At 46.3% G+C, this 138,740-nt stretch overlaps 8 protein-coding genes, 1 long non-coding RNA gene and 1 pseudogene across 40 annotated transcripts; 6 read left to right on the top strand and 4 right to left on the bottom strand.

Annotated features, from left to right (window-relative positions):
- Positions 1–20,277: 20,277 nt before the first annotated feature.
- Positions 20,278–32,453, top strand: ALOX12 (arachidonate 12-lipoxygenase, 12S type). 10 transcript variants are annotated; one of them, XM_017667009.3, is made up of 14 exons: positions 20,278–20,512; positions 21,021–21,222; positions 22,304–22,385; positions 22,488–22,610; positions 22,722–22,825; positions 23,052–23,212; positions 24,066–24,209; positions 25,012–25,221; positions 27,728–27,814; positions 28,018–28,187; positions 28,668–28,789; positions 30,619–30,719; positions 30,840–31,010; positions 31,114–32,453. In XM_017667009.3, exons 1-14 carry the CDS (start codon positions 20,378–20,380, stop codon positions 31,291–31,293), a joined length of 1,992 nt encoding a protein of 663 aa, XP_017522498.2. In that variant the 5' UTR covers positions 20,278–20,377; the 3' UTR covers positions 31,294–32,453. The 10 variants fall into 10 exon arrangements, with proteins under 10 accessions (XP_017522498.2, XP_017522500.2, XP_073091031.1 ...); XM_073234930.1 differs by having other exon boundaries at positions 20,390–20,512; positions 20,945–21,222; XM_073234929.1 differs by lacking the exon at positions 20,278–20,512 and adding an exon at positions 20,596–20,733.
- Positions 32,454–33,121: 668 nt separating this feature from the next.
- RNASEK (ribonuclease K) lies at positions 33,122–34,877 on the top strand. Its single transcript, XM_017667019.3, has 3 exons — positions 33,122–33,385; positions 34,067–34,143; positions 34,550–34,877. Exons 1-3 carry the CDS (start codon positions 33,167–33,169, stop codon positions 34,689–34,691), a joined length of 438 nt encoding a protein of 145 aa, XP_017522508.1. The 5' UTR covers positions 33,122–33,166; the 3' UTR covers positions 34,692–34,877.
- Positions 34,878–35,007: 130 nt separating this feature from the next.
- On the top strand, positions 35,008–37,883 carry BACC1 (BPTF associated chromatin complex component 1). 5 transcript variants are annotated; one of them, XM_073234932.1, is made up of 6 exons: positions 35,008–35,177; positions 35,396–35,490; positions 36,106–36,207; positions 36,864–37,054; positions 37,275–37,379; positions 37,622–37,883. In XM_073234932.1, exons 2-6 carry the CDS (start codon positions 35,453–35,455, stop codon positions 37,684–37,686), a joined length of 501 nt encoding a protein of 166 aa, XP_073091033.1. In that variant the 5' UTR covers positions 35,008–35,177; positions 35,396–35,452; the 3' UTR covers positions 37,687–37,883. The 5 variants fall into 5 exon arrangements, with proteins under 5 accessions (XP_073091033.1, XP_017522504.1, XP_017522503.1 ...); XM_017667015.3 differs by having other exon boundaries at positions 35,008–35,210; positions 37,626–37,883; XM_017667014.3 differs by having other exon boundaries at positions 35,008–35,210.
- On the bottom strand, positions 36,153–40,190 carry LOC140849050 (uncharacterized). Its single transcript, XR_012130511.1, has 2 exons — positions 39,745–40,190; positions 36,153–36,340 (listed from the first exon to the last, which is right to left on the bottom strand). It is a non-coding gene; the product is annotated as an uncharacterized lncRNA (long non-coding RNA).
- A 3,167-nt stretch (positions 40,191–43,357) lies between these two features.
- On the top strand, positions 43,358–49,140 carry BCL6B (BCL6B transcription repressor). 3 transcript variants are annotated; one of them, XM_017667033.3, is made up of 9 exons: positions 43,358–43,457; positions 43,986–44,176; positions 44,411–44,632; positions 44,730–45,080; positions 45,352–45,476; positions 46,024–46,188; positions 46,271–46,401; positions 46,517–46,654; positions 47,052–49,140. In XM_017667033.3, the coding sequence occupies exons 2-9, from the start codon at positions 43,998–44,000 to the stop codon at positions 47,166–47,168; spliced, it is 1,428 nt and encodes a 475-aa protein (XP_017522522.1). In that variant the 5' UTR covers positions 43,358–43,457; positions 43,986–43,997; the 3' UTR covers positions 47,169–49,140. The 3 variants fall into 3 exon arrangements, with proteins under 3 accessions (XP_017522522.1, XP_017522521.1, XP_017522523.1); XM_017667032.3 differs by having other exon boundaries at positions 43,368–43,521; XM_017667034.3 differs by lacking the exon at positions 43,358–43,457 and adding an exon at positions 43,561–43,870.
- A 1,459-nt stretch (positions 49,141–50,599) lies between these two features.
- SLC16A13 (solute carrier family 16 member 13) lies at positions 50,600–55,516 on the top strand. Of its 2 annotated transcripts, XM_017667030.3 has the most exons (5): positions 50,611–51,516; positions 51,653–51,851; positions 51,954–52,097; positions 52,746–53,483; positions 54,168–55,516. In XM_017667030.3, the coding sequence occupies exons 2-5, from the start codon at positions 51,653–51,655 to the stop codon at positions 54,362–54,364; spliced, it is 1,278 nt and encodes a 425-aa protein (XP_017522519.1). In that variant the 5' UTR covers positions 50,611–51,516; the 3' UTR covers positions 54,365–55,516. The 2 variants fall into 2 exon arrangements, with proteins under 2 accessions (XP_073091028.1, XP_017522519.1); XM_073234927.1 differs by lacking the exon at positions 51,954–52,097 and having other exon boundaries at positions 50,600–51,516.
- Positions 55,404–59,048, bottom strand: SLC16A11 (solute carrier family 16 member 11). 5 transcript variants are annotated; one of them, XM_017667029.3, is made up of 5 exons: positions 57,542–59,048; positions 57,083–57,290; positions 56,676–56,819; positions 55,745–56,512; positions 55,404–55,658 (listed from the first exon to the last, which is right to left on the bottom strand). In XM_017667029.3, exons 2-5 carry the CDS (start codon positions 57,282–57,284, stop codon positions 55,429–55,431), a joined length of 1,344 nt encoding a protein of 447 aa, XP_017522518.1. In that variant the 5' UTR covers positions 57,285–57,290; positions 57,542–59,048; the 3' UTR covers positions 55,404–55,428. The 5 variants fall into 5 exon arrangements, with proteins under 5 accessions (XP_017522518.1, XP_017522517.1, XP_073091025.1 ...); XM_017667028.3 differs by having other exon boundaries at positions 57,535–59,047; XM_073234924.1 differs by lacking the exon at positions 57,083–57,290 and having other exon boundaries at positions 57,535–59,044.
- A 14,998-nt stretch (positions 59,049–74,046) lies between these two features.
- Positions 74,047–85,437, top strand: LOC108401216 (complex I assembly factor TMEM126B, mitochondrial pseudogene; annotated as a pseudogene).
- A 9,017-nt stretch (positions 85,438–94,454) lies between these two features.
- Positions 94,455–99,888, bottom strand: LOC108401231 (C-type lectin domain family 10 member A-like). Of its 6 annotated transcripts, none has more exons than XM_037026894.2 (10): positions 98,033–99,880; positions 97,258–97,404; positions 96,492–96,608; positions 96,111–96,206; positions 95,952–96,023; positions 95,808–95,879; positions 95,567–95,653; positions 95,323–95,474; positions 94,972–95,078; positions 94,455–94,839 (listed from the first exon to the last, which is right to left on the bottom strand). In XM_037026894.2, the coding sequence occupies exons 2-10, from the start codon at positions 97,325–97,327 to the stop codon at positions 94,692–94,694; spliced, it is 921 nt and encodes a 306-aa protein (XP_036882789.2). In that variant the 5' UTR covers positions 97,328–97,404; positions 98,033–99,880; the 3' UTR covers positions 94,455–94,691. The 6 variants fall into 6 exon arrangements, with proteins under 6 accessions (XP_036882789.2, XP_017522525.1, XP_017522526.1 ...); XM_017667036.3 differs by having other exon boundaries at positions 97,258–97,358; XM_017667037.3 differs by having other exon boundaries at positions 97,258–97,346; positions 98,033–99,877.
- Positions 99,889–117,353: 17,465 nt separating this feature from the next.
- On the bottom strand, positions 117,354–132,429 carry LOC108401227 (asialoglycoprotein receptor 2). 7 transcript variants are annotated; one of them, XM_017667024.3, is made up of 9 exons: positions 132,230–132,402; positions 131,811–132,018; positions 127,425–127,544; positions 127,164–127,256; positions 126,497–126,568; positions 126,225–126,311; positions 126,004–126,149; positions 121,972–122,078; positions 117,354–121,737 (listed from the first exon to the last, which is right to left on the bottom strand). In XM_017667024.3, the coding sequence occupies exons 2-9, from the start codon at positions 131,875–131,877 to the stop codon at positions 121,572–121,574; spliced, it is 858 nt and encodes a 285-aa protein (XP_017522513.1). In that variant the 5' UTR covers positions 131,878–132,018; positions 132,230–132,402; the 3' UTR covers positions 117,354–121,571. The 7 variants fall into 7 exon arrangements, with proteins under 7 accessions (XP_017522513.1, XP_017522511.1, XP_036882790.1 ...); XM_017667022.3 differs by having other exon boundaries at positions 127,164–127,259; positions 131,811–131,944; positions 132,230–132,400; XM_037026895.2 differs by having other exon boundaries at positions 127,164–127,259; positions 131,811–132,066; positions 132,230–132,399.
- Between the last annotated feature and the right edge of the window lie 6,311 nt (positions 132,430–138,740).

The following is a 138,740-nucleotide window of genomic DNA, read 5'->3' as shown; positions in this document are numbered from 1 at the left end:
TAGTAAAACATAATCCCAGAGCTACTACTAGCCCTCTATGATGGTTACTTTTATGTGCCAACTTGACTGGGCCACAGGATACCCAGATAGCTGGTTAAACATTATTTCTGGGTGTGCCTTCATTTCCAGAAGAGTTTAGCATTTGAATTAGTGGATGAGAAAAGTGGAGGGCCCTCCCAGTAGGTGTGGGCCTCACCCAATCTGCCAACGGCCTAATAGAACAAAAAGGTGAGGGCAGGTTGAATTTGCTCCTTGCCCTTAGTACTCCTGCTTCTCAGCCCTTCAGACTTGGACTGAAACCTACACCATCAGCTTTCCTGGATCTCCTGCTTGCACAGGGCAGATCATGGGACTGCTCACCTCCATAATCATGTGAGCTAGTACCTCATAATCAATCTCTTTCTAATGTGTATATATATATATATATATATATATATATATATATATATATTTGTATGTATATACAACATAGTAATAATAAATTTATGTATACTAAAATATACATTTACATTGTATATATTATACATTTATATATCATACATATATTATATATTAAATGTATATAAAATATATATATTGTATCATATATGTTATATAACAAAATTATTAAAACTTTTTATGACTTGTTCTTTTATTTTAGCTTTACTGTGATTTATATTGTTACACTAAAACAAAACAAACAGAAATGAAAGAATAAACTGAAATAATTGGGGGGCTGAGATAAACCCTGTCACATACCCTTTCGGACAAAGGTGAACACCAGTCCCCTGCTGGCTGTTCCTCTGATGAGGAGGAAGCTTAATCCATGTAAGGTTCCAGGTCTCAGGGGAGATAGAATGATGTAGCTCATTGGTAATTATAGGAAGAATAAAATTGGAATGTTTGACTCAGCTCCTCCCTTTGTTTCTTCTTGGGAGCCAGCCTGCTTCTCAGTTACTGCTCTCCATGCTTTTCCTTGCACAGAGAGAGGTGGGGAGACTCAGCATGGGAGTATGTTCTGATTACTGTTGCAGTATAACCAGTCAACCCAAAATGTAAAGGCTTAAAACAAACATTTCCTTTTGCTCACAGATTCGTAGGTAAGTAATTCAGACGGAAGCAGAGCAGAAAAGCCCTGGGGTCTTAGTCGGGAGGGCTTCTTCGTGGGAAGACAAGAGGCTGGATTCGCACGGAGATGCCTTCACTCCCATGTCTGGCATTGATGCTGGCCATCTACTGAGACCTGTGCTGGAGCTATGGACCATACATGGCCTCTCCCTGTGGCCTGGGCTCAGACTTCTTACCTTGCAGCTCAGGGTTCCACAAAAGCATAAAAGGTAGAAGCTGCAGCATCTTCTGACCTGGCCTCAGAATTCACACATCATTTCTACGTACTCAGTGGGTTACAAGTGAGTTACAAATCTACCCAGTTCAGGGCAAGGGGAGTACACAGGCCCCATCTCTCAACAGACAGTGTCAAAGGATTTGGGAACATGTTCTAAAACCACCCCAGGGCATAATCTTTACGACCCTAACATTTGATGTGAGGGACAAGAACGCTAAGAAATAGACAAGGAGTAAATCTGAAGAGCTATCCGGCTTCTCTCAGCAGTACTTGCAAGCCATGGTGGACTGCAACTCAACTGTCCCCCACAGCAGAGACAGAGCAGGAGGCAAGGGGGAGACGGGGGCAGAATCTCTAAGTGCTGGTCCCCTACCCTTCTGATGCTACTTCTCAGCCCCAGCAATTCCCCAGCAGAGCCAGTTTCCAGCCAATCCCAACATTTGCCAAACACAAGAAAATATCTCTTCCTGAGCTGGACCAAAGTTTCAGGACAAAAGGGAACACATACAAGTCAAAGGCGTTTCTCTCCAATATTCTCCCCTTTATTATCAAGCTAAATCAGAACTAAGAGAGATTCAAACAGTGTCCACATAAGCGTAACCCTCCTTGTGGAGATAAATTTCTTGCTTTTCAACCCTTCAGGTATTGATGCTCCACTTTCTTAAAGATTGCCCCTGGACTCAGGAGGAACAAGCATGCAAATCCTTCAAAGGGACAGAAACGACAGTAGTGACAGCCACCAGACTCTGTGTGTGACCATCTATTCACAACTGTTCTTTCATCAGAGACACTGAGGGACAGGTACAAGGGCAACATCCTCTTAGTTTCAAATAGCAAGAGTAAAGTATAAGTAGGTGTAGCTAAACAGGATCTGTTAGCAAAGAGGGAGTTCAAGTAGGAATTCTACAAACATTCAAGCTCCTTCTTTGTTGCAACATACATCTTTTGTGAGGAGGCTTAATTTGTATAATCTATCATCTCCATCTTTCTCCAGGAGAAAAAAAGCCTTTATGACTAATGTCAGACAGTCTTTAGGCTCACAAGGGAAATTAAAAGAGTGTCCTCTGAGAATCATCGGGTAGGAGTATTTTGAGTACCAGTAACAGAAACCCACTTACCTCAGCTTAAATTCTTCAGGGAAATCTTGTTGTAAGGAATGTGGGGTTTCTCACAGGACCCAAAGGCAGAGGTAGGGTTGAGCTATGGGAACAGGCCCAGAAAAGGCTAGAACTAGATCCTAGAGCAGAAAAGCCCTGTCTCTGCTCCCTGACCTCTTCACCTCATCAGGAAGTCCTCTTTACCTGAGCTGAAGCCTCTTAGCCTTTCTTCCCAATTCCTGGGAATGATCGGTCCAGCCTCAGTCAGGTGCATGTCTCTGGAGCAATCAACTACACCCAGGAAAAGGGTGTGAACGTGGCTCCTCTCCTTGGTAACTTGTGGATGGAGGGATGTGATACTCCCAGAAACCTGGGAATGATTCAAAGCCATAGATTGAGTGATTCCTTTTGGTGACTCAGAACCCTTAAGCCTCACAGAAAGGAAACTCAGAGAGGGGAGGAAAAAGTGGAGAAGGGGCAGACTTCTTCCTTTGGCCAAATATTCTGTACACTTCCTGTTGGGTGGGTGAGGTTGGATTGGGTCCCAAGAGCAACAAGCATCCTGGCTATTTCTACCCCTAGCAACCAGGTACAGCCAGTGCCCCCAGGATTCTGCCTGTGGTTGTCTTCTCTCCTCCAGGTAACTACTCCTGGAGAAGCTCATCTACTCTAATGCCTTCAAATACCATCTCTCTGTTGAAAGTGGGGTCACACATCTAACAGGGTGTAAGCCTGCAGGCACCGGGGATTTCCACACAGGGAAAAGCCTTCCTGGGAATGGATCCAGCCACGAGAATCCTGAATAATCCTGAGATCAGTCGGCTCTAGTGTGGTGGATGTACCAGATGCAGACCAGGGTCAGCAAAGGTAGACCAACTGGGACCCTGCTTCAATTGCCCAGATAACTTCAAGAGGGGTAAAGATCATGGAGATGGAGAGAAACTAAAAGATTCAAAAGACATTTAACAGATAAGATCAACAGGGCTTGGCAAAGGGGAGGGAGAGGTAAAAGCGACATTTAGATTCTGGCTTGCATAACTAAATTATACGATGGAAGTGATTCACAGACACAGGGAACCCTGGAATACAATCAGGTTTGGGGAGAAAGATCATGAGTTCAGGTTGAACGTATTGCTATTGAAGCGTCTTTTAATACCTGAAAGTGGATACAGTGGAAGCAATTGTGTACAGGGATCCTCGGAGGAGAGGCATGGGTTGGAGGTAGAAGTACCTTCATTCCTGTCCCTGTGCGCTCTAATCCAGCCTAAACATCCATTATGGCCTCTTGACTGTCCTGTGTAATTCCACTGGTCTCCAGTCTATGGACAGAGCAACTACGTGAATGTTCCCAAATGTTACTCCTCAGCTTGAAACCCCTTCCACTAATTCGATGACAAATTTTCCAGCAAGGCATATATACTTGGTGTTTCCCTGGCTATATTACAGTGTGAATACAACATAGGATCAGATAATAATCAAGCTGTGACTGGTGTCACAGGGCAGGACTCAGAAGGGTACAATCATAAAATCTCCTTATTTTTAACTCTCCACTGTCCTCAAACCTGCTGTATGAGACCTCCCTTCTGTACCTCTGAGTTATATTACAACCTGTAGCTTTCTTTACAATTTTTATTCAAATATAAGATAGACATCGAAAAGTAGACCTGTCATGTATACAATGCAATAAATTTTTACAAACTGAATAGACTTATGTAATTAGCATCTAAGATACCATAGCTTTCTGTGTCACTTTGGCTGCTAGGGCAATGATAATTTCAGATAGTGAAAGGTCTAGTCTAATCTATTACCAAATTAGCATTTATCATTCAGTTCAAAGCTTAGACCCTTTCCCCCAGCTCAGGCCTAACTGAGACTCCAAAACTCTGCAAAGGGGAAAATGGAGGGAGTAGTCTGTGTCGTTAAATATTTTCTTCCTTGTTTTTCCCTCCTTCCTCTCCCCTACTCATTATACTCCTCTGGCTCCTCCAAAATCAGGATGAGAGAGAGAATGAGAGGTGAGAGCAAGGATCAGGTAACCCTCTGGGTATGGCCCAATCTCCAGACAATGTAGCTCAAGTTGTCCCAAGAAGCCTTTCACTATACTTTCCTCACAGTCAGTAGACAGCACAGGGCAGGCTCATTTCTGCTGCTCAACCAGCATCCAGCTGGGAAGGAGAGGCTAGACTCTCCTTTTGGAAAGCACCCTGAATCTTTACAATGGTTCTCTCTATACCACCTAGCTTGGCTACAATAAATAGCCCACCAACTCCTCAAATAAACGATTGCACGCTCTCTTCCTAATGAATTCCTTTCTTCTGTTAAATACAGATTGGAATAGAATAATTACAACTAAGAAATGCAAAAGAAACATCAGCATTAGAAAATCACTATTTTGTTACTCCTAATGAAATAACAGGTTTAGGTAATGGCTGTGAATGGTTAGGAAAATCATCAGGTGAATGGTCAGTGGGCCTCCCCAATGGAAGGATCAAGCTGATAAAAACTAAACCCAAAGCTGCACGTTAGCATCACTGAAAGTGATTAAAACAGATACTATTGCAAAGAAGGAAATGATATGATGCAAAAGAAAAATCACAGCATTGTATTATTGCCAAAAAAACAAAAGAAAAAGAAAATTGACCTGCATCTAATCAGACCTCTAGATCTATCAGTTTCCAGAAAATAGACACCTTTCCTCTTACAGTGTGCTAGACTACATTGTAAGAATGCCATCAGCCAAATCCAAATTGTGAGAAATTCACCACCACAAATGACTCAATTGTCCAGCAAATAAATGGCAAGAAAACTGTGGCTTAAAAGGGATAGTGCCAGGAAGGTTTTAGTGGGGGTGAAGGAATTGTTCCCTATCCTGATTGTGGTGGTAATTACTTGAATCTATACATGTGTTAAAATTAAGTTGTATACCAATAAGCCAATATTACCATGGATAATTTAATAATTAAAAAAAATTAAGTGGCAAAGATGTTACACAGGGGGTGCAGAGAACTGTTTGAGATTAGTAGAAGAGACATGTCAACCAAATACATTATGTGGCCCTTGCTTGAATCTGGATTCAAAGAAACCAACTTTTAAAAAGACATTTTTAAAGCCCTGGGAAAAATATGAATGTGGACAGACTATTAAGTGATATAATGCTATTCTAGGGTATGATGTGATAAATGATATGGTGATAATAGTATGTTGGTGATGTCTTTTAAGGTCCCTATCAGGAAAAGATACATACTAAAATATTTAAAGGTGAAATGACATGATGTCTGAGGTTAGCTTTACAATACTCCAGAAAAACATACATATAATGTAGTAAATGAATAATGGATGACAGAATATGAGTAGGACGTTGTCTTTTTGTCTGCTGCTGTGCCCTCAATATCAACAAGTACTAGGGTATGTGGTACATAGTAGATGCTCAGCCAATACTAGTTGAGTGAATGAATGAATGAAGAGAAGGCCCATTCGACATTATCTTACTCCTGTTATTGCCTGTCTCACAAACAACCACCCACATACTTTCACGAAAGCCTCTACCTCTTAGCTCTTCTGTTACTCCTAACTTCTCTGATTTACAGTTCAGCCACTGCTTGTCGGTAAACCCATGTCTACAGTCATGCTCAGATAGAATGAAAAACAAAACTCATTGTCTTCGCTGGTACCATCTCTTCCCAAAGTTCAATGAACAGGTACAACACAAGTTTTGCATTTTATTTTATGGCTTTCACTGTACATATGAGCTCATGGTAATCTGGCCCTTGCCTACATTTCCACTTGCACCCTCCTACTGTCTTCTTCTATGAATTCTACTCCAGCCCCACAAACTACTTACTGTTCAATGCTTATTATTCATAAGCATTATGATGGACCAGACTTCTCTGCCTTTGTACCTGGCCTTCGCTCTGTCTAGGATGCTCCTTTTTCCTTATACATCTAGTGAGTTATATTCATTCTCCAAGAGTTAATTCAAATATCACCTCTCTATTGAAGACTTCCCTGACCTTTCCAATCTCTGTGCTCCTAGGCCTCAGTTAGAATGCTTATGCATTTTATTTTTGTTGTCACTAAAGGGCAGCTTCTCCCAGTAACAATGTATCATAACAATAATAGTATCATACACTAATCCAGTGCTCACTAGTGGCTAGTTTTGTCCTATATTGACTTTTAATCCTCCAAAAACTCATACTATAGGTACTATTATTTTTTCAGTTTTACAAATAAAAAAATTGAAGTACAAGGAGATGAAATAACATTCCTAAGGTCATACATCTAGAAATGGTGGAGCCAGGATTGCAAACACAGATCACCTAGGCCCATAATCTGTGCTCTTTATGATTATCCTACACTGCCTTTCCACACAGAAGTGATGTCTGCTTGGCTGCAACCTCTGGATAACCCTATTTTAAGGTTTCCCAAATGTATTTAACTACAGAACATATTTTTTTTTGGAGAGGGCATCTCTCATATTTATTGACCAAATGGTTGTTAACAACAATAAAATTCTGTATAGGGGACTCAATGCACAATCATTAATCAACCCCAAGCCTAATTCTCAACAGTCTCCAATCTTCTGAAGCATAACGAACAAGTTCTTACATGGTGAACAAATTCTTAGATAGTGAATAAGTTCTTACATGGTGAACAGTGCAAGGGCAGTCATCCCAGAAACTTTCTGTTTTGATCATGCATTATGAACTATAAACAATCAGGTCAAATATGAATATTCATTTGATTTTTATACTTGATTTGTATGTGAATCCCACATTTCTCCCTTATTATTATTATTATTATTTTTTTTTTTTTAATAAAATGCTGAAGTGGTAGGTAGATGCAAGATAAAGGTAGAAAACATAGTTTAGTGCTGTAAGAGGGCAAATGTAGATGATCAGGTGTGTGCCTATAGAGACTAAGTATTAATCCAAGCTAGACAAGGGCAACAAGATATCCACGGATGCAGAAGATTTCTCTCAAAACGGGGGGGTGAGGTTCTAAGCCTCACCTCTGTTGATCCCCAATTTCTCACCTGATGGCCCCCCTGCGACTGTGCCTGTCTTAGGTTGTTCCTCCTTTGAGGAATCTTACCCATCTCTGGCTTACAGAACATATTTTAAGTTTTAATAAATTCATGAAATGACCACAGGATTGAAGTAATGTACTATATGGCTGAATTTTAAAAGGAAAAAAGAATGAAAGACTGAAAGGAAGAAAGGAGAGAGAGAGAGAGGTAGTAAGAGAAAGATAAAGAGGAATAGAGACAGTGATGAAGGAAAGAAGAAAAACTGATCTCAAAATTAGCAGAAATGGCCAAAATTGAAAATTAAAAGTCTACAAAACATTGTGAGAAATGTTAAAGAACACTTGAATAAATGAAAATGTATACCATGTTCATAGATCGCAAGACTCTGTATAGTTAAGATGCCACTTCTCCCTATATTGATCTATAGAGTGATACAATACTAGTAAAAATACCAGAGAGCTATTTTGTACAAATGGACAGGCTGAATTTCAAATTCATATAAAACACAAAAGATATAGAATTTCTAAAACAATCTGGAAAATAAATACAAAATTGGAGGACATATATTCCCTGACTTTCAAGACGTACTACAGAACTAGCTAACTATAAACCTAGCCTACTCTATTAATACATATTAATATATATTAGCATATTAAATAGTAACATAAGATTTTAGCAGTGATACTGGCATAAGGATAGACTATATATCAATGGAATAGAGTCCAAAAATAGGTCTACACATATATATAGTCAATTGATCATCAACAAAATTCCAAGGTAATATAGGATAGAATAGTCTTTTCAACAAAAGATTAGTCTTCTCAAAAACATGTGCTGGAATAACTGTATATTCATATGCAAAAGAATGGATTTCAACCCTTACTCCATACCATATACAAAAACAACTCAAAATAAATTATAAACCTCAATATAAGAGCTGAAACTGTAATACTTTCAGACAAAAGCATAGGAGAATTTTTTTTTACTTTGGGTTTGGGTAAAGTTTTCTTACGACAAAAAAAACATCAACAACAAAAGAAAAAAATTGATAAACTAGATCATCAAAATTAAAAATGTGTTCTCCTCTAAAGACACTAAGAAAATGAAAAGACAAGTCACAGACTGGGAGAAAATATTTGTAAAACACTTATCTAATAAAAAGAACTGCATCCAGAATATATAAAGAAATTTTACAGCTCCAAAATAAGAGGACAAACAACCCAATTAAAAAAACGAGGCCAAATATTTTAGTGGACACATTGCCAAAAAGATACATGCAAATAAGCACATGAAAAGATGTTCAACATCATCAGTCATGAGGAAAATGCCAGTTAACACTAGAATGACTAAAACCTAAAAGACCATCAATACCAAATGTTGGTGAGGATGGAGAACAAGTGGAACATTGCTGGTGGGAGAGTAAAATGGTACAACTACTCTGGAAAACAGTTTGAGAGTTTCTTATAAAATTAAACATACAATTATCATGTGACTCAGCAATTTCATCCCTAGGTGTTTATCCAAGAGAAATGAAAACATGTCTACACAAAGACTTGGTGATGTAGGTTCACAGAAGCTACAGTAGTAAGTCAAGTTCAAGGAAGCATTATTCATAAAGCCAGAAGTAGTTGGAAACAATACAAATGTGCATCAACAGGTTCTCGGACAACCAAATCATGGTAGTTCTACACAGTGGAATACTACTCAGCACTAAAAAGGAATGAACTGAAGATGAAGTCTCTCTGGTAGAGAAGTGGCAAGGGGCAAACTACTAAGACTGAAAACGTTTAGACAGAATTGCTTTATCCCAGTCAAACACCACAGAAAGAACCACAGCCAGATCACCACTCCCATCAGCAAATGCTGAGTGGGGAGCCTTAGACTCAGCTCTTGCCTGGCTATGACAAGGCCCCTCTACCATGCCTGCCAGGGTGGTATCAGAGAAGATTGGATGGAGATCTGGGATGTCCATCACCACTGGGTGTTGACGAGGCCTACCTTCCAAAACCTCAGGGAACACCATACGTGAATCCTAGACTTCCATCCCCACACAGAGGTAAGAGGGTGCCCCTCCCCACCATCAGAGTCAGAGGAAGCCAAGTGGATTGGCAGAGTGGATGAAAGACGTGACCCAACTATACCCAACTATGCTGAGTGAAAAAACGCCCACACGGATAGTGTCACTGTCCTGGTTTTAATACTGTACTATAGTTAACATGATGATGTGCATGGGACCTCTTTATCCTATCTTTGCAATTTCCTAGGAATCTATAAATACTTCAAAATAAAAATTTTTTTAAAGGAATGAACTACTGATACTCCTAATAAACTGGATAAACCACAAAGACATTATGTCAAACAGATAAAGCCAGATACAAAAGAGTATATACAATGTGTGATTCCATTTCATACAACTCTAGAAAAGACAAAACTAACCTATTATAACAGAAAGCAAACTAGCAGTTGCCTGGGGTTGGGAGGTTGATATGGGGCACAAAGGAACATTTGGGATAATGAAAATGTTCCACTGGAACATTTTTCTATGTTGACAGATAGTAACTGCACTAGTTGGGGTGAGATTTAATAATATGTGTCACTGTTGAACCACTGTGTTGCATATTTGAAACCAATGTAATATTGTAAATCAACTACACTTCAATAAAAAAAAAAAACAGACTAGCCCAGAATCTAGGGGCTAGTCACTGAATAAATGGAAAAAAAAAAGTTCCATATGTTTATGTGCCCATTGATATAAGGATGTAAAAATCTGTCAAAATTCACAGGAATGTATATTTTAAATGAATGCATTTTATTGTTAATAAACTATACCTCATTAAAGTTGATTTAAAATCATTTCATAGCAGAACAAAAAAGATCATCAAATCACATAATTTTTATGAATAGGATAAGAACAAAATATTTCAACATACAGTAAAATACTTAGGTTTTTGCTTTTATTGTAAAATGTGACATACTTGGCCATTTGAGTATAAAATAGCTGAGAATGTCAAAGCCAATTAATTATAATACCCAGTATGTAAACAATAGCTTTGGTAACATCAATATTTTGTCTGTATATACCCTCCAAGGTAATATTCATAAATTGTAGACCCTCGTATTAGCCTCCAAAGCTGAAAGGTAGAATCTTAAAGGCCTATTTGTGTTGGTTAATCACTTCCCTGACGGCAGAAACATAGCCCACCAGAAACCAGTAAGTGCCCACAGTTACACAGATATGATGAAGGGTCCTGATTCTTCAATGTAAGGATTTCTTGATGTAATCCACTCGGACTGCGAGAGAAACTGAGATCTAGCTGCTACATGAAATAGTCTACACAGACAGCATACAACAGTACAGGGTCACCACCAGATAACCCTGGAGAGAACATCCAACCCAAACATTTCCCAACAAATTTCAAGAGAGTAGTGACAAATTGTACTAGCTTCACAATTTTCCTGAAAATCTAAAGCTATTTCTAAATTAAAGTTTTATTTTAAAAGAAGAGCTATTCCTTTGTAAAATAAATCTCTAAAATTTTTCTTTTTTTAATGTTGGTGACACTGTGGCCTGAAGAGTAGTGTGACGTCTCTGGAATGTGCATCACTGAAACTTAATGATGTCACTGGCTTTGCACCACTTTCTGAGGGTAGGTGGAAACCACAACTGCACAAGGATTAATGCTTTACAGCAAATTTGCAGAGGGCAGATATAGAAAACCACACCCCAAATAAACACCAAAAACATAATGATTAATTTATTGCTGCTGCTCACTAAAATGCTTCCAGATGCCAGGAACTATGGAAAAGATAACAAATATTACTATAAAGTTAACATAAACTAGTTGGCCAGGGGAGAGGAGCTCTATATTTAGTGATGGAAAGATCTGGAATATTATCTGTGAACAAATACAAACTGAATGGGAGAGACCAAATCAAGGTGACCTACTTTAAAGTACCCCCTGTAGAACTGGTGGACAGAACTGTCTTGGCATTCATTACGCTTAGCAGGCAGGCATTAAGACAAAACTCGACCCCCCAAAAAACAATTCTCCAGAAACAGGATTTCTACTTCCAACTAAATAGGGTGGGGGGAAGAGAATTATTGAACAAAGTGAACATATACGGCCAACCACTGGACAGTTTTCCCATGCCCAAACACAATGCCCTTTAATCTGACTGACTCACCCAGAGAGATTTCAGATATATGAAAAAGCCAGGTTTGTGAAGCTCCTCCATTGAGAGGAGAAGGTCCCAGTGATTAAGAGAAGAGGACCATCTGTAAATGGATCCTGAGACCACAGTGAGAAATTCACTCCACAGCCAAACTCCCTCACATGGACCCTGGGCTGCCTGGGGAGAATGCTGCTCACGGGTGGCACACTGAAGTCATATCTCCTGGACCCAGACCACAGGGGCCCAGGTGCTCCAGCCAAGAGACAAACCATGCCACTGCTTTACCCTGTGTTATTCAGGATTCTTTGTTCACATGTAACAGAAAATCAATTTGAAGTGGCTTTTAAAAATGAAAAGACATTTGTTGGTTCCTATAATTTAAAAAGTCAGTAGTAGTCTGCCCTTAGATGTACTGGAAGGGGTTGAAACCATACCATCAGGACTCAGTCTCTCTCTCCCTCCATGACTCAGCTTTGCTCTCCTGTATATATTGGTTTTATTCTCTGATATGCTTTCTCCAATTGGAGGACCACTCTAGTCAACAGGTCTACTTACAATCTATAAGCTTGGTAGCCACAGTGGAAACACAAAGACTTCATTCTCTCCGTTTCAGCCAGAGTCCCAGAAGTAAGCCTCTTTGGCTCTGATTAGCCCACACTGGGCCATACCAATCACTATCCAAGAGGATTTGATGCTCACACTGACCACTAGGCAACGAGCAAAATTATTAGACATCCTGAGGTTCACCAGCAATCCATACTCAAGCAAAAATGACAACAGTCCAAAAACATGTGGGGAAGGGTGACTTGGACAGACAGAGCAGGTTTTCAGATTTTGTTCTTCTCAAGATAATAATAAGCACTAACCCACGAAACTTCACAAGCTTCCTTGAAGAGTCTGGAGTTATCATTAGTTAATACATGTAAAAGCATTTAGAAGACTGTCTGGCCCAAAGTACTAAACTATTAACTGTCACCACGGAAGAAGAATCCTGGAGAACATATCCTAATAGGCAGGGTGGGGGTAAAGAACAGCTTAATCTAAATATAAAAAGGAGTGTACCTAATTTTGTAACAACTCGTGAAGCCAGATATATTGGTTTAACCAACTGTTTCTTTGATTTATAGTTTGAGAATCACAGACTTTAAAAAATATCCTATCAGTCAATAATACAAGGGGATTTGTTATAGAATAAATATCCAGTACTGTTTACAAGATGGTGGACTGATAGATGTTGTCCCAAACTCTAACTAAAGAAATAATAGGAAATATACTATAAGTAAGTTAATAATTATGCTCCAAAATTAGAAAGTGAACACTTGGTGGAATATAAAAAGAGAAATTTGCTAAAAGATAGAATCAAACTAGATTAGATTGAAAAGGAAAACTGTAGCTTGGAGTATCTACAGGAATGTAGAGAGAGGCATAGATTCCTCTTCCTCAGGAGGAAACAAGACCAATGCACTGAAGTGAGCAGCCACATGAAAGACATCCACAGGGAATACGGAACAATCCCACTCCATACTGCCACTTTCCATGTACTTCCCCAGCAGCACATCCTGGCCACTTCCAGCCTTCAGTGAAAACAAATACAGAGTATAATCTCAACAACATCATTAGCCTCTCTCTAACACTCTGCCAAGATGCCAGATAGTTTAGTAAATAGCATCAACTGTGAAGAGAAGTGCACAAAAAAAAGAATTACCAGTTGAGAACTTTCTAACATCACAAGAGAGACACATGCTCAAAAAATTGCAAGAACTTAAATTCAGGTTTAATGAGATGGAATTAATAATGTATCAGAATAGGATTTTAAGTATAATTAATATCAAATAAATAAGCATGAGTAATGCAGTCATGAAACAGGGACTAGAAGTTATTAAATGAAGCAATTAGAGAACTTGGAAATAAAAAGTTATAACGGTTGAGATTAAAACGGAACGGCAAAATGGACACAGCTAAAGGATGAATTTGTGAGTTGGAAAACTCAGCCAAGGAATTTCCCTCAAAATACAAAACAGAAATAAAGCTTTGCAAAGTGAGGAAGTGATGTTGAGGAACATGGAGAATAAATCCAGAAGTTCTAACATCCATCTAAAAGTTTAAGGAGAGACTAGAAAAAAATGGAAGAGTGTGGCGCTATTTAAAGAAAAAATATTCTTGCAATTAATCATAAAGGATTGAATCTCTGCCCACTTCTTTGCTCTCATTCCTCTCTCCACTAAAATGCCAGTTAAGGGATTTTTTTTAAAACTGTAACTACATAGAGAACTGGAGATGTTGATCACAAACTTCCCCCTACACAGAGGGCAAGGAGAGAACAAAGAGGAAAAAGACCATTCCTGAATGGTCGGTGAAGTTTTAATAAGCAAGGGAAATTACTTCCAAGCTTCTCTAGTGCAACTGCAACATGAGGATATGTCCACACCCACCCATGAAATCTTAGAAGTTTATATTGAGCCCTTAACTGTGTTCAGCTACAATTACATCTAGCTGGTCTCAACTACATGTTGCCCTCTCCTGTTTGTAGCCAGTTTTTCTCTGGGGATAGAGACAGCAATGTATGAATCTTAATAGAGTCAATCTTTGCTTTCTTCTATTTATAGACACTGTGGAAAAGACAATTATGCCTGAGAATTTGGTCTTGGAGAAACATTTTTATCTTGCTAAAGTAGCAGATGGCCTATTATTTACAAAACACCTTGAAGAGCCATCTTGGTTTTGGAAAGCCAGGAGGCAGAGCAGTTTGGAAAAGAGATGAGACTATGACAGTTAACTTGTTATACATAATAAAATGAGAATAATTGCTCTTGCTGGGGAGAGGAGGTGAGAGGACCAGGCAATAAATAGAAGACAAAGTAATAATTTTACAAACAATGCACCTAGGGTGGAGGGGTTGGGGTCAAGTCAGCTAGAGAGACATTTCTGATGACAGGAACAATCTCCCAAAATGTCAAGAATATAAATGGCTAATACTAAATCTTACAACTGAATGTGTCTTTAAGTTTTGATACTTGTTTATCATAGATTTTTTCGCATTATTTTGATTATTTTAAAATAAAATGACATTAAGGTGTTATTTATCTTGATTATGTTGTTTTATGGGGCCCCCTTAAATGTTGCATCTGATGTGAGTGCCTCATTCGGCTCTCCCTTGTCGGTGCCCTGGCTAGTACCCTCTCAAACACTCAGTCCACTCTGTTACATGGGCTGCCTTGGTGTTAGCGATGGCTTTTTAATATGCTCAGCCCAGGGTACAGCAAATAAACCAGCAACAGTAGACAAGACATGAAAATTTTCTAGTTCAGTGTAAGAAATTTGAAGAATGTAGGATTACAACATTCTTTGTAAACATTAGAACAAATGTTCCAAGATAAAAATAAAAAATGGTTGTAAACATTAGAACAAAGAGAAACAGTTTGGGAAGGTGACAGAATCCCAGAGGAGTGGAACGTCAGTACTCCCTGGACCGTCTGGCAGTCTCCACAACTGTCCTCACCCTTTGCTTCTCCAAGATGAGTGAGAAGCCCAAGATGCTGTGGTTCTGGCCTTCCAGTTCAGTCTTGAATAGAGAGGCCAGGGGTTGGATGTAGGGTCCCTGAGGAATAGAGACCATCAGTGGGGGCTGGAAGAAGGGCCCAGGATTGAACACTCAACCTCTTTACAGAAATGTTGAGAACAGCCAGCTTTGGAACAAGTAAATCCAAGTAGTTGAGAGATGCCCATCTTGGGGAAGTGGGTCTTGGAGGCCTGTCCTGACACCATGTCTGCTTAAAATACAAACAGTAACATATAAGAATAGGGCTGGTGGCCATACCTGCTCCACACTGATGCTGGGGAGATAAGAATGAGGAAAGGGCTCATGTCAGCCTACAGAGCCCCCAGATCCAGCATCCCTATTCCACCTCTTAATGCTCTGTCTAGATGATTTCAACCTCTTATTTTTCTTGTGTCAGCAACAAAGCAATGAGTACTACTAAGGAAATCATGCCCTGAACCATATTTCTCTCCCCTTTTCCATTATTGCTCCCTTACAAAGCTGTAGGACCATTTTTTCCTAATTGCTTTCTGAGCTTACCCCATGAAATTTTATACCTTAATATATCTCTTTATGTATGTGGCCCTTTGGAGGGCCACAGGCCATGGTAATATCTAAGATGTTGCCACCATACCACCTGTGAGAATGCATGATCTAAACCCATTCCTTCATGTGTTTTCTGCTTTTTATGTCCTCCCTCAGGGTCCCCACATGTACACTTGCACCCTGTTCTCCTGCATCTCACCTCTCACTCTCACGGTCCCTACTGGTCACCCACCTCCAGCCAAAACCCTCTGTCTGTTCCCTTCAAGGCATTTTTCCTGAAAGGCATGTCATGCTCTGATCTGTATCTGCCTCCATCTCTACTGTCCCTGTACTCTGCAATATCACAAATGAACTCTGTGCCCTCACACACACATGTGCTTCCACCCAGCAGTTCCATGTAAAAGAACCAGCATTTGCCCACGAGTTGTCAAAACTGAATGCTGGGTTTCCCATTTCTAGCCAGCTGCAAATGTTCAACGACCATGAATATTGAGCAATGCTGAATGTGCCTAATCTTTACTGAACCTAACTTAAGACCATGCAGCTGTTAAAAGAAGGAGTCAGATGCAGAACTACTGAAATATGGAGATTTCCATGGAATATATGTCTTAGTGAAAAAAACAAGTTGGGGGAAAATAGTGTGGTGATTTTTTAATCAACATAAACCAGCCTTCCCTAGAAGTATATTCATGATTGACGGGATCCTATGAACCCATAGAAATTTGAGCAGACTCTTTGGGCTTGACTAGATATATTTGCTAGGATTGGGGTGAAAGAGGTAGGGGAGAAGAGGGAACAGGCAGCAACAGGGTAACAGTATGCAGGTGTTTTTTTTTCTCTCTGAATGGACATTACTCCTTGGGAGCAGACCTTCAACTCTTCTCTGGAACTTGAAAGTCCCCTGTCCAGCACACTTTTGAGGTCCCCGAAAGGGTTTCCCTACTGCCAAACCCTCTCCGTCACCCACCTCCACCCCAAATACTCCCTTGGAGGTTTGGGAGGAGGGGGGCAATTTGCCTAAAGGGCCCAGGACACAACCTAGAATAAAAGAGATTGAGACTGGAGTTCTCTTTGACATTGTTCGTATTAAGTCCTCTCTGAAAGATTGAGAAGGTCCTAATAGAGATCCACCAGCAGGAAAGAACATTAAGGGTCCCACGGGGGAACCCTTTGTGAGGAAGGGACTAGTCCAACAACTATGCTCAACACCATGGCCTAAAGTTTGAGGCTAGGCATGCCTTGGCACAGCTCCAAGGACCAGAGTCACACTTGGAGACCCTGCCTGAGCCCATGTAAACTTAGAGTTTGGAAGCCCAAATGTATTTAACTATTGTGGCCAATGCCAGGAGCCCTGCAGGGCTGGAAAATGACCCGTTAGATGGTGTAGAGCAATGTTTCCCCAGTTACACTACTGAACAAGGACAGAAGCAAGTGACAGCACTGGATTTCCCACAAATAGAGGTGGGTGGGCACTCAAATTACTAATTGGAAAAATAAATGACATAATTTCCACCCTGAAATGAGATCCTGTATTTACATAGTTTAAAGTTACATAATTGATAATGCCATGTTTATATGTCCAATTCATCTTCAAGGAACAAATGCAAATTTATAAAACCCCAGGCCAAATATGGGCTCCAAACACCCCTGCAGCAGGGACAATGGGGTTACCCTCTCAACAGACTCAAGGTGAGCTACATTGGCCTAAGAGAAAGAAGGGGATGAAATTAATTATTCTTATATTTAGAAAAACACTTTAAAAAGTGCTTTTGGCTATGAAATGTAAGTCCCCCTCACCCACACCCCCTAGAGAATAACCTCGAGAGAGAAGCTGAGATCAGGAAGTTAAACTGTTCTGCAGAGAGGTAATGGCAGTGTGGGAGCCAGCTGGCTACTGGCACAGAGACCAGGGCCCTGGGAGTCTGGAAGAAGAGGAGAGCATCACTTTGCTGTGCACCTGTGGCAAATGTGGGCTTCCCCACTGCAAAGGGCCCAGGCCGAATCGAGCTCTCTGTCCTCCTGTGGCATACCTAAGAACAAAATGGTAATCTTAAAGACAAAAAATGTCGAAATAAGAGGCTTCATTCTCCCTGTTGAAATTAAGAGACTTCCCTCCTCCCTTTTCTTGGAGCATGTACTTTAGAAAACTCGTCATTGTAAGTTCTTTGTCTCTGAAATGTGTGTAAGTCTTTTTAGAAGCTACACAAGCTTCCTGCCCGCATTATGACCCAGGAATGTCTTTCCCAAAGACCTGAAGCCATCTCTGAAATGCCAACATCAAAGGGGATGGCAGCCCTCTCTCCCAGCTCCTATGGGAGAGTAGGAGCTTAACTTAGGCGGGCTTCTTGCTCCAAGCTGCAACTACCTCCTGTCATAAAGATACAAGTACTTTATTCTTCCAATGATTAAGCCTGTTAATAACACGGATGGTCACCAATTGCTAGATAAAGTTAGATGAACTACGTGTGATGAAGGGTGCTTACAATTACTTGAGGACTAGTTATTGTTTAAGAATGTGTATAATGGGCTGTATCTGCTTGGCCCTATGAAGGGTGAGATTTCTATCTGTCTTTGTGGTCTCTTAGCAGATTGCCTGTGTGCACATCACATTCTGGTTTAAGGCTTATTAAATAGGAAAAAATGTTTTTTTTCTCTACTACTTTGTGGAGAGGTTTCTCTGGGTTGGGAAATTTTTGCTTTAATTATATTCCCCCAACATGATGCATGTGCTTAGAAAGGAAAGGAAAAGCAGAATTGGGAAAAAGAGTCCTGAGGAATTAAGAGCCCTAGAAGAAGGCTGGGGTCTTTGGAAGGGACATGGAACTCAGTGTGTGGTGGGAAAGACAGGGAAATTTCTAGGAGTGATGCTGACATTCTATTGGAAACTGGTCCAGTCTGTAAATAATACAATAATAGCAGCTAACACACACTGGCATTGTTCTCAGTGTTTGACACACAGTAACTCTTTTAACATATGCAGTCACTTGGATTATTGCTCTTAATTATTCATTCCCCCCTCTCTGCCTTGTGACCTCACAGTACACTACACTGGGCAGAAAAGGGGTCACAAAACAGCTAAGAAGCGGGCTCTGTTGTATGGACTGGTTTTGGAAATAGGTGTGAATAGAACTCTCTTTTCTAGGCAAAAGGGACCCTTGAAAGGTATGTATGGAAAGGCTGGATCCAGCCACTGCATAGGGTGGGAATGTGAGGCACAGGATAAGGTAGCCCCCAAAACTGAAGGAACTAGGAGCCAACAAATGTGAGATGCTCATTCCTGAGCATGGAGGATGTCATGAGGAGTGGGTCTAGAAAACAGGAAGGAATGGCACCCAGTAACGAGCAGACACTTCTGGGAGGCAGGAAGGCAGGTCTAGAAACCAACATGCTGTCATTTCTGAGGGTCTGGCTCAAGAAAGCAGATTTACCTTGCCCTTCCCTAGCTCAGGCCCCCAGACACATCCACTGTGAACCAAATACTTAACAAGGACCGGGACCAAGAAGACCTAGACAGGTGCCTGCAGGAAGCTTCATGTAATTCCCGTGTGGGTGACAAAGCCTGAGCCAGAACCATGTCATATTTACAAGTCCCTACCCAGCACAGCACTGGCCCCACTGCTTTGCCTGGTTTCCTGCCCTGTGAGCCATGAAGGAAATGGGGGACGGGAGTGAGGATGGAAAAAGTGAAACTTCACACCTAATAGCTGCATACAAATCAGTTTGTAGGAAAAAACTGAATTTGGGGAGAGGAAGCAGGCACCAGGGTCAGTGAGATGAGGCCAAATAAAAATGAACCTGGAACATACTTTAAGGGGAGGGGCTGTGTTCACCTGAAAAGGACAAAGTTCATGGGAATTGCCCATGTATGCTGGGCCCCTGTGTGACTCCATACTGCACCCTAACTCCTGGGTCCCTAACATTTTCTGCACCAACTGTGAAGGTTGGGAAAAGAAGGTTGTCATCACTTTCCTGACTCAGGCGTCTCTGATTTCCTGTCTTCCTAGGCTACCAATGCCCGGTTGTGCAGAACTGGGTGGAGACAGGAAGGGAGCAAGTCTTTCAGCTGTTACTTTTCCAGGTTCTAGGCAGCCTGGAAGCCACTGGTCATTCATTGGAGGACTGGATTCATATGCGGTGGAAAAATCGGGAAATGACTTCAGGGCCACCGGGGCCAGCAGCAGGACGTGCCGGAGGGCAGCGCAGTCTCCCAGGCAGGACTTTCCAGGTCCCAGCCCAGAAAAGCAGACTTTCTCCTCCATTTGAAGACCGACTCACCCCCACGTGCCTCTAGCTCTCCAAACGGCCTGGAGTCCTCGGGGAGCGTCCCCATACTTGCTCCTTCCAGCCCCGGGGCGCCTGGCCCCACGGCTCCCCGGGAGGTCCACAGACGCCGGGGCGCAGCCACCCCCAGGCCTCACCCACCAGGGACTCCTTATCTCCCCGCAGCTACGCTCAGACCCGGAGGCACGGGTCTTTCCCCACCGCCGGCTCGACCGCTCGCAGGTTCGGGCTTGTCTGGGGCGGGGACTGGCGAGCGCCTCAAGTTGTGACAAGGGCGGGGACGCAGCTCATCTTTAAAGGCCGGGAACTGGCCCTAAGGCGCCTGGACAGCCGCCGGCGACCCTGAGCGATCCGGAAGCGCGCAGGACCCGCTCCCCCTCGGCGACACTGCCATGGGCCGCTACCGCATCCGCGTGGCCACCGGGGCCTGGCTCTTCTCGGGGTCGTACAACCGCGTGCAGCTGTGGCTGGTCGGGGCGCGCGGGGAGGCAGAGCTGGAGCTGCAGCTGCGGCCGGCGCGGGGCCAGGTCAGCGGGCCGCCCGGGCTGGGCTCACGGCGGACAGCGGTCCGGACGCGGGGGGCCGGGGGCAAGTGCCTGCGCGACGGCGCCGACTGGGAATACGGGGAGAAGGGACGTCAGCGCCCGCGGCCCAGGCCGGGCTCGGCCACTCCGCCGGGGGGGCCCGCCCCGCAACCTCCGCTCCTTCCCCAGATGGCCCCAGAGCCCGAGGCGAACTGGGATTCGAGGTCAGACGGGAGGCTCCCCGGGGAGCGCGGGCGAGCCAGGCTCAGGGAAGGGACCGATATGGGTGATGCTGCGTGGTCGGCAACCCCAGTCCCCTGCGGCCACCGGGACCCCCGCGCAGGGGTCCGCAGGCAGGACGAGCGCAGACTGCCTCAGAGGCCAGGCCCACGGAGCCTCGGCCAAGTCCCCGCCTCTCCGCGCGCCCACCCTCAGGCCCCCGCCCCAGCCCGCCAAAGAACAGCCTCTCACTCTCGCCGCCGCTAAATCCCGCGGGCTCCGGCCCCCACAGGAGGAGGAGTTTGAGAGCGACGTTCCCCAGGACCTGGGGCCCCTGCTCTTCGTGAAGTTACGCAAACACCACTGGCTTGTGGACGACGCGTGGTTCTGCGACCGCGTCACGGTGCAGGGCCCCGGAACCTGCGCCGAGGCCGCCTTCCCGTGCTACCGCTGGGTGCAGGGCCTGGGCATGCTGAGCCTGCCCGAGGGCACCGGTGAGGGGGGCCGGGCCCTGGGTGGCGCGGGATGGGGCAAAGGAGGGAGGAGGGCCTCCGCAGGTTAAGGGTGGAGAAGACAGGAAACCGGGGGAAAGCTACAGTCCCCAAAGTACACAGAATAAAAGGCAGCGAACGACACTAGCCAGGGAACTAGGTCACGTGGAGATGCCGGTCAGCAAGAGGTGAGGACAGGGAATGCGAGCTGCGTTAATGATGGAGCACAGAAAGGTGCAGTAAGGTGGCAAGGGCCTCGCTAGTGACCGGGAACAAGTTAGCACAGGACAGTAAGAGCAGCACATGGACCAGGACCTGCGGGCGACCCCTGAGCAGCTGACAGCTGAGGGAGGCATATAAACCATACGACTTGGAGAGCAGGTGTGGGTGGGGAACTGTGAAAGGCAGTTGTGAGGGCCACGGAGCACACTGGAGTGAATGGAGACAGACATCCAGAATTTGTTACTATGGGAAACAGGAGAAATGAACATGGGGCAAATGAGCACAAGGGCAGTAAGCATGGAAACATGAACTGTGTGACTGACATGGATGAGTGTAATACAGATTAAGAGCAGGTTCACATCAGTCAACAGACCATGAGGGTGAATCTAAGAAAGGTGATGTCATCAGGCAAAGAAAACAAACCAAGCTGTTCCTCAATGGTTTTTGAGGAGAGTTTAAGGTGTGGCGGGTAAGGCTTTAGATGTGAAATAAACCAAAGCAACACAGAGTGGAAGATAGGTGCCAGCATATGGGTGATTGCACTGTATCACTTTAATTAAGGTGATTTATCCAACCATAGATATTGATGAAATGGGTCAAGTAGGGAAAGAGGAAGGTGGCAAACCTGAGACTTGTCTCAAAGCAGGGGATGAGGGCTGAGATAAGTAAACCCAGGAGTGCAAAGTCAGGAAAGATGAGATAAGGGTGTCTGGGGAATGGATCAAGTGAGGCACAGCCTGGTAAAAGCAACAGAGCATGACAGAACACATGGGCTCTGACTACCAAAAGGAAGATGAGGACAAGCAGGGAGCACATAGGACCACACAGAACTCTGCAGCCAATTGTCTTCATGTCTCCCCAGCCCGCCTGGCAGGACACAATCCACTGGACATGTTCCAGAAGCATCGAGAGAAGGAACTGAAGGGAAGACGACAGATATACCGGTGACCATCCACCCCTATGCCCCCTATTGTCTCCCCCTCCCCTGCCCCTGCTTCCATCACTGACATGGACATCCTCCCTGAAGCCGTGTCCCCTTCTTCTAGCTGGGCCACCTGGAAGGAAGGGCTACCCCTGACAATAGCTGCAGGGTGTAAGGATGAACTGCCCCCAAATATGAGATTCCATGAGGACAAAAGACTGGACTTTGAATGGACACTGAAGGCAGGGTGAGGAGAGACCTGGAACTCAGAATAAGGGCTGGGAGATCCAAGAGTGGTGGTAAATGGTGAGGGGCTGAGGGATCCGGAAAAGGGTTCATACCTCGATACCTGTCCTAGAGCTCTGGAGATGGTCCTCAAACGAGCTTACACCCTTCTGAGCCCCTGGGACCGCCTGGAGGATTTTGATCAGATCTTCTGGGGCCAGAAGAGCACCCTGGCTGGTCAGTGGCTCCCCCAGGCCCCTTTTGATGATCCGACCTTCACACCCCGTAGTCCCCTATAACTCCCAGCTAGATGAGCCCCTGTTGTGCCTGATCATCTCACAGAGGCCTCAGGAATGAAAAGGCAGGGGCTGGAGTCAGGTTGCTCATTGGGGTAGAGCCTGGAGGAGAGGGACGCTGGGCTGGGGTAAGTATCCTCTTCCTGCACTCTATCCCAACTCCACAGAGAAGGTTCACCAGTGCTGGCAGGATGATGAGCTTTTTGGCTACCAGTTCCTCAATGGCGCCAACCCCATGCTGTTGAGACGCTCCACCTCCCTGCCCTCCCGGCTAGTGCTGCCTGCGGGAATGGAAGCGCTTGGGGCCCAGATGGAGAAAGAAATCCGGGTACCTCCTTCCACTCTGTTTTGTTCTCTCTTTGACTGTGTGAGGAGAAGCAGTGAAGGGAGGGACCAAAGATGAGTCCAGGGAAGGGAGATTGTGGTAATCCACAATGCTGGAAAATACTTAGAGATGGTGAAATATGTAGGGAGAACTCTGAGGAGCTCCCAGCATGGAAGGGGAACAGGATGGAGTCCCACTGCACAGATGGGGCCAGAGATGTTAGCAGGGACAACAATGACACTCCCTGACTGATGTCAATGCTCCACATAACAGTGTTCACAGGCAGGGAGACGAGAAGAAAAAAGGTCAGGTCAGGAGAATTAGGGAGGTTTCCTGGAGGAGAGCTGGGTTTGTGGGAGATCAGCTGGCCATGAAGAAGACAAGAAAGGTGGGATGTGAGCATGTCCATTTGCATGTGAGTGCTGGGCTCAGCGGCACTGGGAGTTGGGTGAACCTCTGTGGATTATGTGGCAGAGGGGTTAAGGTTCGGACAGGGAGTGAAAGAGCATTTGCTGAGCTGGTGGGAGAGATGATAGAGGAGGCCTGGCCATCTTGACAGAGGGACAGCTTACAATGCCTGTAATGCAAAATGGACTGAACAGGTGTGGTTCTAAACCCCAACCTGCTACCCCATATCTTATGTAAGACATCTACCCTCACCTAAGCTGTTTCTTCACTTATTTAAAATGATAGGATTTGGACCAAATGCTCTGGTTCAGCTAACAGCACTCTGATGCAGGGTACTGATGCAGGGTGATGGCAAAAAGCTAGACAAATTGTCTTTAAATGATGTCTCCCTTTGCCCTGGTCCCATGGGGGTAGGCGTTGAACTCTTTAACATGCCTCCTTCCCCCAGAATGGTTCCCTGTTTGAGGCTGACTTCATCCTTCTGGATGGAATTCCAGCCAACATCATCCGAGGGGAGCAGCAGTACCTGGCTGCCCCCTTGGTCATGCTGAAGATGGAACCCAGTGGGAAGCTGCTACCTATGGTCATCCAGGTGAGGCGCCCTGGGCATCCCCCTCCCAACACTGTTCTCTTCCAGGGATCTAACCCTCTGGTTCGTGGCTTCCAATCCCATTCTCACATGGTGAGAACTGTCCTCTGGTCACTCTTTGCTTGCAGCCTGTTTCTCCCTGGCTCACCCAACTAGAAGTACTTGTTCAAGAGTCATAATGCCCTTTTGGGGTTCTCATCCTCTACCCAGTGGTTCTCAAACTCTAGTGTGCATCAGAATCACCTAGAGGGCTTAAAACACAGGTTGCTGGGTCCCAGGTTTTCTGATTCAGTAGGTGTGGGGTGAGGACTGAAAATGTGCATTTCTAAGAAAGTTCCAAAGTGATGCTGATGTTGCTGGTTTGGAAACACACTTGGAGAATCACTATTTTAATCTCTTAGTACCTTCTGACTCTAAATACCCATTGTCTCTTGAGTATCTTTTCTCCCACAGTTCTCAACACTCAGTTAAGATATGCTGTTAATCATCCCACACACCTGACTTCCCCCTCCAATTCCTACCCACTCAGCCCACATCCCTATCATGTGTCTCCCAAACCAGTGTTAGGACTCCCTACTGGATTCTCTGCTTCTGACTCTCCTACATTCAACCAGACCATCAGGGCACTTTGCACAGCACCACAGCTAGTGAGAGGCAGGGTGGAAGGGTCCTAGGTCTTCCTGCTAGATTATAACCTCCCAAAAAGCAATAATCTTATTTACTCATCTTTATTTCCCTAAGAATGCTGAGCACAACATCATACAGAAAGTGGGTGTTCAGTAACTGCTTAATTTATTTTTCCCAGATCCAGCCTCCTAAACCCAGCTCCCCGACCCCACCACTGTTCCTGCCCTCAGATCCCCCATTTGCCTGGCTCCTGGCAAAGTCCTGGGTCCGAAATTCAGATTTCCAGCTGCACCAGCTCCAGTATCATCTGCTGAACACTCACCTGGTGGCTGAAGTCATTGCCGTGGCCACCATGAGGTGCCTCCCAGAGCTGCACCCTGTCTTCAAGGTACATCCCCTACCCTCCAGGTCCCATCTTGCTCAGACCCCAGAGAAAGGAAAGAGCCCAATATCAAATGGCATTGCAGCAGCAATAATATTTATATCAATTTGTGAAAGAAAAGAGGGGAGAAGACAAGAAGACTACACCACATCTGGAGATATGTACTTTAACTAAGTTGAGTCACTTAACATTTCTTCCAGACTTATTAAGGGAATCCTTTGAAGTTCTCAGAGATCTGACAATCCAGAAATGGGCCTGCAATATAGCTGCAGTATTGTCAGTAAAAAAAAAAAACTCGTTCCTGCTTTAGAGGATTTACTGTTTAGCCAGGAAGGCAAGTAATATCCATAAGAGCCAACCAGACAGCAACATCTGGAGCTAGAATTTGAAATGACAAGAGACACCCTATAAACACTAAGGTATGGATGGAGAATGTTCCACCCCGACTGAGCAGCCTGCCAAGGAGGAACAGATCAAAAGGCAAGGAGAGCACCCCAGCAGGCTACGTATTCAAAGCTAGGAGAGAGGAGGAAAAAGACATGCATTAGCAGGATGGTGACAGGTATGAAAAGGGAATAAAAACAGACTTGGTGAAGAGAGCAGACAGCAACTCAGCATGCCTGGGAATAAGACCACAGAAGGAAAGGGCAGAGTGCTAGGCTTCTGTGACCCTATAGCCCACAGGGTTGTACTGACCTAGAAATACTGAAATTTCATTAAAAAGTTCAGTATCCATTTCTAGGCAGAAGGCAGCAAAATAAGACATCTGCTTGCTTAAAAATGTTCTCAAAATTGTGATGACACTTCAGGTACAAGAAACAGGGCAGAGAAAGAACTAAGGACTAAACTGATATAAGCTATGAACCAGAGCAATTGTCAGAAACAGCAGAGTCAGAAGAAGAAGCCAGTTTGGAAGCAAAGAAGAGGTATTCAGTTCTGAGAACACGAAGTTTAAAATGCTGGCAAGATATGCAAGTGAATTCCTTGTAAGGAGAACTGAACTGTATTTCAGTTGGGGGCCTCCACCTGACAGCCAGGCCTGGTCAATAGTATCTGTGGCCTCCTTGAGTCCAGGGTAACATAGATAAGATGGAGACCAGTATGATTAATAGAATCTTGGATTACTGACCTCATGGTGCTCCTGTATCACCATCTGCACCATCGAGAATAGCTTTAGTCTATATATTCACACTTTAAATCCGCACTTAGCAGTTCAGCCCTTCCACACCTATCTCCACTCACCGTAACAAAGTCACCTGGTGGCAAACAGCTGAGTTGTTATCAGGACACCCAGAAGGGCTCAGCCGCAAATGTCACAGGTTACATGTGCAGGATCTGGGTCCAGACTGCCAGGGTCTGAACTCTGAAGCCTGCCCTCACTACTTACTAGATGTGTGCTCAGCATCCTCATCTCTGAATGGGAATAACAGGAGCTCCATTGTGGGTTGTTTAAGGATACAACAGCATGATACAATAGTGTGACACAGGCTAAAAGCTAAGAAAAACATTAGTTCTTACAATTATTATAATTATTAGGTGCTGTTTGTCTGCTGGTATCTTTTGTCCTCAAGTGGACTTTGGGCTTTCTATAACACTCAGCATCTTTCATGAACTTTCTGAAGAGTTTCAGACTAATGTGAGCTGCCTGACATCTTGACACCAAAGGGACCACATGGGTCGATCCCTGTGTAGATAAATACCAACACGGCATGAAACTTACACGTAAACTGGGTGGAAATTAAGACCAAATAGTCTGATATTTTAAAAAATGCACATGAGAACGAGATGGCCCTTTAATAGTTAAGGAAAAGCTATTTTTAAAAAAGCTATTAAAAACAGAGGGGGCCTAAGTTCCTAATGGAGGGTGGGGGCAGATTTGATGATGGCCCCTCTGCTGCTTAAGTAGGTACAGCTCCTCAAATTCTGCCTTAAAGGACCCACTCCCCAAAAACACAGCAGCAAAGTGACCAGAGGACGGAGCTGTGACTTTGAAAGTGACTACAGAGGCTAATATAAGCTATGAGGATGTAAATGGTAGCATATAAAAGGAAACCAAAAGGGGCTGATTCTTAAGGCACACCTACACTTGAGGAGGAAATATTAGAAAAAATAACCACAGCTATGACTTGAGCACTTATGTGTATAAACAACTCATACCTCACTCACGTAAGCACCACCACAGCCCAGAGATGAGGCCCTATTGTCACCCTGTTGACAGATGAGGTGACAGGTAGGAGATGAGACATATTATCACACAGAGGGTCCATTACCTTGGACAGTATCAAACTGAATGAAGTGTAGAGTGAAACACAGGTCAGTCTGGCTTGACAGCCTGACTCATAGGGGGTGTAAAAAGCATGAGAGTAGTGATCAGAGAAACAGGGAGCCGGCCTGTTGGGCAGCAGCAGGCAGGAAAGCATCAGGAGAGGAGGCCACCATGCTGGGTGCCACTCCCACAAGGAAGGACCCAGCTCAGCCTCCATTACCACACCCCCGATCTCCCCGACCCCAGCTCCTGATCCCGCACATCCGCTACACCATGGAAATCAACACCCGGGCACGGACCCAACTCATCTCAGATGGAGGCATATTTGATAAAGTAAGGAGGTAATGGGTATGAGGCTGCCTAACTCAGTATGATCTCGGGCTACCTTCCAGATCTCAGACTCATCATGTGACTCTCCTGACCCCTAAACCCTGTCCCTTCACACCCATGTCATTAAACGTGAAAACCTCACCATGAGCCCCTGGTACTCTGTGCTCTGTCTTCTTCCTGAAGGCCTCTCCTCTCTCCCATCCCAGGCGGTGAGCACAGGTGGAGGGGGCCACATACAGCTGCTTCGTCGGGCCTTGGCTCAGCTGACCTACCGCTCCCTCTGTCCCCCTGACCACCTGGCTGATCGGGGCCTGCTGGGAATCCCCACTGCTCTCTATGCCCAGGATGCTTTACGGCTCTGGGAGGTCACTGCCCGGTGGGTAAGAGGGGAGCTGGAAAATGGAGGGGAGGGGCAGCAGGGACAGGGAAAGGGGGGCCTGGATTGACATCAGCTTGGGGCCAGAAAACCATGAAAACAAGAAGCTTGGGATGAGAGGAGCAGAGGACTCGATCCTGGGAGAGATGAGGAGTGAGGGATCCGTGGGTGGGGTCTGAAAAGGAGGAGACTAGGGTGGAGGCAGCCTGGGTTAGGAAAGCTGTGGACTGGGACCCTGAGGGGTCTGGACAAACCAGGGCTTCTGTCAACAAAAGTGGCTCTCAACCTAGACTAATGACCCGCATTTCCTTCCTGTCTACACTAGTGTGTGGGAAGAGCTGGGGAATGTCCCAAAAGGCAGGCCTTGAAGCCTGTGTCCCCAGACACAGTGAGAGTCAGCTGGGCAGAGGCCAGAGGAGGAGCAGAGGTCGGGGCTGGGGCCTTCCGCTCTGCAGGTGCTCAGCCCTCTCCTCCGGGCAGGTATGTGGAGGGGATCGTCCACCTCTTCTACCACAGGGACGAGGTCGTGAGAGGGGACCCTGAGCTGCAGGCCTGGTGTCAGGAGATCACTGAGCTGGGGCTGTGCCAGGCCCAGCTCCGAGGTAAGCTCCCTCCCCAGAGACGGGGGCTTCTCAGACACTCAGCCCAGAGCCCCTTCTCAGCCTGCCCTTCTGGGGACCCGGCCCCAACCCCTCATCACACCGCCTGTCCCTCCACACATGAAAGCACTGAATCCCATCCCCACCTCTGAGACCCAGGACAATTCTAGATTCCCTAGATTATGTCCTCAGGGACGCTGGCCACCCAACCCTACTCCATTCCCCCACCCCAGGTCACAGATGCCCCCAACCCACACAACATGGGCCCCGTCAGGCCAGAGCCACAGCCAGGGAGGCCTGCCCAGGCCCTGCTGGACTCTCTGATTCTCTTCTGAAGGATATAAATGGGGAGATTTCCCCACCAGAGTCCACGATGACCCACTCCAGCTTCCCCTCCCCATCCTCCTGCCTGCTGCTGTCCAGCCCACCAGAGGGCCCAGGCCTTGCCACACTTGCTACAGTGCAGGCGAACACCCTGGTGCACACTCAGTGTGTACACATTTTGGCTCAAACCCAAACTCAGTATCTGATCCTAGGGGTTCACGTTTCTTAGGCCAATCCAGCCTCCCACACAACCCCCATCCTTGCTAGGATCTAGTCACTACCTTTAGCACCCCCACCTGCATTTTAACCTCTGGGGAAGAAACAGCCTTCCTTCAGCTCTCACTGGGTTTCCTCCTCTCCTCTCTAGCACACATGGGCCAGCCTAGGCTGCTTCAAATCACACTTTGGTCCATGCCCCTCTCACTTCACACCAACATGCCTGCCTCTGTGGGACAACTACCAACATTGACAGGCGCAGTTATGGCCAGGCCCTGGAGATGCAGTGAGCAATAAACCGACTCCACTCTGGAACGAGCCTACCCCTGAAGAATCTGGCTGCACCAGCACCAGCACCACCCACCTTCTGGGATCAAACATTTTCTAGTACATCTCAGTAGTGTCACTTAGGTGCCACATGCCCCCAAAAGACCATCTTCCCCTCCCTGACCATCCTTCCCCCAACCAATATCTTCATTTGGAAAATAAAAATAAACACTCACATTAACTTTAATCTCCACTGCTTCTCATGCACTCTTTCTCAGTTTTCAGAGCTCACCTTTGCCTAATTTTCTCAACAGACTTTCTTAGAGGAAATGTGCTCACATTAAAAATGGCCTAAGAATAGCAGTCAGGAACCCAAGTTCAAGGTCAGCCTCTGCCTTTTCCCAACTGTGGAATCCCAACAGTTTAATCTCTTTTGGATCTTTGATTGTTATCTATAAAAGGGGAATGACTTACTTGTTCCACTTAACTGACAGAATTATTGGGCCTGAGTCCCTACCTGGACTGTAAAATGATTAGCTGAGATAACTTGTAGAAAACCTCTCTTGGCAGTGACATCATAATCCATGAGCTCTCTTACTCCTCACCTTATAGCTCAGACATTTGTAATCCCCTGAGAACATGAGGAAGGATCCTTAAATTCTTAACCACATTTTGAGGCAGAAGATAATCACTCAGATCTTTTCAACCCCCAACCCTCCCATAAAAATAATTACTATTTATTGAGCACTTGTTACATACCAGGTTATTGTGATACCTTATCTGAATTATAAGATAGGTATGGTCCTTATTTTACAGGAGAAGAAATTGAGGTTCAGAGAGTTAAGTAATTGGCCTAAGGTAACCAAACTATATTGCTTGAGCCTGAATTGAAACCCATGTCTGATGCAAATATATTTGAATAAATGAACAAACACCCATCAATTTCAAAATACATACATCCCAAGACTTTAGCCTTTCTTTCCTCTCATGCTATTACCTCTAAACCTTGTTCCTTTCCTGCCCAGGTTTCCCTGTCTCCTTCCAGTCCCAGAATCAACTCTGCCATTTCCTTACCATGTGTATCTTCACGTGCACTGCCCAGCATGGGGCCATCAACCAGGGCCAGGTATGACAGCTGAAAGCCCAGGTCCCTGAAGGCAAGTGTCTGGACCTTGGGATGCCCACGGGAGAGATGGGCTTCAAACCCTAAATACCAGGATCCTAGGGTTGCAGTTTCTTCCCCCAGCTGGACTGGTATGCCTGGGTTCCAAATGCCCCGTGCACAATGCGGATGCCCCCACCCACCACCAAGGAAGATGTGACAATCGCTACAGTGATGGGCTCACTACCTGACATCCGACAGGCTTGTCTTCAAATGACCATCACATGGCATCTGGGTCGCCGCCAGCCAGACATGGTGAGAGAGGACTCGGGAAAGGAAATGACAGTTGGAAGGGGAACATCAGAGGGACTAAGCTCTAGATGCTTCTGCCTTCAGCTGATTCTTTGTTCTTTCTTAGGTGCCTCTGGGGCATCACAAAGAAAAGTATTTCTCAGGTCCTAAGGCCAAGGCTGTACTAAGCCAATTCCAAACAGATTTGGAAAATTTGGAAAGAGAGATTACAGCCCGGAATGAACAACTTGACCTACCCTATGAATACCTGAAGCCCAGTCACATAGAGAACAGTGTCACTATCTGAGCTCTACAGTGCCCCCACCTGGAAGACTTCAGACCAGCACTATTACTGACATTTCCAGCCTGGATTTCCTGGTTACCTAAGTCTCAGCTGCTAAGGCTCAATTTCCTCTCCCAGTTAGATCCCCTACATCAGAATCCCACTAGCCCAGGGGGCAGCAAACCTTTTCTGTGAAGGACCAGGTAATAAGTATACTCAACTCTCCCTGTTAGGCACAAAAGCAGCCACAGACAGAATGTAAGTAAGTATGACTATTTATGGACAGTGAACGATGAACACCACATGTTACAAAATATTATTCTTTTGGTTTAATCAACCATTTAAAAATGCAGAACTATCTGTGCTTTGCTCAAGGGACATGCCCAGGCTGCGGCTGGACTGGCCTTCAGTGGCACTACTTGCACAGGGTACCTGTGCTGGCCTGCGGCACTGACCGTACTTTGCAAGGCATCCAGTGAATGCTCTTGGTGGGGCAGGGAAGATTTCTTGGAGAAATCAACTACCTCAACTAATTCTCCTTTCCCAGAAGCCAGACTTCATTCTTGGTGGCAAACTTAAAAATTCATAAATTGGTTCTTTGGAACTTGTTCTGGACCCCTGTTCTTTCTATTCCCACACCCACCCCAAAAGTTCTTGAAAAAAAATTCTGCTCCTAGAGCAGAATATAAACTTTGACCCCCAAATGGCTTTCTTCCCCAGAAAGTTTCAAACAGAGGAAATTCATGTCTCAAGGCCATTCCCCAACTCTAGTACCTCGGTTTTCTGAGTTTCCCAGGTTCCAGCTTCTCTCACAACCCTTTCAAGAACAGTATGTACAAAATAAATGGAAAAATAGCACAACGTTATGCTAACCACTGACAGTGTTTCTTTGGTTCTGGGGTCTTGGGTGGAAAATGACCCCTCAATTATGCTATGATCATTGTCCTCACTAAAATGGGTACAACAGGCTCAGTGTGAAATTTTTTTTCAAACACCCACTCCTATTTCCCTGAATAATTATTACAAATCTTTCACCAGTGAATTACACAAACGTTTTCTTTGGAGCGGATGATCTATTCCTATTTTAATATCCTGTACCCTGCTTTATTCAAAGGACCTATAATCAGTTTCCTTAGTTTACAGTAGGGAAGCTAGGTGTCATTTTTTGTGTACTTTGTCCTTTTTCTAGTAAATTTAACAGGACCACTCCCCTTCACAACTTGCCCATTGAGTGTGCTTTTCTTTAACTTTTCCTAACGCACGTATTTTTTCTGGATTTGGCATCAAAACTATTCAGTATTCCACGTTTGCTAACAAAATGTTACTATTTCCAATGCCAAGAACCCTCAGCAATTTTAAAGCCTTCTAGCCACAATAGCACGTTTCGCCTTGTAAAGAAGCTCCCATCTCCTTTCACTCTGTCAGAATATCTATTTGAAAATGTAGGAATGAGTAGAAAAAAAACAGGCGTTCTCTCTAGGTGTAAATCTGTCTCACCCTTTCCCCATCACAGGATAGCACCCAAAACTAAGGTATCTGACGGAAAAATCGGATAGTTCCAATCCTCTAAGCACTCATCGTCAAGGTTACCAAGCGTTCCGCAGCAGCTGCTGTTTCTTCAAGGCCCGGCTACTGCCAGTTCCTCGTCACATGCATATGCCACACCACGTGACATGGTGGCTCCTTCCACTCTAAGCTGGAGAGGGAGGAACCAAGAAACCGTAGGCCCTTGCTCCTACAGTTCTCGAGCCTCAGCACACAAATCAATAAGGGAACCCCAAGGAGCTACTTCGATTTCAGATACTGCCCCTTACCGCCGGAACCCTGAGATGGGACTCGGAGGTGGCCGGCGTTCTCCGCCTGGCGGCCCCCGGCACTATAATTAGTCCCGGAGGCCATGCCCCCTGAGCCGCTGCTGCGGCTCTCAGTCGTCAGCCTTGGGAGCCCCCAGATCCAGCTAGTTGTACCCGGTGCATTCGGGGCATCCTCTCACCGCCTTTCCACTTGGCCCACACCTGGACGATCCCCGACTCCCTTCATGGCGTCGCTTCTGTGCTGTGGGCCCAAGCTGGCCGCCTGCGGCATCGTCCTCAGCGCCTGGGGAGTGATCATGTTGGTGAGGGGACTGCCGGACCAGAACCGGAGAGGGCCTGAGCGGCCCCGGGTTTGGGGGACTGGTAGGCTAGGAGATTCGAGGGCCGAGGGCTTAGAAGGCAGCAGGCAGGCCGGGAGGGGTGGTTCATTAGCCGCTGGAGAACGAGGCAACTGAGATTGAGAAATGGGGAACCAGAGTGGGGCGGGGCCGGGCGTAGCTTAAGCTTGGAATGGGAGCCGGGTCCCGTAAATTTGGAGAACCCTCAAGGTGAGGAAGGAAAGGTGGGCTCTTGAGAGACACTTGAGCTGAGTGGAGGGTAGTGGGGAAAGGGTGCGCTTGTTCCCTAAAGGGGTAGCTGGGGCCTTGTTTCTCCAGGAAGAAGTAGTATTAAGTGCCTATTCCTCGACCTCTTTCGCCTTGTCCCGTGGTAATGATTCCCCGGAAAAGAAGATAATATGAAGTTCCGTTCCTGGGTTGCTCACTCTTCTGCCCTTGCCCCAGCCAAGTGTCTCTAAGGCATCACCTCACGCCGCACTCCGGGTGTCCCGAGTCCGAACGAATTCAGCAACAACCACTCTTAGTCCCAGCTCGATATGATAATTCCCAAACCCAGATGTTGTGGCAACATTAGAAGTAGGAGGAGTTTAGGGAGTGTCAGATCGGGTGCCAGAGTTCTACAACCTACCCATTTCCTCATTTCAGGTAATGCTCGGAATCTTTTTCAATGTCCATTCCGCTGTGCTAATTGAGGACGTTCCCTTCACCGAGAAAGATTTTGAGTAAGTCTGGTGAAAGGCGGAGCTGGAGGCAGGTGGGAGGTGGCTGAGCCTCCGGTCAGAATTATGGGCGGGGAATTGCCGGAGGCTAGATGCTTGGAGCCTGGGAGGCTGCGGAATTGAGTGCGAGGTGCTGCTCTATTTAGCATAATAGCTCGGAGCAGTCTTGGGAGTCAGACTTAAGGGATCATCGTAAACCCACAGCTTAAGTGTAGCTTAAGGTGTTCAACTTCTCTACCTCGGTCCACCTCTGCAAAGCGGATGCTATAAAGAAATTCATCCCATAGGGTTATGAATTCGATTTAATAAAATATGTAAAAGCACTTAGAACACCTAGTATATAGTGAGTGCTCAGTAAATGTTGGCTGCTATTGTTTCTGACACTTCTCTGCCTAATCCCCACCCCTAGGAATGGCCCCAATAACATATACATCTTGTATGAGCAAGTCAGCTACAACTGTTTCATCGCCGCGGGCCTTTACCTCTTCCTCGGAGGCTTCTCTTTCTGCCAAGTTCGGCTCAATAAGCGCAAGGAATACATGGTGCGCTAGAGCACCGTCGCGTTTGCCTCTCCAAACCCCTCCATTATTTAAGGACTCCCCATCCCCTCATCTTCCCCCATCCCAGACCCCATTCTGGCGCCCGGCTCCAGTGGAGGGAGGCTGGGGCTGACCGTTCCCTGTTCCTCCGGCTGCTTCGTCTTGTCCCGTACCACAATAAAAAGAAACTTCTCTTAAGCTTTGTGTCTGCTTGTTTTGGGGGCGGGCATGGGGCCTGGCGATCGCCCTCCAACTGCGGAGTCCCGGTCCCCCAGCGGAAGTGGAGTGAAGCCAGGCCGGAAGTGAGGCGGTATCTTCCCTCGGTTCGCGGAGACTGCCTAAGTAGCTGTGGCTGGTGAGGGGAGACCGGACCGGTTTGAGCCAATCAGCTGCGGGGAGGGGTGGGACTTCCTGCGCTGAAGCCGGAGTGGGTCTGTTGTCCGGCTTTCCGCGGTCCCGGCTCCGTGGAAGCGGCGGCGGCAGCGTCTCCGTGAGGAGGTACGCGAGGCCATGACGTCAGCGTCCACAAAGGTTCGCCCTCCCTCGCGGATAGCGCTCCCTGGCGGCCACGGGAGAGCGGGCCCCCCAAGTTGGCTCCCGGCTCTTCCGCCCGGGCGGGGGGCGGGCGAGAGTGGAGTCTGGGGTGGGGCTAGGGGCTCCGGGCAGGACGGCGCGCGTGTGTGCGCCTGCCCCCCGTAATGCTGCTCCACCCCCAGGTCGGAGAGATCTTCTCCGCGGCGGGCGCCGCCTTCACGAAGCTTGGGGAGCTGACGATGCAACTGCATCCCGTGGCCGACTCTTCCCCCGCGGGGTATGTGAGCCGGACTGGGACATGGACGCTGAGAGCGGACGCTTGGACTGGATCACAGACACGGACACTCTATAACGCAGGGATAGATGTTAGTTTCCTTTTGTGCCTGGCACAGTGCTGAGTAGGTGTTAATAAAATCACTGTTGAATGAATGAATAACAGATAAAACCACGGACTTAGGCTCGTAAACCCGGAATCATTTCAGAGCCCTGCCCTGCAGCAAACCGGCAGACCATAGACCACCACAGCTACCCACCCAAACCAAATAATATGAGACTCCCTTAGACTGCTGCGGACTGCGTTCAGGGATTCTGTTTTTAAGACCCCTACTTGTGGCACTGGTTTCAGTGGCTGTTTACAGCAGCTAGTTCACATTGATGGGAGAGAGGTATTCTAAGGTGGTGATTGTTGTAATACGTGGTTGTGGCTCCTCGGGCTTCCAACAGGGCATTAAGAGCTTTTTTTTTTTTTTTAAGGAGAACCTCTTTATGGATCCATGGAAGGGGCCCCAGGGACTGGGGGGAGGAGGCTGTTTGCTGTGGATGCACAGCCTGTGGGCTGGCTCCACACGCCTCCTCCTCCCACTTTCGCTATTCCCCTCTCCCCTTCTGACAGTGCCAAGTGGACGGAGACGGAGATAGAGATGCTGAGGGCTGCTGTGAAGCGGTTTGGGGACGATCTTAATCACATCAGCTGTGTCATCAAGGAACGGACAGTGTGAGGGAGGGTTGGCTGGCAGAGAAAGGGGGTGGGCAGCTTTCTTCCTCCATGCCCATTGCTCCATCTTCCTCAGAACTCCCTTCCAGCTCTGCCTTTCCTACATTGTTGCTAGTTTTGTTCCCTTGGAGGACTGAAAAAAAAAAGAATTGTCAAAATTGGTCAGAAGTTACCGAAATGTTCTGGTAATCAGGACCTTCCAAGAATTTGATTTTAGGGTTGCCTGAGTACCCAACAACTGAATTTTGGGAATGGGTGTTCCCTGTTTATTTATACAGATCTTTTGAGACTACTGTAGTGTTTCCAGGGATGTTATGATTCTGAACTAGTTGATCAGGATCTACTAAGTCTCAATCTACCTGTAGACCACCAGGGCTTACCTGGTAGCCTTCCACATCCATACATCTCTCACAGAAAAGAATTAGGAGATGGGCCTTTCCCACTGTTCAATTTAGGGACTCCACCCTTCATATTGCATCTGCCCTGAGTGCAAAGCTTCAGGAAAATGAGAATCCTACCAAAGGATTGGGGCCCTATCTATGATTCTTATGAAGGGCCTCCCCTGAATTTCTTTAGAGTGGCCCATTATCCCTGCTCCTCCCCTCCCTTCCTCAGCTTCTCTGATGACTCCCTAACCTGTTCTCTTATCTTTTAAGGGCTCAGATAAAGGCTACAGTGAAGCGCAAGGTATATGAAGACTCTGGGATTCCCCTTCCAGCTGAGTCACCCAAGAAAGGGCCCAAGAAGTTGGCATCTGGTGTCTTGTCACCTCCTCCAGCTGCCCCTCCGCCAAGCAGCTCCAGTGTCCCTGAGGCCGGGGGTCCTCCCATAAAGAAACAGAAGGCTGGTGAGGGCTGTGAGGTTGCCGCTTAGGGGTTAAAGGTCTCATCAGTGGTTCAGTGAGAGAATTGGGTTTGGGTCAAAGAAGGACAAATCTCTCTTCCTCTCCCAGTGAAGGTTCCCAGAGAGTGGCTGGGGTGTGGGTAGGGGTGGGGCTCAAAGCTTTGGGAAGCTGGAGGCGGGGGGCAGTCAGAGAACCTAGAGCCTAGCTTATGCCCCCCTCCCAGATGTGACACTCAGTGCTCTGAACGACTCCGACGCCAACAGTGATCTGGTGGATATTGAAGGGTTAGGAGAAACTCCTCCAGCCAAGAAACTCAACTTCGACCAGGGTAGGAGTCTTCCTCCTGCCACACCAGCAGAAGGGGTGGGAAGGAAGTGCTCACTTGAATGGTAGGGGAGGGTCTCAGCAGCAGCCCCTTCCCTGAGAAGGGGCTTTGGAAGAGAAGGTTCCCTCATTCAGAGTGCAGGGGATTGGGGCAGTACGGAGCTGGGTGCTTTGGGGAGGTGGGAGTTGTCTTAAAAGCATACGTGGGGCTTGCTCCATCTCGGCCCATTTTACTTCTTGTTCCAGACAGCCTGACCCTGGATTCTGGCCTTCTCATGACCTCTGCTGATACTCCTCTGCTCTCTCGCTGAGCCTTCCACCTCTGACCCCTCTCACTGTTCTCCCTGGACCTGTGGATCGCTTGGGACTCTGAGCAAGGCCTGCATGAGAGAGGGTCAAAAGGCTGCTGGGGCCACCTTGCTGTTACTGTATAAGCATTTGCCCCAACCCCTTTGACCTCCATCTGATGGACCTTTTGATACAAAAAACAATAAAGATTTCCCTCTCAGTTTGGTGCCTTCAGCTTAACATTATTGGAGTGCAAGGCGCAGTTCCCTCTCTCCCTGGCCCCCAGGGGCTCAGCCTCTGCTCCGCTGTTCTCACCACCCTGCCCGGAGCAGCACAGCCAATATTGGCAGACTCTCTTCCCAGTGCCAATATTTCTGTGCTGCTAGAGCCAGGGGAGCTGGGTGTGGGCGACAAAAGCTCCACTTTGCTCTCTGGAGGCAGAACTTAACTCCCAGGGTCTCTGGCAGTCAGTATTCCCAAGGACTACCCTGGGGATTTCAGAGGGGTTCTTTCTAGTGCTTTCATACCTCCCTCTTCTCCCCGCTCCCCCACAGCCTCACAAGAAGGCCCCAGATGTTTTTTGTGTCGCTTCTCCAGGGTGGCCTTCTCGGGCCAAGCCTCAGCGGTGCCTCCCCCACCCTCGCTCTAACACCACAGTGTGGTTTGGACGTGGCCACAGTGCCGTACAAACCACAGTGTGCTGCTGGGGCGGGAGCAGGACTGGGGTGGGTTGAGAGGAAGGAAGCACGAGACAGTGCTGTGAAGACCCCCACCACCAAGAGCAGGGAGAGAGAGAAGGCTTAAAAGGCAAAAATGGCCCCAAGAAGGGTTGGGGAAAACAAGAAACCAGGACTAGGAGCTGAGCAGGCAACTGGAGGGAGAGGGGCCTAAAGGGTGAGCTCTCTGTAATAAGACTGGAGCCATCTTCCCTCTGTAAGAACTCCACTCAGGGGTTCTCTAGGGTGAGATCAGAGGTGGGGGAAATAGGGAAAGACTGGGGGAGACCAACAAGCTGCCTCCTGACTCAGCAAGGGCAGGGCCCCAAGGCTTCCTGTGTCCATTCCTCTCCTCCCTGGGTCAGAACCCGAGAGAAAGCAAGGAGAGACAGAAGGCCAAGGACAGCAGGGTTGGGAGTTGGCAGTCCAGAGGTGGTGGGGCTGGAACATGGTTGGGAGAGGGGGGCCGGAAGTCGCCCTGGGCCCTGGGCCTGCCACAAGATGGAGGCCAAAGGCAGGAAATGGAAGCCAGGGGGAAAAGGGGAGCAGCAGGGCCCAGGAAAAGGGCTGTCTGGACCTGGGGGCCAGGTACTCAAGCCCCAGCACTGTTCTCACTCCCCATGGCCCCCAGGACCCAAGTCCCACCCCCCGCAACAACCCCCATCAGCCCATCCACCAGGCCCAGGAAGGCAGGCCCACCCCAGAGAGCCACGTTTAAACTGAGACAAACATGCCTCTCCCCACCCCCACCCTAGGCCTTCCCTCGGCCTTTTTCCCCTGTCCAGGACTTGATTTTGAAAAAGCACCCCCAGAAAGCAAAATTCAAGGGCCAAAATCTCTTCCACAAATCAAAATAATATGCTCTAAGACCCAAAAGTTATCATCTCACCTCCCGTCCCACCCTTTACCACCCCCCTTCCGACACACCCCCCAAAACTCTTACAATCAAAAAGATCTAAGATGGTGGGTGTAAGCAGTCTTTTTAGGCCCCGGGAAATGTCAGACCCCCTCAAGACCCCAAGCTGTCCTAGACCAAATCCTTCTAAGGTGTCCTGCTCCTCACTCCACCCTCCGTAGCCCCCAAACTGAACAGCTGCCCCCAGCACCCATTCTCGGCAGAGCCTTTGTGGGGGTGAAACAAATTAAACACTATAGTAATGGCTGGGGATGTTGGGGAGTCCTCTGGACACAGCCTTTGGTTTCCTTCTGGGGGGCTGCAATTTAGGGGCATAAGAGAAAGTCTCTCCAATCATCCCCCAGTTTCAAGCCTGACAAAGCCCAACCCCACCCCAGCACGCACCTCCAAACCTCCCCCCAACCGCCACGTCTCTCCTGAAAACAGGGGACACTTTCCTCCCCACTTACCTCAGCTACTCTCCCCTGAGATCCTGGTCCCCTATTTTGAAGGGAGCAAAATTTGGGGTGCATCCCTCACATTTGGGGTGCAGGAGAAAGGAGCCGCCCCAGTCGCATCGCTGGCCTCCTTCCTCTCGGCTGGCTCAGGGAGTGGGGAGTGCCCTAGGGAGGGGGACCCCCACAAGAGATCTCAGGAGGGGGTTCCTCCATTCCCAGTCAGAATTGGGGACACCCCCCCAAACCCGTCCCAGCCCATCCGTCTCCAACTCGGCGGGAGAGGCAGCTGCAGTGCCCCAGTCAGATTCCCCCAACACTACATTCCTCACCCCATCTAGAGGGGTCCCAGGGGCCCCAAAAAATCCCCAAAAAATCTAGGATGTTGGCAGGACTGTCCTGGACTAGATCCCCAAATTTGGGGTTCTCAGATGCCCCCGTTTTTTCAGGAAAATTCCGTCTTTCACCTGCCTCCCGCCAGCCTTGCTCTGTCCCGATGCCAATTTTGGAAGTCACTCCCTCCTTCCTCCTCCCCGTCTCTCTAGGCCCCCCCGCTCGGGGGCTAGGGTCCAGGAAACCTGGCTTACAGACCGGGGGGGCACTCCTCGAAGGGCTAGGGGCCAGGAGGTCAAGCTCATAGCCCCAGTCTTAGGGAAGCAGGAAAGCCCGATCCTCCCCTCCCCTCCCCCCTGGCTGGTCTCCGTGGTGGTTTAGGAAAGCCTGGAGGATTGGAATCTGCCATTGCTGTTGCACAGGCAGTTTTTTTCCTTGGGTTGTGGGGGTGGGCGGTGGGAGGGAGAGAGGGGAGGAGAGCCGAAGAGAGCAGGGACCCAGGCGTGCAGGGCTGGCCTGGCTTACCCCCTAGTCCCTGCTGCCGTGGGGAACCCCTCCCCCACCCACCTCACCCACACTCCTAGTCCTCTGTCTGCTTTCTGTTTGGGGCTCTCATTCTAGAAAATCAGGGTACAAGAATCACCTCCTTGTACCACCACCACTTCTCCTTTGCCACAGTTCCAACAGCACTGCCCTTGTCAGGGGTGTCCACTTTACCACAAGACACCCCAGTTTCCCCAACCTTCCCCCAAACTGAGGCATGCTCCCTTAAGAAAATGGGGTTCAGAGTCTGAAACCACCTTTTTCCCTTCAAATCTGCCCAGGCCACGTAGAAATAAAAGGAGATACACTCCCTTTCCAAATTTCTCCCTTCAAATCCTGGACATATTTGGGGGTTCACCAAAGGAAGAAATTTCTAGAATCTGGGGTGATAGGGAGCTATAAGCAAAGGACATCCTAAACCAGCATCGTGCTCCAAATTAAGTGAGCCCCTAAATCAATCTCACCTTATGATCCATCCCTCAGCTTCTCTCAATGAACCCAAAAAGTGGCAAACACCCCCAAATAAAGATACCCCAAAACCCTAGTCCCGTACCCTGAGCCCTCACCTTGTTTCTCCCCCGGAAAAAGTTTCTTGGCTATCTATGTATACACAGGCATATCTTGCCCTCAAAATAAGTTTCCACAATATCCAAATATAAAGCTTTGCTCCCCGTCAAGGACCCACAATCACAGAAGGCCCTCCAACTCGCTCCCTGGTTCCTATTATGTTCCACCTCAAGCTAAGAAAAACAACTCCTAACTGAATTTCATGTCCCCTCAAATCTAATCTGAGCTTAGAAACTTATAGGGCACCCCACAACCAGCATGACTACTTGGATTCAGTTTGTCCATATACACCAGTGACTATGAGTCCCCAAAACAAGCCCTCATCCATCGCCCAAAGAACACTAGTAGGTTCTCCTGATATTCCGAGATGACACTCTCCAAATTGTGGGTGTCAGAAACCACATAACTAAAGCAGCTTCACAATCAGCTCCTTGCCTCAAACTTACATTGGCTTTCAAACCCCAGTGCTGTCCGCAGGGCCCAGAACAACCAAACTAACTCAACATCCCATAATAAACATGCACCCTAATTGACCAGATACACAAAATCAACTCTATCCTGATATCAAAGGGAGCCCCTAGTCTAACTCCCACCTCCAAACTGGGCAGAGACCAAAGTAACCTTCACATTCAAAAGCCATCTCACCACCCCCATTCCCAGTTTCTCAGCAGTCCTTTCAGGCACCCAAATAAAGACACCCTCAAATCTAAAGGGGAGGGCCCCAGGCCTGGATACTGCAGCTCCATGGATACTGGTCAGTCATTCCTGGGCAATGGTAGACTCTTCTGAGCCCAAACGCAAACTCAGCTCCAGCCCGCTTCTGCAAATGAATCTCGCCCCACCCCCAAACATCTCCCAAAACAAAACAAGAGGTGTGGCCGTGCCTGTCTCCTGGATCGGGCACTTATAATTTGAGTTATCAGACCCCTTCTGCCCTCTCTCCCTTCTTTTACCCTGGAGATCCTCCCTGTTTTGTCTTCTCTCTGCTCACCCCACCCAACTTTCATAATCTCTAAATACAGATACTAGTGTCTAGCTTAATAAGAAAAGAAAACCATGTGCTCGCAAGGCTGAGACCCCACTCCTTGTCTCACCCATTTCCCTTGCTCCCAAAGCCCGCGGATTTCTCACCCCAGGTAGAAACCCCAGCCTCGGAGGAAAGTCCCCTCTGTCGCCTAATTCTCCTTCCCTCCGCCCAACCCTAGTCCCCTCCTAGAAGACAGAGGGACAAAATAAAACCAGCGCAAAGGGAAGGAGGATGAAGGTTTCAGCCGCCCAGACCGAATCGATCCTGCGCCCCCGTCTGAGTGGACCCCCAGCCGGGTGGAGACCGCGAGGCGAGGCTAGTGCTCGTCCGCCCCCTCGTGGAAGGAGCTAAACATTGCCGAGCTTTGCCTACTTGCCGCGCTGGACCCCGGCGTCCCGCCAGCCTCCAAAGCGTAGCCGACGGGCGGGTGCCCGAGGCCCTAGTGAGCTGGGATTGGGGGAGGGTGAGCGGACTCTGGGGGGGAGTCTGTCTCTCTGGATCCCTAAAAGGATTCAGAAGAGGGTCGGGAGCGAGAGTCCGGACGCCTAGGTCTCCTGAGCGTCTCTCGGTCCCTACCCGGGGCTTTCCCCACCTCCTCGAGGGGAAGCAGCTGGCGGAGCCGTCCGGTCGCAGGACAATGGAAGGAAACGAACTAGAAATCATATCCGCCCCTCCCTACCCTACCGGTCAGAGCCCCCCTTTCTGTAGGCCCTGCTAGAGGAGCCTGTCATTCACATCACACCCTTGCGCTGTCTGAGACCCCACCGGGGCCCACTATTGCCTTCCCAAACCTGATGCTTCTTTGGGCTCTCTTTCAGCTCCCTTAATACCGTATATTGGAAAAGGGAGTTTTGCTGTATTCACTCTCCTGTAACATGCTCCTGGAATCTTCCAAAAGCTAACACATTTTCGGTGTCCCAGGCTCCCCAGACGACCGAGGTCACCCATATTTCCAATCTTGATATCCCCAACCTCCTCCCCAATGCCAATGTCCCACCTGCGGCTCCACTTCCAGTAGTCTAAGACCCCTTAGGTTACGACCACCCAGCGTTTCTGAGGTCCCGCCCTGAAGCCGCAGACCCCGCCCCGGGCTCGCCATCTGGAGAGCTAGGGAGGAAGGAAGGATACAGACCCAGGCGTTCACCCCACCTCCACCCCCGCCCCCGACATCCCGGCCTGATAAAGGAGCCGAGGCCAAGAGGGGAGAGTGACCCCGCCCCCCCTTGAGAAGAGAAGCCGCAGCCCCTGCAGGACGGGGGTAAGAACGAGAGACCGAGGGGCCAGATTCCTGGGTCTCCGAAGAGGATTGGGGCTTGTTGATGGTAGGAAAACTGAGGCCCAGAAAGTGGGCTAAACTAGGGTCGGGAGAGATAGTAGTAGAATTCGTGGTTCCGAGCTTCCATTGGGATTTGGAGGGGTGTGGACCGCATGTCGTCTGGGGTCTCTGGCCAGGGTCGGACACCTGAGACTCAGGCGCACAGCAGAGGGGTGTGGGGTGTTGGAAGGGCACTAGGAGTCGGATTAAGGGCGCTGCGGGCCAGATTCCTCACGCTCGCCATCGACGCCGCGGTGTGGGAACCTTCAACTCTCTCCGAGCGCTGTGGAATCTACAGAAGGAAAACGAGCAATGGTGTGGTTGAGCGCAGAATCAGATGAATTAAGTGAGGCTGCGTAAGTCGAGGCCGGGGGCTTGGCTCTAGCTGCACCCAAGAGGAAGAAGCAAACTGTGGATGGGAAGACGTCTGAGGGCTGCCTGGATCCTGAGCCCTTTCTTTGGCACCCTCAGGCCCGCGTCGCTATGGGTTCCACCACTACTCCGGAGGGAGCGCTGGGCTACGTCCGCGAGTTCACTCGCCACTCCTCCGACGTGCTCGGCAACCTGAATGAGCTGCGCCTGCGCGGGATCCTCACCGACGTCACGCTGTTGGTTGGCGGGCAGCCCCTTCGAGCTCACAAGGCAGTTCTTATCGCCTGCAGGTTCGAGGGGTGGCTCACAGGTTGGGGACCAAATGAAAGAGGGGCGGGGCCACAAGATCTTTCGGCAGGAATCCGAAGCCCAGTCTTCCAGAAGTGGGAGGCGGAGCGTCCCGGAATTGGGGACAGGACGATAGAGGAGGCGGGGCTTTTTACACGGGTCGTGGCTTTGTACCGTGGTGCGTGTCTCCTTGGGTTTCCCCAATCCCTAACATGAATTGTCTGCCTTCTTTCCAGTGGCTTCTTCTACTCAATTTTCCGAGGTCGTGCAGGAGTGGGGGTAGACGTGCTCTCTTTGCCCGGGGGCCCCGAAGCTGGAGGCTTCGCTCCTCTTCTGGACTTCATGTACACTTCGCGCCTACGCCTCTCACCAGCCACTGCACCAGCTGTCCTTGCGGCCGCCACCTACTTGCAGATGGAACACGTGGTCCAGACATGCCACCGCTTCATCCAGGCCAGGTGAGGGAGCCCCAGCTTTGTGTTTTCCGTGGGTGTGGCGGCACCCCACGCAGAGGTCAAGATTAGGAAATAGCACTAATGTCCACACTTTTCCCAGCTATGAACCTCTGGGCATCTCCCTGCGGCCCCTGGAGGCAGAACCTCCTACGCCCCCAACGGCCCCTCCACCAGGCAGCCCCAGGTGCTCTGAAGGGCACCCAGACCCACCTACTGAGTCTCGCAGCTGCAGTCAAGTCCCTCCCAGTCCAGGCAGCCCAGACCCCAAGGCCTGCAACTGGAAGAAGTACAAGTTCATCGTGCTAAACTCTCAGGCCTCCAAAGCAGGGAGTCTGTCAGGGGAGAGGAGTTCTGGTCAACTATGCCGCCAAGCTGGGCTCTCCAGTGGAGATGAGGCTTCCAGCAGCAGCAGTGGCAGTGAAGAAGGACCCATTCCCGGTCCCCAAAGCAGGTACAGAAACTGGAACCCCAAGAATTTGTAGAGGCCTGGGTGGGTCAGGAGTAGGGAGTGAGGGGGAGGATTTCAGAGATACTAGCCTACCTTAGGAGCCAGAGGCCCAGCTGACAGTGCGGTGGGACTTTGGCAGCACAACTGGATATAGCTCATTGGTCAATACTAGCTCACATCTGTAAGGTGGGCCTTTGGCTCCAAGTTCTCCAGGGGAGAACCCCTTCTATATAATCTCTCCTTACCTTTTCCTCTGGGCCTTGCCATCTGCTAGGCTCTCTCCCACTGCTGCCACTGCACAGTTCAAATGTGGAGCTCCAGTCAGTAACCCCCCTCTCCTCACACCCCTGGCTCAAGAGACCACAGGATCTCCCTCTGGGGGAGTTCGTCCGCTACCAGGTAAGAGCTCCTCCTCTGTCTCCTTGGATTTTCTCCTGTGGCTGCTCAAGGCCCATTTGGGCCAAAGACCTCAGGAAAAGCCTATTCCAATTACTGCATATTAGAATCACTTAGGGAGATTTTTAAAAATCTCATTGCTCAGGTCACACCCCATAGGTCAGAATTTCTGGAAGTAGAAGCCAGGCATCAGTGTTTTTGAAAGCTTCCTGATGAGCAGCAAAGTTTAGGAACTTCTGGCCTATTCCCAGCCCAAGGCTTGGCAGGCTTCTCTGGCAAGATGTCATCCAGAGTGGTACAAGAGAGGAGAAAGAAACAGAAACGTCCACCCTCTGTTAGGGGTCTCCACTATCATCACTGAAGAGATTAGCAGAGTACTTGAGTCAAACACACATGGAGTCAGATCTTGGCTTGTCCCCTTACTAGTCATGTGACCTTGAGCAAGTCAAGTGAACCCCCTAAGCCTTAACAGTAAGTTGGTAAAAAGAAAACTTACTACTCTGTGGTTTGAGGATTCACTGGTACTGTGATTACCCACCTCCCTTCCCAGGAAGTGAATTTTTCAGCTGCCAGAACTGTGAGGCTGTGGCTGGGTGCTCATCAGGGCTGGACTCCTTAGCTCCTGGGGATGAGGACAAGCCATACAAGTGTCAGCTCTGCCGGTCTGCCTTCCGCTACAAGGGCAACCTGGCCAGTCACCGCACAGTGCATACAGGTAAGGGAGGAGAGGGCCCTGGCTTTATGCCCACAGGTGTCCTAGGGCCAAGCGCCTGACCTCCCTTCCTCCCTGCTTCCAGGGGAAAAGCCCTACCACTGCTCCATCTGCGGAGCCCGCTTTAACCGGCCGGCTAACCTGAAAACGCATAGTCGCATCCATTCGGGAGAGAAACCCTACAAATGTGAGACGTGCGGCTCGCGCTTTGTTCAGGTACGGAGCCACTCCCACCCGGCCTAAAGACCAATTTGCCAAGAGGACGGAGGCGGCCCTGTAGGGAGGATCTGTCCCTCCCAGAGGCGCACTCTGAAGTCCCCTCCTCTCCCAGGTAGCTCATCTGCGTGCTCATGTGCTGATCCACACCGGGGAGAAGCCCTATCCCTGTCCCACCTGCGGGACTCGCTTCCGCCACCTACAGACCCTGAAGAGCCATGTTCGCATCCACACCGGAGAGAAGCCTTACCACGTGAGTACCCGACCTGGCCCGGCCCAAAGCCTTAGAACGACCTCCCGTTTACCCCGGGGCCGGGCTCTGAGAGGAGTGACCCCGGCCGTCCTTAGCTGTCTGCGAAGTGGGAGGTGTCCTGAAAAAGTCTGCGTGAGTTAGGGGCAGGGGCCTGGGTAGGAACGCGCAGGCACAGAAGGTAGGCTCTTGGCTGGGTGCCATCCTGGAGAAGAGCCACGGGAGGGCTAAACGTCTGCCTAAGAGGGCGGGACCTGCCTCCTTGGCCTGCCCTCGAGGATTTGGGAGGACGGAAGGACCACGGAGCTTCTCCGGGGTTGAGCTGGATGGTTCGCCCTCACTCAACACCTAAAAGGTGGTTGTGGAAGGGGCGGGACCTGACTGGGCTGTCCTCCCACAGTGCGACCCCTGTGGCCTGCATTTCCGGCACAAGAGTCAACTGCGGCTGCATCTGCGCCAGAAACACGGAGCTACTACCAACACCAAAGTGCACTACCACATTCTGGGGGGACCCTAGCTGAGTGCTGGCCCAGACCCCACTCGCTTCCTGGAAGCCGGGAATGCTGCGGGCTGGCGCCTGGCTTTCTGGTCAGGTTTGGGCATGGGGGTGTGCAAGGCCCCTCCAGGGCAGAATTTGCCACCATCTTAAATTCTTACTGGGTAGAGCAGGGGTGGCAGATCTCGGCTTGATCTGCTTCTGTTTTGCTGGCCAAAACCTCTTCCCACAATCAAAATTGTTACTGAGGAGAGAGCAAGCTGGGAGCTGGAGGAGGGGAGAGGCTGGAGGCCTCCTTCTCTTAAGGGGATAGCCCTCCACCTGCAGCCCCCATCTCGTTTGGTTTATCTGTAAATATAATTTATTGAGGGCCTTCATTCTATTGCATTTCCCACTTCTTTCTTCCAGAAGTGTGACCAAAAGTGACCTGAAACAGAATGTGAGGTCATAGCTCTGCTGGCAGAGATTAGCACTTGGCTGTCTCCTTTGGCTCGAGTGTTTTATATTATTATTGTCATATCTTTTATCTTTAGAATTGTTCTTTTTCCTATTTGTTTGCTTGTTGGTTTGTTTAAAATGGAGAAAGAGATTCTCTGTGTCCTGCCCCTCCAATTCTAGGTCTGGAACCTTTAAGCTAGGGCAGCTCTGGGAACATGTGAGTTTGTGGAATTGGGTCAGGAACCATCTCTGGTATTCTGGATATTTTAGGTTCTCTAGCAGGCTAGAACTGGATATAGACTTTTCTCTGTTCTTCAGGGGTTATAGGAGCCTTTATGGTGAGCCTGAAATGGAGGTAATACATGCCTCCTGGAGGCTGTGGGGTCTGAGGGCTTTGAACGGGACTGGAGGGGTGATTGGTGAGACTTTCTCTTATGCCCCTAACTGTCCCATTAGTCTGGTCACCTGGGTTTGGCTCTGCCTTGTCTATCTGTCATGATAGAGTCCACCCAGGGATTTCAGTTGAGCCCATAATCCTCTCACTAGGTCCTGTTCCTGGCACTAAATTGATCCTTCCATGGGGGAGATAGCTGAAATTCCTTATCAGATATAATGCACCCTTTTCTGTTTCCACCCAGTCTCTGAGATTGTTATGACCTAGGGGAGAATTACAAAACTCATCTTGACTGGTTGGTAAAGAGTTATGACTCGGTCCTTAACTGCAAAGGCATCTAGGTTTGAATGTTCATTGGGGTTCTCTCTACCTGAGAGGAACTCCTCTTTCTTCTAGTGGGTTTTTGGACATCTTCTGGCAAGTGTCCAGATTCCAGAAACTTCTTTGCCTCTGGAAGTCACTGTTAACTTTCTTCCCTTAGAAAAGCTGGGTCTGTGACCTGGTGTTCCCATCACTGCATTCCTATCCGGAACCAGTGAATGCACTAGAAACTTCCACAGGGAGAGAAAAAGGGCTGAGTTCCATTCTGGATTTGCTGTAGTTTGGATTTTGATTGGAATTACCGGTGGGATTAGGGGTTTAAAAGATTTGAAGGACTGATTGATTGACTGGACCTTCTAGTTGACCAAGTAACCAGGTAGGATTAAAAGGTTGGCTGAGGGGCACAGTCTCTGGTGTAGGCCAAGTAAGTAGAAAGTTAAGAATGGGGTTGCCTCTTAACTTGGTGGAATGTCTGGAATGTTAGATGATACTCTGAAGCTTTGATTTACAGTCCTCCTATTGCCCTGGGGTGTGATTATGGAGCATGGGGTGGAGGGTAAGAAGCACTTTGAATTTATGGAGTAGAACTTCCTCAGCATAGGTCAGTACTAGCGGCTGTCACTTGGGGACTAGTGAAAAGCTACTCTTCTCCCTCTTTTCCTCTTCCTACTGCAGAATTAAAGGAGGGAGGGAAAAGGGAAAGGAGATGTGAAAAGGAACCGTGATTTTTTTTTTTTTTTTTTTTAGCAGATTGAATGGGCAGGTGGAGAGTGCCTAGGGGTGGAGATGTTAGATCTTGCAAGATCAGAATCATGGAATAAAGAAGCCTCTCTGTGCTGCCTGCTGTGTTGTGTCCTGGGTTCTTGCCTGGGAGATCTGGGGACTGGGTGAGCTGGGGAAAGAGGGTCCTTCCCTCCTGGATACCATCTGGGGTTCTGTGCCCATTTCACTGTCCTATCCCAACAGACATCTTAAATGGGCCTTGTTCTCCCCTTCCTTGCCCTTGCCTTCCGGCTCATTGTGTAGGAACCAGTGACTTCATGAAGTTTCTCCGGAGCCACCTGCATCCTGCTGCTCTGAAGTCACATCCTGCCTGGGGTGTGGAAGCAGCAGGGAGAAACCAGGAAACCACTAATAATACCAAGAGGCTGGGGGATGCATCTGTGCTGGGGATCTTAATGCTTGGAACACCCCCTATCCCCCCCACCACCAAGGAAAATGGATAGACTTGGGTCCCACAAAGACAATAGGGCTGGAGGTGACAGTGAGAAGGCTGTGTGATCAGAGCCAACATGCCACCTCCACGCCTCCCCCAGCAGCGGTGTCTTGGAATTTATCCATTGCCCAGTGCATGCTTCTCTCCCGCCCTTTCTCTTGTCCTGTGTGTGTCCTGGGTGCACATCTCTATTCTGCCCCATGGGTACAGAGTCACTAATTCTGGTAAGTTACCTCCCTTTTGGACTTAAATTCCTCATCTGTGAAATAAGTCCATTAACATAGTCTCTGCAGTTCCCTCCAACATTTACAGTTTGTGGTTGTTTCTCAATCTTTAAAAACCCATGACCTGAATGAGATTCTTTTTTTTTTAAGCAAAAAACCAGACATTAAACTAAAACCTCCCTTCTCCCTCCTACTATGCTTATCCGCTAATGAAATGAAACCAGCTAATAATATCTCCTGCTACCTGTCAGGCCCTAAATTAAGCTTTTCAGAGCATAGATTTTCTAATTCAACTCCCCTGACAACCCTAAAAAGTAGGTGGTAGTATTATCTCCAGTTTACAGATAGGGAAACCATCTGAGAGGTTCACTATCTTGGCCAAATTAATAAGTGATGAAAGCAAGACTGGCAGTATAACTTGATTCTAAAGACTGAACAAGTAACCACTACGTTACACAGCCACACCAATTTCTACACGTTTGGCACACACCTTGCCAGCCAAAGTGACTCCACTTAACATAAAAAGATTTGAGGAGTTTGATTATTTTTATCTCCCATATAAAAGATAAGGTTCCACATGCTTATGTAAATTACACAGCCTCTCTCACCACCTCACCTGGACTTGTCTGGGTATGGACCCTTGAGCCCAAGTTTCAAGGTCAGGGTCCTGGAAGCTTGAATTACAGGAAGAAACAGGAAGCCAAGCCATTAGCGCTATATAAGATGGAGGAACTGGGTTCTGGTTGGGTAGGAGGGGCTGAATGCTCCAGTGGTCATGGCTTGTCTTTTTAGTCTGTTCCATCATGAGATCAGAAAATGTGGTTAGGGAATGGTAGTTACTAGAGGGCAGAGGAAAAGGTTTCCCTACTCCACTGAAGAAGGGGCAGGGGGTTCCCTGAATGAGCTCACAGCTGCCCTTCCTCTCGCCGGTATTTTTGGTCTCTGTGACCTGTAGTTTTCCTGTTAGCGGGAACAGAAATGTCAGAAAGGAGTTCCCATTACAGAAATGAAGGCCAGGAGTCCAACAGCCCACACTCCCTTTGTCTCTTCCCTTAGCCCTTTGAACCCCGCAGGGATCCAGGCATCTAGATTATAGCGGCCACAGGCGCTTGGCCGGGTAATTTGGTTTGAGTCTCATTTTGTAATTCATCTCGCCCCCTCCGGTCCTTGCAACTCCTGGGCCCTTCATTAAGCAAGTGTTGTTTTCCTCTCCTGAACCACTTTATCCACTACCAACTCCTCTGGACTCCCCACGCGAGGATCATGACGCTGATACCTGGACAAACTAGTCGGCTAAGCGGACAAGAAACGGAAAACACCTACAGCTAGGGCCCTGCGTCTCGTGCGGCTAATCTAGTCGGCCTCTTTACGCATGCGTCCCACTCACTACCAAAATCCAGAGCAAAGCTCTAAATCCCGCCCTGTTCTTCTAGCTCCACCCCCTGTTCAGCCGTCCCGCGTCCTCATTGGCGAGCTATGGGCTAGGATGGCCAGGTGCTGCCACTTGCAAAGATAAAATAGATAATCCACGAGAAGCCTAGCGCGCCTCAGGGGTGGGGCTCAAACTCAGTACCTCCCCCTGGCTCCTACACCGAACGTTGGCTCCGCCCCGGACCTGTACAGCCGAGGCCTAGATTCTCTACTCGCTGCCAGCGGAGCCACACCTCCGGACGCCAATCGCCGGGGCCAGCAAGGAACTGCTCTCCCCACCTATATCGACCGTTCGGGGAAAGGCGCAGGCGCCTCACGCAGCCTCTCTGCAGCTTTCAAGCCCTGGTGGGTACTCTGTCTACCAGCCTCTCCTCCCCCGCGTGGCTTCAAGCCATCCGGCTGGGTGGGTGGGTGGAGGTGGAGCGTCCTGAGCCCTTCTCCCGAAGGGGCTTTTAGTGACGGCAGCCTTGTTACCTCCCAGATGGCGCGTAGGGCAGAGCCCCCCGACGGGGGCTGGGGATGGATGGTGGTGCTCTCAGCCTTCTTCCAGTCGGCGCTGGTGTTCGGGGTGCTCCGCTCCTTCGGGGTCTTCTTTCTGGAGTTCGTGGCGGCGTTTGAAGAGCAAGCAGCACGCGTCTCCTGGATCGCCTCTATAGGAATCGCGGTGCAGCAATTTGGGAGTGAGTGCCGCGCCCAGGTCCCGCGTCCTGAGACCCTCGGAAGGGAGAGGGGATGCGGGAGACGGACGCCTGAGATCTCACAGAACCCTTCCCCTTACCCAGGCCCAGTGGGCAGTGCCCTGAGCACGAAGTTCGGGCCCAGGCCCGTGGTGATGGCTGGGGGCATCTTGGCTGCGTTGGGAATGCTGCTTGCCTCCTTTGCTACCTCCTTGACCCACCTATACCTGAGTATTGGGCTGCTCTCAGGTGAGACCCTGGGCAAAGGCCAAAGAGTCAGATGCCTGAGTTTTTGGCCTCAGGACTTCACCTTCTTCCAGTTCCTTCCAAAAGGCTTAGGTAGACTGAGAGAAAGTTTTAGCTGGTACCCATGCCTGAAAGGGAATTCTTAAAAGGGATGATGACCACGTTGACACACATGATAGGTACATTAGGAAATTCAAAGATGATGAATCCTGGATATGCAGAGCCAGGGCTAGTGGGACTGCAGTGTAAGAGGAAGAATTACTATAAAGTTGAGCCAGTGCTATGGCTATGAAAAAGATAACATTATCCTATTTACAGCTGAAGAAAGGCTTTAGAAGCTTATGCAAATGACAGTCGATGTGGCCAGAAATGGTAGCACCTAGGTATAACTCCAAAGTTCTGTGCTAGTTACTTTACAAACATTATCACTAAGCCTCCACAGCCCAAAAAGGTATTACCCCCATTTTTCAGATGTGGAGATTGAGGCAGGCTGCATAAGTGAAATACCCAAGGTTGTAACAGATAGAAAGTATCAAACTTAAGATTGTAACCGAAGCCTGTGCTACTTTCTGCTGCCAGGCAGTGTGGAATTACTGGCTGCCCTGAGCTCCCTAAGAGTCCCCCGACCACCATTTTTTTTCTTTTTAACAGGCTCTGGCTGGGCCTTGACCTTCACTCCAACCCTGGCCTGCTTGTCCCGTTACTTCTCTCGCCGGCGATCCCTGGCCACTGGTCTGGCACTGACTGGTGTGGGCCTCTCCTCCTTTGCCTTTGCTCCACTCTTCCAATGGCTGCTCAGCCAGTATGCCTGGCGGGGAGCCCTGCTGCTGGTGTCTGCCCTCTCCCTCCACTTGGTGGCCTGTGGTGCTCTCCTCCGCCCCCTCTTCCTGACTGAGGACCCTGCTATAGGTGGCGTTGGGGCCCAGCTTGTCTCCCTCCTCCATCACAGCCCTTTCCTCTGTTATGCTGTTGCTCTCACCCTGATCAACACTGGCTACTTCATTCCCTATGTGCACCTGGTGGCCCATCTCCAGGACCTGGGTTGGGACCCACTGCCTGCTGCCTTCCTACTCTCAGTGGTGGCTATTTCTGACCTCGTGGGGCGTGTAGCTTCTGGGTGGCTAGGAGATGTAGTTCCAGGGCCTGTGGCCCGACTCCTGATGCTCTGGACTACCCTGAGTGGGGTGGCACTGATCCTGTTCCCTGTGGCTCAGGCTCCCACAGCTTTGGTGGCTCTGGCTGTGGCCTATGGCTTCACATCAGGGGCCCTGACCCCAGTAGCCTTCTCCGTGCTGCCTGAACTTGTGGGGACTGGAAGGATATACTGTGGCCTGGGACTGTTGCAGATGGTAGAGAGCATTGGAGGGCTGCTGGGGGCTCCTTTGTCAGGTAAGGAGAATGGGATTTCCAGGTGGGCAAGGGCTGCCATACAATGGTGGAGAGGGGACTCCTCACATAATAGTATATATGAGCATGGCTCTTTGGCATGGTACAGTACACTGTATCTGCATAGCCCCAAAGCAGGTCCATACAGCAAAGAAAGACTAAGAGAAGCTAGGTGGAACCCTTGGCAGGGTACCTACAGCTTGGGTTTTCAGAGGACCTGGCTGGACTTGGCCAGCCAGATAAAGCATGCCAGTGTCTAACCTTTTCCTTGGTCCACTGGGCCCCAGCCCAAGTGTCTGAGCCATTTGGTCAAAGTTCTCCAGGCTCCAGATGCCAGAACCTTCAGACCTTTAACATTTTCCTCTTAACTATTAACTGAAGGTCTAGAAAGGAGGGCCACAGTTGCCAGAAAGAAAGGTACAGATGTGTCTGAATTAATCTGGGTCCCCAAATCCCCACTGGCTGATTTGGAGGTCCTTTCTGAAGACAGAAAGATGGTCAGAATTACCTTCTGAAGCCCTTTGGAAACCAGAGTTCTTAAGCTCATCCAGTCCTCCTTGGGAGTTCTAACTCTTCCAAGATGACAGATTAAGGATTATTCTTTTCCCTCCACCCAAAAATGTGTCTGAGCCATCAGTCCCACTATAAAGATCACCCAGGTGTATTCTTTTCCTCTCTTGAACCTAGGCTACCTCCGGGATGTGACAGGCAACTATACTGCTTCTTTCGTGGTGGCCGGGGCCTTCCTGCTGGCAGGAAGTGGAGTTCTGGTCACTCTGCCCTACTTGTGCTTCTCAGCTTCTACGTCCAAGCCTCACGATCTTGTGACAGAGGCACTGGATACCAAAGTCCCCCTGCCCAAAGAAGGGCTGGAAGAGGACTGAGATCCAAAAAAGGGGCTCTCAGATGCAGAAAGCCAAATGTTGACAGCTCCAGGTCTTCTCCTCTTGCCCCATCTTGGCTCCGACAGAATCACAGTGCCTTAAGCATCTGGATCTGCCTCCCCCAGAGCAGGCTGGAGCTCCTGCAATGTGTGGGCCAAACTTATGTGTTTTTTGAGGACTCTTGTCTCTTCTTTGCTTCCATAACGTTTTCTGAGGGATCCAGGCGTTCAGCATGCCCTGCTGAGCTCTGAGTCAACAGTGAAAATCAAAGGCCGAGAGACTTACCATGTTTCACGTGTGATCTCCTGGGTTGCCTACTAAGTTTCTTCTCTGAAGACATGTTTGGCAAAGAGGGATGCGCCTTTGAGATAAAACTGAGTAAGAGAACTGGATAATAATCAGAACTTCAAAAAGGGCTGGAGCCCATGTGCTTGGATTGGCTGAATGGGATCATGTCTGAGGAGTGGAGCAAGTGTCCAGGAGCTTTGATGACCCAAAACATTTTAACCCTGGAGTCTTCTCTCTGGACCACAGTTTTTCCCACCTGTGCACAGACCTCCCTCTTTCCCACTATCCCCTGTGACTTAGAAAAGAAATTAAGAGAATGGGGTGGGGGGCAGGGTAGTGTGGGAGCGGGAGCTAAAGCTGAGAGAGCTGAAGTGTGGGTCTAGAATTCTTGTATTTCCCTCAGGCTTGTAGGAGGAGATTGAAAGAGTTATCTGGGAGGTCTGGGTACTGGGAGTGAAGCAAATGATCCTGGGGGAAAAGGCACCCAGGAGACCCCCTTCCAAACAGACTGCAGGAAACAGGCAGACGACTCTTTGAAGAGTCCCTGTGATAACCTGATAACCGGCAACAACTTGGGCAAAGAGAAATGGCCTAGCTGAACAGACAGACACCTTTCTTCTCCCCCAGGGCCTAGTGGGATTCTGTTCCTTTCAACCAGCCTTTTTGGATGTCTTAAATAGCATGTTTTCAGCATCCTAGATTGGCTAACAGTGGGAGCTTGCAGGGAAAATCAGACAGAAATTCTTTATTGGGGAGAGGCTCGAACAAGAAAATAGTCAACAAGTGGTGTCCAGACTGGAGTGAGGGCCTCCGGAGGGGAGCAAGGCAACCTGAGGAACTGGAAGCAGCTCCCCCATCTCAGGTGGAGGGGTGGCTGGAGGTGAGGCTGGCCGGCAGGATGGCAGTGCCCGGGGCAGCCCCATGTAGATGAAGCTGCCCAAGAGGATGAAAGAGCCGCACATGAGGAAAGAGGCGGTGAAGTCTCCTGTCTCATCCCTTAGGAACCCTAAGAGGAAGGGACAAGGAATTTAGAGCCCTCAAACCCTAGGGGCAGAGGATGGTTGCAAGTGAATCTGCAGGCTTAGGCCTTACCTGACAGGGGAGGGCCCAGAAGCCCCCCGAGGCTCATCAGCATCATCACCAGCCCTGTGGCCTGTACAACACCTCCGATGCCCACTAGCCCTGGGAGCACACCGAAAACCAGTGGGGCGTAACTTCCTGCGCTCAGCCCATAGGCTCCAGCCGCGGCCAGCAGGGCCCCCTCCCAGCCCTCCTCACTCCCCACTATGGGCACCAGTCCCACTGCCAGCAGCCCCAACCCGGTCAGAGCCGCGAATACCATCAGCAGCCGCGGGAGGGGCGCCCAGCCCTGGTCTGCCAGCCACCCGCAGACCAGCCGGGCGCCCGCATCCCCCACTGCAGCCACTGCCACCACCAGCGCAGCCCCATACCCACCCAGGCCCCGGTCTAAAGCGTGAGGGGCCAAGTGCACGTAGGGGACGAAGTACCCGCCCCCCACTAGGGCGGTCCCCAGAGCAAAAACTAAGAAGGCCCGGCGTTTGAAGAGATCCAGGCCGAGGGCAGCTAGGGGCCCGCGGGGTGGGGAAGGGGTGTCTCCAGGGAGCGCCAGGGGTCGCAGCAGGGCACCACAGGGGGTGAGGTGGAGGGTAATGGCGCCAAGGAGAAGCAGGGCGCCCCGCCAGCCGAAAGTATCAAGGAGGAGCTGCAAGGTGGGCGCCAGGAGCAGTGAGGAGGCCCCATTGCCCGTGAGTGCCAGCCCCACCGCCAAGACTCGACGGCGGGAGAAGTAACAGGAGAGGGTCCCGAGGGCAGGGGCAAACACCAAGGCCCAGCCGGAGCCTGCGAATGGATATGACGGGTGAGGACGGGGACCTGGGATGCCTACCCCAGCAATCCCAGCCCTGCTCCTTGCAGGAGGCCCCCGCCCCGTTGGCCTCCAGTCATCAAAAATCTCCAGTGTCCACCATCACCCCTAAGGACCCAGGTATCCCTCTCCTCTCACCGGCGAAAACGCCCAAGCCAAGGTAGAGGTGCAGCTGACTGCGGGCGAAAGCGGAGAAGACGAAGCCGAGCGAGGTGAGGACGCCCCCAACCATCACCACAGGGCGCGCTCCCCAGCGGGTGCTCAGGGCACTGCCCACTGGGCCTAGAAGAGGGCAGAGTCAAAGGGAGACACGCCCCTGGGTCGCCAAACTCGCTCCAACACTTCTCATTGGCCGTTTGCCTGGTCTAAAGCTCCTCCTCCAGCCTAATAGGTCCTCCCCTTGACCCCAGGACCCATTCTTTTCTAGAAGTTGGTTCTACCGGTCGCCCTTCAGCTTGCCTGGTAATTAGACGGGTACCCCACGATGACACCCACGGCCCCTCCACCCCCCGTTCCCGCCTCCCACAACGGGGCCCTCCCCTCACTGGCTGCCTGCTGCACGGCCAGGGCCAGAGCGCTGACCCACGCAGTATCCTGAGCGCTTCGGTCAAAATGCTCCGCGAGGTCAGGGAGGACAAGGCCCAGGGAACGTAACAGCCCGTAGGAGAGCCCATTCACCGCGAAGGCTGCGGCTGCCACCACCCAGCCCCAGCCCCCGTCCGGGGGTCCGGCCGGCTTAGGGGTCATCGCCGTCTGGGGGAGGGGGAATACGTGTGAATAAAGTCTCAGAATCTGTGCCTCCTCCACAGACATGGGCATGCCTGTGACCCAGCTTCTGGATGCTTACCCAGGGTGGGCTCGTCACCCTGAGCACGATACGGAGGGGGCGGGGGGAGCGGGAGCTAGGCCTAGGGATAGAATTCCTGGGTCCGCGCGAGGTACCGGGACGGAGTGACCGCCGACCCCCCAGCCCCGGGACTCCCTTTCCCACACGCACCCCTTACCCGACCTCCCCGGTCGCTGCGGGGAAGGAAAGGGCGAGGACTGGCTTGGCCCGGTTTCTCCCCGATTCCTAGGCGGGCGGGGCCCCAGAGGGGAGCCAGTGCAGAGATGGAGCCCAACTTGACGGGCTCTCTCGGTAAACAGAGATCACCACAGGGGGCCTGAGCCACCTGGGACACTGGGGCTTTGGAAGGCGGGGGGGAGCTGAGACAATCAGCCAATCTGCTGAGCTATGGGTGAGACCAGAAGCTGAGTCCCACGGGGATTGAATTATATATACACACACACACACATCAGAAGAGAGCGGGGAGGAATGAATGCCGCCCCGCCCCGCTCACGCCCACGCACCTGCCGCCTGCCGCCCCCGGGCAGACGACTGGATTGCAAACCCCAACAAGCCTAAGGTCTGTACGCAACGCACAGAAATAGGGGTGGTCCCCGCAAGACCTGAGAGGATGATTCGTTTTATTATCAGAAAACGTTGCTGGAGGACCAGGAATATCGGATGTCAAATCACAGATCCACACTGAGTGAGGGCTACTTCCGTGCTCAACAATAATACGGCCTCAGGGTTGGAGGGGAAGGAATATTATTATTATTACAGGAGCTGTGACAGGCATTCTTTACACGTCATCTTTGCAATCTCACAATAACCCTGTGAAGAAGTTGTCATCTTTTACAGGTGAAGTGACTGAAGCTTAGAAAGATGAGGTGACTTGCCCAAAATTACCCAGCTAAAAAATGGTGGAAATACTTGAATTTACATCCGTCCAACTCAAGGACCATACAAGGAAAACAGACCTAGGACTGAAATAGAATCTGCCAGTGGCGGGAAATGGTGTGAAGACAGTTTGAAGCTAAACTGGCCTGGAAATGGTACACCTTTGCGGGGCCAGGGAGTTTATGATTCTAAGATAAGGGTTCATGGAAACAGAATGCATCCTGTGGTCAGAACCCTGAAGATTTAGACTAGAATTTTTAAAACAAAGTAAGAAATTTGAGAATTGAATTCAGGTGTTGATTTCCTGAAAAACTTTATTAAAAATATTCTTTTAATCTTTTTAACATTATGATTAAGGTTACAACTGGGTCACTGCAGCTATTTGAATCGAGATATGTTCTTTGGTTTCATTGCTAAACAACATCAGAAAACTGGGCCATTTTCAGTTTGGAGCGTGCATCATCTGACAGCCACATGATGGCAGTGTTTCCTAATCATTAAGAAAGTGTCTGCAAATTGCTCTTCATTGCCTATAGGAGTAAAAAAAAATCCAATGTCTCTACTTTGAAGATAAGGCCTTTCACAATCAAAAGTAGACTCAGACTACCTTCCCATTCCATCTTCCTCCCCTCTTGTACACCTTTCCATCATTCATTAATTAGCATCTCAGCTGCTCCATGAACAAGTCTAGCTTTTTTCTCACTCCTGAATTTTTGCATATGTCATGCCCTCTGCTTAAAACATCGATGTGGTACAGGAGTCAATGAAGGGTGAAGGTCCTGCCATGTACACCCTAGGAAATTGGTCTCAGCAGGATCCCTAACCTAGGATACTGTTGTGAAAGGTACCAGGGAGGTGGAGCCAGCAGATTCTCTGCCTCCCAGGAGGGAAGAGAGCCCCCACTTCCTGAGTTGACTGGGGAGGATTCTGCTTCAAGATGAGCGAAGCCAATGGAAACAAATCATGTAAAAGTAAAGTGAAATGCAGTAAAAAGAATTTAAAATGTATGGCAGCCAAAGAGGCGACAGGGCCCTCTGGGTCTTGAAGTTGTACAAAGTGATGCCGAGCACATTGACATATACTTTGGAACACGGAGGGCATCCCAGAGCCTGGGACTGGAGTGATTGGTTGTGAAAAAGCACACTCTTTTCTACCTCACATTCCCTGTATTGTTCACCAAAATGACCATCATTATACATCTTTGCTCATGTTGCTAATACAGCATTTAGTTTGGGAGAACGGACTGACACGTTAGACTTCCTGGGCTTGAATCCCAGCTCTGCCACCAGCTCGCCAAATAACTAGTTACTCAACCTCTCTGTGCTTCAATTTCTTCATCTCTAAAATGAGAACAGTAATAGTAGCTGCCTTATAAGGCTTTTGTGAGGATTAAATGAGTCACTGTATATACTTGTATGAGCAAGGGCCCTAGAACAGAGCCTGGGATGTGGTGTGTCAGCCCCTACTGCTGCTATTGCTGTGACTTAGAGGAACCAGGCTAGACCCTATAGTCCCACTGTCCTTTCCCCACCTAGCTACTTCTACTAATGCCTCTGGGTCAAAGAACCGCTTTGTCTGGTGAGTTCTCTGCAGAATGACATGGGTTATTATATCTGAAGAGCTACAAAAAGAGGTTAAATGAAGTTTTTTTTCCTTTGTGGTGAATGATTTTCTTAACATTTTCTAAAGTTTATGAGAAAATGATGGTCTCCTTATCTTGACTCTAAAAACCAAAGAGAAGGAAGGAGTCAAAGTAAGTTTTGTTCATTTGCTTCTTTGTACAAAATATTTATAGACAACCGTCATGCCAGGTGCTATGTTTAGGGCTAGGGCTACAAATACAAATGACACAGTGTCTCCTCCAAGCCCCCACCATCAACTTAGAGAGAAAGTGAAACACAGAAATCTCCACACAAGGAGCAGGACACAGACACCAGGGAATGATGCACAGGAGGAATTGACTCAGTCTGCTTGGTCCTGCTGGGAAGGCTTCACAGAAAAGGAGCCCTTGAGCTGGGTCTTGAAGGATGAGTAGGAGTTTGCCAGATGGATGTGTGGGCAGGAGCATTCCAGGCAAAGGGAGCAGCTTGTGGAAATCATAAAGGAATGAACCAGCTTGGCACACTGTATATTGTTAGGGGCCTATAAATAGGCATGGGGCAGAGAACAAAGAGTGTGTAGGAGAATAATGTGGGAGGAAGCTGCTGGGGCAGTGGGTCCCATGGTGATAGGCCTTGAAGTCCAGGCTAAGGAATTTAGATATCTTCCCAGAGACTGATGCTTCTCAAAAAATATCCAAGGACATAGCATTTGCTAACATTCCATGCTGAGCACAGAGGATGAGGACTTATCCCACAGCAGGAGGGGTCAGGAAAGTCTGGGGCTATAGACTTTTTGCATGTGGGAAATTTCTTTGAAATATCTTGTTTTACATTGAAAATTCACATGGAGGTTTGCATCCTACTTCATTCTACTTCATAACCTTTGATGCCTATTTTCATAGGAAAATGATGCTTTAAAAGACAAGGTAAATTATTTAAGCTTTTCTCCCCAAATCTTCACTACCAGTGGTTGCAGCAAGGCCCCCTCTGGGAAATCGCCCCTGACCACACCCACTCCAAATCGGCATCCGAGGTGTCCCCTGTGCCTACTTAACCTCCATTGGAGCACTTCTCAGCCTGCACTGACATTACCCATTTTTGTCTTCTGCCCCCTGTCCCCACATTGCCCTGGAGGTGGGACCTTGGGACCTTGTGTTATTGATCCAGGGATTTTTGACACCAAGGATGCCAAACCTGAATGACAGCTTGCTGAGTAAGGGAAACACTGACAAGGGACTCAGGAATGCTGGGCTCAGGGCCTGGGCTGCACAGGGTGTGGCAGTATCTCCAGAAGGGGCCACCAACAGACAAAACCAGTTGCGTCTGCCCACGTGGAGAAAGTCCCAGAAGCAGATGCTGAGCCAGGGCAGGTCTTCAGGGAGATCAGAAGAGAGGGTCAAGGTCTATGCATAATTTACTTCGGGGACTCTGGGATCTGGGACTCAAAAACTGCTGTGAGGCTCTCTCATGGGAGTTCCTGCAGGAAGTTCTTGGGGCCTCAGGAGTCTGCAGCTTCAGGAAAGCCTGGAGCTGAGCCCAGCCCTTCCCTGGATACACCCTGGGGCCTTCCTGTGTAGAAGGAGTGGAGAGGGAAGAGGGCAGGTAAGGATGGATGGGGCTCCCCACAGGAAATATGGCTCTATTTGAAATATACAGAAGTATGAGGCCTTCCAATGTTTGGCCCAGTAGATCTTGAGCTTCTAAGAGTATCTAAGAGTTTCCTCTAACTCCTCACCCCCTGGAATCCTCCCCTTCCCCAGCTCACCCAGGACCAGGCCATGGAATGTCAGCATAGACCTCAAAGCCCAGAACCAGGGTCTGGGAAAGTGAGGGTGCTGGAAGAAGAGCATGACCCAGGAAGAGTAGGAGGACACCAAGGTCGGGGTCAGGGTCTGTGGTTCAGGGCTGGGGGAGCACATCTGTTGAGATTCTTAGGAAGGGGTGTGGGTAAAGTCACCCACTCAGGGCAGTGGGGCCCGTTGTGGGCACAGGACAGCCTGCACAGGTGACCGCACATGAATGGAGAACGAGCTGGATCCCCTGAACCTGTGTCACCCTGAACTGGGACTCGGGAAGGAATTTGCTGATTCTGAGGCTTGGGAAGGCTGGTGATGGGGTGAAGATGGAACAGGTGAGACATAGCTGAGGCCAGAGCTAGGTTGCAGCCAAGACCTGGGATGGGATGGGAGCCCAACGACATTACTTCTCGCTTATTCCCTCCACCATGTCTGTCTTCAATTCCTCTTCCATCCAGTCCCCATCCCTTCCCTGTCACCACTCCCCGCCTCTCTAGCCCCCTCACCTGCTGGAGGTCTGGAGCCTCTGGATTTTGGATCCATCTGGACAGCCCAGTCTCCAGAACAAGAGATCAGGCTGGTTGGGGAAGGCTTTGAGCCTGGTCTGTGTGTCCAGATACCCAAATGTGTCTTTATCTGGTGTTTTCTGGTTCTGGGACTTTGGCCAACGTCTCTATCAAAGTTTTTAGTTGTAAGCCATCGGCACTAACTCTGACTTATTTAAGGAGATAAATGATTGACCACGGAATACTGCTTCTCATCAAGAAGGCCATAGAATGAGGTTTGGCACGAAGACCGCCGGAGCCCTGAGTGGGTTCCCAAGGCCCCTGCTGTCACCCACCATTAGACACTAGATGCCGGTGTGGCCCCTCTGCAGCTGGGCCTAGACCCGCTCTCTGCTTCCTGCACCACCAGCTCCAACACCAGGGCCCTGGCTGCGCTGCCTGGTCACCTGCTCTCATCCTAGCTGGAAGGAACACCAGGAAAGTAAGCACCCGGTGTTTTCAGTGTCTACATGTAGGTAGGCTGTGCCTCCCATCAAAAACAGTGAGTGACTTGTCAATAAAGTGGGAGGAGGACTGGGGATGGTGGGAAGGGAGGGGGAGGGTAATTTCTCAAACAAAAGAAGACCTTCAGATGCAAGACAGCCAAAAATGCCCACTAAAAACAGTTTATCAGGGTGGGAGTGGGATTCTAATTGAGACAGTAGAATGTGTACATCCTGCAAAGAAACTTGGTCCTGGTGGATTGTTCAAAGCATTGTTCTTGGGTCCCAACTCCAACTCTTCTAGGCATCTATTAAAGGTGCCTGTTTTCTTTCCCCAAGGAAGAAATCCCTGTGTGGACACTGGGAGGAGTGGGGTGGGGACTGACTGGCTGCTGCTGATACCATACGAGCCTCTTCTTGTCGGTGCACAGGGTGGGTTGTTTCCCTTTCAGGCCCCTGGCGTCTGCACAGAGTTCCTCTTATCAGCCACAAGTCTTTGGTGTCCTGGCCCACACTTTAGTGTCATTTCCTTGGCAAAGCCTTTCTTCCCTCCCCTACTTTCAAAACATTTTAAGTCCTGCGTAGCCTCTGGGGTTCCTCCCCTCTATCTTATTCAGGCAAATAGGTTGACCTAGCTTTACCCACCTCTGTCTCAAGCTCTGGTCATCTCTCTCTTTCTTGATTCACAACCAGGAGTCTCTTGCAGCTGCCTGTTTGAAGTGTGTGGTGGCAGAGTCTGGCCTGGAGGAAAGTCACATCTGGGTGGACCCTAAAAGAGGTGAGGGTGAGGTCTCGGGCATCTGGTCAACCAGCTGCCTAGGAAGGGCCTCTGCTTTGTGGGTTTATGAGCTTACCCTCCTGGACCCAGGGATCTAGGAGGAGGGAAGTTGGTGCCAAAGGCTCAGATACAAATGTTTCAGGACAGAGACCAGTGAGAGCTGAGAGCAGTGAGCAGCAGGGTAGAATAAGATCAGAATCTGAGCTCCGTGATACATAAAGCTTGGTGTTCTTAGGTGACTTGTGGTTTCTGGGTTTATTTCCTTGTTGTCCTTGAACAGAGCTGATCTATCCTCTGGGAGCACAGCGGTTAGGGTTAAAAGCTTTCCAAGTGCTTACAGAAATCTTACAGGTCTGAAATGGTTTATTGACTCCTAAACACAAAAGGAAAACTGGAAAAACCCAATTTAGTGAATGCTTACATAACGTCTGCAGAATATAGTATTAGTCAATTTCCTTGTTAAATTTTGTTTCTAAAACTTCACTACATCATTGGAAAACAATTTGTAGGTTAATTTTTCTCACTTCCCAGAATTTCCCAAATATTCAGAATGATTGCTAAGAAATCAGAGCTAATCATAGATGCAATGAGTTCTTTGTAAATAATTTTTGAGAAGAAAATCCTTTCAAAAATCTTAACAGCAAGACTATTATACTTAGTGTGGAGTGTTTTTTAATACACTCAATACTGAGAGGTAATTAGCACAATGAGAGGAACATCATCCTTGGAACCAGATTGCCTGGGTTCAAATCCTGGCTTTGCCACTTACCAGCTATATGACCTAGAACAAATTATTTCAACTAGCTGGTTCCTTCATCCATAAAAGCAGATGATGATAAAATAGCACCTACTTCTGAGAAAAAAAATGATATCTTGTGACTATTAGCACAACTTCTTAGGGCCCTTGTGAAGGAGTAAATGAATTAATATCTTTAAAGTGTTTGGAACAATTTCTAGCATGACTTGAAAGTGTTTGGAACAATTCCTAGCACGCACTATTTAAGGGTTTGTTTGTCTAAATAAATGTGGAGAGCTTGATCCCTGAGTGTTTGCTTATGACTTTAAGAAAGTTCCATCCTAGTTCACATGGGCTGAACCTACAGAGAATGCTGTGTGTAGCCTTAGGCCACAGCCATGAAAGGAACTGTGTACACTTAGGCCTTCAGGGTGGAGGGCAGAGTAAAAAGGGCCCCAAGAAGGGAAACTCCGACCAAAGAGTTGCTGTCTAATTTTTGTGCTCTGCGACCTGGGCTGATCCATGGAGTTACCAGCTTGGTTTTATTAAGGATGCTGTCTTCCTAACTCCTCCCAACTCTAATCATCCACTGTGGCACTGACCTTGCTGGAGGACTTCACAAAAGGTACATGACCACCAGATGACTCATGAGTTTGACCAAGTGGAAGGCTCCTCACCCCCTTCCCTGTCCTTAAAATGTATGCTCTGCCCATTCCCACCGTGGAGTTGTTTTCAAGGACACAGCTTTGAGAAAGCAATGTGTTACTGAGACCAGCTAGACTGACCATGTGGACTCAACTCTGTTAAGGCCTCAAAATAAACTTTTAAGAAACTGGCAGGTGGATGCAAAGATCTACTGTCTTTCAGCTGCCCAAGACAAGCCTCCAGAGTAATTTTCCTTGCTTGTTAAACCTGCCCCTACCAATCTGGAGTGGTCTGACCCTTTCTTTGACCTCTCCTTGCCCTCCCTGTACAAGGACCAGTTTCAGATTTCATCTGGGGAACTCCCCAGGTTGTAAACAAACCGACCTGCTGCACTCTTGTGCAGACTTTGGTCCTGCTGCCCTGCCCTCCACAATGCATACACCTCCTTAACTCTATGTGTTACTCCTCCAATCTCTGCCAGTTTCTCTCACTTTCACCTTTGTCTTTGTCTCCAGTTACCGGTCCAGCTTCCCATGATGCCATCTCCTATTGGAGATGGCAATTAGAAGTGACAGTGCCCAGAAAGCTCAGTGGGTGGCAGTTCCCAGTAATATCAGCCCCAGAAAGAAGGGACGATTGTGTTGGCTGCAAGTCACAGCCCTTTGAGAGAATTAGCAGGATGCTCATGGGCACCACAAACCATCTTTATTAATTATTGTAAGACTGGAGCTACTGGAGGAAGGGATGGGTCCACTGGAGGAACCCGAACCGAGCCAAGTAAGGAGGAGAACCGCGAATGTCACTCAAATGATTTAACGGAAGGTCCCTAGCCACAGGTCCTGCCTAGAACACAGGTCGTAGTACTCTCTCCCCAGCAACCCAGCATGACCAATCATCGGTGATATTGACAACACCCACACCGGCCAATTAGTTCTGTTTACAATACCCTCAGGGCTCTCCCAGCTCCCTTGATAAGCCTGTCACCCCTCCTTAGGCGCGACTTCCCTAGCCCTTGCGCTGACCTGTGAACCTGTCCGAGATTGCGCTAATAAAAATTTTTTTGGCTCCTTTGTTGCTGCTTGCCTGGTCTGGTTTCGTTTACCTTAGAATTATGATGCTTCTGGCTGCAAGTAACAAAAGATTCCAACTCAACTTAGCTTAAACAGTAAGAAAATATATTATTTCATGTGTCAATAAAGCGAGAGGTAGGAATACCCAAGGCTAGCTGATCTGTGGTTCAACAACATCATCAAAGAATCAATGTTCTGCCCATGTTTTCAGTGTGTGGCCCTCAGTGTTTTAGCTTTTTCCTCTTAAGATTGTAGCATAGCTGCAGCATTTCAGTTGTGGCTTCCAAGCATAACAATGTGCAGAAGAAAATGATCATGTGTCTTCCTATATGTCCCCCTTAGCAGGAAGGAAATCTTTCCCTACAGCCCCCAGCAGATAGTCCCCCATCCGTGTCCAGATTTGTATGCCATCTCCATGATTAAACCAGGCACTGACAAGGGGGATGGCATCACCATGACTGCCTGCCTCTGGGACTGGGCTGGAGCCAGCCTCACCTGCAGTGCGTGGCTGTGTGGAACAAGGTGGATTCCCAGACACCATTTAAGGGCCAGTTAGGAAGTAGGAAATGAATCATCATTGCAGAGGAAACCAGGGGTGTTGGATAAACCATCTGTGAACTCCAAGCTGGGAAGGCTGGAAAACCAAAGGTTACCCTGGAAGGGCCCATTCCTGGGACTCTGGTAGGATTTTTTTCATTTGTTACTATTAATGTGATCTGTTCCCTCTGATTTTTACCACAGATTCCTCCCTCCTCCACCACAGGGACACACAAGGAGCAGGAAGGAAACCCAACATAATGTCTGATATGAAGTGGGTGTCAATAGATCAGAAATAAATGAGTGCCTCTCTCTCCTCCCTCATCTAGATGACCACACCCACATCCTAACTGGTCTCCCTGCCTCCAGTCCATTCTCTTCACTGAAGCAGAGAGATTTTTTTCAAAATTCAAATCTGACCTACCCACAAAGACTCCTCACTGCCCTCAGGACAAACTCCAGACTCCTTAGCCAGGAGCGCAAGGCCCTTTATCATTTGAATCCAGCCTGAAAACCTTATCTTCAGAGCTCTCTCCAACCTCAGCTTCAGCTTGAATAGGCACCACATGGTTGCAAACCGGATGCAGTATCATACCAATAGATTCTGAGTAGGCACTGGATGAGCTTCAGCAGGCATTTCCTAATTAAAAAAAATTCTAAGTGAAATAGGAATATAATAAAACATCTTAAATTTAATAAAGGCCATTTTTCTAAAAAGGCAAATATTCTAAAAAGAAAAATTGTTAAATCTATTTTGTTAAAAAGAGTCAGCAGGGAAGCCCTTTACCACTGCTATTACTTAACAATGCCCAGAGGTTCTAACTAGTGCAAAAAGAGAAAGTGCATATTGGTCAGACTGAATACCTAGAAAACTCAAGAAGTTCTAGTATTATTAATAATATCAAAATTAATAAGAAAATTTGACAACGTGGCTGAAACAAATGTATAATGTAAAGTGGCAGCTTTAAAATTCTTTTTCTAGCTAATGGAGCTGAATTTCCTGAAACCCTCCCATTACAAAGTACCTAAAAGTGCTGGATTTTAAAAAAAAATCCTTTTAATTACGTGACTTAGCTAGAAAGAAAAAGAGATATTCGAGATAATCATGAATTCAGAGGTAAGCAAGGGCTGGCTAAAGCAGATGGCAACCTCAAAAGCTGACTATAGTAATATGGAGTTTCAAACTGAGTGCCCATGTGGGTGGCAAGAGATTAAGCCTTGGGTCCACAGAAGGTGGGGGTCAGGTAATAAAAGCAGTCTCAGGAAGAACCACAAAAACAAGAAGGAAGCTGGTCTATTTTGGTCTCAACTCTGGGTGGAGAAGAAAAACATTTTATGGGTAAAGATTCATAACCACAAGCTTGCCTCAAGCAGGATCCACAAAAACACAGGAATTTGGGGTCCCCAAAACATCCACTTGAGCGTATTTTAAGCAGCCTCAGATGGGAAAGACCTCAGGCACCTGGTTGTGGGTAAAATTGCAATATTTTCAGAATCTCTCGCCTGGCCTTAGTGCATCTTCATATCAATAGGTGTTTCCAATGGGTGGAGAGAAATAGTCCATCACCATATCAATAGGTAACGACACAGGGGAGCGAAGGCATATCTGGACTGGAGAGGTTGGGTGGGGTCCCTTTTTCTGCAGCTGGGTCATGAGAGACATGGGTGAGCAGAAGTGAATGACTGCTTGTAAGCAATAAACCAGTTTCTCCCACTTTATTTCTCCTTTTCACAGATTTCAGTTTCAAAGGTATTTTGCCCCAGGATTTTTGCCCCCGGAGTTACATCTGGCAGGACCTCTGAAATGAAATCTGTCTACGTGGGTGTGACCCTTGGGCCAGGCTTCCCTAGAGACGGTGGGGAGATGCCCAGAACCACCCCCCATGGATGGTGGGGAGGCCCCAGTGGCTGCACTGGTGGAGGATGCAGCTTCACCAGGGAGCCCTTAACTGTGGGGCTTCCAATTGGGGAGCCCCTAGTGGGGATCTGGTCTAGGGTAAAGCACCTCCTAGAGGGGAGGGGGCCTTCTGCAGAATTGGAGAAGGGTGGAGACACTGGAAGCTGTGGAATTAGCCCTCCGTGAGATAGAAGACTGCCCTGAATGGCTGTGTAGCAGCCAGGAATGTGGGATATCTTTTTCTCGAGATAGTGGAAAGGGTTATAGAGGAGAGAGAGAGACTTTGGCAGGAGAGAGACACACTTCAGCATCACTTGGACTTTCCTGGAAGATATGTTAGCAGCAAGGGAGGAGAATCCATGTTGGAGGAGGCCATGTGGGAGGGGGAGGAAAGAGCAGTGCCTTCAGCCCCTGAGATGGTAGGGGGGATGTCGGGAGAGGATGAGGGGGTGGGGCAGAGGGCCAATCTGTTGCTGAGGCCGCCACCCAAGGCACCAGCCTCTCCTGTATTAAAGGCCCTTGTGGTTGTAATGAAGAAAACAAAAACAACAACTGCGGACCCCTCAGGATGAGGAGCCACCACTACCCCAGGTTGTGGAGCACTCCACGCTCTGCCCCTATACCCAGGATGAGCTGGTGGATACAAGCATCCGGTTTCAGCAGAAGCTGTCGGAACCTCTGCCTACATGGCTTTTGCATTTCTTGGGTATGAAGGTAGAAAACATTGTTATGCAGGGTTCCGAAATGGGTAGACTGGCTTCCCTGATGACTCACCCTTCTCTCAGCCAGCAGTTGCAAAATGCCTGTCACACCTCAGGGAATCAGGCACTTCTGGATTGACTGACAGCGGCCATCAGGGCAGTTTGGCCAACCAGGGTGACTTACCATACTTACCCACAAGCTAGAAAATGTATGCAGAGCTCCAGCAGGTGTTATGGGAGATGGGCATGAAAATATCATCTGTAATATGAATCCACAGGTCCCTGATGAAGAGTTCTTCACCTTAGGAATAAGAAATCTGGTGCTGCATACAGCTCCCCTATCTCTCTTTGGGTCCCTAGTGACTATTCTTGCTCCTCACATAGGTCAACCCAAAAGTGAGGCTACTGGTACTTTAACAGATCTGGGGGACGTTGAAACAATAAGAGCACAGAAGGAAGTATGGGTTATGAATGAAAGGAGAGGTGCAAAGGGCCTCATGAAGTTCTCAAGGAACCAGATGTGAGTTGATTTGATAAAGGCCAGGGTAGTGAAAGAAAAACTTGATGGGCAGCCCAATAGCATCTTGTTAGAACTGTGGCACCAATTAAAGCCAGAGTAGCAGTTCCAGCCACTGAGGTCCAGGACATGGAAGCCAGAGGCAAAGCCCCATGTCTGGCCTGTGTTCCTGCAAGACTTCCTGGGGGGACAGTACTCAGGACCCACCTGGGCCCTCACCTCCACAGGAGGACAACTGGGCAGTGGTTTGACTGAGTGGAGTCCCTAGTGACTATTGGTCCCTAGTGACCTTGGGGGACATGGTAGGGACCTGAGGCCACATGTAGAATTAGCAATTCATTGGTTTCTTGTGAATGCACAACACTGGTGGACACAAGAACTGAATGTTCTCTGATTTATGGCAACCCTGAGCGTTTTCCTGGGACTCCTGCTGTGAAAAATGGCTATGGGGGTAAGGCAATTAGAGTGAAGAAAGTCTAAATCCCTCTGGGGATAAGGCATTTACCCCCAAAGGTGTATGCTGTGTACATTTCTTCCATCCCTGAATATATTTTGGAGTAGGTATCCTGCAGGGCCTGTGATTTACCTAACACTGCAGATAAGTTCATACTGAGGGTATGTGTGTTAAAGGCAGTTCTGAGGGGACATGCTAAGCACCCACCTGTAGCTCTGCCTGCACGTTGGCAGGTGACAAATACTAAGCAGTATAAATTGCCTGGGGGACACAAGGAAATTGGAGCAAGTCTATAGGAGTTGGAGAGGGTGGGCATCATAAAGCCCACTCATAGACCTTTTAATTCCCCAGCATGGCCAGTGATAAAGCCAGATGGCTCCTGGCGTATGTCTGTGGATTACAGGGAATTGAGTAAAGTCACACCCACTTTGCATGCTGCTGTCCCCTCTATAGCAGACATTCTGGACACCCTCAGTCATGAACTAGGGACATATCATGTTGTTCTCTATTGATATAGCACAGGAAAGTCAGGAACAGTTTGCCTTCATGTGGGAAAGCCGGCAGTGGACATTCACTGTCCTTCCACAGGGATACCTCCACAGTATCACTATTTGCCATGGACTTGTAGCCCAGGACTTGGCCACATGGAAGAAACCACAAACAGTGAGGCTGCATCACTACACTGATGATATCATCTCACTTCTGATTCTCTTGCAGGTTTAGAAGGGGCAGTTCCTAGATTGCTGTAACATCTACAGGAGAAAGGATGTGTTGTGAACAGCACCAAAGTTCAGGGACCTGGTTTGTCTGTAAGGTTCTTGGGGGTTGCCTGGGTGGGTAAAACTAAAGTTATCCCAGAAGCAGTCATAGACAAAGTCCAGGCTTTCCCCACCCCTACTACTTGGGCAGTATTACAAGAGTTTTGGGGTCTTTGGGGCTACTAGAGAGTGTTTATCTCACACTTGGCACAAATTCTGAAGCCCTTATACTGGATGGTCCAAAAGGGCACCATGTAGGACTTGCATGAAACATGTGCAGCTGTTTTTACTGCTGCTAAGCAAGCAGTCAAGCTGTATAGGCCTTTAGTGTAATGCACTCATCAAGGCCCTGGGAGCTAGATGTTCATGTAACTGAAGGTGGTTATGGATGGGGCCTTTGGCAGCAGCTTGAACAGACATGTCAAACTATTGGATTCTGGTCACAACTATGGAAAGGAGAAGAGGTCTGGTATACCTTGATAGAGAAGCAACTGGCTGCTGTGCACCACACCTTGCTGGCCACAGAGCCCATCACTGGAACAGCTCCAATCAAGGTAATAATCACCTATCCTATCACGAAAGGGTGCAATACTGGACCCAAAGGCCACAGAGTGGCATGGCACAGATGCCTACACCGTCCAAATGGGGTGTATAATGTACTCTCTACTAGCCCCTTAAGTGGAGAACTCCAATGCTTATTGGGGCCAGTGACATATATCAATGGAAAGCAAGAAGAACTTCCTTTTGAGCCATTGGTAGCTGAGAGTTCTTATCAGGAGGGAAAAGCCCCTATACCTGAAGATGCTTGGTACACAGACAGCTCCAGTCATGTACAGCCCCTGAAGTGGAGGGCTGTGGCTTTCCATCCTAAGACTGAGACAATATGGATGGAGGATGGAGAGGGGAAGAGCAGCCAATGGGCTGAGTTGTGGGCAATAAGGCTCATGAACACCCAGGAACCCTCCCCTATAGTTCTCTGCTCTGATAGCTGGGCCGTCTATCAGGGCTTGATGCTGTGGCTACCACGCTAATTGGATGGTTGGTCACTGGCCCCTTTGGGGGCAAGAATTATAGCAAGACTTATGGGCCTCTGGTCAGACTAAGACATTTACGATACATCATGTGACTGGCCATTTGCCTTTGGCATCCCCAGGGAATGATGAAGCAGACACACTGGCCCAGGTGCACTGGCTAGAAGGAAAGCCTGCCTCTGATGTGGCCCAGTGGTTACATCAGCATTTTGTTGCACACGGGGCAAAAGACAATGTGAGCTGTAGCCCATCAATGGGGATTGCTGTTGACCTTTGAAGAAGTCAGCAGGGCCCAGAAGGAGTGCCTTGTGTGCTCCAAGAGGAACTTACACTGAGTCCTGCAGCAACATGGGACAATAGTAAAGGGGAAGATACCCCTTGTCAGGCGGCAGATAGACTATATTGGGCATCTGCCCATATCAGAAGGATATCAGTGTGCCATGACTTCTATGGACACGGCTACTGGACTACTGGTTGCTTTTCCTGCACATCATGCAGACCAGCAAACCATCAAAAGGGGCCTAGAGCATCTCTTTACAGCCTATGGCTGGCTGTCAGTGATTGAGAGCAATCAAGGCACCCACTTTGCTAGACATGTGTTACAAGAATGGGTGCAGCAGTTAGGAATAAAGTGGAAGTTACATGTACCATATAACCCTACTGGGGCAGGCATGATAGAGAGGTACAATGGTTTGTTGAAATATGGCCAGAAGTTAGACACCAATAGTCTACGGGCTGGTCAGTTCACTTATGGACAGTGCTACAATGTTTGAATGAGAAGCCCCAAAAAGGAGCCTTGAGCCCTGTGGACATGCTCACACACCTTGCTGCCTCTCCTATACAACTGTATGTGCAAACTAAAGAGGAGTTATTGAAGCCAGGATATGGCCAGCAGAGCAACATCCTGCTGCCAGCCCCAACTGCATTAAACCCTGGAGACGCTGTTGAGTGGACCTGGCTCTGGACATTTCAACACATGGACCAGCGATGGCTGCCCTTCTGGCACCATGGGGAAAAGTCCTGGAAGCTGGCCTCCCCTGTGTTCCTGGAGTAACAGCAGAGTGGCCCCTAAAGATCATGGTAGTGTACCCAAAATATCCAGGAGGTAAGAGCATCTTACGGAGAAGTTTTGTTTTATCTTATGGCCAATACATGTACCTCCCATCTTCCTATATATTGACTCATCTGTAACTTCCAAAGGGAAGAGGGTGAAAGTCTAGTATACTAAACCAGGAAAAGATCCCATTTCTGCCACTGTCCTATCACAGGACCGCTCTCTTGCATGCATCCTACCCGATAGACAAGATTTGCCTATGTTGGTGTCATTAAAACATATCTTATAGCCCTTAAGGTTATTTTCTTCTACAGTCTCTGTGGCCTGGACCTGCCCCCTGGCTGCACCTGCCGCGTGATGATTGCTCTGAACTCCCTACCCATTCAGCACTGACTGCCTGTGGAATGAGTGAGCTATGGACTTAATCTGCATATGACTTTGAACCTAGCTGAATCCTCCAGCTTGAGGATTATCAAGACTTTATTGCTGTTGCTACTGTACATTATTAGTCTGGTTATTCTTGCACAGGGGCCATTGTGGAAGATGGGGATGAGTAGATTGTGAGGTGAGATTTCTGGAGGAGTGGGCTGTAGGTAAAATTGCAATATTTCCAAAATCTCTTGCCTGGCCTTAGTGCATCTTCATATCAGTCGGTATTTCCAAGGGGTGGAGAGAAATAGTCCATCTCCATATCAATAGGTAATGACACAGGGGAACGAGGGCATATCTGGACTGGAGAGGTTGGGTGGGGTCAGCTGGGTCGTGAGAAACACGGGTGAGCAGAAGTGGACAACTGCTTGTAAGCAATAAACGAGTTTCGCCCACTTTATTTCTCCTTTTGACTGATTTCGGTTTCAAAGGTATTTTGCCCTGGAATTTTTCCACCCAGAGTTACACCAGTAAAGCAAACACAAATCATCTCTGGCCGAATATATCACTAAACCAGACCTGAAAGAACTTCAGAAGACAAAGTTCCAAAAACTAAGAATTTACAGGGGTAAACAAAATCACAGAACACAAAAGAAAATGAGGCATCAGGAATGAGTCAGCAGAAATAGCAAACAATGGAATTAGATCTGAGTGGAGTCTGGATGTTGGAATTACTGGGTAAATATAAAATAAATATACCTGATAAGTTTGGATGAATAGAAGAGAATTTGAAAATATTATAAGGAAAACAAAACTATCGAAATAACTGGAGATACTTCCAGTGGGGAGCACCCATGGCTGCCGCTGCCATTTCAGGCACAACAATGAGGCGGACCCCGGAGCTGGTCCACTTCCTGGTGGTGGTGGGCTGGTGGGGCTGCACATGGCAGCGGCATCTCAGCATGTTGGAGGAAGACAGCCATTGTGGGTGGCTTCCACTCGGAGGAGCAAGGAAGGCGTGTTGAGTCCCCTCAGATTCCAAACAGAAGATTATGAGTTTGATTCATTGCCTGCTTTACTGAATTCTACAAGATATGCAATTTGTACTCTACACTGTTGATAGGGCCAGCATCCAGGATCAGGTAAGGAAGTGAGGTGGTTCTCAGGCAGAAGGAGCCAGAGGGCATGTTTCCACCCCTCTTTGACTTAATGAGTGTGAAGATGAGAAGATCTTGCCCTTAAGGAAGCAGACATCCTGAGCATTCAGGAAAGTCCTGAAGAGCCTGGTGGAATGAGGACGGTGTAGACAAGAGGGGGTCACTCCCAGTCCCTTATGTTGAGAAGTATAGACCTGCCTCTCTCTTGGGACTGGCCCTGATCGGTGATCAGTGAGTGGGTAAGTGTCCAGGGTTAACACGAGTGGACAGATGTCAGGGAAGCTTAGTGCCATCATGGTCACTTCCCATTGTCACGTCTGCTGGATCAACAGAACCCAATGGGGACTTCAGAGAGTATAGCTCAACAAACAGTTTTGCTGACAGAAGGGAACAATCTTTTTTAGTTTCTTGCAACTGCCATCGATGCAATTTCTTAATAGATGTCAGAGGCAGTCTAGTTTATATAAGCATTCTGATCCTTATGATCTTCTGGGACAGAATTACTCCATTCCTAGTAGCAGTTCACTATGGTCAAGGTAGGAAACTGGAGAGTTTATGTGTTAACTTATGAATTGGCTAATTTTAGGCAGTAAGGAGGGTCGTGCACTGCTTATCCTGATTTATTTAAGGGTTTTCTTTCCTCATTCTGAAACCATTTCATCAATTGTCAATAGACTAGGGGAAAAAATGTCAATAGACTGTTATTATCCCCCCCATGAAGTAACCATGCATTACATGAATAATACAAAATGGGATTGCCTTTTCAGTTATAAAACATGACCAGTTATGACTCATTCTGACATTTCAAGTCCTAATAATTCTGGGAGCACTTCTAGAGTCATATGTCTTCCTTTCAAGCAATGATTCATACATTTTGTTTGGATTAGATTCTTGTCTGCCTTTATTCCCAAAACTTCAAGTAGGTTAACTTTAAGTGTATATTTTCATTCCAAATGAGAATCAGGATGTGCAGAGCACTTTACTCAGTGCATGGCATCAAACCACTACTGCATCCACTAAACACCCAGCTCTCTGCCTTCCCCCAGTGTGTTAATGTAGGTTCACACTGCTAGAGCAGTTAAATAGATTCCTTACTCTTGGCTTTTCCTTAATGGTCATGATGCAGCTGCCACTACTCCGAACATCATGTCTTCAACAAGGAACCGTCCAAAGTAGAAAAGCAACAAGCAGAGTTCCTCCCTTAGACTTCTTTCTTTTTGCATTAAGGAAGAAAATCTTCAACAAAAGCCCCTGCAGGTTTCCAGACCCTCAAGTGTCACTGGCCAGAAGTCATGAGTGACATGTCCACCCCAAAACCAATTACCAACAAAAGAGAGGGGGCGTCCCATAAAAGGCTTAAACCAGTCATAATTCAGCCCTTGGGAGTGAAGCAGGAAAGGGGCTAACCTGGGCTGGATGCTGCCCAGACCCGCCTACCTGAACAAAGGAAGGAACAGACGACCTGGACAGTGTTGGCCAAAGAGCAGAGAGTGACAGTCTGCAACGAAAAAAAAAATAAAGCAGATGGCAAATAGAGGAAAAAGGCCCTCAGGTTTCCAGCTTTCCTTCCCAGACTATCTCAGGGCTTTAGCCACTTTCTAGCTTTTGGGTTGCCTATTGGTTTCCTAGGGCTGCCTTAACAAAGTGGCACAAAAACAATAGAAGTGTATTGTCGCACAGTTCTGGAGGCTGAAGTCTGAAATCAAGATGTGAAGTGAGAGGGCCATGCTCCTTCTGAAACCTGTAGGTCTTTCTAGTTTCTACTGATGGCTCTCTCTCCTGTGCGTCTATGTGTCTTCTTGCCTTACGTGGACATCAATCATATTGGATTAAAGACCCAACTTACTCTATTATACTTACTCTTCACTAATTACATCTGCAACCAACTTACTTACAAATAAGGCCACAGTCGCAGGTACTGGGGGGGAGGACTTCAACACAACTTTTTGGAGGACACAATTCAACCCCTCACTGGTTATGTGAGACACCCATGTACGAGAAATGGTCTTTTTGCATTGCCTAAATCTAGAGATTTTCTGTAGTGTACAACCAAAGGGTTCTCCCAATAGAAGACTGCAGGAGGGGTTCAAACTTGTCCAAGGAAACAAGTGTCACATCATCCCTTCCTCAGTCTTATCCCCAACTTACCTAACACTGCTTATTCCCAGAAGCAACTTAGGAAAGCTTTTGATCACCCAAGAGCAGTTCTATCCCCTTCAAACCAAAGTCCTTTTTCAGAAAAGGGTCTTGTATAACTGAATACCTGAGAGCCAGCAAGGGAACTGTCTTGCCAATGGGTTTCAGTCCTGGACAAGTTCACGATGGATTCAATGAAACCAAAGAAATGACAGTGGAATGTTATTTATTCCCATGGTGGCAGGTCAATCACCAGAATCCTGTCCACTCAGAGCAAGTCTGCATGCAGCAAGCTGGTCTCTGCCTCTGGGCCTCTCTACTCCCACAGCCGTCTCAGTCTCTGTCCCCGGTGCTGCCACCACTCCAGTCTTATCTCTGCTCTCCTGCAGCCTTGCAGTGCCATGCCACCATGTCGCCCAGAGCACTGGGCAGAACTTTTTATATAGAATCAATAACAACGTATTGCCCATGTGTAGTGAGCTAGCCGACCAGGGCCAGGTGAGAATCCTGGCCACAAGAACCTTCACTTTATCCACAGGAAGTTTCCTAAAATTAAGGAACAGTCTTCTTTTGAAATATATTCTTGACAGACAGAAGAAAATTCAGGGTGGTGGTGGCTGTCATTTTAACTTGTGAAAACATAGCTTTTAAGTAACACTTTTTGTTCAATTTACGAGCCTCCCGATTCATCAGTAGTGCCAGATTACTTGTGATTCCTTCCAGTCCCTTCCCCACTTTCTGGAGAAAAGAAAGTGATACTCTTAATATTCAGAACCTGCCACCAGTTACACACCCTCATCTAACCAAGTCCACCCCAAGCATTCCGACTCTTCAGCGCTGGGACAGCCTCCTCCTTGGGGGGCCTGTGACGCTGCTGTGCCCCAGCTCTCTCCCCAGCCAGGCCAGAATTGTTTGCTTGTGTCTTTGCAGTGGAGGTGACAACTGCAATGTTACTTTGACTTACTCATTCCAAACTCAGAGAGCTTGTGCAAGTTGGTGAAAATTCCTAATTAGTATTTTCAATCTCATTTATTTGTGGCTCCTTTTAATTTAAAAAAATACACTTTATACCATTAGAAAATCTAAGCAGTGCAAAAAGAATAAAAAGCATGCAGTAGGCAATATTTGGAGCAATAGATGAGGCCACTTTGTCCCCACAGTCAAGCCTCTGTGTAACCACTGTCCTGCCCACCAATCAGGCCACAGGGATGACTCTCCTCAGTCTCTACCCTGAGTTGGGGCAGACACGCACATAGACCAAGACAAAACATTCAACTGGATTTCTGGATAGATCTTTAAAATTCATAACAGAGGCAACATTCTGAAAGCCAAGGTGATTCTGGATTTGCAAGAGCCAGGCTGTGGAGGACAGAAAAGATTTATCAAATTCCCAAAGTCTGACTTTCCATATCAATAGCCAAAGCTTCCATGTTGCCAGTCAGAGGGCTGACTGCATAAACCTCAGCCCAGACCTGAGACAGCATGCTAATGCCAGCCTCCCTGGCCTTGCAGAGAGAGATATGGTTCCACTGGGGTGGAGAAGAGCTATGAAGAAAGAGGAGAGTCTAAGCCTGAGTCACTGGTGTGGGTCCTATAACAGGAACTGGAGCTTAGATTGTTGATGGGGTTATATTTCTGGGGACAAGGAAGATTGAATGTACGTTAAGTTGGGAGCTCAACAGAGCAGGGAGGGTGTCTCACCAAAGGGTTTCAGCCCCAGGCAAGTTCACTCTGGATTCGGTGAGGCTGAATGACAATGGAATGCTGGGGGTAAAAGGGTTTATACCGAGCTTTATTCTCACACTGGCAGGTCAAGTGCTAGCATCACATCTGCATCCGGTAAGTCTGCAATTCCCCTCAGCCTCTGTCTCGTCAGCTGGCGGCCAGGGAGAGCACTGGGCTGAGTTCTTTATATAGTGACTCACTCAATAATAGCTTCTTGCCTAGGGTGTGGAAGCTGCAGCCTAGCAGCAGGCCAGTTATATCATCAGGTAGTTTAGGTTCAGGTGAGGAACCTGGCCATAGGAACCTTCACTTTATCCACAGGACAGAATCCAGAATAGACCATGCCTGAAAAGGAGGAAAAATCTGCAAGTGATCAGGTTATCCAGAATCGGCAAGGTGATTTTCTGCCATTAGACATAACATGTACTTCAGAGATTGATTATAGAGAAATAAATAACATTCCGTTTTAGATGCCTGATTTCCATGACTGTGAAATATTATGGCTACCCATTGGGAAAGCTCCTTCCTCTGCCCTCCACCTGTCCCAGGAGCTGGTACCACAGCAGGGAGGGGGCAGTGTGGGGCCTCCCTCCTGGGCATTGGTCAGTGAGGCGGGACACATGTTTGGACCAGTAATGCAGGTGCACACCCGCACCTCTTCCTGCCTCGCTCCAGGCAGGGTCAGTCCTATGCGTGCCCATCCTGAACAAGTGCCCTTAAATCTGCTCTAGCCCTTGAGCTATCAGAGGCAGTAGTGCGATTGCTGATGCCGGCAGAAACACATTCCTGGGGGTCCAGGAGGCTCACAGTTCTCTGATCTATGCCCCAGACAACCAAGCACAGCCTGATCAGCTGGTGAATGGGGCAGCTCTGGCCCTGGTTTTTTGCTTTCAGACCTTTTCTGTAAAGAAGGACATGCTTGCCCTAAAATTCCTGAGGACACCGCCAGTCTCCCCCAGAGCTCTCTGCATCCTACTCAGATGGCAGCTCAGTGTGGGTCCAGGAGTCTGTGGAGTACAACCAACATCCAGCCAGGAAGTGAGATACCCACCAAGGGAAAAAAGCCAATCTCAAAAGGTCAATACTGTATGATTCCATTTATATAACATTCTCAACATGACATAATTACAGTGACAGACAAGAGACCAGTTGATGCCAGAGATTAGGAAAGGCTAGAGGAGTGGGGAGTGGTTGAAAAAAATGGGTAGCTAGAGGCAGTTTCTCTGTGGCCTAAATTCTATATCCAGATTGGGGTAATGGTTACTTTAACCTATACATGTGATAAAATCTCTAGAACTATACACCAAAAACACACAAACAAAAGGGTGCATCCAAAAACGTGAAATCCAAATAAGGCCCGTAGTTGTTAGCAGTATTTTACCAATGTCAGTTTTCTTTCTGGTTTTGGTAATTATTCTATGGCTATGTAGGATGTTAGTACTGGGGGGAGTGCACAAGGGAACCCTTTGTACAATTTTTGTAACACCTATGTGAGTCTAAAATTATTTCAAAATAAAAAGTTTAATTAAAAAATTAGAACCCTGTTTGGGTTCTAATTGGAATGGCACTAAATTTATATATTGGGAGAAATGACATTTTTGTGAAATTACATCTTGCCATCTAAGGTACCATTATCCATGTGCTTAGAGTTTGTTTGATGTCCTCCAGTTGGTCTTGTGGTTTTCTTCAACTATGTCCAGTACCTATAGTTTACTTTTTGAAACTATTGTGAGTAAAATATATTCCCATTTTCATTTTTATAGGCTCATGTCATGTGGCTGAACTTTTTTCCTACTGCATTTGTTCTCTTTTCTTCTACTTGAAGACCGTTTTTCAAATTTTGTATCTCTACCCTCAATCATCCTGAGCTCCCACTTTCCTGTTATTTATGGTCCCTTTCCCCCTTTTCCTCTGCATTCTGGGTTCTTTTCTCAAATCCATACTCAATACCTCAGATGCGGTTTTATGTTTATGGTATTTTAAGTTTACTTTTACAGCTTCAATTTTCTCTGTGGCTTCTTCCTCTACTTACAACTTTTCTTTTTGACTGGGATGTTTCTTACTCTTTGCTGTTTTCTTTATGTGTCCAACTCCTATTTAGGGTTTCTTGAAGAAAAACTATACAAAATTAAATTTTCCTCAAGGAAGACTTTCTTTCAAATAGAATTTTTACCTCTATTTCTGTATCAGTCCTGTGAAAGTTTTTTGTTTTGAGTTCCTGCCAGCCTGGTGAGGGAGCACTCAAGAAAAAAATCCATAGAGACTGGGGTTATCTGCATGATGTCAAAGTATCATAACATTTAGAAAATTTAAAAAACATGATTAATGTGTTGCCACAGAAACAGAGAAAGATGGCCTACAGTAAGAGTGAAGAATAAAGCAGGGTGGCAGTCAGACATGAGAAACCGAGGGAGGACTCCAGCTCCTATTCTTTCTGCCCAGGGCCTCAGATGCTATTCTGCTCTGGATTCTGTGAGATACCCTATAACCTTATAATAAATGCTCTTTTTTTCCCCCTTATAGCCTAGTTCTAGTAGTTTCTGTAGTTTATAGCTAAAGAGCCCTATTAATAGAAGACTCAATAGGAGTTCAAACCAAGAAAGATAAAATGCCACACCATTCTTTCCACAGTCTCATTTCCCCCTTAGCTAAGATTTGTTTTCCCTCAAAGCAACTTAGACAAACTTTAGTATATGCCCACCCACGGGGTTGTGTTATCTTTCTGGAGTCAAATTTCTTTTTCTGAAGAAAATCCCATTGTATTACAGAGGGTCCCTTTGCATAATTAAAGGGCCACCTGGGGAAGTTCCCAGAAATTAAGGAACAGACTTCTTGATGGAGTACTCTTGCCAGAAAGCAAGTGAACTTTTAAGTCATGAGTTTTGTTGCTCAATATGCAGGGCCAGATTGGTTTGCCTTGGGACTACTTCCTGGTCCCTGCCTCTGCTTTCTTGGACTAATGAGTCTTTGTGTTTCTGTGTTTACTATTGATTGGTGTCTGAGGTTGTGGAATGGAAGCTGCAGACTCTGTGTGACTATAATTGAGAAAAGTTGATATATGCACCCCTATGTTTATCACAGCACTATTTACAATAGCCAAGATGTGGAAGCAACCTAAGTGTCCATTAGTTGATGAATGGATAAAGAAGATGTGGTACATATACACAATGGAATATTATTCAGCCATAAGAAAAAACAAATCCTACCATTTGCAACAACATTGGATGGAACTAGAGGGTATTATGCTCAGTGAAATAAGCCAGGCGGAGACAGACAAGTACCAAATGATTTCACTCATATGTGGAGTATAAGAACAAAGAAAAAAACTGAAGGAACAAAACAGCAGCAGACTCACGGAACCCAAGAATGGACTAGCAGTTACCAACGGGAAAGAGACTGGGAGGATGGGTGGGAAGGGAGGGATAAGGGGAAAAAGGGGCATTACAATTAGCACACATAATGTAGGGGGGGCATGGGGAAGGTAGTATAGCACAGAGAAGACAAGTAGTGACTCTATAGCATCTTACTATGCTGATGGACAGTGACTGTAATGGGGTATGTGGTGGGGACTTGATAATGGGGGGAATCTAGTAACCACAATGTTGCTCATTTAAGTGTATATACATGATACCAAAAAAAAAAGGCATTGCCTCTCATTGTGTGAGAGTAAAAGATGTTCTGGATTATGAATCCTCTGAAGATTATTAATAAATTAATTATAAAGTCTCTTAAAGAAGCTCTGTTCACATTAGTTTATAGAGACTAATACACCCTTGCATGTATTTAATTTTCCTTAAGTTTGAACTTCTAATATACTGAATGTTCACATTTTTAGAAACAAAATGTCTTCTCACAGAAATTGTTATCTTAGAAGCATTTCCCTGTAAGAATCTAAATCCAGATGATCAGATTGGTTTAATAATTTTGGCTTAAAAGCAGCAATATGCCTTCCCTAATTTGATAAGGGTGAAGTATAAGATTTAATATTTGAAAAAAATTTCAACTAAATTGAATTATAATTCCAAAGAAAAATTTTTTATGGCAATAGCAATTAAATTCTATGGTGTGCAACATGGAAGGACCTAGAAGGTATTACGCTAAATGAAAGAAGCCAGTCAGAGAAAAACAATACTGTATGATTTCACTTATTTGCAGAATCTAGAAAAACAAAACAAAATGAACACACCAGCAGTAGACTCATAGACACTGAGAAGTGACTGGTGGTCATCATGGGGAGGGGTTGGAGTGGGTGGGTGAGAAACGTTTGAGGAACGTGAGAGGGATAAAAGGGCACAAAAATCTCACTCATAATATGAGTTGGTGGTCATCATGGGGAGGGGTTGGAGTGGGTGGGTGAGGAACATGAGGGGAATAAAGGGGCACAAAAATCTCACTCATAATATAAGTTGGTCAAGGGGATGGTAGTGCATTGTGGAGAATATAGCCAATGGTTCTGTAATATCTTTCTATTTTAACAGTAACTGCACTTGTTGGGGTGAAGATTTAATAATGCGTGCAACTGTTGAACCACTGTGTTGTATACTTGAAACCAATATAATATTGTATATCATCTATACTTCAATAAAGAAAAATAATTTTTAAGATATAAAAAATTAAGAATAAATAGGAAAAAAACTAAGAAAAAAATTCTATGGTATTCCAGCTTAAACACAATTTTCAAGATCCTTAGTTAACTTTAAGACCTTAATTAAATGAATCAGTAGGCAATCTTTGGATACCCCTGGATAATTTCTGAGATAGAATATGGAAACATTGATGGCCAAATATGATTTTAATATATATACATTTGTTTGTTATTTGTATCAATTACAGAGGAGCTGTATATTTAGGGTCTTGGAAGAAAATTCTTCATGGATTTCTCTCATTTGTGTACATCTTGTGATCAGAGACACTGATTGCCTGTGTTTCAGACTGTCTTTTCAAAGGTATTTGTAGAGCAAACAGCATGGGAAAAATAGAAATAGAGTCTGTCTCCAGTGTTTACTGTCCAGTATACTAAAGATAAGGTTTCCACCCAGGGCAAAGGAGTCACAGCCTAACTGCCTGTTATAAAAGATTTGGGTTCCCTAACCTCAGGATTCCTCAGCTATGATGCAAAGCTCATGCATGTGCCCCATTCACTTGGGCTCCTCTATATTACCCCTTGGGCCTGGAAAACAAGGGAACTGAGACAAACATGCTGTTCATGCTGTTTGCTGTATTGTGAGTAATATAAAGTCCTTCATGTCTGATCCAGGAGTGTCAAATCTTCTACAGTATCTATTAAATGATGAAGACTAACTTATTACCTTGCAAGTAGGGTACAACATCAGACCCTTCAAAGGAATCTCACACTGTTCGTACTTCTTGACATGGGTTATTTTTAAAAATTCCTTTCTGCCACTTTATAAAAGTATGCAAGGAATGTGTGTAGCTACAGGATTAGTATTTTTGTGAACATGAGTCTTATTGGATTTCTAGATCCTGGTATGTAACAAACAGCTCTCAATTACCTACCTCCCAGCTTTCCACGTGAAAGAGAAATGTTTCACCTTGATTAACAGTTATAATTAATCAATGTGGTTAAGACTATGCCCAAACAATGATGGCAAAGAAATAGGAATGTGTATGCAAGGAAATATGTGAGATTTTTGTTTATCAAGGAAGAAGAGAGTTGTTTCTTCCCTACAGTGTTTAGCTGTTCTAGCAAATGAAAGATGATAGTGAAGGACAAAACCCATGTAGATATAGGAAGCTGTAGAAGGTTTGCAGAAATGAGGTTTGTTTTTCTCGGACTACATATAATACCTGTGAATAAGGACTCTGAATAGAAGGGATGAAATATGTTTAAACTCTGGCAACATTGGTTTAGTTTTGGTGAGTTTATTAATAACATATTCTGAAGTATGAGAACACTTCCCTGACAAACATGATGTTAATGCGAGGCTAAAATTGTTTTCTCTCTGTTAAAATAACAAAGTGGTCTTAAGATGTTTATCTGCTCTAAACAAGAAATAGTAAAAAGTATTCTTTATTACCTATATAGTCTGCTCAGAGAGCAGAGATTCTGAATCTCATCATAATACATTTTGGTGCTTTATGATGAATTTGTTATGTCCTTGATTATTAAAACAAAGTTCTTCACTGCTGAATGCATTAAGGTTTCTTAGAATTGTGTCACTTTCTGTAGTTTTTATTTTTATTTTTTAAATATTGCACTGTCACTCTTATAAAAGCTTCAACCATTCCTTATTTCCAGCATTCATGCTGCTATCCCAATCAAATGACCGATTCTCTGATAACTTTTAAATTTGCCTTCTCAAGATCACACCTTCAATTCAGAAAAATTAAATTTTTTTTTCAGAAAAATTAAATTTTGAGTAAATTACCCTAAATGATTTTGGGGATTTCCTAGAAGACCACTGGACAATTGCAAAGATATTTTCTTTTCCTTTAGAGAAAGTAAAAAACAGAAACCAAAACAAAACAAAAAAGAGGTCTATTTGGGGTGCTCCATATTCTTAATTACGTCAACACCATTTTCAGAGATGTCCAGGAAGAGCCGCCCAATCCAAAGAGGACTTAACAGGCGGACCCGAGGGAGGGAGCTGGGTTCGCGCCCAAGGACATCAAGATGGCAACATACACACGTGGTCCGCCCAGTCTTTCGCTAAGAGATGCCAAACTCAAAAGATCAATAGTCATTAAAACAATAGAAAAAATTGATTATTTTAGGAAAAAAAGGCTTTAAATAAACATGGAACAGCCTTCTTTGGAACCACAGCTGGTTTCTCAGGAATGTTGGCAAACTTTATTTTCTGACACTGCTCCAGGGTTAAACATGGTGCTTGGAAGACATATGCATTATTGACTACACTTCCCTGTTTGCCTACTATAGTCGCTTGTAAGCGCCTTGTAACAGATCCTTTATAGTCAGGTAATATAAGCAAGGAAAATTGTGTTCTGAGAAGTTCAGTGACTGGCATAGTATGTGTATTTTTATATCCCAGTGCTTTGGCTTTTTCTAAAACTGGACATCTGGCAGTCAAGTACCATACTTACTGTTCCACTGCCGCCAAAAGTAGGGCTTTGCTTTATTGGCTGCTGTTCTGTCAATCAGAGAGAAAAGCCACAGCAATTCCTATAGTCTTTCAGACCATCTTTTGAACATTTAGTGGTCTACAGCATTATGGAGTTATACCGGAAAGTACACTGGAGACAACGTGAAGATTAACCGAAGAATGAGTGGATACGAAATCAGCAGAATGGATTTTGTTATGATGAAGACTCAGACACTGGTGAAAGAGTTAAAAATAGTTCTGGACAATTTTTTTCTGTTTCTTTTGCCTGGTATACAGCAGATACTCAACAAATATTGAGTAACTCAATACATTTTAAAAAAGGAATTCAGCCATCCCCAGGTTACTTAGATATTGGCAAAATGTTAATAATATAAACATGTTTCAGAGATTGTGCACTCTGCATTACAGACTGGAAAATGTCAATGACCTCACTTTGCATAAAATGTGTTTAGTCTTTGGGAAACATCCTCATAAAACATCCTCATCAAATCCTCATAAAATAGTTCAATATTATTCTTCAATAGATAACATTTTTCTCCTCCATTATGATGTTACTGATTATTGTAATAAATTAATGGTAGCCATTGAAACTTACCAGTACGTTTTGTCCTTCTGAAGCTTACCTAAAGACCCTGTTACAAGCTATGTAGTAAAAAAAAAATGTGTCTTCAACAAAGGACAGTCTGAAAGCCTCATGAAAGGCAGTATACCAAATATTTTTAAATACTATTATTTCAAGGAACAGATTCATGAGTATGGGCTTCTGAGCAGACATTGCTCAGACACCTGTCAGTGCTAGAATCACAATAAGTCAGGATTTCCAGGACTATTCATGTCCAGACCCTGAGAACTTTATGAAACCTGAATGCTTCATGAAACCTACAACACCCAGCAGAACAAGGATTAATTAAAAGGGCTGCATAAACTGATGAGAGAAATAAACTTGTAGTTGTTAGTTTAGAATAATATTGGTATGTTTTAGTGATCTGTGCCCTTGGCTGCCCTGGGCCCTAGAGTTTGGTGCCCACAGAAGCAGCTGGGTGCCCTGCATCCCATGGAATCTCTTGCACACTGACTGGGCAGTGCCCTGCAGACCCCAAAGTTCCAGTCCCCCAGGAGCCCTTCTCACCAGACCTCTGCTCCTGCCCGACAATTTTCATGTGATGCAGGTGGGTAGGAAGAAGTGCAGGGGTGCTGCCTCCTGGGAGACAAATTTTTGTCCTTCCCTCTGACATCACCCTCTTTATTTTTAATGAACACTAGCTTGGACCTCCTCTTGCCAGGCAGTTTCCGAGGACAAGTAAGACAGCAATGGATGGGTCCTGCCCTCTCTTAATGGGAACATTTAGTGATGAGCTGGTCTTTATTGCTAAGATGCTTCCCCTGGTATGTTAGGTTGATAGAAAAAATAACAATCTCCACCCCTTCCTACAACCAACTTCTCCACAATATGACTTTGTAGTTCCTCCATCAAAAGGTAGAGTCTGTTTCCCAACTCCTTGAAGGTGGACTGCCTTGTGATATACTTTGGCCAATAGGAAGCAGCAGAAATGATGCTTCAGTTCCAAAACTGACTCCAGAGTCCCTGCACTCTTCCACCTTACTCCCCTGGAACCCTGCCCAAACACTGTGCAAACAAGCCCAGGCTAGCCTAACATGGCCTAGTGGTCCCCACTGACCCAGCCCATAGCAGCCAAAGGTCAGACATGGGAGTAAGGCTGTTCTACACCAGCCAGCTCCCTACTCACCTGCCAGCTGACCACAAATGTGTGACCGAAGTCAGCTCAGATGAGCCAAGCCTGGACACACCAAATAAACACCGAGCTGACCTATAGACTCATGAGCTGTAATAAATGCTTATTGTTTTAAGCCAATGAGCACTGGGGTGGTTTATTACACCGCAACAGCTAACCAGTACACCTGGAGATTTTTATTTACTTTTTCCAACAACTCTGGGACCTTCAAAGAATTAAATAGTAGTCTTTCCTCATCACCCTATGTTTGCACAGCTTTTAAGAGACAAAGGTGAACTGAAGTCAAATTTATAGGAAAAGAAAATGTTCTTTTCATAATAACATAGGACTTTTCAAGGCCTCTCCTAACTTCTCTATTCCGTTTTAAGGTTATAATCAGAACATGAAATACATAAGGTTTCCCAAGACAGTATATACTATGTTCTTTCATTTATATGAAATTCTAGAACAGGCAAAAGCAATCAGTAGTGAAAGAAAACATAACATTAGCTGCCTAGGGACAAGGAAGTGGGTTAGACTGCTAAGGGCTTGGGGGAGTGTCTTGCCAATGGGTTCCAGCCCCGGGTAATTTTGTTATGGATTCAAAGTGACCAAAGAAATTGACAGCAAAATGTTCTTTGGAGTGAAAGGCTTTATTACCCGACTTGTTCTCCTGCAGTAGATGGAGCACTAGCGTCTCTGCCTCCACCCGGAGCACTGGGCCAAACTCTCTATAAAGCACAATAGTAGCTTATTGCCTAAAGGTGTGGAAGCAGTAGCCTAGCAACAGGCCAGTTACATCATCAGGTTGTTTAAGTTCAGAGAGGATCCTGGCCATAGGAACCCCAACTTCCCCACACTCCACCCCTCCAGGATTCTCACGTTATAATCTACATGCTTTCAATCTTCTGCAATGGTCCCTGTGGGAGAAAGCTGGAGCACTGTAGCCAGATTCCACAATAGCAACAGAGGATAACAACAACTAGATAATAACAAAAATTAAGATACAACAAGATCTTGATACAGGTAAGAAAAATTATAATAATACTCAAGCCAGAGGAGGTTCCTAATAACAAAAATTATAATAATCCTCAAGCCAGAGGAAGTTCCCAATTCACAAAGACCTTAGGGGCGATAAGACACATGTTTTAATGACACCAACATAGGCAAATCTTGTCCATCAGGTAGGATACATGCAAGAGAGTGGTCCTGTGATAGGACTGTGGCAGGAAGGGGGTCCCGTCCAGGTCTAGTATACCAGACTTTTGCTCCTTTCCCCATGGGGTTACTGAGGGGTCTATATATAGTTCTGCTGGAGGTGCATGTACTGGCCATAATGATAAAACAAAACTCCCTGGTAAGATGCTCCTACCTTCTGGCTGTTCAGGATATACTACTGTGACCTTTGGGGGTCACTCTGCTGTTATTCCAGGAATACACAGAAGGTCAGCTTCCAGGCCTTGCCCCCAAGGTGCCAGGAGAGCCAGCCATCATTGGTCCATGTGTCAGAAGGTCCAAGGCCACGTCCACTCAATGGAGTCTCCGGGGTTCAGTGCAGTTGGTGCTGGCAGCAAGATGTTATTCCTGTGGCCGAACCTTGGCTTCAGTGATTCTTCCTTGGTTTGTACTTGCAGTTGTACAGGGGAGGTAGCCATATGTGTTAACATGTCTGTGGGGCTCAGGGCTCCCTTTCAGGGTCTCTCTTTCAAACGCTGTAGCACAGTCCATAAGCAGACTGACCATTCCTGCAGACTATTGGTGTCTGACTTTAGTCGGGATTTTAACAAGCCATTGTGCCTCTCTATCATGCCTGCTGCAGTAGGATTGTATGGCATGTGAAACTTCCATTTGATTCCCAGCTGTGGCACCCATTCTTGCAGTGTATGTCCAGTAAAGGGGGTGCCCTGATCACTCTCAATTACTTGTGATCAGCCATAGGTGGCAAAGAGATGCTCCAGGCCTCTTTTGGTCATCTGCTGGTCTGCACAATGGGTAGGAAAAGCAACCAGAAGTCCAGTAGCTGTGTTCACACAAGTCATGGCATACCAATATCATTCTGACACAGGTAGAGGCCCAATATAGTCTATCCGCCACCTGACGAGGGGTATAGGCCCCTTAGCTATTGTCCCATATTGCTGTGGAACTCAGTGTAAGTCCCTTTTGGAGCACACGACACTCTCCTGCTGGGCTCTACTAACTTCTTCAAAGGTCAAAGGCAAACCCCACCGATGGGCTAGAGCCCACATTGTCTTTTGCCCCACATGCAACAAATTGGCAACACTGATGTAACCATTGGGCTACCATTTCCTGGGGATGCCAGTGGCAAATGACTTGTCACATGGCATATTGTAATTATTTTAGTCTGACCACAGGCCCATAAGTCTTACCACAATTCTTTCCCCCAAAGGGGTCAGTGAGCAACCAGCCAGTTGGCATGGTACCATGTCAGTAGCCACAGGGTCAAGCCCTGATAGACAGCGCAGCTGTCAGTGCAGACAACTATAGGGAGGGCTCCTGGCTGATCACAAGCCACATGGCCTGCAACTCTGCACATTGGCTGCTTTTCCCCTCACCATCTTCCATCCATATTGTCTCAGTCCTAGGATGGAAAGCTATGGCCCTCCGTTTTGGGGCCTGCCCATGGCTGGAACCATCTGTGTATCATGCATCTTCGGTTATAAGGGCTCTTCCCTCCTGATAGGGACTCTCTGCTGCTAATGATTCAAAGGCAAGTTCTTCTTGCTTTTCACTAGTATATGTCACTGGCCTTAATAAGCGTTGGAGTTCTTCACTCAAGGGGCTACTAGAAAGAGCACTACGCTGCTGTAGGTAAGCACCCCACTTGGCCAGTGTGGGTGTTTGTGCCACACTACTCCTTGGCTTTTGGGTCCAGTCCCATACCCACCCCAAGATGGCATAGGTGGTTATTACCTTTATCAGGGCCATTCCAGTGATGGGTTCTGTAGCCAGCAAAGCATGATACACAGCAGCCAGTTGTTTTTCTATGAAAGTGTATCATACCTCTGCCCCTTTCCAGAGTTGTGACCTGAATCCAATAGGTTGGCAAGTTCGTTTAAGCTGCTGCCAGAGACCCCAGCCATAACTGTCTTCAGCCACATGAACATCCAGTTCAGAGGGCCTTGATGGGTCTATCACACTCAAGGCCTTCACAGCCTAGACTGCCCATTTTGCTGTAATAAAGGCAGATGCACATGTCTTATCCCAGTCCCACCTGACGCCCTTTCGTACCAACCAGTATAAGGGCTTCAGAATTTGTGCCAAGTGCGGGATAAACACTCTCCAGTAGCCTAGAAGACCCAAAAACTCCTGTAGCAATGCCACAGTTGTAGGGGTAGGAAAGGCCTGGACTTCATCTATAACTGCTTCTGGTATAACTTTGGTCTTACCTGACCAGATGGCCCCCAAGAATTTGACAGACAAACCAGGTCCCCAAACCTTGGTACTGTTCACAGCCCATCCTTTCTCCTGTAAATGTTGCAGCAGTCTAGGTGCTGCACCTTCTAGATCTGAAAGAGAATTGGATGTGAGCATGACAACATCAGTATAATGATACAGCCGCACCATTGGTGGTTTCTTCCATGTAGCCAAGTCCTGGGCTACAAGGCCATGACAGATGGTGGGGCTGTGGAGGTATCCCTGTGGAAGGATGGTGAAACTCCTTTGCCATCCTTCCCATGTGAAGGCAAACTGTTCCTGACTTTCCTGCTCAATGTCAATGGAAAATAAGGTGTTCCCAAGATCTACCACATAATGGTATGTTCCTAGTTCATGGCTGAGGGTATCCATCAGGCCTGCAATAGAGGGGACAGCAGCATGCATAGGGGGTATGACTTTATTCAGTTCTCTGTAATCCACAGTCATACGCCAGGAGCCATCTGGCTTTTTTACTGGCCACACTGGGGAATTGGAAGGACTATGGGTGGGCTTTATAATACCCACCTTTTCCAGCTCCTGGAGAGTTTCTCCAATCTCTTAATGCCCTCCAGGCAGTTTGTGTTGTTTGGTATTAGTCACCTGCTGAGGCACATGCAAAGCTATGGGTGGGTGCCTAGCATGTCCCCTCAGAACTGCCTTCACCACATGTACTCTCAGTCTGAACTGACCTACAGTGGTCTGCAACCACAGACCCTGCAGGATATCAATCCCCAAAATATATTCAGGGGTAAGAGATATATACACAGTATACTCTTTTGGGGATAGATGCCCTATTCCCAAAGGGATTTGGTTTAACTGCTTCTGGTATAACTTTCTTCTTACTTGACCAGATGGCCCCTAAGAATTTGACAGACAATAACCTTCCCCCCATATCCCATCCCAGGGAACTGCTCAGGGTTACCATGAATCAGTGAACATTCAGCCCTTGTGTCCACCAGAGCCAGAACCTCTTGTATGCTCACTGGGGACCAATGGATAACTATTTCAACATGTGGCCTCTGGTTCCCCCCTGGTCCCTCAGGGAAGATACCTCGACCTTCCCCTCAGTCAAACCGTGTCCCCCGATTATCCTCCTGTGTGGGCTTGAGTGAGGTTGGCTTACTCTCCAACAGGAAGTCTTGCAAACACACAGGCCGGACTTGTGGCTCTGTCTCTGACCTCTGCCTCTTTGGTCTTAATGGCTGGAACTGCTGCTCTGGTTTCAGTTGTTGTCATAGCTCTAGTAAGATCCTATTTGGCTTCCCATCTAATTTCCTTCCATCTGCTCCTGCCCATATTAAATCAACCCACATCTGGGTCCTTGTAACCTTCATGGGGCCCTTTAAATTCTTCTTGTGAGTAGCCGACCTTATTTCTTTCTGGGTTCTCATTGCTTCAGCTTCTCCTATGTCTGCTATTGTATGTGTCACCTCACTTATGGGCTGCCCTAAGTGAGGGGAAAGAATGGCCACTAGAGACCCAAAGAGGGATGTGGGAGCCATTTGAAGCACAATATTTCTCATCCCAGTAGTGAAAATCTCTTCATCTGGGCCATAATTCTCTGGACTATAGATGGCATTTCTTATGCCTAGCTCTTGTAGCACCTGTTGGAGATCAGCACACGCCTGCCATCTAACAGGAGAGGATGGTAGATCACCCTGACTGGGCCACACAGCACAAAGTGCAGCCATCAGCCAATTGAGAAGGGAGTGACTACCTGGGGTCTGGTGTGCATTTTATAATCACTGCCTCAAGGCAGGCTACACTATCAAGGAAGCCAGCTTTCCCATCTCTGATTCTGACAGACCAATTCCACCCACCCCTAAGTCCCACAGACGCAGGAGCCAAGCTGATATTGACTCCGAGGGCTTTTGCCTAAACCGGGAGCCCAAATCCACCAGCTCAGGCTGAGTATAGGGGTGGACCACAGAGGGCTCCACGACCTGGTGAGGGGGCTGCTCCTCTCCTTGGGGAACTTTCAGCTGCTGGGTCTTTTATTTTCTTTACAACCACTGGGCGTGCTTTCAATACAGGAGGGCTCAGTGCCTCCGGCACCGCCCCTTCATCCTTCCCCAGCTCCTCCATTTCTCTCCCCTCTCCCTAGCACCTCCTCTGCTACAGCATTTACCTTTCCTACTGCGCCTCGCAGCAGTGCCAGCTCAGTCTTCAGCAGCTCTCCTCCTTCACCTCAATGCTTCTCAGCTGGCATTCTCGTGCCATCTCTGCCTGTGCTTCCCTCAGGAGTTTGTCTTTTTCCTCGATGGCCTTTTCCTCCTTCAGAGCACCTGGCAGTGCTGCTGTCTCGGTCGGTAAGGAACCTTTTACCTCTTCAGTGGCACCTCACTGCCGGCGTTCTCATGCTGCCTCCTCTTGCATCAGTGCCATTTCCTTCTTCAGGGAATCCACAGAAGTTTGCTGCTCACGTTCTCATGCCTCCATTTCTTGGGTATTTTTCAGAAGCATGTCCTTCTCTTCTGTAGTTTTTTTAATATGGTGAGAAGCAGCCAATCCACAGTCCCCGCTGCCTCATGGGCACTCTGTTCCTCAACAGACCTACTTACTATACCAAGGGCCACCCCTACAGCCTCAGGTGTCACCCCCACTTGCCTCCAGTCCTGGGGTGGGGCCCAGTCCTCTAGGAGGCAAGCCACCTCAGACCACATACCCAATGGGGGCAATCCACTGTCTCCCCATTCACAGGGGCAGCCCGCTGAAGCACCCCTCCCATAAGGGCAGCCTATCTTCTTCCTTGGTCAACAATGAACCCTGCCAACTTCGCCAATTGTTTTGCCAATGGGTTTCAGCCCCGGGCAAGTTCTCTATGGATTCAATGTGACCAAAGAGATTGATAGCAAAATGTTCTTTGGGGTGAAAGGGTTTATTACCTGCCTTGTTCTCCAACAGTAGGTCGAGCACTAGCATCTCTGCCTCCACCCAGAGCACTGGGCCAAGCTCTCCATATAGAGGAATAATAGCTTATTGCCTAAAAGTATGGAAGTGGTAGCCTAGCAACAGGCCAGTTACATCATCAGGTAGTTTAAGTTCAGTGAGGATCCTGATCCTGGCCATAGGAAACCCAACTTCCCCACAGGGAGCTTGTGAGGGTGACACAAATGCTCTATACCTTGATTGAGGTGGTAGTTATCTGGGTATTTATATTTGTCAAAAGTCATCTCTACTCTTTAAATGGGTGCATTTTATTAGGTAAGAATTATAACTCAATAGAGTTTATTTTTAAGGTTAAAACTTAGGTTGGCAAAGGTATGGAGAAAGGGAACCCTCCTGCACTGTTAGTAGGAAAGTAAATTGGTGCAGCCACTATGGGAAACAGTATGAAGATTCCTCAAAAACTTAAAAATAGAACTAAACTACCATACAATCCAATAATTCCACTTCTGGGTGTATATCCAAAGGAAATGACAACAGGCTATAGAAGAATTATCTGCACTCCATGTCCACTGCAACATTATTCACAATAGTCAACATATGGAAACAATCTAAGGATAAATCAATGGATGAATGAAGAACAAGCAGTATGCATGTACAATGGATTAGTATTCAGTTATGAGAAAGAAGGAAATCCTGTCATTTGCCACAGTGTGGATGTAACTTGAGGGCATTCTATTAAGTGAGAAAAAACAGACAGTGAAAGTCAAATACTGCCTGGTATGACTTATATGTGGAATCTTTTTTAAAATGTCAAATTCATAGAAACAGGAAGAGAAAAGTGTTGCCAGGAGCTGGGGAAAATAGGGAGAGGTTGGTAAAGGGGTACAAACTTTCAGCTATAAGATGAATAAGATCTGAAGATCTACCGTAAAACATGGAGACTAAAGCTGATAACACTGTATTGTATCATTGAAATTTACTAAGAGAGCACAACCTCTCACCAAAGGAAAAAAATAAAAATAAAACGTGAGGTTATGGATGTGTTTAACTAAATATGTTTCAGAACTGTATATGTATCTCAAATCAGAACAATGTACACTTTAAATATGTTATAATTTTATTTGTCTGTTATACCTCAATAAAGCTGAAATTTAAAAAAAACACTCTAGGAACTCTGTACAATAACACAGTCTTTTGAAAGTTAAGGAGAAAAAAATTCAAAACAATGGCAGCATCCTAACCAAGCAGGGCTCATTTCTCTCCCACAGAGGTTTCGTTCGGGGTCTCTGGGGAAGGGTGCCCCATCCCCGGCTTTTCCGAGGCTGAGTGGCCTGCAGTGCTCCTAGCTGAGGTCGGCCTCACAGATCCAGCGGAAAGGCTTCTGGCAGACATTGTCGTTCCACTTGCCACTGGGGAGGAAGTGGGCACAGTCCTCGCCCCCGCCCATCCCATGCCCTTCCCAGTTGTCTGGCTGGCTTGGCTCCCAGTTCCTGAGGAGAGAAGACAACAGCAAGCCCGGAAGCTCAGGTGGAACGGAAGCCAGGTCCAGGAAGAAGGGGCTGTGGGTCAGAATCTCAAGGAATGCTAGAGGAGGAGGGTATGGGGAACCAGCGCACACTCACTTATAGCTGGACTCATAGTCTGTCCCATCAGCCCACTTCCAGAATCCTTCAGGATCACTGAGGCCCATCCAGGCGAATGAGGAGTCTAAATGGTCCCGGATAAAATTCTGGAAAGACAGAAGATCAACAGTGACTTCTCCCCACGCCAGCCAACTCCTTGGACCCACTGTTCTGAACTTCACATGCTCATTGAATTGGCTGAGGAGATTTAGGGTGTTCATCCTGCTGCCCAGGCTGATAAATCTCCGAGGCCGTGCTCAGAGAGCGGGTGATGCCCAGTGCACGGCCGCAGCTGAGAACTGTTTCCTGAAGTGGGACATGGCCTGGGCTGTGAGCACCAGAGGCCCTCACCTGCTCCGCTCTGGAGTTGACGACCACCAGGTAAGCATTCTCCAGCTGGCAGTACTTCTCAGCATCGAACCAGTTCTTCTCAGAGTCAGAGAACCAGTAACAAGTGCCTTGGTACTCCAGCCAGTTAGTAGGACAGCAGGTATTTTGAGAGCCTAAGGGGCCAGGGGTGGCAGAGGGTCTTCAATGCTACCCACTGGGTCTTGGGCAGGAAAAGGGAGCAGGCTCACTCCCACATACCCCTCACCATTGTTCTTGAGAGCATTCATCTTGCAAGTCAGGGAGTTCATGCCTTTTATCAGCTGCTGGACTCGCAGAAGCAACATGGAATAACCTGGGACATACACAGATGGGCAGTGGGAACGGTGCCCTGGGTGGCTTCCACTCAGTGAGTCCCTGCAGTCCAGATGTCCCTGCATGGGGCCCAGCAAGGAGCCTCCCTACCCTCCCACACACATTAAGCCCAGAAGACGGCAGCAGCGACTGACCTGCTTTGAGTTCCTGCTGCTGTTTCTCCAGCTTGGTCTCCATAGAAACCACCTTGTCATTCAAGCTTTGGGCTGGAGGGGAGGGCACTCAGCACCACCAGGAGCCTCCCCACCCTCTGCCCGCACTCCAGGAGGGCCTCTCACCTGCCTGCAGCTCCTGCTTGTTATTTTCCACCTCAGCTTTCAGAGATGTTACCTTATTTTGCAAACTGCCACCTGGAGGACATGGGTACCTGGGGCTCAGCTCCCACCCCTCCCCCGCACACCTCACCCCATCCCAGGACCCTCCCGTGCCAGGCTCACCCTGGGAATTCAGTGTCTCCATCTCAGCTGTAATGTTTGAAGCGAAGTTTCTGAAAGTTGTTCTTACCATCACCAAGTCCCTCTGAGACTTGAAATCTGGTCAGGCGGATGGAACAAATAGAGCTGAGGCTGTGCCAGCACCGAGCAGGGCCCTTGACATGCACTGTCCCATTGGGTCCTCTCAGCAGCCAGAGCCAAGGGGGCGGGTGCTCTGCCAGCCAGCAATGAGGCAACAAAGGCTTAGCGAGGTCCGGTCATTTGACTACCTTACCCAGCTGATAAGTGACGGAGCCAGCAGCTGCACATCCATCCCGTCTCCTTCAGTGCCCCTCCACCACACCCCACCACTGCCCCCGCCCCTGCCTGCCCAGTGACCCTCACTTTGGGATCCGATCACACAGATGCCAACCAGCAGGAAGAAGCTGAGGCTCAGGGAGAGCAGGAGGGGACGAGGGCCAGAGCAGAGCCGCTGCAGGAAGGACTGGGACAGAGGCAGCCCTGCAAGAGGAGGGGGGTGTCAGGGCATGAAAGAGACAGGGGAGGAAGAGAATGCCACAGGACCCTGTCACGGTCGGAATTGGAGCAAGGAATGCTGGGCGGGGCTGGACAAGGACGACTGTGGGCCAGGAGATGCCCGGGCCTCTGACTCCTCATCGACCTGCATAAGCTCCCAGTCACACAGGCCCCTCACACCCCTGAGGATACATATACACAAGGGCATACAGACAGGGGACAATGGCAATATGTAAGGTCCTATCGTCAGAACTGGGAGAGGTGGCAGGAGCACCCAGAGATTGCTGAGGCAGCCAGGCCCTTAGCAGGCTCACACTCATAACCTAGCCTATCAGGTTAGCAAATGAGTTTCCCTTCCAGACCCACCTACTCATTCTCTCAATGCAAACTCTCACGCCCTGCCCCAGAGTACAGGAATCCAGGCTCGCTGTGGTCCTCCCTGTCCCAGTCTTTCTGAGGACCTTGAACCCTGTTCATACTTGGTACCCCCAGAAGCTGGAGCCTGACCCCCTCAGAGGGAGGCCACCCCCACCAGGGCACATGGTAGAGGGGCAAAACATGACATGACCGCGGAAATCCTTCTGCACATGTTAAGAGGGTATTTTGGCAGAGGCCGTTACTCCTCTCCTCTTACCAGTGATAAGCTCCTCCTGGATTTTCTTCTCACTCTCTGAGTGCTGGAATTTTTCATACTTCATTGACATGCTTGGACCAGCGCTGGAGCTGAAATGGAGACTGGGCCAGTGGCTAGGCTGGGCAGGGGGTAGGGCAGCGGGGGAGGCTGGGACCAGGTTGGAGTGGAGGTCGGGGCCAGGGTTGAAGTAAGAGATGAGATTCCAGTTGAGCAAGAGCCCAGGGTTGGGGCAGGTGTGGGAGCGGGCTGAGGTTGGAGTGAGGTCAGGATTGGGCTTTGAGCTGCGGTTGGGTTGAGCCTGGGGCTGAAGGTGGTGGTAAAGTGGATGTAAATGCATGGCCAGGACTGCGCCTAACGGGCTGGGACTGAGATGGCCTGTCCTGCTAGGTCAGCACTCATGCTGGAGCCATGGATGGGTTGAAACTGGAAACAGAATAGAGTTCTGGGTCAACTCTGGGTTGGGACTGGTGTTAAGCATCAAGTGGACCTTGGGGATGAAGCTGTGGTTGGGCTAGAGGAGGAGCTGGGTCAGGGGTGCAGCTGGGACAGGGGGCTGGAGGTGGGTTGCAGTTTGTGTCTGAAGTCTGGCTGCCATACTTCCAGCTGAATCCAGTGAAGGGAATGGAGTCTAAAATTCCCACTTGGCCACTAAGTCCCCAAGCTGCCCCCTTATAGTTCTTCCCATCCAGTCTGCCCAAGTCCCACAGTCCCCTGTCCTGGCTTTTTGTAGTGCCCGCCCGCCCCCTTAGCAGCCCTGCATTCCCAGCCCAGTCACCTGTGGGGGTCTGGAGGCTGTGGTTCTGGGGTTCGCTGTGCAGCAAAGACCAGATTTGGAAAAAACGAAATCCTGGAGGGTTGGGTGACCGAGGGAAGAGTCACGAAAGTGACCAGCGTCCTGCTGGTCTTTGTGTCTGAAAGCCAAGCAGCCTGGGATCTGGGATCTTCTGTTTCCTTGACGTTGGGCAATAAATAATAACAAGAAGGAATCCAGGCAGGAACCCAGGCAGACGCTGCGTGTGTGGAGGAGTGGGATATGGACCCAGCTGTGCTCTCCTCCAGGGTGTGTCTATTCTCTTTCTGCTTCTTTTGAGCTTCCCTGACTTCCTCATTCTTGCAGGGAGGGGGAACCAGGACCAGAAGAGACCAGAGGTGCGATCTGTTTTTTCTCCTCTGCCACACACCCACTCTACTTCCTGCCTCTGAATTTCCCAGAATCGTGTCTCCATCATTGCACTGCTGGGTCCAGGGGAGCCCATTTCTCTGCTCTTGCTCAATTCCGACCCAAGTCCCTGGCTTCTGAGCTTCCTCTGGAGTGGAAGCTGGGGCCTCAGCCATCAAGCTCCACCAGCTCTGGCCTAGCTCTCCTCACTCCACTCAGAATAAAGGAAGAGGGTGACAATAGGATTTCCTGGCCGGAATGGTAGAGGAGGATCTGGGGAAAGGAAGGACATTTATTGAACATCAAATCTATAAAGGGGGTTATACCAGACACTTGCCTTATATTAACCATTCAATTCCCAAAGAAACTTGGGAGGCATTTTGGATGATGGGCTAGGACTCAAAGCTATTGCGTGACCTGCCCAGGACCACACGCCTGGTAATTGAAAGCCAGGATCAAGCCTAGGGCTGCCTGGCACCCTGGCCTGAGCCCTCTGCACACACGCCGTCCTCATGAAAGGGACTTAATCTGATCCTCTAAACTCTGTAAACCCTTTAAGGGAGCTGTCCTGAGATCATACACACAATCTTTTCAATAGGAAGGAACTTCAGAATCTTAAAAGGTCTCAGAGAAGGGAAACAAATGCGATTTAGATAATATTTTGTGCATAAATGGGATCCTGCTCTGTCACTTGCTTCTCTTTTATTCAGTTAACAGTGTACCAGTACTATTCTCCACATCAGTTCTAAAAATGTACTTTATTTATTTCTCATCTTCATCTTATTTCGTAATATGTACCATGATTTGTTTATCAATCTCCAAATTGATAGACATTTAGGTTATTTCTCGTTTTGCTTTGTTGTCTTGTTTTGGTTTTCTTTGTTAATTGGTACTCAGATTAGTATGTCACAGGTTGGGTCTTTGGAAGCCAATGCTGAGACTGAATTTGGGGTGCAAGCTGTTTGCTAGTATCAATACCTCTGAAAGGAAGGGGATGGAGCAGGAGTGGGCAGAAGAAGTTAAGCAACTGTGATGACCTCACAAAGTTTCAACCAACCCAAGAGGAGTCTCTGGGAGTTCAAACAGCATGCGTGTTGGAGCTGTCCAGCACTGGGCTGAACCGGGGCCTTATGACCCCACATCAGTCACCAGATGCCAGCCACTCCAACAAGGGTGAGACCTGAGTGAAGGTGGCTGTTTGCACAGGTCACACTCCCTATAACTGGATACCAAGTCCTTGCTGGAAGCTGTGGGGAAATGGTCTGGGTGGCTCATCTCTGAGTTTACCACAGTCTTGTATTCTATTCACATATCAATTTGGGCACAATCAACATTTTCATATTGCTGAATCTTTCCCACAAAGAACATGGTATGTTTCTCTAGTTACTCATACTTGCATTCATTCAACCTCTCAGCAAGTACCTACTGAGTGTGTACAATATGCCAGGCACCCTCCTTCAAAAGAGGCATCCTTTGTCAGTAATCAGACTGACAAAAAAAGCTCACAGAACTTCAATTCTGGTGAGTGATAGATAAACTAGATGAGTAAAATATAGAAAGTCATATGGTGATAGGGTTATGGAGGAAAATATACCAGGGAAGGGAGATAGGGACCATTTTTAATATGCCATCAAGAATAGGGTGTCAAGAAAGGCCTTACTGGGAAGGTGGTATCTGAGCAAAAGCCTGAAGGAGGTAAGGGAACAAATCATGAGGAGCTCCAGGGGGAAGAGAGCTCCAGACAGAGCGCAGTGACTGCAAAGGCCTTGGGGTGGCAGAATGTCTGGTATCTACAAGGATCAACCATTTGCAAGAGAGTTTATGGAGAAGTGAGCTAGAGAGAAGTAGCTGAGTCACAGAAAGAAAATGTGGAGCATCAGCTCCTTGGGACCTTGTAAGCTATTGTTAGGATTTGTTTTACTCCAAGTTAGAATTTGGAGGGATCGGAGCAGAGGAGTGAATGGCCTGACTTACATGCTCTGTAAGGTGACTGTTGTGAATTTCGTGTAAAGGGACAAGGTTGGAAACCAAAGTCCAGATAAGGAGCAATAGTGATATGTAGGGGAGAGATGATGGTGGCACGTACATGGAGGTGGCGAGATGTATTCTGATTCTCGGTATGTTGCGAAGGTAGAGTTAACAGGATTTTGCTGATAAATTGCATGTGAGTTTCACAAAAAAAAAAAAAAATAGTTCTCCTTCCAGTCCCAGAAATAAATTAAACTTTGAGCATTTCCCATAAATTGCTGACTCCCTAGGAAAAACAAATTTATCCCTGACTTTTGCAAAGCTGATGCCTAAAGATGTGTCATGACTTTCTGTGAACTTGATAATCATGTGAAAGACGTGCCATTTTACCATCAAGAGCAGACTGATAAAAACGTATTAACTCCGGGAATCTTGCAGAGCTTTCCTTTGAATACTGCTGCGGTTTTGTTTGGTAAGCCTGGCCTCCCAATGTCTGATTCTCTTGCTACCTTATTGCAAGTAACCTTTTCTCTCCTAAATGCTTTTGTCTCTGAGACTTATTTCAGGCTGAACAATCATAGCTTTGCTCTTCCATCAGCTTTTCCCCCATCTCTTACCCTCTCCCAGCGCCTCAGCTGGTCAGGATTTTTTTACCTGCTGGCGTGACCTGAATCTCCATCTCCACAGCAAGTCCTTAGCAGTCCTGTCTTTGCTGGGTCACCATGATTCACCACTGACTATTATGCTGTTGGACGCAGGAAGGCTTTGTGGCACACCAGAGGATCTGAAAACCACAGGCTCAGTCCCCCTTCCTCCCACTGCAAAGCAGCAGGCCCATTTCCATTTCGAATCCGAATCATCCCATCCCCTACCTACTAGTGTTCTGAGGAGCCCATATCAGCCAGCAGTCAGTCTCATCTTCAAATCTGAACAGCACCAAGGCTGCCTTCCCTGGTGATGGGTTCTTTTCTTGGGGACTAGAACTTCCAAATTCTAATGATCCCAGATTGTACAGGTGAAGAACAGAACCCCCTTATGTGGATTAGGTGTTGGTGAGGCACAGACCATCCTCCTCCGTCCCTTGGTTGTACACATGGTATGGGGAAAATGGCACCGTATTGGGCACTGATTTAAGTTCTGTACCCACCAAATAGCTGTCATGAGAGATTAGGGAAAGGTAGTAAAATAAGAAATTTACCTCATTTCCAGCCCCCAAGCAGAGGCTTTTGAGACATATTTCTGTGCATATTTATATATTTGTAAGTATACACACACATACATAGCGGGTTAGGGTTTTTTACACAAAGTTTTTTCTGTAACATGCCTCTGCCTAAAAACACGTTGCAAGGATTTTCCTGTGTTGCTGCCCACCTCCTTCTATTTAAAGGCTGCCTGGTGTATCTTACTACACTGATGAACAGTGATTTCAAGGGGCATGGGGGTCTTGATAATATGGATGAATGTAGTAACCACAATGTTTTTCATGTGAAACCTTCATAAGAGGGTGTATCAATGATACCTTAATATAAACAAACAAACAAACAAACAAATAAATAAAGGCTGTCTGGTGTTCCAGAGCATAGATGTGCCAGGCCTTATTTAATGATCCCCTTAGAGATGCATTTGTGAGATGTTGCATCTTTTGCTTTTATAAAAAATGTGAAGTAAACAAGCTTATATATGCCTGTTTGTGCTAAGAAGCAAATATTTCTCTTGGTTAGATATCTAGAAGTAGAGTTGCTGAGTAGAAACATCAATCTTAAAATTAAAAAGTGGTCAGATACTACCAAATTGCTCTGAAAGGACTTTATCCATAAGCATATTCATTATCCACACCTTCACCAACAAACCTATAAATTCTTGCCAATATGATGTTCTTCTATCTTATTTCGATTACAACTTAACTGATCACTGGTTTGCAAAAAACAAAGCTTTGCATTATATTTTAGGCTTAGAAACTGTCAGAAGCTCTTTTATTTAATTAAGGCTTATTGTGGGCAACTGCACCTGGAAGACAGAAATACATAAGAGCTATTTCAAAACAGAAGACTTTCATTAGACATTGTACTAATTCCTACGAGTATGCAAAACAAGGGATTGAATTTCAAGTTCTTAAAGGAAAAGTTTTTAAAAAGAGAATTCATTTTCAATTCAGTTACATATACAGGGATTAACAATAAGTACACTTTGAGAACATTATTATTTCCTGCATTAGCAATGCACTATGACTTCCTACATTATCTAAATATTGCTCACAAAGCTTAATGTCCATACAAACAGAGATATCATTTCATATAGGAAAACATGGGCTCCTGAGGAAGATTATTTGACAAGAGAGTCCTTATCTCTTGCCCTCAAACAGCTAAAAACGTGAAAAAGAACTCTTGTCATTTACAGTAGAACAAATGCAAAGTAGAGTTGAATTTAATCTCACTTGGCAACATTTGCCCTGACCTGAGTTTTCACAAATAATTATGTATATGTTTGCTTAGCTCCCTAAGTTGTAGATATACAGGCTCTCAGAATATAGCATTTATAATATAGCATCAGTATTTTAAGTCCAAGTGATTTGTTTTCTAGTTCACCTTTGATTCAAGTGGATTCCCTTTGTAAAGAAAGAATTCTATTTCTGATTTCAGATTCTCCCAAACATGCCCGCATGCGTTCTTTTGTTTCCATACAGAAGTGAGTTCCTCTTCAGGGAATGGCAACTTTGTCAGTTTCCCCTTACATTCCCAAAAACTCACTCTATGGATTTGGATCTACTACTTTATGTGCACAGTTATCCACAACTCATTTTAGGTGCATTTTACCTTTTATCATATACGATAACCACTTCTACTCCTTTTAATGCTTTTCATCTGAAAATCTCTTCCATCACAGCATGTTTCACCTGCTCTATTTTTATCAGCATTTGTCTAAAATATATTTCCCCTTATTTATTTAACATGTTGATGTTTTGTTTTAAATAGAAGGCCATAGCTTATAAACAGCATATAACTGGATTTTTTAACCCAATCTAAGGGTTCTGTCATTTGTTAGTAGAATTAAACATATTCACATTTATTATAATTATTGATAGTGTTTTTTGACCTACTATATTTTCTTGTGTTTTTTTTCCTCTCCTGACTTTTGACTGATTTATTATTGTTTTCCTCATATTTTCTTTCTTCTAGCAGCTTAGAAATGATGCATCTTGTTTCTATTCTTTCAGTGATTCCCTTCAAAACTTCCTCTCTGGAAATCTTTTACTCTCTTATTTCCCTACATGATACTCTGATAGTGATGGGAGTAAGTATAGGCCTTTTATGATCCATTGTGCAGAGAATATGCTGGGTATTTTTCCATCTGAGATCTATGTCACAATGTCATTCAGCTGTAGAGAATGCTCTTCTGTTATTTCTTTTTTAGTTATTTTATACTATCAAAGCATCTACACATAAATACACTTGAGGAAAGTAAAAAACATCACAACCAAAATGAATGACTTACTAGAAGAACTGGAAGATAAAAGTGAGGAAATTTCCCCAAAGTAAAGTCAAAAGAAGCAGTTCTTTAAAGCGTGGTGTAAGATAAAGGATACTCACTGCCACCAATTCTTTGTGAGATTAAAGCCCAGAAAGACAAGACAGATAAACACAACATATGAGGACTGAAAGACAAAGAAAGCTGTCATTATTGGTAAATGATATGATTACCTGCTTTAAAAATCCCAGGGAATCAACACACAAATGATTAAATGTTTAAAAAGCTAAGGTTTATATCTTTTGTTTTCAAATCTCCACTTTTCAAAGTTTATATCAGATGTTTGAAAACATCTCAAGTTTGGATGTTACCAGGGTCACTTGGCTGTTTGTAATGGTGGTGACTGTATTCATTTTGTCAGGCATTGAAAAAGTACATTGTGGGATTGTGCCTCATTTCACCTTATTTCCCAGGAAGTCACAGTGGAATATTAAGAACAGGATGTCTTTTGGCATCTTTGTCTTTTAATGATTATTGTTTATATTTAAAAAATTAATCCATCTGGAGTTTATTTTTTCTCTATAGGACATGAGCTAACAATCTGGCTTTGTTTTATTCCAAATGAATAACTGATTTATAAAATATACTGTTTTATATTTTCTCCCAATGAATTGAAATAAGATTTTTTGTCACATAGTAAGTTCCTAATTATATTTGTACACATTTGTGGACTTCTAGTATGTTCCACTGACTTAATTTCTCCTCTTGTACTAGTATCCTACTTATTTTATGTCAGCAGATTAAGAGTAAGTTACCTCTTACAATTTCTTAACCACAAATTTTACATATACTTAGATTTTTATTCTTCTGTCTGAACATTAAGATTATTTTATTTTGTTTCCAAAAAGGTTTGTTGGCATTCAGATCAAAATCACCTTATGTTTATATATAATTTCTCTAATTAGCATTTATTGACTGCTCCTTCCAACAACAGAATATACATTATTTTCAAGTGTACATGGAACATTCACCAAGATATACCATATTATGGATCATAAAACAAACTTGAACAAATTTACGCAAATTGAAATTCTACATCATAATATGTCCTCAGGCCATAATGGAATTACTTAAACTAGAAATTAAAACAAAAGATAATTTTAAAATCTCCAAAACCCAAAACATTAAACAGCACATCTCTAAATAATCCATGGGTCAAAGATAAAGTCTCAAAAGAAATTAGGAACTATTTTTAACGAAACTACAATTAAAATACAACATATTAAAATTTGTGGAATGCAGCTAAAAAAATGCTTGGAGAGAACTTTATAACATTAAATATCTGTGTTAAAAAGAAGAAAGGTCTTACATCAACAACCTGAGCTCCCAACTTCAGAAACTAGAAAAGGAATAAAACGAACCCAAAGCAGGCATAATAAAGGAAATAAAGATAAGAGCAGAAATCAATGAAATTGCAAACAGAAAAACAAGACAGAAAATCAGTGAAACCAAAAGTTAGCTCTTTGAAAAGATCAACACTATTGGTAAACCTCTAGCAAGACAAAGATAAAAAGGGAAAAAACATAAATCACCAATATCAGGAATAAAAAACAGAATATCACTACAAACTCTGAATAGATTAAGATTTTACAGGAACATTACGAATAACTATGCATACAATTTTAACAATTTAAAAGAAATGGAACAGTTCTCCAAATACCTCAAACTACCAAAACTTACCTAAGATAAAATAAAATAAACGGAGTAGTTTTATAATTACTAAAGAAATGGAATTCATAGTTTAAAGCCTTCCAAAAAAAGAAATCTCCAGGCATAGATGGCTAACTTAGGCAATTCTACCAAACAATTCTACATAGTCTCTTCCAGCAAAATATAGAATAGAAAGGAACACTTCCCAACTCATTCTTCCCTGCTACCAAACCAGAGAAAACACAAGAAAACCAATCAATGCCTCTCATGTCCTTCGATATAAAAGTCTACAACAAATCAGCAATTTGAACCTAATGACGTATAAAAAGAATAATACAAGTGAGGTTTGTCCCAGGACTGCAAGGTTGGCTTAGCATTCAGAAATCAATCAATATAATCTACCATGTTAACATCCTAAGAAAAAACCCTATATAATGGTATCAATTCATTCAAAACAGGCACGAGACAAACTTCAGTGCCCATTCATAATAAAATAAGCAAAAAACAAAACAAAACCAAAAAACTCTGAACAAACAAAGTAGAAGGAAACTTCCCCAGCCTGATAATGGACGTCATACACTAATAAGTCATTTCATTGCTATCAAATAGATTTTTGGGGGTTTTCTTCCCATAAATTCAGCTATAACATCAGTCTTAATTTCAGGTCTCAAAATCCCAGGCCAGACTAAAGGAAAACTTTAATCTCACAACCAAACAAGTTTTATGAAGCATTGATTTAGGACCTGCAACGGATTGAGCTGCAGCGAACAGTCAAGGCTCTGCTCATATCTTTTTAGAGCCCCTCATCCTTTTCACGCACAAGGTTTCCAGTGTGATTTTATTCTTAACAGCTGGCACCTGTGTCTCTGTCATTCGCCTGCCCTCAAGCTGCCAGAACGCGTGTCATCTGGGCACACAGGAAGTATCTTGGAATGTATGTTCTTACCAACCACAGGCAGCCCTTAATCAATGACTATTGGATGCAAGGGTATAAATAATCCAGATCTCTTGTTCCGGACTGGGGAAGCTCTGAGATGTGACTTTGTAGTCTCCTTGCTTCCCTGTGGGACTGAGTTATTTTTACACCACCACAGGACTTTGCTGGATATTGCCTAAAAACTGTTACTAATGAATCACTTTCACAAAAATCCTCATCTCACTGTCCACCTCTCTTGCATCCTGGCTTGAACTTCTCTTCTTCATCCTGTTTTCTCACCCTCCTACCTATATTTCCTAGAAACATTTTCTAATGAAGCACTTTCACATGGACCCTCAAGTCAGGGTCTGCTTCTGGAGATTCTATGGACAGTTCTGTTCTTCCTTTTTATTTTCTTTCCTCTTTTCCTCACTGATCTTCAAGAGTTGGGGCAAAGAAGAGGAAAATTCAAGGCAAAAAGGCCCATGATCTGGGGTTGTTGGGGTGATCACGCTGCTCTTCACAGCAGACATCCAACACTGGCCATTAGTGTTACCTGCTGGAATGCTGCTGTTTTTCCCAGAATCGTGACTCAGAGGCCACAGTGAATGAAGCCGGCAGACAAGAGTAGGGAGCAACCAGCAAAGCTCTTTTAATGAAGAATGAAAACGGAAATGGATCCTGCTGCTCAGGAGGGGCTCCAAGGAAGTATGCCGTCAGGGCTGTGGTGTCTGGGGGTTATATTGCCTCCTGAGAGGAGGGAGTCCCACCCCTACCCTCCGGACCTAATAGAGAACTGAACTAATGACATCACAACTCATTCCTGATTGGCTGAAAGTACAACGGTTCATTGCATAGAGCATAACCAAACAGAGCTGAGGTCTAAGTGTACTTTTTAATGGCTGAGTTGGAATGGAGCTTTTTGAAATTCACGGGGTTTTTGAAACTTCTTGAAATTTACAAGGGCCTTGAAATTTACAGGGGCTCTGAGCTCTATCTGCGTGCATCCCTCTATCACCTGCCTCGTTAGTGGAGTTGGTGGTGCCCCCAAGATCCCTTGAGATCCTCTGCACTGTATCAGTCCCTCACAAGGACAGCAAACTCTCTGGCTACCCTGTGTGATGGTCACCCCCAGTTTCTGCCCTAGATTGCAGCTGTACACAGTCTCTATCAGTCTCACTCTGCCTAGCAGTCCTCTTGGGCAGGGTCCTTCCTATATAGCTCAAACCTGACATCCGAGGAGTCCACCAGACTCGCAGATTCTCTGACATCCCTGCCTTGACAGGCCACCAAGTTCATCCTGATCAACTAGTAAATGGCAGCTCCAACCCAGGTTTTCACCTTCAAAACTTCTTTTGTCAAGGATGACTCTGTTCTTTCATGATTGCCCCCAAAACTCCCAAGGACACATCTACAGCTTCCCCTAAAACTCTTCTTGCTCCTCTCAAATAGCAAGTCTACAGTGGTCCCCACAGTATCTGCAGCTTAACTACCATCCAGCCTGGTAGTGACATGCCTATCTTAACCCCTTGTAGATAACCCCAGGCTCTACAGGGTTCCCCTTGGACTCCATCATCTGGCTATGTGGTGCAGAGAAGCATTCCAGTCTTCCATATGGTGAGAAAGAGTTGAATCTCTTGCTACATCTAAGAATTCCCTTGAAATAATCTCCTTAACTCCCTACTCTTCTCTTAAAAAGGCTAGGAAGAGTGGTGGTTGCTTGCTTCACCATCTCTTAGTAAATTCTGCCTAGATGTGTCCAGCTTTCTGTTTAAACACATAGGCATTATCAATGATCATTTTCAGCTTTGGGAATCCAGCCAAATTTCTATAAAAACAATAAACATGTCACTTAACCTCCTACTTCACTTTTCTCAGTTCCTTAATTGGGCCTGCCAAGATTTTATTTATCGTATCAGTCTTCTTGGAAATGGATTTTTGTTAAGAAGATAGACAAGAGGAGAAGCTACAGATTCAGAGAAATTATTTGCAAACCACATATCCAACAAAAGACTAGTATCTGGAATACATAAAGAATTCTCAAAACTCAGCAAAAAAAAAAAAAAATCAAATAAGAAAATGCACAAAAAGCATGAAGGTATTTCTCCAAAGAAGATACAGAGATGGAAAGTAAGCATGTGAGAAGGTGCACAATATCATTAGCCATCAGGGAAATGCAAATTAAAACCACAGTAATATGGCACTACACACTTCCCAGAATGGCTAAAATTTTAAAAACAGTGACAGCAACCAAAAGCAACAGAGGATGTGTACAAACTGGATCATTCATACAGTGCAGGGATGAGGACAGGGGGAATATAAAACGGTATGACCATCTGGAAAACAGTTTGGCAGTTTCTTCTAAAAGTAAACGTGTACTATATGACTAACAATTGTACTTGGGCATTTATCCCACGGATATGAAAATTTATGTTCACATTAAAAAATATTTTTTAATTTTTATTGAAGTATCAATATACAACCTTATGTTGGTTTCAAATGTATATCTCAGTGGTTCAACAGTCCCCATGATCAACTTATATTGTAATTGTGAATTATTGGTCACTTTTATCACCCCCCTCCCCCCCACCACCCCATACCCGCCCCAACTCTTCTCCCTTGGTAACCACTAGTCACTTCTCAGTGTCTATAAGTCTATTGCTGTTTTATTCCTTCTGTTTTGCTTTGTTTTTATATTCTGCAAATAAGTGAAATCATGTGGTATTTGTCTTTCTTCACCTGGCTTATTTCACTGAACATAATACCCTCTAGATCCATCCATGTTATTGCAAATGACAGGAGTTCTTTTCTTTTTATGGCTGAATAATATTCCATTGTGTATATGTATCGCCTCTTCTTTGTCCATTCATCTAGTGATGGACACTTAGGTTGCTTCCATATCTTGGCTATTGCAAACAGTGCAGCAAAAACATAGAGGCACATGTATCTTTTTGAATCAGGGATTTTGTTTTCTTTGTGTTAATTCCTACAAGTGGAATTACCAAGTCAAATGGTATTTCTATTTTTAATTTTTTGAGAAAACTCCATACTGTTTTCCACAGTGGCTGCACCAATTTGCAGTTCCACCAACAGTGTAGGAGGGTTCCCACTTCTCTGCATCCTTGCCAGCATTTGTTGTTCCTTGTCTTTTGGGTAGTAGCCATCCTAACTGGTGTGAGGTGATATCTCATTGCAGTTTTAATTTGCATTTCTGTGGTGATTAGTGATGTGAAACATCTTTTCTTGTGCCTGTTGGCCATTTGTATTTTTTTCTTTGGAAAAGTGTCTGTTCAGGTCCTCCACCCATTTTTGATTGGGTTATTTGTTTTATGGGTGCTGAGGCTTATGAGTTCTTTATATATTTTGGATGTTAACCACTTATCAGGTAAATAGTTTATGAATATGTAGGATGACTTTTTGTTCTGCCTACGGTGTCCTTTGCTGTTCAGAAGCTTTCTAGTTTGATGTAGTCCCACTTGTTCGTTTTTTATTTTGTTTCCCTTGCCCAAGGAGATGTGTCCAGGAAAAAATTGCTCATGCTTATATTCAATAAATTTTTGCCTGTGTTTTCTTCTAAAAGTTTTATGGTTCCATGATGTACATTCAGATCTTTGATCCATTTCGAGTTTACTTTTGTGTATGGAGTTAGACAGCAATCCTGTTTAATTCTCTTACATGTAGCTGTCCAGTTTTGCCAACACCAGTTGTTGAAGAGGCTGTCTTTTCCCCATGGTATATTCATGGCTCCTTTATCATTTATTAATTGACCATATATGGGTGGCCTTATATCTGGCCTCTCTATTCTGTTTCATTGACATATGGGTCTGTTCTTATGCTAGTACCAATTGTTTTGATTACCATAGGTTTGAAGAAGAACTTGAAGTCAAGGAGCATAATGCCCCCAGTTTTGTTCTTCCTTCTCAGGATTGCTTTGGCTCTTTAGGGTTTTTTGTGGTTCCATATCAATTTTAGAACTATTTGTTCTAGTTCATTGAAGAATTCTATTGGTGTTTTGATAGGGATTGCATTGAATCTGTAAATTGCTTTGAGCAGGATGGCCATTTTGACAATATTAATTCTTCCTATCCATGAGCATGGGATAGATTTCCATTTCTTGGTGTCTTCTTTAATTTCTCTCATGAGTGTCTTGTAGTTTTCAGAGTCTATAATCTTTCACCTCCTTGGTTAGGTTATTCCTAGGTGTTTTATTCTTTTTGATGCAGTTGTGAATGGAATTGTTTTCCTGATTTCTCTTTCTGCTGGTTCATCGTTAGTATATAGGAATACAACAGATTTCTGTGTATTAATTTTGTATCCTGCAACTTTGCTGAATTCAGTTATTAGTTCTAGTAGTTTTTTGGTGGATTCTTTAGGGTTTTCTGTGTACAATATCATGCATTCTGCAAATTATACAGTTTAACTTCTTCCTTGCCAATTTGTATGCCTTTTATCTTGTGTTGTCTTATTGCCATGGCTAGAACCTCCAGTACTGTGTTCAATAAAAGTGGTGAGTGTGGGCATCCTTGTCTTGTTCCCGATCTTAGAGGAAAAGCTTCCAGCTTTTTGCTATTAAGTATGATGTTGGCTATGGGTTTGTCACATATGGCCTTTATTATATTGAGGTACATACCTTCTATACCCATTTTGTTGAGAGTTTTTATCATGAATGGATGTTGAATTTTATCAAATGCTTTTTCAGCATCTATTGAAATGATCATGTGATTTTTTCCTTCTTTTTGTTGATGCGGTGTATGATGTTAATGGACTTTGGAATATTATACCATCCTTGCATCCCTGGAATAAATCCCACTTGATCATGATGGATGTATTTTTTAATTCCGTTTGCTAATATTTTGTTGAGTATTTTTGCATCTGTGTTTATCAGGGATATTGGCCTGCAATTTTCTTTTTTTTATGGTGTCTTTGTCTGGTTTTGGTATTAGAGTGATGCCTCATAAAATGAGTTTGGAAGTATTCTTTCCTCTTTTACTTTTGGGAAACTTTAAGGACAATGGGTATTAGGTCTTCTCTAAATGTTTGATAAAATTCAATGGTGAAGCTGTCTGGTCCAGGGGTTTTGTTCTTAGGTAGTGTTTTGATTATCAATTCAATTTCATTGCTGATAATTGGTCTGTTTGGATTTTCTGTTTCTTTCTGGGTCAGTCTTGGAAGGTTGTATTTTTCTAGGAAGTTGTCCATTTCTTCTAGGTTGTCCAGTTTATTGGCATATAATCTTGCATTGTATTCTCTAATAATTATTTGTATTTCTGTGGTATCCATTATGATTATTCCTTCTTCATTTCTGATTCTCTTTATCTGTGTACTTCTCTCTTTTTCTTTATAAGTCTGGCTAGGGGTTTATCAATTTTGCTTATTTTCTCAAAGAACCAGCTCCTGGTTTCACTGATTTTTTTCTATTGTTATATTCTTCTCTACTTTACTTATTTCTGCTCTGATCTTTATTATTTCCCTCCTTCTACTAACTTTGAACTTCATTTGTTCTTCTTTCTCTAGTTTCTTTAATAGTGATTTTAGACTGCTTATTTGAGATTGTTCTTATTTCCTGAGGTAAGCCTGTATTGCTATGTACTTTCCTCTTAGAACTGCCTTTGCCATGTGCCACAGATTTTGGGTTGTTGTGTTTTCATTTGTCTCCATATATTGCTTGACTTCTGTTTTAATTTGCTCATTGACCCATTGATTATTTAGGAGCATGTTGTTAAGCCTCCATGTGTTTGTGGGCTTTTTTGTTTTCTTTGCATAATTTAATTTTGGTTTCATACCTTTGTGGTTTGAGAAGCCGCTTGATACAATTTCGATCTTTTTGAATTTATTCAGGTTCTTCTTGTGGTCTAGTATGTGATCTATTCTGGAGAACATTGCATGTACACTTGAGAAGAATGTGTATTCTACTTCTTTTCGGGTGGAGTGCTCTGTAGATATCTACTAAGTCCATTGGATATAATGTATTGTTTAGTGCCTCTGTTTCCTTATTTATTTTCTGTCTAGTTGATCTGCTTACTGATATGAGTGGTGTGTTAGGTCTCCTAAAATGAATGTGTTGCAGTCTTTTTCCCCCCTTTAATTCTGTTAGTATTTGTTTTACATATTTAGGTGTTCCTATGGAGGGTGCATATATAATTATAATAATTATATCCTCTTGTTGGACTGACCCCTTTATCATTATGTAATGCCCTTCTTTGTCTCTTGTGACTTGTTTTGAACTCAATTTTGTCTGATATAAGTACTTCAGGAGCTTTTCTCTCCCTATTATTTACATGGAATATCTTTTTCTATCCCTTCACTTTTAGTCTGTGTATGTTTTTGCATCTGAACGAATCTCTTATAGGCAGCTTAAAGATGGGTCTTATTTCTTTATCCATTCTGCCACTCTATTTATTTTTATTGGTGCATGCAGTCCATTTACATTTAAGGTGTTTATTGATAGATATGTACTTATTGCCATTTTATTAATTGTTTTCTATTTTTTGTATCTCCTCTCTGTTTCTTTCTTCCTCTCTTATACTCTTCTCTTGTTATTGATGGTTTTCTTTAGTGTTGTAATTGGATTTCTCTCTTATTAAACAAAAATTTTTTGAGTGTGTATTTAATGTAGGCTTTAGTTTTGTGGTTACCAAAGGTTCAAGGATAGCTTCCTTACTATATAATAGTCTATCTTAAATTTCTGATTACTCTGTTTAAAACACGATCTAAAGGTATTTTTTTCCCTTTCTTCTTCCTCCTCTACATTTTTTGTATTAGATGTCAGAATCTTCCTTTTTTTGTGTCCCTTGTCTGAGTTTGTGTATAGTTGATTTTGCTTCTTTTGTTTTGTTTTAATTTATACTTGCTTGGTAATTAATTGGCCTACTGTCTTCACTGTGGGTTAATTTTCACTGGTGAAAGCTAGTTAGACTAAGGGACATTTCCATCTACAGCAGTTCCTTTAACATATCCTGTAAGCCTGGCTTAGTGGTGGCGAATTCCTTCACTTTTGTTTATCTGGAAATTGTTTAATCCCTGCTTCAAATTTGAATGATAATCTTACTAGGTAGAGGATTCTTGGTTGGAGGTCCTTCTCTTTCAGTACATTAAATATATCATGCCACTCCCTTCTGGCTTGTAGAGTTTCTGCTGAGAAGTTGGCTGATAGCCTTATGGGATTTCCTCTAAAAGTAATATTTTTTTCTCTCTCTTGCTGCGTTCAACATTCTATCCCTTATTACTGATCTTTGTTATTTTAATTATTATATATCTTGGTGTTGTCTTCCTGGGTTCCTTTTAGGGGATCTCTGTGCTTCCATGACTTGAATGTCTATTTCTTACCCCAGATTGGGGGAGTTTTCAACAATTTTTTCCTTAAGGAGACTTTCTATCCTTTTGTCTTTCTCTTCTCCTTCTGGTACCCCTATTATGCAAATATTGTTTCATTTGGATTGGTCACATAGTTCTCTTACCATCCTTTCATTCCTAGAGATCCTTTTTTCTGTTGCTCAGCTTCTTTGCTTTTCTGTTCTCTAATTTCCATTTCATTTACTGTCTCCTCTACATGATCTAATCTACTTTTAAACCCCTCCATTGTATGTTTCATTTCAGGTATTGTATTCTTCAGCTCTGAGTGGCTCTTTCTCAGGTTTTCTATCTCTTTGTTGAAGTCCCCCTGAGATCTTCAATACTTTTCTATAAATCCAGGAGCATGTTTATGACTTTTATTTTGAAATCTTTATCAAGAAGATTGGTGATCTCTGTTTCATTTAGCCCTCTTTCTGGGGTTCTGTCTTATAGTTTTGTTTTAATTATATTCCTCTGCCTACTCATTTTGTCAGGGTTTCTGTGTTTCTTTCTTTGTATTAGACATCTCTGCTATGCTTTCTGGCCTATAGAGTAATAGCTTTATGAAGAAAGAATCCTATGGTGCCCAGAAGCTCAAGATTCTTTACTGTCTAGTGCCTGGTTCTATTTTGTGGGGGTCCTAGCTGTTGGCATGCTGTGGGTGGGGCTGCCTTTCTTTCTGGCTTCTGTAGTGGTCTAAGTCTGGGTGGGCAGTTTGCTTCAGCTCAGGAGTCTCTGTTGAGCTTGCTGTGGGCAGGGCCACCCTCTGCCTGGCCTGCAGCAATGGCAGGGCTGCCAAGTTGATGGGCTGGGCAGGCTGATGCGTGGTTCTGCCCTGGCCAGATGTGCAGCACTGGGTTTGGACACCCACGAGAAGAAAGGAGCTCTTGGGGCTGGCTCCTGCAGGCACCTCCCAGGTTGGACTGAAATAGAGCCAGGGAAGTCTCCCTCTGTTTGCCAGGCAGCAAAGTCTGCTGATGCCACTGGGCCAGGTGGGTTAACTCCTGGTAGCACACTCTGGGAGGAGTCTCAGGGCTGTGTTGCCAGCAAGGGGGGTCTGGGGCTCCTGAGAAGTCCCAATCTTTTGGGCCAAGGAAGGGCTAAGGAGGTATCCACCACCTGCCCTTTCTCCTGAGGAGAGACTTCTGTCCCTCTCTTGCCCCTCTGGTGCCCCTCCCACTGCTGACAAGTCTTTCAAACTGCGACCTCTGCTTTGGGTCTCAGGACTGGTGGAGAGTGCCTGCCCTCCACACTGAAAGTCCAGCCCTGCTCATCACCAGAGCCCCGTGTAATGTGGGCTTGTGGTCCCAGAGCAGATCTCCAGGGCCAGGTGTGCAGCGCTCCTGAGTTCCTACCCCCACCTGGCTCTGTTCCTCTTTCTCCCGCCTGTAAGCTGGGGTGGAACTGGGGGGCTTGGGTGCCCCCGGATCTCAGCTTTGCTGCCTTGCCCTTTTCTGTGGTCCTCTCTTCTTCCTCAGGTGTAGGGGGACTGTTTTGCAGTCTTCGGGTCAGTTTCAGGTCTAGTTGCATCTGCTGTATTTTCCTTCTTTACGTGTTTTTGGAAGGAGGTTTCTGTCTTGCCTTCCTATTCTGCCATCTTTAATCCTTTCCCTGTTCATATTAAAATTTGTACATGAATATTCATAGCAGCTTTAATTGTAATAGTCAAAAACTGGAAACAACTCAGATGCCCTTCAAAGGATACATGGTTAATCAAACTGTGGTACATCTGTCCTAGAGGATACTTACTATTCAGCAGTAAAAAGAATGAACTATTGACATGCAATAGCTTGAATGAATTTCCAGGGAATTATGGTAAATGAAAAAAGTCAATCCCAAAAGGATACATACTCACTATAAATAACATTCCCAAAGTTACAGAATTATAGAAATAGAGAACAGTTTAGTGGTTGCCAACACTTAGGAACTGGATGGGGGCAGACTGTCAGACAGAGGTGGGTGTGGCTGTAAGAGAGCAACACGAGGGATCCTTGTGGTGATGGAAATGTCTGTATCTTAGCTGGATTGATATGAATATCCTGGTCATGATATTATACAATAGTTTTGCAAGATTGGGAGAAATTGGGTAAAAGCAACATGGTATCTCTCTGTATTACTTCATACAACTGCATGTGAGTCTCCAATTATCTAAAAACAAAAGTTTAATTTTTAAAATGGGTTTTGGCCTTTTCTATCAATTTGTGGAATCTTTTAGTATTCTATCTGTATTCATTCCTCCCTTTTACTACATTTTGGGTTGTTTTATAGTTAATTTTTCTAATTTTTAAGTTGAATAATTGGCTTATTTATTTTCAATCTTAGGTTTTAGTTATAAAAACATGAGGCCATACTTTTTCCTCTGAAAAGGTGTATCCCCTAAGTTTTGATCTATTTCATTCTCTTCTAGATAATTTTCACTTTTTATTAAAAAATAGTTGACATGCAATATTATAGTAGTTTCAGGTACACAGCATAGTGACTCAACAATTATGTACACTGCAAAATGCCCACCACAATAAGTGTAGTCACCATCTGTCCCTATACAAAGATATTATATTATTGGCTATGTTCCCCATGCTATACTTTTCATCCCCATGACTTAATTATTTTATAACTGGAAGTTTGTACCTCCTATCCCTTTCACTTATTTCACTCATCTCCCAGTCCCTCCTCCCCTACAGCAACCACCAGTGTGTTCTCTGTATTTATGAAAATAAATATATACTGTGGAATATTACTCAGCTATTAAAAAGAATGAAATCTTGTTATCCACAACAATGGATAGACCTAGAGGGTATTGTGCTAAGTGAAATAAGTCAGACAGAAAAAAACACATACCATAGGATTTCACTTATATGTAGACTATATCATTGAATGTAAAAAACAAGACAAACAAACAAAACATAAATAGACTCATAAATAAAAAATAAATCCCATTTGGTCATAGTGAATGATCCTTTTACTGTATTTTAGAATTTGGTTTGCTAATATGTTGTTGAGCATTTTTGCATCTATGTTCATCAGGGATATTGGTCTGTAATTTTTTTTTTTTAGTATCTTAGTCTGGTTTTGGTATCTGGGTAATGCTGGCCTAATAGAATAAATTTGGGAGCATTCTCTCCTATTTTGGGGGATGTTTGAGAAGAATAAGTATTAACTTTTCTTTCAGTGTTTGGATAATTTTCACTTTGAATCATGGTAATATGGGAAAGTATTTATTCATTTGCAAATAGCTGGGACATTTTGGTTCTCTTTATATTTAAATATAATTTTAATTTAATTGTATTATAATAAGAGGATGCAAAAATCTCTTCTTTTTGGCACTTACTAAGACCTTTCTTTGATAGATTGTCGTGGCAAAATTCTAAAAGCATGGTACAAACAAGTGTTGTTTTTATTTATTGTTATTATTATTATAGGAAGCTATTGGCTCCCACCATTTGCTCATCCTTCAGAGACAATTTTACTTTATCAGATGTTGTTTACAACCATAGAACACATTTCAGTTTCCTTCCTCCTCCAGTGAGTCATCCTGATAACTCAAAAGAAGAGAAAGTTGTTTATTGTAATTTTCCATCTTGTATTACTGTGGTACTGTTAATACAATTGATAAGCCAATATTGATACATTATTACTAAGTAAAGTCCACAGTTTACATTAGGATTCACTCTTTGTGTTGCCAGTCTGTGGGTTTTGACAATGTATAATGACATGTAACCACTTTTACAGATCATACAGAACAGTTTCACTCTCCCTAAAAATCCCCTGTGTTTTAACTATTCATTGCCTCTCTTTCTCCTCCTGAATCCCTGACAACCACCGACCTTTTTACTGTCTCCATAGTTTTGCGTTTTGTCATATAGTTGGAATCATATAGGAAATAACCTTTTCAAATTGGCTTCTTTTACTTAGCAATACTTAGCACTTACTTTTACTGTAATAATTTAGAAGTTATATTTTCAATTCAAACTATAGCTCAGTGATTGAAAAGAGTAAGTTTGGAGCCCAGAATCTAGGATTTAGAGGGCAACACTGAACAATATAATGTAATATCGGTATTGCGTGTCAACCATGAGTCTCCAGAGGTCCTCCATGAGAACCCTGAGGACAGTGAGCAGGGAGGCAGGCAGTGCCAGCAGATTTCAAGCAAGTGGCACCCTCACCACGGCCCAGAGGCCAACCACCTGACTCTTGACTGCTTCTCTTAGATCACCACTTCCACTCTCCCAGATTAAAAAAGCCTGCTGAGAGGCAGGTATGATAACTGAAAGGCCCCATCAAGGCACATCAGCGCTAATTTTCAAAGACCAGGGGGAAAGGGAACATCCTAAAGAAGGGGGAAGTTCACATGCAGAGGCTCAGGCCTGGAACAGGGTCAGATCTCAACAGCACACTGAAAGCTGGAAAACAAGGACTGAAGCCTACAAAACAGTAAAGGGAGATTATTTTCAACCTCGAATTCTATATTCCCACAAATGACCTGGCAGTCTCTCAAAGAATGTCCCTCCCTTACCCACTTTTCCAGTGAGCTACTAGAGGGGATGCATCAACGAAACAAGGGAATTAACCGAGAAAGAAGAAGACACAGATCCAGGGAAGACAGGATCCAACCCAGGGGAAAGGGAGGGGCCCAGGAATTTCTCAGGACAAGTAGGGAGTCCCAGGATTACTCTTGTGCCCATGGGTTAGAGAACGTCCTCTCCAGTGGGAGCTGAGAACACAAGACCCGGTGGGGCAGGGAGAGTGGAGGAGGGAGGTACAGAGCTGGACTGACAGTGAGCCCAGGGAGCTTGAGCTGGAGGACCACTCGTGGTTTCCTTCGAAGACTCCCAAGGGCCTATATGAACATCTCCACATGATTGTAAGTTTTCGAACTATGAAAACAGAGGTGGTTTTAAGTACAATTGGTTAAGACGGACAGGCCAACTTCCCCTCCTGCACTTCCCTCAGTGTCAGGTAGCTTTTCTTCATGTGACTGAGAAGTTAGGTTGGAGTACATTTGGCTTGAGAGGGACATGGATATAGATGTGCACCACATCGTGCGTTCTTGCAGTTGGCCCACTAGCACAGGAATGGCTTCCAGGGGCACTTCTGCCACCAACTGTGCAGGCTCTCTTGGGGATGACACCACGTGGGACATGAACTTGCCCTCAAACACTTGGCATCAGCAATAAAGCAGCAGCCTTCTAGAGGAAACAATCATCTTTCTTTTCCTGTGTGGAAAAGTCACCCTACAACATCTTTGTCATGTGCAGAGATAAACAATGAATATGTAGCAAGAAAGTATAGGAAAAATAGATATTAGAGGTGTGTTTGATTTTTAAGGTATTATTGTATCCTTTTTCTGGATTTTGTGGTGTTTAGGGTAACTTTCAGCTCTTTTTAATTTGGGGGGGAGTTTCTACACAAATAATTTTGTGTTAATAACTTTTTTTCCTAAAGAGGGCTTCCCAAAACCATGTACACCTCAGGCCCTGTGAAACTTGGGTTCCGCCCTATGGTTCTAGGGGGGGAAATTGACAAATGAAATACTGGGTATATGACTTTTGCATGTGCAGAAAATTATATTGTCAGGCTTTTTACAGTTAAGGAAGATTTCATAATAGGTTCAAAGAATATGAAGTGACTTTTTAAATGAAACAATTATTAACTTCAGAAGAAACAAAAGTTGTGCAAGAAAGGAAATGTAATCAGCCCATACCACTTGGCTCAGCAGTTAACAATGTTGACACACCATAACTGATGGATTCTGAGTAGGGATTTAAATGAAAATTGCTGTAGACTATGTTATAAGATTGTACCTCATCTACATGATAAAGAGTGACTAAGTAATGTCAGCCATTGATAAAGAGAGATCCATTTATGTGTATTATTTACAAATCCAGATGTCAATACTGGGAAAAGCAACAAAAACACTTAAAGTGGGTTCTCTGAACAGCAGGAGTGGCTGCTTCTAGCACTGCATGACTTTAAACTGCATGTGTTATATTACTTTCATAATTTTAAAATTTAATGCCAATCATATATATATATATATATTTTTTCAATCATATATATTTTGAAGGAGAAATCCTAAAAAATCTTGCAACTGACAATTGGGACTCTTGACCTAGCATAAGTTTAGAAGCAAAAATTGCTTGAACTATTATATGTGAAGACAAATAAAAATGGTACTGAGTTGTCCACCATACAGAATGATTAAATAACATGTGGCACATCCATACTTTGAAATTCCTTACACTACTAAATTCAGTGAGGTATAACTTGTCAAGGAATAAGATAGATTGTATTAAAAGTTCACCTGACAATGGAAAGTTTAAAAAGCAAGCTGCATAGGGATATGTAGAACTGCATATAGGCAGATTTGCAAGAAAGGGCCTGACAGGAAACCAAACATTATTCTGGGTGTGTTTGTGAGGATGTTTTTGAATGAGATGGACATTTGAATTGATAAAGCAGATTTTCAATGTGGTGGGCCTCATCTAATCAGTTGAAGCCCTGAATAGAACAAGAAGCCTGACCCTCCTGTGAGTTGGGAGAGTTCTTCCTGTTTGATCCCCTTCAAAGTGGGATATCAACCTTATCTCTGCCTTCAGACTGAGAAACAACAGCTCTTCCTAGGTCTTGAGCCTGCTGTCTTTCTATGCAAGTACACTGTTGCCTCTCCTGGGCTCCAGCTTGCCTACTCACCTGCAGAACTTGGGACTTGTCAGCCTCCATAATCGCATGAACTAATTCCTCACAACAAATCAATCTGTCTCTTTACACACACACACACACACACACACACACACACACACACACACACACACATCCTATTGGTTCTGTTTCTTTGGAGAACCCTGGCTAAAACAATATCCATGAAACAGTTAACTCTGGAGAGAGGTGGGAGGGCCGAGGGAAGAGCATCCTGTGTGTATGGGTGTGTGTGCACCTGTGTATTTGAAATATTTTTTACTAATAGTATATATTACTTTTGTAATAAAAGTAAAATCAAATTGCTTAAAGGCCCTTTTAAGGTCAGTGTCAGAACAATCTTTGGGAGGTGAAGTCTACCCACCATGGAAAAGGTTAGTGATACCCTGTGCTCGAGATACATTTAGATCTCTTTGGTGTCAAAAAGAGGCAGCAGGCAGCCATGTTGAAAGTAGTGGGAAAGGGTCTTATGAATCCCCTTCTCTTGGCAAACATTTTTCACTGGCCTTTGCTAGCCCTGTCTGTGGTTCCCAGGCTGAGAGGGGAGCCGGGGCACTCCCTGAACCTTCTTCTGGAGATCACCCCTGCAGGAAAGCTGTTTCTGTGGGTAACCCCTCAGGGGGTGGGCAGGCTGTCCAGTCCCCAGCCCAGCGGCTCCTCCCCACCCCATCCCCCAGTGCCTTCCAATGAGTGGTTCTGCTCCAGCCTCTTCCCTGACCATGTCCCTTGAGAGTGGGTGTCAAGAAGCAACTTTCTAGCACTTCATATTATTCTCTTCCAGACCCTTCCTTTCCCTTTGCACCCTAAATTTCCCAGCTCCAAATAACCAGTCCACAGAGAGTTTCAAGTATTTGTTTCTTCTTTTCCTACTCCACTGAGGAGGCTGAAAATTATAGTAAGTACAGTGAGTTGCAGGAGGTGTGATCTCAGTCTCTCCAGCGTCTGAGATTCTTAGATCACCCCCTTCTATCTCTGCTCAACCCTTCCCCATACCTCTACCTCTATTCTTCCTTTCTTCAAAATCCCCAGTAGAGCAGCTGGAGTCAGGGCAAGTTAGAGACCTGCTGGTCAGAACCCCTGGCTGGTAATGTTCCGCCTCATCTCACACACCCAGCGTTGCACCTGCTGGCAGAAATTGTCGTTCCAGCGGCCATCAGACCGGACTTCGGCACAGTCTTCACCTCCACCCACCTCGTGCCCCTGCCAGTCGTCTGGCTGAGTGGCGGCCCAGTTCCTAGGAAGGCAGGACAGAACTCAGGCTCTGACCACAGCCCTCCCAGCAGCCCTCCCCCCACCTCAGGAGAGCCCTTCCGGGAGCAGAAGCTGCAGACTTGGAGGTTAGGAGTCTGGTGGGGAGAGGGTTGGGGGATTTGGTCCCTGAGGGACAAGTGGGAGTGTACTGGTGCAAAAGGCAAGGTGGCCCACTCCAGGCCAAACTAACAAAGAGAGAAAGGAGGAGACCACTTACTTATAGTTATGCCTATAATCTGTGCCATCTACCCATTTCCAAGAGCCATCGCTGTCAGTCAAACCTATCCAGGTATGAAAGGGGTTCGTGTGTTGTACAATGAATTTCTGGAAAACAGGCAGAAGGGAAGTGTCTAGTCCCTTGTAGCTCCACGCAGGCATTAGCTGTGGTTGCCTCAGCCTGCCCCAGCCTGATCTGTCCCCAGGCTGAAGCATCAGTTCTCAGGACAACCAGTTCCTTGCCTTTTGTTTCTGTAACCATTGATATTATTTAGGGAACGTTTCCTGGACTAAAGCTAAGCACTTTACAAGGATTATCCTCTTTAATCCTCACAAAGCTCCCTACACTGGGCACTCTAACGGTTCACAGATCACACATGAGATTAAGGAACTTGCATAGTTGTTAGAGCCCAGAAAGTCAATCTAGTGCCTGAGTGTGTGACCGCTGCCTCCCTGTCCCCCACCCCACTATGCCCCCGACTCCATTCCCAGCTCACAGCTGCTACCCTGACTCTAGTCCTCTCCCCATCTCCACCCACAACCTCAAACTCTTGGAATCCTGACTCTGGACCCATGGACCCCAACACTTACTAAGGGTCTTGATTTCACTGGCCTCTCATCTGTCCCTGCTCCTGCTCCTAAATGTAGCTGTCATTTCCAGAGGTTTGCCAGGCCCTGGAGCTTCCAAGCCTGGACCCAGTGCCCAGAGCCCTGGTATGCCTTGGCTACATGGGGCCTGGCAGTCCGTGCTGAAAACAGGAGCCTGCCCTGGGTGTGAGGGGCGGCCAGCCAGCCAGCGGGCAGGAGCTGGGCTGAAAGTGGCCTCTGGGCTAGCTCCCAGGACTTGTGCACACCTCCAGGACAACCAACACCCAAGGGACTTTCTCTTCCAGATATGCTCTTCATGGGCTGAAGCCTCATGGTTTGTGGGGGCAGCACGGGGAGGTGGTGGGGGAAATGGAAGGATGAGTTGACCCACAGCACAAATGACAGTTCTTTGGCCTGCAAGTGAAAGGGCTCCAGGTGCATCTAGAGAGAAATTTCCTAATTCTACTCTAACTTTCTTGAGACACAACTAACACTGAAGTTAGTCACCTCATCTGAGGACAGATACATAGCACTTTTGAGTTCTAGAATCTTGGATATAGGACTATGTCCTGTGCATGAAGGGACAGTCCTTAAAGGCTGAGGGGGGCTGCTCCACAGATTCAGAGGAGTCACCAAAACTGGAGGAAGTGCCTGGAGACAAGATATTCTGTCTGCTGCCCCAGTGCCCTCTTCCCATTACCAAAGAAGCTGAATATCTGAATGAAGAACACAAATCATCAATATCCAGCTCTCTGTGTTGAAGACTGAGAGCAGGAATCGAACAGTGCCAGATGATCCGAAGATGGTCCTGGAGAATTCATCTCCTCTATTCTTGGAAAAATAACAGGCAAGAAAGAATTGTACCCATTCACAAAAGTGGCAGACTGAGGAAATTCTCATGGAACATATGCAAAAATAAAAAGAATGAGGAGGAAGAGGAGGAGAAGGAAATAACTGTGATATTAAAAAGAAAGATAAAAAATATACTTTGAAAAGCAGACATGTTTTAAAACATGAGATATTAGAGAACAATTTCTTTACATCCTCATGAAAACTAAAGAGGAGATGAATGCTATCAAATATCAAAGAACATATCAAAGAAGAAAGATAACACAGTGATAAGTAAAGGGCAGAAGTTGAAGAGAACATTTTGAACTGTATAAAAAAGAACCAGGAACTTGGCAGAAAAGCAAGCCTGAGATATGGAAGATGAGAAAAGGACCCAGAATGCAGAGGGAAAGAGAGACAGATGGGCGTGAACAGCAACAAGGTGGCGGTTGTGGGGGCAGGCATGGCAGACGTCGCTGGATGGTGCGTTCCCGAGGAGAGAACAAGCGGACAACAGACAACATCCAGACATATTACTTAAGAAAATCTAAAATGTTAGAGAACCTAACTTAACTCTGCTGGCCTCAGAGCAAAACTATAGAGAGAATGAGCACCAAAATATATCTGGATGAAGTTAATGAAATTCCAAATAACAAAGACTCCAACTATTTAGGCAAAACACTCAAGGGGTCTAGGAGATCAAGAGTGAGGCATTAAAAACTTCAAAGATGCTAAAAGACTAGATCTTGATTGTTCTCAACACAAAAGAGAAATCACAATTATGTGACATGATAAAGATGCTAGCTAACACTACTGTAGTAGTCACATTGCAATATATAAATGTATTACACCAACACATTGTACACCTCAAACTTACACAGCGTTATATGCCAATTCCACCCCAGTTTTTTAAAAAAAGAATAAGGCATGTGAGCAATAATGTGTTACTTTCCTCATCTTTCATGTGGAAAGGAATAGAACCCTGATTTTTTTTGAAGCCAGTAAATTTCAACCCATTATTAAGTTACAAAGGTAATCACTAATATAACTAAAAATAAGTTACATCTCGTTCAAAATACCATAGGGAAGAAAATGAAAAGGACACATTTCACATAGCAAATGGGAGAAAATGAGAAGACTATAAACAGAAAAAAGACAGGATTAAGATTAAACACACTTATTAAAAATCAATGGAAATGAGATGTATACCTATTAAAAGAAAAAAGACTCATTAGATTTTTAAAAGTCAAAACCAAAACTAATACACAACTGATAGGAGAAATACCTTAGACCTGGTTATATAGTAGCATCTCTTGGGGGAACCTTTAGAAATCTCAGTACCTCAGATGAATCCAAGGTGAATTAACCCAAACTCTTTGAGTGTGAGACCAGGTGTCAATATTTTTTAAACTCCGCAAGTTTAAAAGCTTACAAGACCCAGCCAAAGCTGGGAATCACTAACCTAAAACAGAGACTCAAGAAGCTCAGAAATGAAAGGATGAACAGAGCTATATTAAGCATGCAGGTAAAAAGAAATCAAGGACCATTCTATCTATACCACAAGATGATTTCAAGGCAAAAAAGTATTAAACCAGATGCTGACATTCACTTCATAATGATGAAAGCACAATCGATCCACCGCGAAGTTGTAGCCATCAGGAACTTGCTGTGGGCCAAGTCACAGAGAACTGAAATCTTAGGTTGACCCCCATGAAATTGACATGCGTATAGGCCCACATTGCTTGGATATTGGCAACTTCAACCTGATCAGTAAAGCAAAATATGTTTGTGATCATTCCACCATGTAAATATACATATATTAAACACATAACATATAAATATATGTACATTTGATAAATACATTCTAGTGACATGTACTAGTTGACAGCATGGGCTGAAGAGGTAGAGAGGGTTAGGGTCCTGGCTCCGCCTGACATACTAGCTGGGCGGCAAGTTTCTTAACCTCCCTGATCTTTAGTCCCTCATCTCTACTTCCTCAAGGTGGGGATGAGAGTGCCTACCCCACAGGGTTGGGAGAATTGCAGAAGTGAATACATGAAAGTGCCTGGCATACGGTAAGGACTCGGGAAATGCTACTATTTATATCCTCCTTTTCCAAAATATGCCCCACCTATTCTAATGGGTTTGTTCTTCTCTGTGACTTTGGTGTTGGGGGCTGTGGTCTGGTGGCAGCAGAGGGGAGGGGAGATCTGGAGTGATTTGGAGGGACCCAGTGACCCCCGGCGGGTGTGACACTGGGAATCCCACCCATTCTGTTCCTGACCCCCACATCCCAAGGCCAGTACACAGCAAGAAGGGGCTTCTAGCGCCTCCCCGGAGTTCCCCACCAAGCCCGGCCCATCAGCTCCTTCTGCTGCTGATCTGCCCCCTCGGTCGCCTGCTCACCTGGCTCCCGCCCCTTCGCCCAAGCCCCCAGCGGCCATCTCCCATCGCCTACGGGGAATGGCTGCCCCACCGGGAACCTCTCAGAGCTCTGTTAGACCTCTGCCTCTGGACTCTTCCATAGGTTAAAAAAAGTAACAAAGCGAGCCTATTCCAGGCTCCCAGAGTCTGCACTCCTGAGTTCCCTCCCGCCTGTAGGAAGGGTCCGGGTCACCTGCTCCTCCCTGGAGTTGACGACCACCAGGTGGGCGTTCTCCAGCTGGCAGTACTTCTCAGCCTCGGGCCAGGTCTTCCCAGAGCGAGAGAACCAGTAGCAGCTGCCTTCACGCTCCAGCCAGTCCACCGGGCAGCATTCTGTGCCTGGCGGGCAGAGCGGGCTGAGAGCCAGCTGGAGGGGGCAGGCACACCAGGACTGTGAGATGCCCCCGTCCCTACCGTTGCTCTGGAAGAATGTCATCTGACAAGCCAGGACTCGCAGATCCAGTGGGAAGTGTTTCAGGTGAAGCAGCAAGGCGGCGTAATCTAGGGGACAGGGAGGGGCGGCGGTGGGGGCAGTGGGGTGCCCCGCCCACCAGGCCCCCCGCACTGCTTTTCACCTTTGGCTGGGGAAGCAGAAGGCGCGCTCACAACACACACACACACACACACACACACACACACACACACACACACACACGCACACACACACACACGGGAGCGGCTCTGACCTGCCTTCTGGTCCTGCTTCTGTTTCTCCAGCTTGGCTTCCAGAGATGTCAGCCTGTCACCTGCACTGCCTCCTGCAAAAGCGGAAAGCCAAACCGTTTTCCCTCCGTTCTGCCTCCTTGACATCCGTCCAGCCTCTCCCACCAGAGCACCAGCCCAGGGCTACCACCACCTTGCCCTGGGGTGTTACACACGCTGCCCCGCCCCCAGCCTCTCCAGCCTGGTCCCTGTGCTGTCACAGTGGCTTACTGGGCACAAACCTGCTCAGGCCACTCCCCTGCTTAAATCCCTTCCATAGGTCCCCACTTTCTGAAAAGAAAGCATCACTTCATTGGCACGGCCTGCCTCCCTGCCCCACGCCTCCCACTGAGCCACCACTGCTGCCCCCCACCAGACGTGTTTACAGTCGCAGAATGGGCAGTGTGCTCCCCCTGGCAGGTACGGATTTGGTTCTCTCTACCTGGCATGAACCACCATCCTCTTCCCCTCCTGTTCCTCCTCCAGGGTCCTTCAGCCCAGGGAGCAGCGTCCCAGGCCTTGCCTAGCTCCTCTGGCTGGGTTATCCACCCAGCACCCCAAACACTGTGTGACCCAGCACACCTGTGTGAGAAACTGCTGCCTCGCCCACATGGCCCACCCAGGCCCTCCCCTGGGGGCATGCCCGCTCACCGTGGGAGCTGAGAGCCTGGATGTCCCCCAGCGTGCTGGAGGAGAAGTTGCTGAAAGTTGCTTTTAGGGTCCACAGCTCCATTTGCAGTAGGGCTTCTTGTCAGGAGAGAGGGACGGGACAAAGTGGAGGGGGCTGCCTCCCGAATGATAAGCCCCATCATCGCCCATGTCCCTGGCCCCCTCACTACCCCATATTGCCCCAGCACTGCCCATACCCCCTCCCCCAAGCTGCCCCTCCCTGCTGGCCCCCTTGACTCTCACTTTGGGACCCAATCACACAGATGGCCACCAGCAGCAGGACGTTGAAGCCCAGGACCAGCAGACTGAGGTGAGGCCTGGAGCAGAGGTGCTGTAGCACACGGGGCTGGGGAGGAGGCAGCCCTGTGAGAGAAGGAGGGTCAGGAGGAGGGGCATTGGGACGGGGGAGCTAGAGAGCAAATATAATGGGAGCAGAAGTCTGTGGGGTACAGCCCGGGTGGGTGGGAGGAAAGATGGGGGTAGCTGTCAGGGGAGTCAGGGGGCTCTGACCCCAGCGTCCAGGCATTGCACACACATGAACACGTGCACATTACTCCCATCATCTGTGTGCAAAGCCCCAATCTTGGACCCCAAGGTCCTAGAGGCAGGCCCTGTATTCTCATGCCTGGGCCCCTCAGACAAGCCCCAAACTAGAAAATCTGCCCCCCAATCCCCTTGGGATCCTTCAGTCCAGGCCATTCCATTCCCCAAGGGACACCCTCCAAGCCCCATCCTCTCTCACCTCCCACCCTTCAGGGCCTTCTCTCCCACTGCCCTCTGCCCTTGCACCCCCAGAACCCTGTCCCACTGTGAGCCCTCTCCCCTAGCCCTCAGTCATGCCACAGAAACTGTTTCCTCCCCTCAATCAACCCTGACCATACATACACATACACACACAGACATTTCTCATTTCACCCTCATACTCATGGCTGCACACACGCTCACTGGCCCTAGCACTGCCCATACCTCCTCCCCATCACTGCTCCATTCCTGGACCCTCACTTTGGGACCAGTCACATAGATGGGGTCACCAGCAACAGGACATTTAAGCTTACAACGAGTGAGCATACACCCTCATTAACACATTCTCACGCTCACACACAGTAACACGCACATTCACATACATACACTCTCACATCCAGAGCATACATTCACATACACATACACTGACACACAACTGCACACACCCACATGCGCTCTCACGCATGCATGCACCCACATCTCCACACACACAGAGCTGGCTTTACCTCTCCTGCCATCTTTAAAGGCCTGGAGCAGTGGCTGCCCTCCCAGCCCTCAGCTCCTGCTTTTGCTCCATCCACCTGTGAGCAAAATGCTTCCTCTCCTTTAGACCCAACCTTCCCTCCCTCTTCATTGCCAGCACACACAGGCACTCTCACATTCTAGGGTGGCTCAGTCAGGGGCCCAGAATCTCCCTCCCCAGTTTATCTCCTGTCGCCACCCTGAGTTGGACACCAGAACTCTTGACCTCCTAACACCAATGACTGTCACCTTCCTCCATTTCAACTGCACCCAGGACCCCATCTTGAGCCAGAGAGGCCAGGCCTTGAACACCCCCACTGCCCACGCTTTTGCCTCTCACCTTCCCACAGTCTTCCCTGATGCCCTGTGTTTCTCTCCATCCAGAGCTCTTCCTGACCACAGTCTTCCCCACCAGCTAGGACTTCATGGTTGAGCCCCTGACTTCTCTCTTCAGTACTTTCCAGGCAGTAGGCCCTTATTCTGCTTCCCAACCCAACCTATGACTATAACCCCCAACTCTGGGTCAGCTCAGCCACCTGTCTCTGCACCTCTACCCCAAAAGATAAGTGTGGTGGCTGAGTCAGCTAGGCCACCAGCTAGGCCAGTTGTTCAGGTGTCTCAATTTTCTCGTGTCCATTTACATGAAGTATCTAAAAATAGTCAAACTCACAGAAATTGAGAGTACACTGGGGAAATGGGGTTGCCATTCAATAGGTATAAAGTGTCAGTTATGCAAGATGAATAAATTCTAGAGATCTGCCATGCAACATTGTGCCTGTAGTTAACAACACACTGTTGCACACTTAAACCTTTACCTTCTTAAATTAATTGTTTCTTAAATTAATTACCTTCTCATATTAATTGTTCTTACCACAATAAAAAAAAAATGGGGGTAAGAATAGTAGCTACCTGAATGGAATGCTCTGAGAATTACCTGAGTTAAGACATATAAAGTGCTGCTTAAGCAAATTTGAAAGTTAAAAAATAATAGGAACTAGATTTATCCTCCCTGCAGAAACAACCAAAACCAAAAACAGACAGCTATAAGAAACATTTTTTAAGACCTGGACTTCAGGTAACAAAGGACAATGATCTCTGAGAGATGGACAAATGAGATGAGTGCTACAGCTGTCCCAGCCTACTGCTGGGAGAAAGTTTTCAGGCCAAGCGGCAATGGGAAAATCCAAGCAGAATCCAGTTCTTGAATTGAGGAGATGGAGCTGAGATTCTGAGGAGACCAAAGTGGTTAGCGTTCTCAGGACAGCATATCAGAGAGGAGAGACTGAACAGAGAATCTATACCACAAGATGACCCTCTGCAGAGGGTCAACAATCAGCTGAGTAGTAATCAGTACATATATGTAAGAAACACTACCCAAGGCCAGGAGAAAAACAGTGCCTAGCACTCAAGCAGGGCTGGGAACAGTGCCTGTTCCCTCCAGCCAGACTGGAAAACTCATAACCCACAGGGTATTGGGTAGAGTACCCAAGTTCAGACCTGCCCAACAAATCATAAAAGCAAAACCAAAAGAATCAAATTGACTCTAAGTTACTTAACTGCATTTCAGAACAAAGCTCAAGAATATTTGGAGGGATGCAAATATATCCCACACACAGCAAGGTAAAATTCACAATGCCTGGCATCCAATCAAAGATTACCAGGCATACAAAAAAAGCAGGAAACCATAGCTAATAATGAGGAAGTTAATAAATCTATCAAAACTAATCTAGAACTGACATAGATGTTAGAATTAGTAGATAAGGATGTTAAAACAGGTATCATGACTATCACATGTTCAAAAAATTAAGTAGAGTATCAAGGAAAGTATTTTAAAGCCCTAAGTTGAACTTCCAGACATAAAAATTAATGTCTGAAATGAAAACACCCTGGGCAGAATTCATGGAAGATTAGACACGTATAAGGAAAGATAGGTGAAATTAAAGACATAGCAATAATAACCATATAAAAAGAAACACCAAGAGAAAAAAAGAATCCAAAAAAAAAAGGGGAGGGAGGAGCATTGGTGAGCGGTGAGACTATAACATACGCATAATTGGAGTCCTTAAAGGAAGGAGGAGATGGGGCAGGCAGAAAAAAAATTTGAGGAAACAATGGCCAAAACATTTCCAAATTTGCTGAAAACAACAGGCACATAAAGTGGTAGGAAGAGTGGCAGATGGTCCCTGGTAGGCAAGTGATAGATGTCACCCCACAGGAAGGCTGCTGGAGAGAAATGCCTTAACGGTTGGACCTCCTCGGACCTGCCCTATGCTGTTGTCTCTCAGGCCTGTCGAGTGTGTGCCTGTTTCCATGACATCCAAAACCTCTTGCCCCACATCCGGCCGCCCCCGCAAGCCTCCTGCTTAAACTCTGAATCCTCTTGGCCCCAGAAGATTCGACAATATCCCAAACCATTTCTGAGTGTCACTGCATACCAGGCATCACAGGGGCAGAGGATGCAGAGGGGAGGGGTCGAGACATGGCATCTGCCCTGTGTAGCTTCCTGCCTGGTGGCAAGGCCTGCCAGCCTGCTACCCAAAGAAGGGAGAGCCTAGCTGTGGGAGTGCCTGGCCCTCTGCTGCTCCTCCCTGCCAGCTCCCGCCCTGCCTGTAACAGCACCAGCCCTCCCTTGGTCTGCCAGCCTCAGGAGTGGGGGATCCCTCTTCCCAGCCCAGGCTAACCAATTCCCCCTCCCTGAGATCAGAGCCCCAAGCCCTCCTGTTTCTGCAGAGCCTGGTGGAGCAGCACCCACACATCTAACACCCCCTCCCGCACCCCTGGCTCCTGCCCATCCACCTGGAGCCGCTCAGATCTCTCTTACTTTAAGATGTTTCCCAGACACTTCGGACCTTCCAGTTAAGAGTTGGTACCGAAGGATTCAGGCAGGAGGTGGAGATCTTCCAGGAGAGTGGAGATCTTCCAGGATCTCTCTGTGCCCATTCTCCCACCCACGCATCCTCCCTTACACACACACACACACATGCACGCACCCTCTCCTGGCTGAATGTGCTTTCCCTGCACACATAAATGTGCATACACACATGCACACACACACACACGGCACATGCTGCTCAGATTGGAAGGAAGAGAAGAGGAAGTCATTTCCAGCTCCCAGCTGCTCCCTCACCTCTGAGTAACACCCTCTCCTGGGGCTCTGGGAGTGGAGAGAAAGGTGGCGTCAGGAGGCAAGCAGAGGTTTTGGACACCTCACATCTAGAGGGGCCCAGTGTCTGTCACAGAGTGAATGCAACAGAGACCTCAGAGAGACAGAGAGAGATCAGGAGCTAGACCCAGACACTGGACCCTCATCTCTCCAAAATGGCTCTTCCCTCCTGGGATGGTGCCCATGAATGCCAGGCCCCTCACCTCTACCGAGCTGGTGATCGTTTTCCTCGGAGTCCAGCTGCTGGATGTCCTGAAAGTCCTTTGCCATGCTGGGTGTGGGGCAGGAGCTGGACCTGGGCCGGGTTGAGGCTGCTCTCAGGCCTGGTGCTAAGAGGCTAATTCAGGTGCAGGTTGACCATGGAGTTGGATGTAGGGTCAGGGTAGGTCAAGGCGACAGCTGAGGTTAGGTCTGAAGTTAGAGGCGGGTTTGGAGCTGAAACACAGCTGGGTCCCATCCCTTCAGGGGAGATTGCTTGGGTCTTGACATGGCCAGAAGCCTTCTGCCAACTTTCAAGGTCCAGACCACTGCAAGTCTTCCCATCCAGCCCCGCTGTCCCTGAAGTAGGACCTCTTTAATCCCAAACATCCCCAGTCCCACCTGCCTCCCCAACTTTGGATACCTGTTAAAGGTATGGAGGGCTGACTCCTGGGTTCTTCAGGCAGCCCAGGCCCCAGGGCAAAGGAGAGGTGAGAGCCAGGAAAAGCAGCGGGTGGCGCTTGGGAGGTGGGAGAGGAGGAGAGGGGGCTGGTCCTGGCTGGTCCTGAGTGTCCCAAGTGGTTCTAACCTGGCATCTCCTGCCCCCGGGACTTTGGACAGTAAATAGAAGTGGACATGGGGTTGGAACTCAGGCATGTGTAAGAGAGGTGGGGGACAGGACTCTCTCTGTTCTTCCCAGAAAAGGGGGTCTCCTGGTGTGTCCCCGCAACACCCACATGCCGGCACCGCAGGCTGCGCTGCAGGGTTTGGGAGGGGGGCCAGGCCAGGGGGCCGGGTACAGATGGCTGTTTCCCCTCCGCCCCTCCCCCTTCCACTTCCTGCCTCCGAATTTCCCAGAATCGTTGGTGTCTCCAAATATCCCTGACCAGGATCAGAGGGGCCGTTTCTCTGCTCTTGCCTAATCTAGCATCTGAGCACAGGCCCCAGCTTCCTGCTGGCTCAGCCACCAGGCACCCCAGCTCTGGGCTCACTCGCTTCATGCTCCCCTCAAGAGCAAAGCCCCTCAAGAACAGGAAGCTCAGTGGGAGGAGGGGAGAGCTTCGCAGAAGGCAGCCTCCTCGGGCAGGAGGAGCTCAACGTCGGCTGAACTGATGCCAAGTTTCAGGGCACAGCGCCCCATGCTGCACCTGGAACTGGCAAGGTTGTACGGAGAAAGCAAGAGACAACCTCTGCATCCTTCTCTTTCTGCTCACTGGGAGGTCAGCAATGTCATTTACCGAAAGCTGACAGATACTTGGACTATTTCTGAAGTTTCCATATTGTCATTCTTTTTTAGGTTTTTTCTGATTTGGGTTGTGCAACTCCATTTTACTTGGCGGGTTTCGGTCTGGGTCTTTCTTCGTTCCTCAGGTGCAGAAAGTTAAGTCAGTCCCTTTGAGCTCCTCAGAGGTCTGAGCAAGACCTTTCTCTTGTTTTATTATTTTCCCTGCTTCCTCCTGTTTCCTGCACCAAGTCCTCTACCTTCCACAGGCAGCCAGAATGCCGGGTCTGCCGCATGGGAGAGTCTCTGGAGATGGTGTCCACCTACTTCTTCTCTCACTGAACATGCAAATCACACCACCCATCAGAAGGAGAGTCTGTTTTCCCTCCTCTTGAATCTGAGCTGTGTGACTTGCCTTGACCGATGGAAAGTGCCAGAAGTAACACTCTGCCAGTTCTGTGCCTGGCCTTCAGGAGACCTGGAAGCTTCCGTTTTCACTCTTGGAAGCCAGGCATCAGGCTATGAGGAAATCCAGCTATCCTGCTTGAGAGAGACCTCATGGAGAGGCCCGGGGTTAGGGGAGGAGACAGTATGGAGAGAGAGGCCTGCATGAGTGACACTGAGGCCTGTGGCATGTGAACAAAACCTTCTGGGAGCTCCAGCCCAGCCCAGGCAACAAATGAATGCATCCAAGAGTGTGACCCCCAATACCACAGATTCTACCTGACCTAGCCCTGCCCAAATTTCTGACTCAGAGAATCTTGAGAAATAATAAATAGTTTTTAATTTTAAGACACAGAAATTTGAGGTTGGCATGGTATATATCAGTAGGTAACTGAAACAATATATATTCCTAAATATGTGTCCTTATAAAGTATGTGGTATAGTTTGTGTGCTTATCTATTTCATGTGTACATAAATGGAACTTTTATAAACCTCATTTGTTACTGATCTTTTTCACCCAACAATAAATAATTATGATCTATCCATGTTGCTATTTGTACACCTGGTTTGTTGATCTGAACTGCAGCATAGTATTCAATGGTGTGTGTCCATCATAGTTTATTTACCCAGGCCCCTGATAATGAAACCCAGGCTGTCCCCAACACCCAACTACCACTATTACCACTGTGATAAATGTTCTTATCATGGTCCACTGTAGATCTAGGTGAGAATTCCACTTGGAACAATATCCAAGAATGGAATCACTAAGCCACAGAATAGTCTTTTATTAAATTTCATGCACACACATATGTTTTTGCACTGATGAGATCATATCCATAATACTCTTTTTTAGCACAATTTTTGTTCCTTTTCTTTTTTTGCTTGCCTGCACCTCCTCTACTCTATCCCCTCACTTCATCTTCCATCCCTGCTCCTTCTATGTTAATATTAATAATCTAGAAAGTACTTACTGTTTTTTCTCTGCCATTAATGTTTCATCATGCTCCCAATAGACCTAGAGGAGAATATCCCTGTGAAATAAACCCAGGAGTGAAACTGTGAGGCCACAAAGTATTTCATGCTTAATTTCACTGAGTCCTGCCAGACTGTACGTTTTTCAGAATGGCTGTGCCGAATGATGCCACCCAGCACCCGCGTGGGAGGGCCCCCTCTTTTGATCCCTCCTCCTTCCCAATACTTGATACTATTTTCAGGTGCTGCCAATCTGATGCCATCTCATGCTTCTGCTTTTTTTTTCTTTTCTGTTTTAAAAGCAGGTTGCACTATTTCTTCCTCTATTTGCTAGACATTTGGGTTTCCCCTTTATGAACTCCTTTTCATATCCTTTATCCATTTCTCTATTAGGTTTCCTAAATTCACTATGTTTGTTAGCCATAATTTCTGACACATTTCTAGATACTTGTTCAGAAAACAAGAAAGTTCTTTTGAAAATAAACAATACTATTGTTAAAGCCAAAAAAAATTAACAAAAGCTTTGAAAGATAAAACTTAGGAAATCCTCCAGAAAAAAAAAATGAACAAAAAGACAAAGAGATTTTGTTCTTAATTTTTAATGAGAAAAATTAAATTAGGGGGAATTTTTTCCCCGTGCCTTCATATTTCCATGTATACTTCCGCTAGGGAAACTCTCTGGGTCTTTTCCAGCCCCAACCCCACCCCACTCACACTTCCCCAGGGTAGGAAGCTCTACTTACCCATCACACCTGGCTCAGCCCTGCAGGACTCTCCTCCTGGTATCTCTCTGCCCACCTTGTAATCTACTTTCTGCCAGGCAGCCCTGAGGCCCACCCCTGCAGGGAAGGCCTGCTTTGCCCAGCTCTGCCTGTAAGTAGGTAGATCCTAACTCTTGGATGAAATATTAACAAGTCCTTTTGACTTAAGGTTTTAAGCCAAATCCTCCTTTGCTGTTTACCAGCAATAAAGCTGACATCTTGATACCCATTTATATGTCTACTGTGTTCTTCATTGGCTTCAAACTGAGAGAAGAAAGGGCTCTAGGGCTCTTTTTTATTAACCCTGTAAAATCTTCACAAGTAACATAAGAAATCAATTTGGAGAACCAACATCCAACTGGGAGGAGCTCTAGAAGATAAAACAGAAGTAAAAGGGAGAACGTTAGCAATGAAATAATACATGAATGTTACTTAGAATTAAAAGGATGAGGTTCCAGATTCAGATAGCCCCCAATTGTCCAGCTTTTCACTGAAGAATGACCCAAAGCACAGCTTTGTGAAATTTCAGTTCCACTTCTCAACTGTTAAATTCAACACTAGGAGATAACGGGATGATGTCTTCAAACTTCCAAGGGAAATTTTTTTCAACCTAGAATTGTAGACTCAAGTGATCATTGGCATGAGAAAGTAGAATAAAGAGCTTTTAACCATGCTCAAAATATTTATCTTCTACTACTACTGTGCTGAGAAGTACCATGGAAAGTCAGGAAATAACCCCAAAACAAGACATGTAGAAGAACATCTCGAGATGAGCCTTTTCCATTATTACTATATAAAATCTTATTCAACTCTTTCTGTATTTCTGCCCACAGTAGTTGGTTTTCTTTTTCTCTTACAGTGCTAACTAGTGAAATTCAAGAGCCTGGCCTTAAAAATCCAAGTCATCATAATGAGCATAAGAGGTCTAATGAAGAGATGGAGTCTTGCATTTGATAGGGTGCTAAAATGAGAACGTTCACAAGCCCACCCATCTTATTCTCCTATGAACTATAGAGACCTGGGTGGACCTTCATCATTCTTGCAGACATATTCTGCTCTCTGCAACATTAAACCTCTCCTTAAAAGGCATAAGACTCCCACGACTTTAAAATAAATTGTTGCCATCGCTGGTAAAAATAATTTCCTCAAAATGTCTGTGATTCTGATCGGTTCTCTTTCTTGATAATTTATTGCACTTGGAATCTCTAAGCAAGGATACAATTCTTATTTTAAATTAGAAGCACCCACTGGCCCTTTCCTCTTCTCTCATGGCCATGATGGAATAATGTAGAGCTGTAGCTCTGCTAGACTGACACTTAGCAAATTATTTGAATTCAGTTAACACTCAAGACACTCAGACAGTGGCTAATAACAAACACCACAGGGAAGTCCTCCTGAGAAAGGGATTTTATTTTATGGAGTTTTAATTTTAAGAAATAGAAAATTATTACAAGGAAAACATTGCAAGATGAAAAGAATAACTAGTACATCTCCAGTGAAAGCAAAGAAACCTAGAAGAAAGAAAATGTTATCATCATAGAGTAACAAGTTCTGCAGGGCATGATATTTATATAGACATAAAATATGGATGCTTTGTTTTTTAAACTGAAAATGCTGTTCTAACTACATTTGGAAGATGGCAGTGACCTAGGCATGCTAATCTTCATCTCTCATACAGGACATAAATAGTCTAACGATTATAAATTTCCTCCACCATTTTGTCCAATGGTCACATTGCATAGGGGTAGGGGTGGGGCAGTAGGACCAGTCGGGGGAAGCCTGAAAAGTAATTGTCCTTTTGCCCCAGGACTTGGCCTGGCTCATTCACTGGTAGAAAACCACTGGGAGAACAAACTATCCTAATACTTTATGGACCCAAGTCTCTACTTCCTGTATTCTAAAGTAGGTTAGCTAAAACTCTAGACTCCACAACCATAGCAGGCCAGGGGGGTAGCTTTCACCACTGTGGGCAGCAGATGAGAACTCAGGAGAGCCAAGTTTGTGACTGAGACAAGCAGGTGGCTGGAGGTGCCACTCATCAGCCAAGGAGCCCAGGGAACACCTGGTTGGCAGCAGGGCAAAGCGGCTGAGTCTCATTTGGGACACGGGTTCATCATGCTGGTGGAGCTGTCTGGGAGGCAGCGGAGTACAGATGGATCTGAAGCTCAGAGGAGAGGCCTGGACTGGAGACTGGGAATCACCCACGGTAACTGAAACCATGAGAATGGAGAAAAGGGTCTAGGACGGAGCCCTGGAAGACACTCACACTACCTGGATGGACAGAGAAAGAGGTCCTGGAAAGGAGCCCGAGAAGGTATAGCCAGGGAGGTGGGAAGAGAAAGGGAAGGAAGCCAAGTGGGAAGAGGTTCAAAAAACAAGACATCCAGTCCGAAGTGAATGTCTGAGCCCTTGCATCTCACCCTACACCACTTCCAAAGTCCATTGCAAGATGTGGTGTAGATAAGGGCAGAACAGTCCAGGTCTCAGGTGGGGTGATAGTGGAGGGAATCCCATCAGGGGAGGAAATGGAAGGACACCCAGGGAATGGCACGAATGTCCCTGCCCCACTCAGGTGGTGGTAGCTGAGGACAAGGGCAGTTTGGGGTGTTAAGTTCCATCACACTGAGGTCTGCAAGAAGTGCCCTGGAAACGCAAGCCCCTCAGCAGCCACGGTTCTCCAGCGCGCATGCGGTTTTCACTTTGCAGGGCAGACTGACCTCCACAGAAGCAGAAGCACAGCCAAGTTGGCACACCTCTTAAAGAACGAGGCGCTGCCCTGCTACTTCTGTGTCATCACACAAATCCAGGGAACACCTCTGAAGATGAAGAACCCAGCCCTGCCAAATCCATGACCGTCAGGAGGTCCACCCCACACTTTATGAGATCTCAGAAATCATTACCCCAGAGGAAGAAAATATCAACTTTTACTTTCTCCTTCCATCTGGGTCTATATTTAAGAGGAAGCCACTTTCTCTGACAAACTCCATCTCAGCTCTCATACTGAATAAAAATAGTCCTTCCTCTCCAGGAATGGGTGTAATGGCCTGAATTGTGTCCCTTCTCCCCTCCCAAATCCATCCCTTGAAGCCCTAACTCCATTGTGATTGTACTTGGAGATAAGGAGGTAATTAAGGTCAAATGAGGCCATAATTCAGTAGGACTGATGTCCTCATAAGAAGAGGTAGAGACACCAGGAGTTCATACACACAGAGGAGGGGCCACATGTGGACACAGAGAAGGTGGACATCGGCCAGCCAGGGAGAGAGGTCTCACCACAAACCAGCCCCACCAGTGCCTTGATCTTGGACTTCAGCCTCCAGGCACATGAGAAAATAAATGCTGTTTAAGCTGCCCAATCTGGGGTATTCCATTACGGCAGCCCTAGCAGACTAATCCACAGGGCAGAAAGACAAACAAAAAAGCTGGACATATGAAAAGATTCAGCAAGTCAAAAGATGGGAGTAAATAAGAGAAATGATCCTCTTGAAACAGAGTTAACAGTAATAAACAGGGTAAAGTTTTTTTATATAGTTTAT

The sequence above is a fragment of the Manis javanica genome, chromosome 4, assembly GCF_040802235.1.
Source record: "Manis javanica isolate MJ-LG chromosome 4, MJ_LKY, whole genome shotgun sequence".
NCBI lineage: Eukaryota > Metazoa > Chordata > Mammalia > Pholidota > Manidae > Manis > Manis javanica.
Note: the sequence above shows the minus strand (reverse complement) of the source record. Positions and strands in the feature narration are given on the sequence as shown.

What these genes read in the sequence shown, in the direction of transcription:
- LOC108401227 (XM_017667022.3), bottom strand. Translation starts at nt 131,877, where the DNA reads ATGGCAAAGGACTTTCAGGACATCCAGCAGCTGGACTCCGAGGAAAAC. An exon ending in CGATCACCAGCTCGGTAGAG is followed by an intron (nt 127,545 to 131,810) that starts GTGAGGGGCCTG and finishes CTTCTCTCACAG; the next exon opens with GGCTGCCTCCTCCCCAGCCC. An exon ending in GAAGCAGGACCAGAAGGCAG is followed by an intron (nt 126,312 to 126,496) that starts GTCAGAGCCGCT and finishes CCTGTCCCCTAG; the next exon opens with ATTACGCCGCCTTGCTGCTT.
- BACC1 (XM_017667014.3), top strand. Translation starts at nt 35,190, where the DNA reads ATGACGTCAGCGTCCACAAAG. An exon ending in CATAAAGAAACAGAAGGCTG is followed by an intron (nt 37,055 to 37,274) that starts GTGAGGGCTGTG and finishes CCCCCCTCCCAG; the next exon opens with ATGTGACACTCAGTGCTCTG. An exon ending in GAAACTCAACTTCGACCAGG is followed by an intron (nt 37,380 to 37,621) that starts GTAGGAGTCTTC and finishes TTCTTGTTCCAG; the next exon opens with ACAGCCTGACCCTGGATTCT.
- ALOX12 (XM_017667007.3), top strand. Translation starts at nt 20,799, where the DNA reads ATGCTGCGTGGTCGGCAACCCCAGTCCCCTGCGGCCACCGGGACCCCC. An exon ending in GAATGGACACTGAAGGCAGG is followed by an intron (nt 22,611 to 22,721) that starts GTGAGGAGAGAC and finishes TACCTGTCCTAG; the next exon opens with AGCTCTGGAGATGGTCCTCA. An exon ending in CCAGAAGAGCACCCTGGCTG is followed by an intron (nt 22,826 to 23,051) that starts GTCAGTGGCTCC and finishes CCAACTCCACAG; the next exon opens with AGAAGGTTCACCAGTGCTGG.
- BCL6B (XM_017667032.3), top strand. An exon ending in CACCGCTTCATCCAGGCCAG is followed by an intron (nt 44,633 to 44,729) that starts GTGAGGGAGCCC and finishes CACTTTTCCCAG; the next exon opens with CTATGAACCTCTGGGCATCT. An exon ending in ATTCCCGGTCCCCAAAGCAG is followed by an intron (nt 45,081 to 45,351) that starts GTACAGAAACTG and finishes GCCATCTGCTAG; the next exon opens with GCTCTCTCCCACTGCTGCCA.
- SLC16A11 (XM_017667029.3), bottom strand. Translation starts at nt 57,284, where the DNA reads ATGACCCCTAAGCCGGCCGGACCCCCGGACGGGGGCTGGGGCTGGGTG. An exon ending in TGGCTTGGGCGTTTTCGCCG is followed by an intron (nt 56,513 to 56,675) that starts GTGAGAGGAGAG and finishes ATCCATTCGCAG; the next exon opens with GCTCCGGCTGGGCCTTGGTG. An exon ending in TCTGGGCCCTCCCCTGTCAG is followed by an intron (nt 55,659 to 55,744) that starts GTAAGGCCTAAG and finishes CCTTCCTCTTAG; the next exon opens with GGTTCCTAAGGGATGAGACA.
- LOC108401231 (XM_017667036.3), bottom strand. Translation starts at nt 98,592, where the DNA reads ATGGCTGAGGCCCCAGCTTCCACTCCAGAGGAAGCTCAGAAGCCAGGG. An exon ending in CTGTGTGATCGGATCCCAAA is followed by an intron (nt 96,207 to 96,491) that starts GTGAGGGTCACT and finishes CCGCCTGACCAG; the next exon opens with ATTTCAAGTCTCAGAGGGAC. An exon ending in CAAGCAGGAGCTGCAGGCAG is followed by an intron (nt 95,880 to 95,951) that starts GTGAGAGGCCCT and finishes CCTCCCCTCCAG; the next exon opens with CCCAAAGCTTGAATGACAAG.
- RNASEK (XM_017667019.3), top strand. Translation starts at nt 33,167, where the DNA reads ATGCCCCCTGAGCCGCTGCTGCGGCTCTCAGTCGTCAGCCTTGGGAGC. An exon ending in CCTGGGGAGTGATCATGTTG is followed by an intron (nt 33,386 to 34,066) that starts GTGAGGGGACTG and finishes TCCTCATTTCAG; the next exon opens with GTAATGCTCGGAATCTTTTT. An exon ending in TTCACCGAGAAAGATTTTGA is followed by an intron (nt 34,144 to 34,549) that starts GTAAGTCTGGTG and finishes CCCCACCCCTAG; the next exon opens with GAATGGCCCCAATAACATAT.
- SLC16A13 (XM_017667030.3), top strand. Translation starts at nt 51,653, where the DNA reads ATGGCGCGTAGGGCAGAGCCCCCCGACGGGGGCTGGGGATGGATGGTG. An exon ending in CGCGGTGCAGCAATTTGGGA is followed by an intron (nt 51,852 to 51,953) that starts GTGAGTGCCGCG and finishes CCCCTTACCCAG; the next exon opens with GCCCAGTGGGCAGTGCCCTG. An exon ending in GAGTATTGGGCTGCTCTCAG is followed by an intron (nt 52,098 to 52,745) that starts GTGAGACCCTGG and finishes TCTTTTTAACAG; the next exon opens with GCTCTGGCTGGGCCTTGACC.